Source organism: Ochotona curzoniae, unplaced genomic scaffold (assembly GCF_017591425.1).
Source record: "Ochotona curzoniae isolate NIBS_2020 unplaced genomic scaffold, NIBS_Ocur_1.0 contig_883, whole genome shotgun sequence".
Taxonomy (NCBI): Eukaryota; Metazoa; Chordata; class Mammalia; order Lagomorpha; family Ochotonidae; genus Ochotona; species Ochotona curzoniae.
The window spans coordinates 71699370-71843548 of NW_024466599.1; the positions used below are offsets into that span (position 1 = coordinate 71699370).

At 45.7% G+C, this 144179-nt stretch overlaps 2 protein-coding genes across 3 annotated transcripts; both read right to left on the minus strand.

Annotated features, from left to right (window-relative positions):
* Positions 1-8206: 8206 nt before the first annotated feature.
* On the minus strand, positions 8207-33219 carry CREG2 (cellular repressor of E1A stimulated genes 2). Its single transcript, XM_040993377.1, has 4 exons — positions 32779-33219; positions 29847-30016; positions 11834-11947; positions 8207-8354 (listed from the first exon to the last, which is right to left on the minus strand). The coding sequence occupies exons 1-4, from the start codon at positions 33217-33219 to the stop codon at positions 8207-8209; spliced, it is 873 nt and encodes a 290-aa protein (XP_040849311.1).
* Positions 33220-41096: 7877 nt separating this feature from the next.
* Positions 41097-98499, minus strand: RFX8 (regulatory factor X8). 2 transcript variants are annotated; one of them, XM_040994141.1, is made up of 16 exons: positions 98426-98499; positions 91042-91165; positions 88744-88805; positions 85887-85964; positions 75980-75993; positions 65085-65143; positions 62543-62653; positions 61951-62028; positions 59966-60079; positions 58357-58507; positions 56229-56287; positions 54473-54629; positions 53242-53336; positions 48377-48491; positions 45554-45864; positions 41097-41466 (listed from the first exon to the last, which is right to left on the minus strand). In XM_040994141.1, exons 1-16 carry the CDS (start codon positions 98497-98499, stop codon positions 41239-41241), a joined length of 1830 nt encoding a protein of 609 aa, XP_040850075.1. In that variant the 3' UTR covers positions 41097-41238. The 2 variants fall into 2 exon arrangements, with proteins under 2 accessions (XP_040850075.1, XP_040850076.1); XM_040994142.1 differs by lacking the exons at positions 65085-65143; positions 75980-75993; positions 85887-85964; positions 88744-88805; positions 98426-98499 and having other exon boundaries at positions 61975-62028; positions 91042-91113.
* Positions 98500-144179: the final 45680 nt, after the last annotated feature.

Genomic DNA, 144179 nt, shown 5'->3' on the forward strand with positions numbered 1-144179 from the left:
CCTCCTCCAGGTCTCCCATGCAGATGCAGGATCCCAAGGTTTGGGCTGTCCTTGACTGCTTTCCCAGGTCACAAATAGGGAGCTGGATGGGAAGTAGGGCTGTTGGGATTAAAGCCAGCATCCATATGGGATCCTGGCACGTTCAAGGCAAGGCCTTTAGCCACTAGTCCACCGCGCCCAAATAATTTAAACTATCATCATCAAAAGGCCATATGTTTTAGTCCATCTTGTCTATCGTGTGCAAAAGATTTGTCTGTGTGGTTTCCAAAGGGACAGTTGGGTGTGTCTGTATGTCCACTGAGGTGCTTTATCCAAGGCGACCCTTGTTTCTTTCCTGGTTTCCAGGTCCTGAGAAAACTAAAGTTTTCAAAAGAAGCCAGCAGGTGGCAAAGTGAGCATTTGCTGTGGCGCTGTCGTGTCCCCCAAATCTCCAGGCTTGGAAACTGAGGGGAGTGTGGGAAGCTTGGGGAGGGCCAACAGCTTATGTGAAAGTGGTCAGAAGGACCAGGCAAGGGTGCAAGAAGCTGATGGAGCAGAGTCACACCAGGAGGAGGGGATGGTTGTTGCTGTGATTTTTAAGGGTACGAGTCAAGTCTGTAGACTTGGGAATTGTGGAATAGCTATTGTTTTGAGTAAGGTTATTTATGGATACACTTAGCAAAAACAAGAAGTGTGTTAGTGACAGGCACCCACGGAGATCTGCGACAGCCCTGGGCCAAAGCCTGCAGGTACTTGATTCAAGCCTGCTTTCCACATCTGTTTGTTGAACACTCACCGTGAATCAGAACCCAGACCGGGTGTGACAATAGCCCCTCAAATGCTCCTCGCCCTGTGGACAAACAACGCTATATAATGTGAAAACAAGCAGTCACGTGATGCAGCTGTTTCTGCCTTAATGGTGTGCCAGGCATGGTGGTGAGCATCTCATCGACACAGGAGGCTGTGGGGTTCATAGTCAGCACGTTTACACGTGCTGAGCTGGGAGTCACCAGCCCTCACATGCCATTCCATCCTCCCGCTTGCCAGTGCAAATGCTCCCTTCCCAGGATGCAGCTGCTTCATCCAGAACCCAAGGCGGGAGGTGGGGCACTGAAAACAAGGATGTTGAACATCATACAGAACCGGTGCAGGTGCCACACCTGCAGTGACACCACTCCCTGCCTCATAAAACTAGGAGGGGCTCTCTTTCTGGCCACTGCAGATGTTGCCAGCTGCCATGTCCCCCTTTCCCCCCCGAGTCCCTTAGAGCCATCCATCCTCTGGTCCAGTGTATACTCAAGATGGGTGTTTCTCCATGTGAGGTGACCCATGTCCATGTGTGCCTGAGTGATCGCCTTTGGAAAAAACAAACTATGATTGTATCTGTGCCTTATGCATGTCCTCACTTGGATTGCCTGCCTGTGTGTGAGACAGTCTGGAGTGAACCGGATACACTGCTGTACACATCAGGAGATCCAGAGGGTTCACTGTTCCCACAATTTGCAAAGCTGAGAAACTGTGAGTGCCACACTTAGAGAGATGATTAGCCCCCAACCCCCTCAGGAACTGCAGAAGTAAAGGACTTGAGTTGGGGGGTCTCAGAAATTGCAGCTTGGGAGTCACGCTGTCAGAGAGCTCTGAATCAGCGTCTGGAAGGAGGTGGGGAGACTGGGCTCTTCCGGGGCTGCAGTCCTGATGGATGGCAAGGTGGAAAAATGCCTTTCTAGGGAACTTGTAAAACGCTAAGGCCAACCAATAGGAGAAAAGAATGTATCCACCGAACGGAAAATTCCATCAAGTAAGATTCCTGTGACCACATGTGTCACAATGTAATTCTCTGGCCGTTTCAGAGGCCTGCAGCCCATGGGCGAAGGAGCCCCAAATTCGCATTCCAATTGACAGCTTGGATGAGCAAATGTCCTGTTCTCTTAAGGGCGAGCATCTCACAAATCGCTGCCACCGCAGCGATCCTGCTTGTATCTTCCTTAGAATCTCCTCGCCCTCCCCCACACACCTGCCTCTAGCTCAGGAAACCCCAGGCTGGCACCCACCTGTATCTAAGCTCAATGGCTCTGCCCCAGAGGGGGAAGGGGCTGCTGGGGCTTTATAGAACTCCCCTGGGGGTGGATGGCAGGAAGTCTCCTCTCAGTTCTCAGGGAAAAATCCCCGAGGGAATGCGGGAGGGGATCCTGTCAAGGACACGGAGCATAGATGTTGGGTGGGAAAAGCTTGTGGACGAGGTTAAGGTGAAGAGATGAGCACCCAACTTGCGAGTCGAGGGCTGGGTGTGCCTTGCGGTTCTCATGGAAAACAATGATGGGTGGGAGGGAGCCCAGCACCCCAAGACGGTGTCTGAGGGCAGGGCCGCCTTCCCCACGGTCATCCCGCCCATGAGCCGTGATCTTGAGCAGGTCCGTCAGGAAAGAAGGTTGAAGGGACCCAGCACAGTAGGAGAGGTGACGCTGGAGGAGGTCCCTGCTTAGTTCTGAGGTGAGGGCGTGCAAGCCGGGTCTCCACCTGTCGTCAGCGAGCAGGACTGCCCTGACTTAGCCAGCCTGCAAAAACGCCAGCTCGGGTGAGACTGCGGAGTGGGTGCCCCTGAGTGGCCCAGGATTGCGCGTTCATGCCCCTGTGCCGCTGTAGCCACACTGTGTGTGTGAGAGACTCTTCGGCTGTGTTTTTCATCCATGAAACAGTGCTCCTTTTCAGCCCTGGTCTCTAGTAATGGCAGCTATTTCAGGAGTGAGGGCGCCGATGAGAGGTTATGCAGCATTTTAAAGTCTCGAGTGAAGCTTCTTTTACACAGAGCCATAAAAACCATGTCGACAAAAGTCTCTTTCTTTAATCATAATTAAAAAAAAAATATTTCAAGAGGAGGAGGAAGAAGAAAAGGGTGGGGGGAGAGGAGACTTAAATTGCTTTTGAGGTTGCCAGCTTAGTTCCCAAAAGTCCACTCTGGCTGGAACTGGCTTGGGCCAACACTGGAGGTCAGGAGCTTAATCCAAGTCTCCTGCAAGAATGACAGAGACCCCAGCCCGCACCTGCTGCCCTCCAGGGTATGCACTGCTGGGAAATTGGAGTCAGCAGCAGGGCTAGCATTTTGAACCTGTCATTCTAAAACGGGACGCATGTGCTGATCCAAAGTCAGGAGCCAGGAGCTTCTTCCAGGTCTCCCACATGGGTAGAGGACACCAGGCACTTGAACCACCCTCTGGTACTTTTCCAGGCCATAAGGAAGGAACTAGATTGGAAATGGAGCAGCCAGGGTAGGAACTGGTGTCCAAATGGATGCTGGCACTGCAGGTGGGGGCTTAGCCTACTATTCCACGGGGCCACCCCCCACGCCCCCCGCCCCAGGCTGCGTTTTAAGTGCTATAACAACTGCTCACCCCAATTTTTTCATTTTTGTTAAAAATTTAGTCATTTTAGCTGGCGGCATGGGGAAAGCAGTGGAAGATAGCCCAAGGCCTTGGTACACCTGAGAGAAGCTCCAGGCTCTTGGCTTCCAACCCATGCAGCTCCAGCCACTGCAGCCACTTGGGGAATGAACCATGAGATGGAAGATTTCTCTCTCTATAACTCCCAAAACTCTGCCTTTCAAATGAAAAATAAAAGATGAAAATGAAAACTGAATTGCAACCACTGTTTCACTGTAATAGAATCTATTTTCTTAGAAACTGAAAAACATTAATTTGTAATATGACATGAGAGGACTGGGGTGTAAATATTAGACTTTCATTTAATTGAGCATGAAAATTGCGCCAGGAATGTAATGGTCTTTGGCTGAATAGACATGATTCGTTTTGGCAACAGATTTTCCACTCCACATGCATTACATGGCATAGACAAAACATAACTTCCATACAATCCACATCCTTACAGTAATTGATTTGCTGTCATGACAATCCCATAAGCAAAGATTCATAAATTATTTTAGAGAGGCTTTATTTTCAGAATGATATTTGATAGATACATTGTTAAAAATGCATTGCATGGTTTTGCAAAAAAGAAAAATTTAGAAATACATTTAAACCTTGAAACAAGTCTCTTAAAAGGAGTCACTATATCCAAATCCCACTGGAACCAGAAACGTCAGAGTCACATGAGACCATGGACTTCTGCAGAGACTGCAAATAAAAGCAAGAGCTTCCTGAAAGAGTTTCATTTCTTTGAAGACACTGAACAAGGATTCTCTCTGAGAATATTAGGAGGGAAGATAATTGCAAATATATTTCTTCGCTAAAAATATCAGTGGAAAATTTATTTATGTCAGAAACTTGGGGGCCCTGGCGGCATGGTCTAGTGGCTAAAGTCCTCGCCTTGAATGCGCCAGGATCCCATATGGGTGCCGGTTCTAATCCTGGAAGCTCCACTTCCCATCCAGCTCCCTGCTTGTGGCCTGGGAAAGTAGTCAAGGACGGCCCAAGGCTTTGGGACCCTGCACCTGCATGGGAGACCCAGAAGAGGTTCTTCGTGTCGGCGCAGTACCGGCCATTGCGCTCACTTGGGGAGTGAATCATCGGACGGAAGATCTTCCTCTCTGTCTCTCCTCCTCTCTGTATATCTGACTTTGTAATAAAAATTAAAAAAAAAGAATCTTGAAGATATATTTTTACCCCTCTAAGTGTCCCACATAAAATCAACACTTAGTATTTGTCAAATTATTATTATTTCACATTAATATTAAATCAAACACAATTAGAAGATTTCTACGGAAGTCTTAATCTCGTCCACAAGTGCACATGTTAATAATTAACAAAAGAAATGTCTGTTTCTTCTAAGTTTTGGCATAGAGCTCAGTTCCTCATTTTTTTAGGAACCAATGAGAGAAAGATGGCATAAACGTTGTTTCCTCAAGCTAACCCTTGCATCTTGCTTGTGTTAAACCTTTTCCTATGAGATAATTGTAGATTCTTGGGCAGTTGTAAAGGACTCCTGTATGGCTTTTTGCCTGGATCCCCTCAGTGGCAGCATCTTGCTAAACTGTAGGACAATTTCACAGTTTAAATGCTGATTTAGTCAAGACACTGAATGCTTCCAGCACCTCAGGGCACAAGCAGGGAGCTGGATGGGAAGTGTTGCAGCTGGGATTAGAATTGGCGCCCATATGAGATCCTGGCGCGTTCAAGGCAAGGGCTATAGCCGCTAGGCCACGCCGCCGGGCCCAATAAATAAATCTTAAAAAACAAAACAAACAAACAAACAAACAAAACCAAACAAGAACAACCACGCAGTGGTTCTCTAGAGTGCCTGTTGCCTTTCACATTTCCGCCTTTCCACCAGTGCTACAGGAGGGATTCAGTTTCTCTGCGCCCTTGGCAGCATTTGGTGTGGTCGCTTTAATTTTAGTGACTCTGGTAGATGTGCAGTGGAATCTCATTGTGGTTCCAGTTTATAACTTCTTCATGACAAGGGATGCTGACTATCTCATCAGGTGCCCACTCGCCATCTGTATATTCTCTGCCACAAAACGCTCATGTTCTTTATTTTTCCTTTGGATTTTCCCCCTAAACGCTCACGTGCCTAGTTCTATGCATCCTGTGCACCTGTCTTTTAGATACGTGGCTTCAGATAGTTTCGTTCAGTACGTGTCCTATGTTTTCATCCTTTGAACATGATTTTTTGCACAGCCAAAGTGTTAAATCTTGCTGAAGCCTGATTTATCAAATTTCCTTTTTGTGGATTATGTTTTTGATGTCGAATCGAAGGAGTCTGCTCAGCCCACAGCCCTCCAGATGCTCTACTTTTCTGTTTTTTCTGCGCCCCCCCCCCCGTAGTTCTATCCTTCATGTTTAAGGTCATGATCTCCTTGAGTTGATTTTTGTGTAAGGCATGGAGTTTAGGTCAAGTCTCAGCATATAGATGCTGCACCTATGCTGATAACTTTGTAACTAAGTATTTCATTTTCTTGAGAGTGGTTGTAAATGGTATTAAGTTTGCAGTTTGATTTCCACATGTTTATTGTTAGTATACAGAAATGTGATTAAATTGCACATGCTGATATCGTACCCCGAGACCTTGCTGCATTTGATATTGTTGTTTTGGTTTGCTAAAACTAACGTATGTAGAATTCCCTATGTAGGCAATCGTGTCAACTCTTAATAGGGGCATCTTTCTTTCGTTTCAATTTGTTCTCATTTATTTTTTCTTGCCTTATTGCCATATCTAGAATTTCCAATTCAGCTGAAAATTTTGAGTCCATGTAAAGTTTTAAAGATTTGCTGAAATGCACCAGACTGAATGGGGCCCATGAGACACAGCTCTTGAGTACTCAACAGCACTTTATGGTCAAACGGCTCAGATTTCATTTCTTGTGATCTGAAGAAATAGCTGACAACAGTTGTCAGTTTTTCTTTATGCTGTATGCTCTGCAAAGCCCTCTTAAGCACCAGTGACTTCCAGTGACCTAAAAAGAACCTGGCTGGACAAGCAACCCTGGCACAGGGTCATGATTTGCAAGACAGATCTGAGAACGCAGTGTTGCTCCAAGAGTTAAGATCTGGGCTTGGCTTATGAAGCCCTTTTGAGCACACATTTCATTCTTACAGTTCTCCCCCTCCTTTTTTTTTTTTTCTAAATTGAGGGTAGTAACAATTTAAATACTGAATATAGGAAACATTCTCAAAGATCTCTCATTTACGTACAAAAATTGCTATTGCTAGGAATTTTTGAAAACTGGCTGTGATAACTAAAGAATTCTGTGTATCTTGCTACATGTCTAGAAACAGGCACTTAAAATGCATCTTGACAACTCAGACTCTCTTCACGTCTTATTTTTTAAAACAAAAATAAAAACATCAATAACACTTTTACTTAAGAGTCCATATTTCCTACCCATAATGGTATATTTTTATACTGTGCAGCAACCTAACCCACCTGAGGGTGTATAATCATCATAAAAAGATGGAAAACTTCGGTATCACTAGATTCTTTATATGTTTCAACTATGAGGTCATGGCCATACACACACAGGTCCAGACTGTGGTTACAAATGCACACAAATGAGGCTTAACATAAAAAACAAGGAAATGTTGCACATGGTTTGTAGAAAATTTTAATTTGATCGATGAATCAAATGTCAGAGATTTTCCCCATCCTCACCTGACCCGGGAAGCAGTGGCAAGTTAGGCATTGTCTCTCACCATCACTTTACTGATGTTCTTGGTTCAGTGTCTACCTATGTATATTCCAGTAATTCTTCTCCTTAAAATAGGAAGCCTTGTAGGTATCATTCCTTCCTTTGTTTGCAACGAGTTCTGCAGTCTGGTCATGGGAGGCTAACATAGCCTTGCTGGGCCTCAATTTCCCTGTCTGGAAGTGGCAATGAGTATGTGTCTCTTTCTGATTGTAGAGCTCAAACGAGATGCCCACTCGCAAGGGCTGTGCTCATGGCTGTGGAATGGGCCTGAGGCCGGTGGCGTCTTCCTTCTGTTTCCTTTTTGCTGCCATTGCTTCCTTCCCAGCTCCATCCTCTTTCCTCTCCTCTCCTGAGCAGGAGGAGCAGGGCCAGGAACTCCTTACTTGGGATGCCACCCCTCATACTTGCTAGGGGGAGTCTCTAACAGAAATGTGAGCTGCAGGGATTGCACCAAACTGGATGTCTTAGAACACTGTTTATCATGTCGCAGGGGGACAAAGACTCCATAACCAACCCATACTTTCTAGCAAATATGACCCAGTAATGCATTTGCAGTCCAACTGCATAATGGGTAAGCAATGGACAGTAGTCATCCATCCTCACCCTGAACACAGGGTTGTGGCAGTGTGACGCATGTGCTGCTCCTCTGTGCTGGCGAAGAGCTTAGAACCAAGAGGTTGCTTTTGGCACAGCAATGAACTAAACACTCTGACAATACGAAGCAATCATATTCTACATCAAGAGCATATACATATATATACATATACATATATATATGTGTGTTAAAGAGTGGAACAGCCACAGTCTCAAAGTATCATTTTCACAACCAACAATGGTTTCCAAACAGGAGAGTCAGGATTGAATCAATGTAAACAAAGTAAAATACTTGCATGGAGTGGTCTATAAATGGCCACTTGATTCTCAAGTCCAGTGTGAGATTCCTCAGTGCCTCTCTCTCATTCTGTGGAAGAGCTGGCAGAACTGCCAAGAAGCCTCCGACAAAGCGGCAGCAGCCAGGAACAGGTCTGTTGGCATCACTCAGAAGGCTTTTGTTGGAATGCAAACACTGAAGATTCTCTTTTTACTGTGTCAGTCCTCTTTGGGGACTGCTTTGAAATATTCTTCTCTTGAAATGTCAGCCACTCCTCCATACCATTTCTGCAGCCAGATGTGCTGTATCCTCATCTTCATGAAGAACCATTCATACTGACGAGGCCACTTCCTCATCCCTGGGTGCCTGCGGGGACAAAGGGAGGTCACAGTGAAACTGCATTCATCCAAAGGGGTGCACCATTGGCTGGGGAGTGTGGGATCTTCCGAGTCAGAGCTTGGAGCAGCCTAGGAAGGCAGTAAGCTGGCGTCCCACACAGTCACTGAAAACTCAACTTTTGAGCCAGGTTCTTCTGTCTGAAGCCTGGTTCATTTCATCAGGTGCTGTGATGTCTCATGGATGGGGCTGTCTCCTTACCTCTACCTGGATCATAGGGCTAAGCGGGGGCCAAATCTGGAAGCACATGCAACATGATGTATTCTTTAAAATGATGTGTTTTGAAATAATTATAAATATGCAGAGAAATTAAAAACACATTTTTCTTCCCTGACCAACTGAAAGTAATTGCTGATCTGATGCTCTCGCATCACAAATACTCCACTGAGACAGTCACATGATTGCTCCTATTTTTTTGTTCTAAATCTTCCCAGAAATATACTAGCAGCAAAAACAGTTTTTCAGAACTCCATGTTTTTTTTAAAGATTTATTTATTTGTTTGTTTTAAGGTTTATTTATTTTTATTGCAAAGTCAGATATATATAGAGAAAAAGATCTTCCATCCGATGATTCACTCCCCAAGTGACTACAGTGGCCAGTACTGCACTGATCTGAAGCTTGGAGCCAGGAGCTCTTGCGGGTCTCCCACGTGGGTGCAGGGTCCCAAGGCTTGGGCTGTCTTCGATTGCTTTCCCAGGCCACAGCAGGGAACTGGATAGGAAGCAGGGTCATTGTGATTAGAACAGGCGACCATATGGAATCCCGGTGTGTTCAATATGAGGACTTTAGCTGCTAGGCTTCCGCGCCGGGCCCAAGATTTATTTATTTTTATTGGAAAGTTAGATATACAGAGAGGAGGAGAGACAGAAAGGAAGATCTTCTGTCTACTGATTCACTCCCCTAGTGGCTGCAATGGCCAGAGCTGAGCTGATCTGAAGTCAGGAACCTGGAGCTTCTTTTGGGTCTCCCATGTGGATGCAGGGTCCCTAGGCTTTAGACTATCTTTGACTGCCTTCCCAGGCCACAAGTATGGAGTTGCATGGGATCCTGGTGTGTTCAAGGCAAGGACTTTAGGTGCTAGGTCATTGTGCCGGGCCCAATTGTTGCTATCTTAAGTCACCTAGTTTAGCATTAATAACTGGAACAGAGTTTAGTATCTGAGGGTGGGTCTGGAGTACAGGTATAATAACCTTTCATTTGTGGGACACTGGCTTTGTGACCAGGCCATGGGTGGGAGCAGCAGGAGCTGGCTGTGGAGGTTGAAAGAAAGATAAATAGGGGTAGGCCTTGGATACAGCCATCAAGATGCCCAATGTCACATTCAACTCCAGATTTCACCTTCTTGCAAGGAAGCAGTGATGGCTCAAGTGTTTGGGGTTTTGCCACTCAACTAGGAAAGCTGGGTTAAATTTCTAGCTCCTGGGCCCGGCGCTGTGGCGCAAGTGGTTAAAGGTCCTCACCTTGCACGCGCCGGGATCCCATATGGGCGCCGGTTCTAATCCCGGCAGCCCCGCTTCCCTTCCAGCTCCCTGCCTGTGGCCTGGGAAAGCAGTCGAGGACGGCCCAAAGCTTTGGGAACCTGCACCCGCGTGGGAGACCCAGAAGAGGCTCCTGGCTTCGGATCGGCATAGTATCGGCCCGTTGCGCTCACTTGGGGAGTGAATCATCGGACGGAAGATCTTCCTCTCTGTCTCTCCTCTCTGTATATCCGCCTTTCCAATAAAAAATAATAAAAATAAATCTTTAAAAAAAAAAAAAATTTCTAGCTCCTGGTTGCTCCGCAGCCCAGTCCTGGGTATGTAAGCATTTGGGGAGTAATTGTTCTCAAAAGAATGATTCCCTGTTTTGTGAAAGAGTATAGAGCCCTGCTTTGTGGTGCTGTAGGTTAAACTACCGCTTGTACAGCTGCCATCCCACATTGGAGTGCCAGTCCAAGTCCCAGCTTCTCTACTTCCAATCCAGCTTCTTACTAATGCACCTGGGAAGGCAGTGGAAGGTGACCCAAATACCTGGGCCCTGCCACCGGTGTGGGAGACCAGGATGGAGCTGCTGGCTTCAGGCTGGTCCAACCTTGACTGTTACAACTATTTGGGGGAGTAAATCAGAAATGGAAGAGTCTCTCTTTCTCTCTCTATGTCTTTCGTTCTCTCTCTGTTGCTCTGCCTGTCAAATAAATAATCTTAAAAAAAAAAAGATGATGAAAGATTATGGGAAGCTGAAGCTAAAGGGACCAAATTGTAAAAGGTGGAAGATTTATACGATCTGAAGAGAAACCAGAGTATAAAGGGACCAAATTGGTACAGGTGTCTGCAGCAATGAGGAAGGTTGAAAATGGACATACAGAACTCAACGAATCTGGGAGAGATTTTGGCCTGTTCTCATTCCTGTTATAAGGTGCAGGAAATGTGAGAGCATCAAGAATGACAGCTGAGTGTGGAAATGCACCTATGCAGCACATGAGCAGATAGATTCATACGCATACATCTATTCCTCCCCGTGTGCTGAAAATCATGTTTCTGTTGAGTGACACTGCTAGCCCCAACCATGGCAGTTTTCTTTCTTATGCTTTGGTGACCCTTTTCCATGGCACTGAGCAGTGTGGCTTCTGCTCTCATGTCTCGTTTCTTTATTTGATGATTCCCTTTATTCGATGATCCTTCTGTCTCCTTCAGCTTGCTGCCTACCTTGTGGTGCTGTTCCATTAGCATAGACACATGGTGTCTGCTGTTCTCATCATGACACCACTTCAACATGGACCTGCTGCTCCAGGCTGTGCACGCCCTCGGCGCCTGGAGACTCCAGACTGAAAGACCATCCTTGTGCACACTTCCTCCTCACAAGCTGTTGCCTAGGCTCTGGCCTCTGCACAGGGCCACCCTCTCACCACCCATTTTGTTCCTTATAGCAGTGGTCCTCAAACTTCAGATTGTACATTAATTTCCTGGAGGTATACTTTTTGCAATTTAGATGACTGAATTTTATTTCTGAAGTATTTGAGTCAGTTGTCAGGTGGGGGGTGGGTGGAGGCAGAGAGCTGTGTCTGTGCAGGATCCCACTGAGAAGATGGTCCTGATAAGCCCTGCTCCGGCACTTCTGGCGGGCACCATGCTTTGCTCAGTGTGGGTGTAGGAACATGTTTTTGTGTGGACTTGACCAGACAGCTCAGTCGGTGTCCTTGCAAGTTGAGGCACTGCCTGAGGTTGGAAGCAAGCAGGAACTTGGTAGGGGTGAACTCTGCTGGTGATGCTAGCCTGCTACCCACACCTGTCTGGCCTCTCTACCACAGCTGGTGGCCACAGTGACAATAGGAGAGAGCCTGTGTTGTTACTGAAGAACAGCTTGGGTCAAGCTCCATTATGGCAAAAGATGCATCAAATAGCATAGCCCTGATATCTCCTTGTTATCACTGTATATTTTGAGGCAAATTGATTTGGCAGTGCTTACAAACCTTGAGAACATGGCCTGCTTGGCAAATTCTACTTCCTCCGAAGATACCATCATCATCCGGCCAGTGAGCGTGAGCCGCAGGCATCGGGGATCCTCTGGGTCCACGATGTTCTTTCTGCAAGGGAAGAAAAATGTTCATTTGTTAGGACAATGGTAGGATACTAGCATGAAACATGAAGGATCTTATTAAAAATGAAAAATATGGGGATGGCATTTGGTGTATTTGGCAAGATGCTGGGTAAAGTGCCTGTGTTTTAGTTCAGGCTCTGGCTCCTAACTCCAGCTTCCTGCTAATGTGGAACCTGGAAGGTAACAGGTGATGGCCCCAGTAATTAGATCCCAGTCACTCATGCAGGATACATGAATTGAGTTCCCAACTCTTGGCTTCAGCTGGATGGTAGTGTGCCAGCCTGTCTCCTGCCATTTGCTTTCTTGAATGAACAAGATACTAATCACATTACTGACATAGCAGGTTTTACATATATCAGCATTACAACCTTAAAATATTCCAGCATAGACAGTGTGGTAAGTGTGTGTCCATAAGGTGTATGGTAGTTTATGTTGTCAGGGCAGTAGAGAGTGTATTATCCAGGGTGGAAGTAGGGAGCTGTTATTCAAAAGGGTTAACATTCAGGTCACTAGATGAGTAAGTTCTAGAGATATTATGGATAGCCAAACACCCTAGAATTCATATAATATTGTGCACTTAAACTTTGTTAAGGGCTGGTGGATATTATGCCTCAGTGGGTTAAGTTCTTGCTGGGATGCCTACATCTCATACGTAACATTGTCTCATTTAAGTCTGAGTTACTTGGCTTCTAATCCGGCTTCCTGCTAACGTGCTTAGGAGGTAGCAGACAATGGCCCAAGTATCCAGGTTCTTGAATGGAGTTCCAGGCTCCTGGCTTAGGTCTGCACCAGCCCTGGATGTCATGGGCACTTGGAGAGTGAATCAGTGGATGGAAGATCTCTCATTCTCTCTGTGTCTGTCCTTCCATTCTTTCTTTGCCTTTCAAATAAATTCTTAAAGATTTATGGAGAGGGTAGATTTTATGTTTTGTATTTATTACAAAAACAAAACAAGACAACACCAGAAAATATTGAGAGATGTTGGATATATCTATCACATTGTGGTGCTGGTATCACAGGTGCTTGCATAATCTAAAAGGATGAATTTGCATACACTACACAGGTGCAATTCTTTAATATTAATTACACTTCAAGAAAATTAATAAAGCCAACATGGAAGTTGGTGCTTAGTGTAGAAGTTAAGAGGCCCTCTTTTCACATTAGAGTGTCTTGGTTCAACTCCCAACCCTGGCTTTTAACTCCAACTAACGCATACCTTATGATGGCCCAAGTGACTGGGCTCTTGTCACCCATATGGGAGACCTAGTTTGAGTTCCTGATTCCTGGCTCCAGATCCAGCCCAGTCCTGGCCAATCTGGGCATTTAGGGAGAGAATCAGTGGTTGGGGACTCTCTGTATCTATCTGTGACTCAAACCCACTAATTTTAGAAGAGAGCATTTTCAAGATTCTAATTGGATGTCACCATCTACAGCACCATGACTCTGCACAGCTATGGGGCCATGGCACTTAGAGGACACCATGCCAATGTTATTTGCAGCTAGTCCATGCAGTGTACTGCTAACAATGCACTTATTTCTGTTTTACACTGATTTTGGCTTTCATTTGGCATTGAAGATAATGTCTCCTATTTTTAATTTTAGTTTTATCTTGACCATTTATTCATTGGCGAACTTTTTCTTTTAGCATGCTTTTAAATGAAATACATTCTGTCATAATATAAAAAGTTAAAAATATAAGTTCATACAGAATCTTGTATATAAATATTCATGGCAGAATAATTTATAATAGTCCCAAGGTGGAAACAACCCAAATGTCCAAGAATATGGACAAAGTATGGACATTCTATCCACTGGTGCCCACCACCACCATTAAACTTGGAGCACACATGCACACACACACACACACACACACACACACACACACACACACACACACAACCTCCCAGAATATGCAAATCTAATAGCTAAAGCAGATTAATGGTTAGCACTAAGAAGAGAGTGCGAGAGAGGCTACTAATATATGACATTCCTGTTGGAGAGAATTACAATATTCTGAAATCACATAATGATAATTGCTCATAACTGTGAAAGTACTAAAGCCAAGAACATATCACAATTTAAAAAGGTGAATCTTGGGCCTTTGTTGTGGTGTAGTAGGTAGAGCTGCCACCTGCGATGCTGAAATCCCATATGGGTGCCACTGAGAGTCTTGGCTCTTCCACTCTTGATCCAGGTGTGTTTATTTGAGAGGTGCACACACACAGACATCATCTGCCAGCTCATTCCCCAAATGTCTTCAACAGCCCAGGTTGAGCCTGGGGGATCTACACTGAAGCCAGGAGCCAGAGATGCAGTCCAGCCCTTCTCTGTGGGTGGCAAGAACCCAACGACTTGAGCCATCACACCTGCTTCTAAGGGTTTACATCAGCAGGAAGCTGGAATCAGGAGCTCGAGTTGGGAATCAAACCTAGGTGCTCCAAGCTGAGTATTTTACCCATTACGCTAAAAGCCCACTCCCATCTTTATGTCATTTCTGTCTGTTGAGTGCCTCTGAGCTGCTAGAGGTGTTCTGACGTTGAATAATTTTGGTTTGTATTTGTGACAGCTGTGCTAAATTTCTGAGGGTCTCGTCTAAGGGGACTGTTCACTACGTGACCTGTGGCAAGATGCCCGAGTCTATTTCTTTTTCTGTAAGATGTTAATTTCTTACATGCCTTCTTCACAGGTGCAAACATATATCAAAGCCCTTGGAGTCTCATAAAGGAACAAGGACTAGCATTTTCATGTAGAACTATTCTCTTCTTACATGGAATTAATTTAAGTAAACAGATTAAAGATGGAGAAGATACTTCTTTAAAACAGTATTTATTTGAAAGAGCATGTGAGAGACAGAGATTGATTCCATCTGCTGGTTTCCTCCCCAAATGAGCACAACAGTTGGCTGGGGCTGGGCCAAGCTGAAGCCTGAAACTTGGAACTCTACCCAGGCCACTTTCATGCACGGCTGGAGCCCAAACACTCCCACCATCTTCCACTGCTTTCCATGTTGCACTATCTGGGAGCCGAGTCAGAAGCATAGCAGCTGAGACTGGTACTCAAATACGATGCTGGTGTTTTTTTAAAGAGTTATTTATTTTTTTATTAGAATGTCAGATATACAGAAAGGAGGGAAAACAGAGAAGAAGATCTTCCATCTGTTGATTCACTCCCCAAGTGGTCAGAATGGCCGGAGCTGAGCTGACCCGAAGCCAGGAGCCCGGAGCTTCCTCCCAGGTCTCTCTCTATATATATACACTCTTAGGCTGCCTCTTTCCTTTTTTAGTCTATTGCCCTTGAGCAATTTTCTGGCACTGCATTTCATGAGCTAAGGCTGGATGAGAAGTCTTTGTGATAGATTGTTCTCCAACATCAAAAGAGAAAAGATATCTTATACTTTTCTTTTGTTTGAGGTCAGCTATAGCCAGGGGAACAAAGAGGTCCTTTCTTGTCGGTTTTGTACAACCTGCATGCCTGAGCATTCTCACATACAGGCGCTTACTGACACTTGGAGAAGGGCATGAAAGATGCATAACGGGGAGTTGAAGCGTATGGGCTGTGTCTCAACCTCCTAGCTTTGAAACTAGGCCATGACTCACCCTTTTTTGTGCCTCAGTCTCTTCACTTGTTAAAAAACAAAACAAAACAAAACAAAAAAGCACAACAGATAAAAGTAATGTCTTCCCCCTGATGATTGGGGGGGGGGGGAACTCTTACAGCATTACAATGTACTTCTCCCTCACTACTCAGACTTAAACTGATTGGTTCATTTGGAAGACACTGGATATGTGTCATGTCATCCCTTCACCCTGCAGGAAACACACATCATGCTACAAGAGGTATATAAACCATGCTACTTCTTTATGCCATGAATTGAGAAAAGGCTTGCCACAAAAGTTTCCTTTTTCTGTAAGATACTAATTTCTTGCATGCCTTCTTCTCAGGTACAAACATATAGAGCCTCTCAGAGAGGTTTATGGAGCAGCCAAACCTGCCCTGCAGCTTGACCTTGGACGTCCAGTCTGCTCTGGGATAGCTGGTTATGGCATGGATGATGCAGTGATGGTAGAGAATGAAGGACCCCATGATAACAAGTACCAAGTCCCCCTCCATTGTCTGTCTGGCTCAGGTGCTGGAGCTGTACTTGGGTAAGGTGTTAGGATGGCTTCAGTGGGCAGGGTCATGGATAATGTATAACATGGACAAGCACTAACCCATAACATTTTGGCCGTGTTTGAGCCAAGCTGAAAGCAGGAATCAGGTGTTCCATAGGCGTTTCCCACATGGGTGACTGGGCCCAAATAAATACTTTAGTCTTCTTCCTCTTGATCTTGCATGAGCAGGGAGCTGGATCGGAAGTGGAGTAGCTGGCTCTCTAACTGGCATTCCAATATGGGATGGCGGTGTCATAAATGGTAGTTTTACTCACTGTGCTATAATGCCAGCTGATGCCTTTGTGGATCTTGAACCTCACCTTCTCATTTGAGTACTCTTAGCTCTTTTAGCAAATAATTGAATCTGGAGTGGTCTGGCCATGCCTGGCCATGCTGGCTGTGACAGCCCCTTTTTTTGATAGATGGTGTCATAAAACAGCTGATGATGAAAGAAAGAGTCCCTAAAACCCATCCTCTTGCAGTCCCTGACATTAAAAATCTTGAGAAAGACACATCTGTCAAGCACAGCACATGTTCTGCTCCACTGAAAGACATGTTTTCACCTGTCTGGAAGTTCTCTCTCATACACCCTGTTGTGTTGTAATAAGCGAGAATAATAGTGGACAAGCCCACATATCCAGGTACACTGATGAATGTGGGAACATCGTGTAACATTCCAAAGCGTTACAGGCTATGTTGTTTTCAACCCTGCAAAAACATGGAGCTGCTGAGTCATGAATTTTTCTTGTGGGTGACAATGAAAGAATGATGGGATGTGATCTACAGAATAACCATCAAATCTGAATCCACAGTGAAGTTTTTCTACAGAAAACTTGAGATGCAACACGAAAAAATGAAGAAAAAATAATAAACAGGAACTACATTTCCACATATAGATACACATTAGATTTGTGTCTCGACTTTTTTGCCGTGAAGGTTGATTTTTTTTCACAAATTTCCTCTGTGATGAAACTAATGAAATTAGCATCCATAAGCAGATCATTATGGTAAAAACTAAGATCTTCATGCAGGAACATGCATGCTCTTTACTATGGGTGAGTAGAAAGGAGATGGTATATTTAAATAAGTGAAGAGAAACCTTTCTATTCATTCCATGGGAAATCCAGCTCAATTTTGTACCACCTCCTTCATACCTGCAATAGGTGGGATAATGGCCGCCATGCAAAGATGTTCACATCCCGATGTCTGGAACACACAAATCTGCTGCTTTAACTTAATTCAGCTGTCTTTGGATAGAAGATGAGCCTCAATTACATGGCTGGGCCCAGGGAAATCAAGAATGCTGGTCAAGGAAAGATGGAAGCAAGAGAATGTGAAAGTGACCTGACATGAGAAGATCCAACTGTCCATTCCTGGCTTTGCATTCAGAATGTGGCATGAGCCACAAAGGCAGGCTGCTTGTAGAGGCTGGAAGAAGCAAGAAAGAAGACATTGCCCCAAGGCCTCTAAGAAGAAACAATTCTGCCAACACTTTGGTTTTGGTCCAGTGAGACCTGCTTTGGTCTTCTGTCCTCTAGACTATAAGATGATGAATCTGGTATTGCTTTAAGCCATTATCACTTGTAATAATTTGCTACAACAGCAATGGGAAAGGAATATACCATCTAAGGAAAGTTGAATTGCAGCTTTGCTTTAATTCACATGAGTGTAGCTTGCCTGAAATTGCTGACAGTCACCACTTCTCACATGGTCAGCAAGTGCAAGACCAACGAGGGAAAAGGAAGCTGTGTACCCTGGGGACCATGATAACCAGCTATCAAGTTTAAGCATCTCTTTGGTAAGCAGGCTCTGTGTGAGGCATTGCACCTCCTCTTGGCAACATATCTCGGACGTTACTTAGACATGCTCTGTCCCACATATCATGTGGGAACCCTACTCCATCCCCAGGTCCTGAGCCTCTGGGTTGCCTAAGGCAACCAGTATCCTAACCCCCAGCTGGAGTAACAGATTCAGAGGGGAGTTTAGATAATGATTATTTTTTTCCATGGTGATTTAAAAAAAAATTACAAAGTTACAAAGAGGGAGGGAGAGACAGACAGGTGAGAGAGAGAGAGATTGAGTGATCTTTCACCTGCTGGTTCACTCCCCAAATGGCTGCAATAGCTAGAGCTGGACTGGTTTGAAACCAGGAGCATGACCTTTCTTCATGCCATTGGTAAGGAGCTGGATTAGAAGTGGCGTAACCAGGACTCACACTGGTGCCCATATGGAACGCTAGCACTAAAGATGGGGGCTCACCACACTGTGCTACAGCATTGGCCCCTACAGTCACATTTCAGTTTGTACATCTATGTGCGTTTGTGGTAGAGATGATGATGGCGGTAGTGGAGAGGCAATTTCATCTTCAAAGAGCTGCCTTTTAGTTTAACGTGCCTGATTATCAAGGCAAAGTCTCCTTACCCAGTGTATCCCAGACCACTGCTTGGAAGATGCTAGGGATTGAATACATGTGCTCCTAACCCCTTCCCCGCCCCCCCATCCTGCCAAATTCAAATGTGGAAATGCTCGCTCCTAGGGTGACGGAATCAGGATGAAGCCTGTGGGAAGCACCTGGGTCACGGGTATGGGGTTTTCATCAAGTGTTATGCCTTCTTAGAAAGAGCCCCAGAGAGCGTCCCTGGCCCCTTGTCCAACAAATGAAGATACAACAAGAGGTTAGCATGTGAATATGGAGGAGGCCCTTCCCGCCCTCACCCGTCATCCTGGCAGCCTGATCTTAGACCTCCAGCCATCTTAGAATTGTTGCTCTTCAAGCCACCCAGTCTGTGATCAAAATGGGAACTGTAAACTTGGCTATGTGGGTTGACCTGGTAATGCCAAGCTGTCTGGGGGAGAAATGAAAGAGGCAGAGCCAAAGTTTAATAATGGGGGGTTGCTCCATCCTTCTCTGAAACAGTTGTAGAACATGTTTATTTTATTTTCATTTTATTGTATGATATACCAAGATAGTACTTCATACTGTTCTACTTACATTTTCCCCAACTTTTGCCTCTCTTCATGGGACAATGCACCTGATTGTAGGTTCTCTTGATTGTGTGTGTGTTTCTTTTTTCTTGTATCTCCCAAACACAATCCATTGTATTAATCTCCCAATTAGTTTAACCCAGAGCCCTTCCCCTGGCTCAAAAATTCCTACTTTTTTGGTGGATCCGAAATGGCCAAGGCGCCAGAAACATCCACACCTCAGTTCAATCTTTTAAGAATTAATTATTAACTCATTGATTAATTGGAAAGGAGAGAGGGAGGGAAGGAAAGAACGTCCATCTTCAGGTTCACTCCTCAAAAACCACAGTGAAGCTGGAGCCAGGAATGCACTCCAGGCCTCCCACATGGGTAGCAGAAATGCCACTACTTAGTCTGTCCCCATTACCCTTCAGGACCTGCATTAGCAAGAAGCTAGAATCAGAGATGGGACCACGGAGCAGACCCAGGCATCAGGGAAGCATTTGTTAGTAACATGGCCACCATTTATTAGTACTGATCATGTGCTGGGAGATCTACACACTGAGCCATTTTGTCTGTCCAACAAAGTTGCAGGGAAATTGAGAATCAGACCAATCAAGTTGCTCAAAGATTGGAGGGCTCAGGATTCATATCAAACCTTCAGATCAGAAGCTCCTTCCTATAAGGTAAGCACCCTCAATAGATTTTTTTTTTTTTACTTGAGAGCCAGACACCAAAGAGCTCTCATCTACTGTTTCACTCCCCAAATGCCTACAATGGCCAGGGTTGCGCCAGGCCAAAGCATGTCCAGGAAGGCCATCCAGGTCTCCTGTGTGAGTGACAATAACCCGACTCCTGGAGCATCACTGCTGCCTCGGAATCGAGCTGTAGCTGGCTATCTAGCCCAGGCACTCGAGGTAGGATGAGTCTCCCTATCAGCATCTGAGCCACTAAGATGTGCTCGTCCCCACACTCAAGGTTAAATGTGTAGCAGGAACTTTATACTCCTATCTCTAGGGATGGTTGCTGTCTAGAAATTGGCGTTTACTGGACGGTCAGGAGACTCTTCTGGCTTCAGACTGTTTCTGAACTTGGCTTTACTTACACTGTGGCCTATCAGATGCCCCTAGAATCGAGTCTATTGGGGGCCAGCCTGACCTTACTTGTTTTTTCAGGCACAATGCTAGCATCCAGGTTGAGGCTGCAAGACTTTAGGATCATTTGGGCCAGGCTGGATCCTCATCCTCAATGAGCAGGTGATCTTCAGGACTGGGAGCTGACCTCTGCATGGACATTACCCTGAAACCATGTCTGATTCTTGCCAAGCTCCTTCTGCTGTTGTGCCCACCTCCCAGGACCTGTACAATCCAGGCAGTCAAGACTGTCCTACTTCTCAGCCTGGGTTACTGTTGCATCTTAGATCCACATCACCCCCCGTGGCTTCCTTGGTCTGCCTAAGAACAGGCATTAGGAAAAGAGCATCAGCTTCCTGAGGAGTCAGAACTAGACCAAAGGGACCTTCTGGGCATGCTTTGCTTTTTTCCTTATTCTGTGTTGCCATGGATGCAAGAGGCATCCTTCTGATCTAATATATAACACGTGGGCAATCTAATAACAGCCTCATGCATTGTATATTCAACTGTCTTTTCCCAAACCCTACTATTCATCTTGGTTAGAAATGTGCATCAAATAAGGGATTGAAAAGAGGAAAACTCTCTGGTACTTGAATGTTTGATTCACCTAAAAGAAAAGATAACTCCAGGGACAGCAGAGGTCAGGGGAGAAGTGGGTGCAAGTCCAGGTGAGAGCTGTGTGTTGAGATCCATGTAGTGGAGGGTGGTTGTAGTTGTGGAGACTGAAAACTGAATGTGCTGTCTATTTGGCTGTTCTCAGCCCTTCGGTCTCCTTATCTGCAAAGTGCAAGGAAGAGCAGGTGATCAGGGGCCCTCCTGATCATCAACCCTGCTGGAGTCTCAACCATGTTCCATGGAGAGTTGTGCTGCTTTGTGATCCTTATTTGGCTCAGTCTAGTAGCTTCAGCTCTACCTGTGATGCACAGATCTCATGGATCCAGGAGCAGAAGGGAACGGATTGTGCAGACCAAGACCAGCAGGAGATCACGCACACAAATACCCCAGTTGTTCTGGCAGAATGAAGGGTGTGGGAGCTTTCAGAGCGAGGAGCCTTGAGACCTACCCATCCTAGGAGGTTGGATGCTAGCATCCTAACCCATAAAAAGAGAGACAAAGTCAAAAAGAAAATGGAATCCTGGGGCACACATTGGGCACCATTAAGACAAGCAAATTTCAATATAGTCTGAAGACAAGAAAGGAAAAGGATAGGAAGGCACTCCACGGACATTAGTTTCTGATTTTTGAAGGAGAAAACAAGCTGAATTGGATGAGATTGGAATGATGGACACATGGCTGGACAGACAGATGGGAAGTGCAAAGGTTGAACCTTTTTAAATTTTCATCTCAATATTTTATACATTACTCTGCACACAGTATATTTGATGTTTAATTGAATTGATTATCAGTATCTTTCAGCCTTGTCTTTACATTATTGAAGTGACTGTTTTCCCTTACTAATCCAATTAATTAAAATCTTTTTTCTTGGCCAGACATTTTCTTACCATTTCTACACATAGATAATTTAGGTACATGCCTACATTACCTTAGAAAAATTACTTCAATTACTTGCTTGTCTGACGGGGGAGGCAAAGTCTACAGAAGTAGAAGGATACAGACTAAGCACAGATCTAAAAGTCATTAGGATCCTTGGAAATGTATCTGTTTCTTTCAATGACAAAAGAAGAGCTACTTTGGTTAAAACATGAAAATGATCAATACACATATAAAATGATGCTTGAATCATTAGGCAATGTGAGTACAACCATCATGAGCTATCACCACTAGCACAGCCATAATCAAAGACAGAAAACAAGTGAGGATGAGGATGTGTAGAACAGGAACCCTCATACATTGCTGGTGGGGAGGTAAAATGGTGCAGCCCCTCAGGAACATAATGGTAGCTTCTCAAAAAAATTGAATATTGAATTACTGTATAACTCAGAATGTATTAGGGACCTGAAAACATATGTCTGCACAAAAACTGGATACACATGCTCAAAACAGCATTGTCCATGGCAACCAAAATCTGGAACAAGCATCATTTGTTTGAAGAATGGATAAACAGAATGTGTAATAATCCTACAATAGCATATCATACAGCCACAGAAGGAATAGAGTATTAGTACAGGTTACAAAGTGATTAACCTTGAAAATATGCTGGCAGCCCATATGAGAACGCTGGTTCCAGTCCTGGCTGCCCCTCTTCTGACCCGGTGTCCTACTCCATGCTTGGAAAGGTGGTAGATAATGGCTTGAGTCTGTTCTATCCATCTGGGAGACCCGGATAGAGTTCTGACTCCTGGGTAGGCCTGGTTCAGCCCTGGCTATTGCAGCTGTTTAAGGAATGAATCAGTGATTGGAAGCTCTCTCTCTTGTCCTCCCTGTCTCTCCACCTCTCAGTTCTGTCATTCCAAAAATAAATAACACTCCTAAAAAAAAGGAAAATGTGCTAAATTAAACAAGCCAGTCCCCAAAAGTCACACATTGTATTATCCCATGCACGCGGAATGTCCAGAACAGGTAACTGTAGAGATGAAAAGTAGGTTCTGATTGCCAGGACCTAGGGCCCTAAAATAAAGTCCTTGCACCCATCTTACTAGGTCCAAAGGCTCTTTGAAGGTTGTGTATTTAGGGGAGGTGCTTCTTCATGTTTTTCCTGCCCATCAGCTGAGTACAACATTTGTGAACTGGGTAGAGAGTAATGAGCAGACAGAGAAAAGGCAGTACAGGGACTAAGGAACTGGAATCACTAATGGATTCATGAACTGGACAGAAACTATAGGGACAAAACTTTTGTTGGTCTGAAACAAAATTAAGCAGAGAGAGAGACGCGGCTGAGGATGGCTGAAACATGCCCCAGCAACGATCGGAAGATGTAAAAACAGCACTTGAACTTCTGCTTCATCATGCTTTGTCTTTGCAGATTTCTCCAACTCTTCTTAGTACTTTTAAGAGCTACTCAGGTTAATGCTAGCTTCAGGAATACAGGAATGTTTGAAGGGGGGAAAAAGGAGCAAAAACCTAAATCCAAACAGAAAGCAATTGATTTAGAGCTATATGCTGCATTCAAGGGGGCAGTGAGCAATATTCAGTGAAGAGAAATCTTGTTAGGGCTGAGCCCTGTGCTTTGAAATGGACCTTGTATTGATAGAGATGATCTCGGCTTAGCTGGCTGCTGCAGCAGTGCACCTCCCCACTGCCCTTCTGTGCGTGCAGCTGCTGGAGCTCTTGCAGACAGCAGCTGAATGAATAGAGTGTCTTACAAACACCCTTCCCAGGGAGCCTTCAGTGAGTTTGGGCTGAGGATTCATTGTTCAACATCGTCTTTCTACGTGTGCAGACATGGAGGCGGGAGGAAGAATGCTATGGGACATTGACATTTCCAGACCCTTTTTACTTTTCCACACAGAAGAAATGTTCAAGTTCAGTGCATTCCAATTCAGTTGTTTGTGCTCACTAAGGGTTGACCCTGAACCCATGGTCTAAGGCAAGTCAAGCTCCTCTCCTTAATGATCCTGGTTCCTGCTGTGTTCATGCATGCCATATACTGTCAGGAGCCATGGCCTAGAGCTACACTAAAGCCATTTTGAATATAGAACTATGGGCCAGTGGAAAACCCCCGGCTGGCTAGATGCTTGGGAAAGAAGTTATGAAACTAATCACACGCTTAGCTTCAATTGTTTCTAGCAGCTGTTTCAGAATGTGATTTATGCTGTACCTGCCGACATCTTGTTACTGATTACCTATGCTATTGTCGATATGCTGGTTACTATTGTTGATATGGTGGCTGCTCAAGAACAACCGGTCTGAGACCATGGCTTGCATCCCAGTTTCTCCTTTCCTCCCTGAGCCTTAGTTACTGAAGAATATAAAAACCCTCAATTAAAATCAATAAACTGACAGCTTGGTCAGACATCCTGTCTTGCTGTTGACTCTTCGTGTCTCTTGTCCCCTCATTCTGTCCTAGGTTGGTTGCGACCCCTGTTGATTGTCCTGCTGGATGGGACAATATACCAAGGCTGCCTGTAGAGAGGATGGGAATTAACATTATGTGTGAGCAAATGACCCCAACAGCCCCTCTGTGGGCAACATCTTAAAAAAAAACTAATTTGATTTATCTGGAAGGAAGGCAGGAAGTAAGAAGACAGAGATGAGAGAGGAAGACGGGAAGAGTGAGCAGGAGAGAGAGAAAGAGATCTTCCATCTGCTGGTTTATTCCCCAAATGCCTGCAACTGAAGCCTGGAGCCAGAAACTCCATCTGGTCTCACACTTGGGTGTCACTTGATGCCCTGCAGGGTATCTATTAGGAGGAAAGCTGGAATGATAAGTGGAGCTGGGTCTGGAACCAGGCAAATGCCTTTGCTGGTCTTTAGGGTAGGAATACACCCCACCTGGGGACACAAAGAAGATTTTGTTCCTTGATGTATTTTTGCTAGAAACCTGTGGCAGGGGAGGCCTCTGGTCAGCAGGTAAAACACCTGCATTTCTGCATTCTTCAGTGGGATACTGGGTTTTGATTTTCAGCTCTAACTCCTGACTTTGTCTTCCTGCTAAAGAAGATCATAGCAGTTAAGGCTCAAGGAATTGTTTTCCTGCTATGTATGTAGGAGATCTAGATTGAACTCATGGCTCCCAGCTTTGGCCTTTGGCTCAGCCCTGGCTGCTGTAAATAGGAACTCCTTCTCCCAAATAAATAAATCAGCAAATCGAACAAAAGACTTAGGGAGAAGATCCTCTTTTCTTGGCAACCACAGTCTAGTTAGATACCTTAACATTTGTCCAGATTATCACCTGATATTTTTCATCCTAGAAAAATTACCCGATTAATTTCTTGTGACTTCCTACTGCTTGTCACTTTAAGATAAAAACTAATTCAACATCATCATTCAGCAGAGTTCTTCCAGGTGGTCCCCAGAGCTTGCTGCCCTGCGGCCCAAAGAAGACACCAATGGAAAAGCTATGGTGTAACAAGTGCGCATGCTCTGTAAGGGAAGGGTGGTTATGGAAGATAGATGTATCATGTGGTCTTTATCCATCATCACCTATCGAATTTTCATACAGCTGGGCCCCTGGTCGGATCATATATATGTTAAGTTTATGTGTGTTGACAGGACAAAGAGATGAAGGGCTGGTCAGAAAAACTTCTCAGCTGAAACCTTCTTTGCAATTTCCCAACTGAACCTGAGCTAATAGATTCTAATCCTTAATTCATCTAATTAATTAAATGAAGAAATTAACATCATCCAAGCATAAACAGAATAACAATAAAACAGACTTTCACGAGCTAATGATTATTAGGCAAGACATGTTTGTAGATTCTGATTTGGAGGGAAGTAACGCTGGACAAGCGGGAAAAGCCATCCCCCATCCCGTTTTTCAGGCCGTTCTCTTTTTTTGGTATTACCTTTTAAGCTATTGAATTGTCAAATAAAGATTGAATATACTCAAGGTACATAATGTGATTTGATATATGCATACATTCTGTGATGATTACTGTAAGTTAACCTCTCAATCATCAACCATCCCCAGAGCTTGCTCATCTTACGACTGAGTCTCCTCCCCTTGACCAACCATCACCCGCCCATCCCCGTGTCCTCCACTTCCTTTTCCCGAGGACAGCCCTGCTACACCTGCTTCCTGCGGGTTCAGCTTCTTTGGATTGCACATATAACTGACATCATGCAGGGTGTGTCTGTGCGACTGCAACTCTGATTTTATTTTACAAATGACAAAAGCCTTGATGGGGGCCAAACTGCAGTTCCTGGCAGGTCTTTTCTGGAAGCCGAGGAAGTGCATACAAGACCCACTCAATGTCCTCACTTTCCTGAGACCTGTTGGAAGCCTCCTGGAACTCACGAAAGCTACAAAAGCTATAAATCTTTGTTTCCTAGGAGGCTCTGGTCCTTGGCAGGGAGAGAGACAGGCTGTCCAGGCCATTACTCTGCCCCTTTCATTCCTGACTGCCAAGCAGTTGGAATTCACTCTTCTAAATTGGAGGAAGTTCCCCCTTAACTGTATGTTTTAGAATAACTTACATATATAAAATGCATAACAGCCTACATAAGGCACATTGTACATACCCTGAGCTACAATATGGATATGTTCTGCTAAACACAACCTCAGTTGAAACCATTAGTAAGTTAAAAAAAAAATAGGCATTGACTCCACCTATCCACTGCACATTCTTGCTGAGAACCAGGGCAGCCTACAGAGTGTTGTTTGTTCCCCTCACAGCTGCAGGGCTGAGCGAGCTACAGCTGTTGCTGCATGGCACAGCCAGGGGGGGCTGGACTACAAAGGACCCAACCTAGAAAAAGACCGAATTCGAAAGCTGAACCCCAGGTTTTCCCCCAACTGCACATTGCAAACTGTAGACTGGATACCCATGAGTTGATAGCATGGCAATCGAAGTGGCTGTTCACATCTATTGCGCTGTAACTAATCTTGGAATATCCTACCTCCCATCACTCACAGAGCCACAGCACTCCTCAGACATCTTGCTCTCCCTCTCGTTTTCTCCTGTTTGCAGCCCTGATGGTGTCTGCTTGAGTGAGTACCTGCTGGTAGACAAATCCTCCCACCATTGGAGGAGTGCTGCAGCTTTGTAGAGGGATCTAGGTTCAGTGGCCTGTTTCCCAGGGCAGGTGTGCATGGATTCTGGGATCAACATGTCCCAGCATCGCTGATGTTAGGATATGTCAATCAGGGAAATCTGAGACATTAAGGAGAGGTATTGTGGGATTTCATATCTACCAACAGCAAAAATGACATCAAAAACAAAACATGGAGAATATTTCATGACAAAGGAAACATTGTTTTTCTGGGTTTTGTCACGACCCGATAGAGAAGTGGGTCAGCTGAAGTGTTCCCACTTGACCAGGGTAAACAGCTGGGGAGTGGGGAAGGATCTTAGGCAGGTTGTACTTCACAGCACACAGTAGCCTTGGTTATCTCCCTAAAGAACACGTTGTTTGATTCTTGTGCTTCTCACGCTGCTCATAAAGACAACAGAATGACAACAGAATGTCTGAGATGAGATGCAGCCCCTTGACTTTCTGAGGCATCACCTCTTTTCACGAGGTAGCTAGCAAGTTCCTTGTGGTGAAAGGACTCATCCAGGTGCCTGCTCTGGCAGGGGGGAAATCTCATACTGCAGCTGCCACACCAGTTCAGTGTAGCCGTGTGCTTGGTGGGAGAGCATTTTGAGTTTTGAATTCCTAATTTGGACTAAAGGTGTCTGAAGCAACGTGCCATTTTTGCCTACGAGGGACTAGAAGGTTTTTATTGTAGAGTTTTTGAGCAGATGTATTAGAGGTTGCTAGTTCTTTGTGGCATGCATTTGGGATGGAAGGATACAAATGAGTAGTAAAGGCAAGTTACTCTATATTGCACATGGAGGGAGACAGACTGCAGATTCTTCCTTCATCAACCCTCAGTCCTTTCCTGTAATACTAAGAACTATATTTTACTCACCCAGTGTTGTGTGAGGCTCCTACTTCCAACACTCCCAGTAAACTCCATCACAAGGAGGAAATGATTATAGATAGCCTGGACTTACGAAGGCTGTCTTGAAATATTTTCAATGTTATGATGACACAAATACTGTCAGCAATATCACACTTGAAATTGTACACATTGGGGCAGAGTCCAGGTGAGTCTGAGCAGTGGTGTGAGTGTCCGGATCCCCCAGCCTTGTGGCTGTGGCTGGGCGTACCTGTGCCAGCCCAGGCTTCCTGCTGGGAATCCTAACTCTCCATGCAATGTTGTTAGGCAGGGGGAGGGTCCTGGGCTTGTGCATGGCCAGAACATGAATTGGCACTGGGCTTCGCCTGCTGCTGGCCTGGCAGTGAGCTCTAGGATCTTGGGGGTATGGAATTACTGCCTAGGGACACCCATGAATAAGGCTACTATATGTGTAGGTGAGGGATGAATCCTGAGGGACACCCAACACTAGGGCTTCTGTACTTGCAGGTAAGCAAGGGGACTGAGACCTGGTGGTTTGGAGGGGAGAGAATGGAAGATTTTTATGGGTCAGACTGATGCACCACATGGGAGTGCTGGGTTGGGCTTGTTAGCTTGGAATATGGCTAACCAACACCCGCCAGCACACATGCAAGCTATGGTTGGGGGCCTGTCTGGCAGGATTAGATCCCAGTGCCTGGCAGTGAGTGTTGAATCAAGGTATAAGTCACATTAGACTTGGCCATGATACCAATCAGCATGCAAGAGAACAAGGTCTGGGGTTGGATTCTGTGGGGGATATGTGGGCCAAAACCTATGAAACTACAAGTCCCACTGGTTAGTTTAAGCGTTGGGATGGTGATGGGCTGAGCTTGGTGTGATCATGGAACTCACTGATACTCACTGGTACTGGGGCTGGGAACAAGTGGGGCAGGTCCAGGCTGTAGCACCTGCATGAGCACCCTAAAACAGGATTTGGGGTGGGCTGCACCAACTCATACAAGGTCAGGACAAATAGATGTGGCAAGCCATGCTGGGTAAGGGCCAAACACCTGCTAGCATATGTGAGATCTGAGTGTGGGAGTGACCTGAGTGAGGGAACCTGTGAAACTCCCCTAGTGGGTCATAGCTCCCATTGATGAGCACGTGGTCCAGGCCTGGGTGTTGGGCAGGCTGGGCAAGGTAGCTCCATCCATTGACAAATATGTGAGTTGATTTTAGAAGGGGGAAGACCAAGTAGGGCTGAGCAAACCATAGCCCACTGGCAAGTGTAGAAACCAGGATGGAGTGCAGGTCATGCCGGGCTAGGCTGCCACACCTACTAGTTTGCATGAGCCAGGGCCAGGTTGCAGCACCCACCAGTGAGAGTTGAGACTGGGGCTGGCTGGGCCAGGCCAGGCTGCAGCATCCGAAGGCAAAGGCCAAGACAGGGCAGGGGCTATGCCAAGCTAGGTCAGAGCAACCACTGGCAAGCATGAGATCTGTGGCTGGGATCAGGCCTGCTTGGGGAGTAAAGGGGATGCCCTGGCTGGGTTGTTGGTAAGTGCAGGAGCCAGAGTGGAAGATATGGTCTGGTCTGGACATGGATGCAGTCTCCCTCAGCATGATGTGAACTGGGGCTGGGGTATGCAAGACTGGGCACCCACTGAAGCTTGTGAGAACCAGGATGGGTGTAGGATGGGCTAGGCTAGGTCTCTGTCTAGCAATCAGCATGGCTGTTACTCACCTTCAGTATACTCTACATGAAGTTAGATGAGATAGTCAATACTTTTTCTAATCTATACATTATGTTAAGTGACCTACACAAATGTAGGCTAGTGTAAGCATTCTGAGAATGTTTAAGGCAAGGAACACTGAACTATGATTTTTGGCAAGGGTGTTGCATGCATTTTCGGCTCAAGATATTTTCAATGTGTAATGCATATAAATGGCTTGATCAGGACATAACCTCATTTGTAGTTTACAGGTGAGAAAATGGAGGCTGACAATGGTTAAGTAGCTTGCTTTAAACTACACCGCTTGGTGAGCAGAATTCTAATTTACTCGATTCAAAGGGTGAAGACAGCAGTGTGCATATCAAAGTCCTGCTGAGGCCATGTGACCCATGGGGGCGCCCAGCCCTGGCTTTCTACCTCAAACACCTCTAGGATCTGTGCAGATGAAATCCTTGCCTACCTGCAAAACTCCGCTTCGGATTCTGGCAGTGTCAGCGAGGCCATAGGGTTCTTCACCAAGTTGGCCACCACAGGGTCCTTGGCTGTCATGTAGAAGAAAGGAATTCCAGTACTGTTGTTGAAGGGGCCGTCACTGATGAGCAGGCAGTTTCCAAAGGGCAGTCCTTGGATCTAACAAACACCAAGAAGGGTCATCTGGTTAAGGAGTCATGCAGTGACTAGAGCTGGGGGCTCAGGTTGTGTGTCTAGACAGGGAACACAGCATGGGGGACTTGGGGAGGGCACCTGGGCATCACAATCATGGCAAGGTTGTTTCCTACCTGCCCTCAATGGGCACTGACAGTTCTCTATGGGGGACGCTTTGCAGCGGCATCCTGCCTGGAAGGGATCGGGCAAATCTTATTGTTGAAGTCCCTTCTGTGCATCCAGTCTACTCACTTGAACGGATTTCAAAGTAATTGAGGGAGAGTGTCAAACCTTTCACAGAAGCTGCCCGAGAGCCCCACTGCCTTCAACGTTTTATCTTATTTTATTTAAAGATTTACTTATTTATTTGAAAGGCAGAGTTATACACCCACAGAGGAGGTACACACAGAAAGAGAGAGAGGAGACTAATAGTGAGATCTTCCATTCCCTGGCTTACTCCCCGAATGATCATAATAGCCCCTGGGATTTGGGCTGGGTCAAACCGAAGCCGGGAATCAGTTGCTTTGTCTGCGTCTCCCACATGGGTGCACATCCTTCTTGGTCTCCCTGGGCACATTAGCAGGGAGCTGGATAGAAAGCAGCATAGTTGGGATAGAAACCAATGCCCATGAGGGAAGCTGGCATCCCAGACAGCTGCTTAATCTGTTGTGTTACAATGCTGGCCCCTCCCCCATGGTTTTGATAGAATTTAAGTCTTAAATTCAGTGTCACGCTTGTGTTAGTGTGGTGGAGTGCAGTCAGCTAATGGCACCCCGAGGCAGTGAGCAGATGTGATATTTTGAACGAGGATGGGAGGGGGTCGGTGCCTTAGCATTGTGCTGGGTTTCAAGTGTGGCTAGCCACAGCAATTTCCCTTTGTATTGATTGACCTAAAATGTGAGTTGATTGGCTTGTAATATGCACCACCTGAGTTGATTGAAGTTCCTGGCTGCTGCATGTCAATGAGAACTTAAAAGCCTCGGACTTTGGCCACGCGGGATGGTGGTTCCTGCAGTGTAGCAGGAGCTGCCATCACCCGCTAGGATACAAAACCTCCTTACACCCCACACCTACACTTAGTGTCCCTGCAACGCTGGGGGGTTGGACATCGAGCAAGTGGGACTTGAATCAGTGCGATTATGGGATGTCAGCTTTGCAGGCAATGGCTTTGCCCACTATGCCCCATTTACAGTGTGCATAATGGCGTGTAGAATTGTAAAGCGACATCCGCAATCTTCTAAGAACATGAGATGTTAAGGATTCCTCCAAAATGAATGTCACTTCATCCACAAATTGTTTTGCATACATGCAAATGCTGTCTGAGTTTGGTGAGCTTGAACTAGACCACAGTACTGGAAAAGGAAAATCATATATATATATATCTCATATATATATGGTTGCTTTCAAATTTCTTATTTTCACAATATAGTTCTTTAGGCTCAGGGATTTCCTCCCCTTCTGCATCTATTCCTCCTCACCCGGGTTTCTCCCCATATTATTACAATTGTATAGTCCTTCAGCAACAGTCAGCTGTTCAAGTGTATACTGATATTGTGGTTACAGATTGCACAGTCCAGCATGCTATTGTCAAAACATATTTAAGTTTCATTGGAGATCCACCTTTTATTCAGAAATAGAGATACCTACTGCACTGATTCTCATCAGAACTAGGTAAATAGTGCTGACAGTTAAAATATACTTAAAATATTGGCACTAGACTTTCGATTGTTGGAAAAGTTTTGTTTTACAGATCAAATTCACTTTAAAACTCTCTTAAGGTATGCCTTTGAACTCTAAGTTCTAACCATGGGAAGCCCCTCGATGCTGTGAATACTCAACCCAGATCCAGCTGGCTCTGAATTATCCACTAAAGGGGTTAACATTATCGCCACAATAATATTGCCATGCAGGTAACCTCACAAGCCAAAAGGACCATCAGTGCAAAGTGTAAGAGCCAGTGATTGGTCACCGTCTGGGTCTGGTAAGACACAGAGCTGGGGCAAGAACCTGGCCCGAGGCCTGAAGCCCCTGCATGCTAAACATATTAAATCTTCTCTGCACAAAGGAGGTAGCAGTCCAAATGACCGCTCTGCAATCATACCCTTGGAACCAGCTCATCAGCTCCTAGAAGCCTTGTGGAGGCTTACACTCCAGAAGGTGCCCCCTTGCTTCCGGATAGAATCGCGTCTAACAGGTAGGTGAACCAAACACCTGTGAACTGAACATTGAAAATCGCTGTGGATCCCAGCTCCTTCCACAGCTGTTATCTTGCCTTCCGGAAAAATTCTCGAGTTTCTTTCTTTTTTTTTAAGCCGTAATTTTCCATCCAAGCCCAGGTTGGTGTTTTGCTGCCTCGGTGGTGTGTCTGAGGCAGCAGGGCACGCTTGGGGCTGTGGGTTGTGCTGTGAGCACGTGCCTGCTCTGCGACTCCCTGACCAGACACTGGCTATTGGCGTGTCACTCTGGCGTCTTTAGACCGATTCGGTCCCCAGCTGCTTGGCAGGAAGCCTGGGTTTCAATGTTCCCGCTTCCGCCCCGACACACACGCTTTGCCAGGCCAACGGCAGGACAACCAGTTCCATTGTTCATGCGATGTCCGTGGCCCGGTGCAGCCCACGGGGTGCGTCTGCTTGTCTGGTTCTCAGTACGTGAGCTGTCACCAGCTCCTCCCTGCGCCCTGGGCGCGCCGCCTGACTGTCGCCGCGAGAGACTGCACCTGCAGTTCGCGCCCGGCCCGCGCGGCTTACCTGTTCATGGGCAGACACAGTGGCCAGACATCCCCAGGCGCTGGCGTGGGCCAGGGAGCGGGCGGTGCTGGCGCGCAGCCTCGGGTCAGGGGCTGCGCCGGTCGCTGGGCCCCTCTCCCGGCGGTAGGAAAACATTCCCGGCGGCGCAGGGGGCGGCCTGGTCCGGGAGGCTCCCGCCCGGGGCCGCAGGTGCGCGTCTTCCTTGTGCGCCGAGGCCGGGAAGCTCTGTTGCCAAATGCTGCCTGAATCTTCCAGCAGCGCGGGCAGCGCTTCCTCGGTGGAGGCGCTGTCCAGCTCCTCGTCCACCTCGTTGGTGACGGCCCAGGAAACCGAACTCACAATCACGTAGCCAGCAGCCGGGGTCAGTAGGGCGCTGCAGCACAGCAGCCAAGTGAGCCGGGTCCCGGGCCGAGCCGGGCGTTGGCGGTGGCACACCGACATCTTTGCCGGAGCGGCGCGCCCTGCCGCGGGGACCGCCAGCAGCGAGCCAGCGGCCGGCAAGGGCGGCAGCGCCCCCCTACGGCGGAGGCGCGGAGCCTGAGCACCCCCAACCCTCTTTCCCACCACTTCCCTGGGAGCCCCCGCAGGATTCCTGGATGAAGTCCCGGGATGCCCACGCAGGTGCACTTCCCGCTGGAGAGTCGCGGCCCCTGGAAAACCCGGAGCTCACAGAGGCGCGGCACAGACTGTCGCCGCGGTGCGCAGAGCCCGCGTGGCGTGCCAGCTGCGGGGCTGGCTTTGCGTTTTGCAGGAGCGCACGGATTCCGCAGCCGGGGGTTCCGCATGTGAACCTGCCAGGGCACGTAGCATCTCTCCGTGCCCCATTTCCTCAGCGGCATCTGCCTTTTCTTAGGCGCAAAGGATGGTACGGGATTTCAGGTTTGAAGGGCTCAGGAACCCAAATCTTTGTTCGGGTCATCAGAACCGAAGGGCTTGTGAATATCTTATATGGGGAGACAATTGGGTGAAGAAGGGTGGTGGTGCTGGTGGGGTTCGTGATACCAATTCCTGTTTTTCTCCTGAACTTTGCTGGGTCTGGATGACATTGGCACTTGTGTCTCGGAAAGCGCAATCAAATCTCTTCCATTTGAACTTAAATAATAAAAACCCATGGCAGACGTGGCAGAACGTGTGCACGGTGTTAAAGCCTTCTGTTACTGGTGGAGCTAGCGGAGTGTAACAGACGTCAAGGTATTTTGCAATGAATCATGCTTTCTTGTCTCCTCATATGGCGTCCACGGCTTAATCCGCTTGCAGACATTTTTCTGCCCCGGTTTTTCTACCCGAAACCTGATAGTCCTGCTGTCATTTGTTCAGGGTGTAAACAGCCTGAAGTTACACTATGTGTCTGAAGCAAGTTTTTTGGCATTTTTCCCCCAAAGGAACCAGAAGACCCAATACATGTATTAGATTTATTTTTATTTCAAAGGGATAGTTACACAGAGAGAGGAAAAGATACAGAGCCCACCCAAAGCAAGAGCCAGGAGCTTCTTCCAGATTTCCCATGTGGGCGAAGAGCCCCGAGCAATTGGGCCCTGCTCCACTGCTTTTCCAGGTCATAAGTGGGGAGCTGATTCAGGAGCGGAGCAGTGAGGACTCAAACTGGTACTCATAGGGAATGCTGGCACCATGGACAGAAGGTTAGCCTACTACACAACAGTGCCAGCCCCTAGAAGTGTATGTTTTAATGTAACCCCTTATACCTTGTCTATCCTTGATCCTAATCTTGAATAAGTGTAATACTCCCATAAAACACAATGTCTGCTTCATGGAGGAAGAGCAGTGTGTTAGGAGAAGCATATCTATATCTATATCTATAAATTTAAGAATTATTTATTTTTATGGGAAAGTCGGATAAACAGAGAGGAGGAGAGATGGATTTTCCATCTGTCTCTGGTTCACCCCGCAAGTGGCCACAATGGCCAGAGCTGCGCTGATCCAAAGCCATGAGCTTCCTCTGTGTTTCCCATGTGGGTGCAGGGTCCCAAGGCTTTGGGCCATCCTTGACTGCTTTCCTAGGCCACAAGTAGGAAGTTGGGTGGGAAATGGGGCCACGGGAACACTGATCGGTGCCCATATGGGATCCTGGCATATTCAAGGAGAGGGCTTTAGCTGCTAGGCTACTGTGCCAGATCCAAGATGAAGATTTAGCCACTAAGCTATTGTGCCTGACCCAGGAGAAGATATTCTTAGGGAAGATCTGAAAGTGTCTCCTCCACAAGGTGTATTTTACTTGGTAAGTCTTTTGGTTGCATCACTCGATACTATTTCCACTTGCTTGTCACAGAGGCAGGTATCAGAAAAGTGGTTCCAGATGCCATTGCCCCTTCTGAGATGTCACAGTTGTAGTTTTTTTTTTGGCCACCACCGTGAAAGTGTGTAGCTTGGGCAGCAGATTGCAATCAGCTGATGTTGTATCATTGCCATCAAGAGACTGACATATAGAAAGCTCAGTGTTCTCCAGGCACTTCTCATCAGCTGTGTCAGAGAGAGGTGAACTGAGGCAGTCATGCGGTTTTTGCAGCATCTTCAAGCCTTCCCTCCCTAGGAAGTACTTCATTAACCTCTGGCTTTGAGTTCTTGATACATGCCAGGAATTCCATTGGTGTTCAACTCGGAGAAAGCATCAGGTACTTTTGGCAGGACACAACACTGCTTCAAGAAACTTCTGCATATTATTTACACCTGTTGCACACCATCACTAAAAGTTAGAAATGTTGGGTTGGTCCCAGAAAACAAGATCTGTTGGCTTCCTTTCCAGGTCAACACTGTGGCACTAAATGCAACTCCTTTGAGCCAAAAAGGAGTAAACTCTGGGTAAATGGGCAGTGGGTACAGCTGAGTGAATGGGTGTTGTCCTTGGCTTTCACAGTCACTGCCGGCTGGGACCAAGAGAGCTCTATGCCACTGTAGACTCCGCTGCGGCTCTGCAGCCGGCCCGGGGTTGCTGCTGCTTCGGCTCCGGGGTGCTCTGGCTGTGGATTCCGCTCCTTAGCACTGCCCCACATCCCCCAAATGACCATGCTTTCTTTTTCACAGAGCAGAGGGGTGCCCAATGCAAAACCCAGAAAGGGAAAGCTACCTGGAATCTTCCAGGCTTTGGGCTGTGTGCTCATCCTGGGTCCCCCGGGGGAGGTGGGATGACTCCTCTGATGGGTGAGGTTGCAGGAGACGGGCTCAGCATGCTCATCTCAGCTGTGCAGGGCAATTCTTTCCTTTCCCTTCTTGCCCTCTTTTCTTTTTTTGTCAAATACTTTTCCTATACTGAGATCATGTGATTGTTAATCCTTCATTTTACTAATGTGGAAAATTATATGGATTGATTCTCATATGTTGAACCAGAGTTTGCATTCCATGGATAAAATCCCCACTTGGCAATCATGTACGGTATTTTTGGATGTGTTGTTAAATTTGATTTCTTAGTATTTTGTTGAAGATTTTGTTAATCAGGGATATTGGTCTGTGGTTTTCTTCTATTATTTTTGTCTTGGTTTGGTATCTGAGATACCAAATACAAATATGATGAGATCTGAAGTATAATTTTTTTTTGAAGTGATTTGAGAAGGGTTGTTATTAGTTGTTTAAATGTTTGGGAGAACTCACCAGTGAAGTCAACTAGTCCTGGGCTCTTCTTTGTTGAGAGGTCTTCAATTATTACTTCCATTCCTATTAAAAATTGGCCTATTAGGCTTTCTTTACTTATTTATTGGGCTTTTCTTGACACAGTCTTGGTAGATTATGCTTCTGGAACTTTATCCTTATCCGCTAGCTTCTCTGTTTTGTTGGCAATGGGCTCCTATGATCCTTTTGTTTCTAAGGCATCCATTAAAATATTTTCTTTCTCATTGCTGATTTTTTTCATTTGAGTCTTCTCTTTCTTAATCTAGCTACAGATATGTCAATTTAAAAAATCAACTTAGTTTTGTACATTTTTAAATTAGCTGCATTGTTGGATTTTGTTTAATTTCTATTATTTCCTTAATTCATGTCTTTTGTTTTGTTTTAAAAGATCCATTTAGGGTCTGTCTTAATGGGAAGGGAGACATAAGAAAATGGTCTTTAATGCACCATTTCAGAGAGGGGACCTCACTCCCAGTGGGCAGCCTGGTGCCTGGTCAACGGGTATGATGGTGGCATCCTCCTCCCATTCTCATGATAAGTTGAAATCTCAGGGCCCATCTCTTTGCTTCCTCATGATAAAAGATGCAAGGCGACACTTTGATCTACTCAAAGATCAGTGGGGCTTCATGACCCTTTTAAAATTTCATGGTGTACACTAGCAGAAAGGTCTGTGGACCCTCCCTTACTCATATGCAGGCTCTGGGCAAACGGGCAGGGTCCCAGGCCAGCATGCCACACCACCAGAAGACCAGGCTCAGGGAACTGCACACTGCTGAGCAATGGGGACTGTGGATTGCTCAGAGAAAGAAGGGTATGGGGATGTGAGGGAGAAAGAAGTAGTTTGAAGGAGAGAAGCTGGAGGACCTTTCTGGGTCAGACAAATGCACCCACCCACTTGAGAGACTGGACTAGAGTAGTTAGCAGCTTCCATCACCTGCTGGTACACACAAAAGTTGGGGCTGGGGGTCTACCTAGCAAGGCTAGACTACAGTACCTACCAGTGAGTGTTGTGGGGTGGGCATTGTTTGGCTGGGCCATGACACTAACTGGCACATGAGAGAACCAGTTCTGAGAGTCAGATTCTGTGGGGAATTTACAGGTTCAGCTGGTTTGCTTAAGAGCTGGGAGTGGTGATAGGCCAAGCTAGGCATGACCATGGAACTCACTGATACTTATGAAAATTGTGGTTAGGGACAGGCCGGACTGGTCCAGGCTGCAGTACCTGCAGATGCACCTAAGAGTTGGACCTAAGGATTTTTTTTTTCAACTTTGGAGCAATGAAACCAACAGCATCTCAGAACTATCAAAACCACTCAAACAATGCCCTCGGAACATTCTTCTCCACATTGGGGTTTCTAAGAATACATCAAGCGGTCATCTCCCTTCTCCAAGTACTGATTTGGTTTGGCAGCTGGAACAACCTCCTCCTCCTCCTTTGTCCCACTCACCTCCCCCCATATTTTGACACTTCTCAACCTAATCAGTGGTCCTCATCGGTGTGTATTCTTGTCAACTCTATAAACAAGCTGAGCTAGCACATTTTCACTTATATTCTCTCCTTCCCCACCCCAGTGGGAGAAGGGAGAAAACCCTAATTCCTTGTTTGCTACTTTGAAAGAACTTGTGTGGTTCCACAGTCCCTAGGGATCCCGGATTCTGCAGTACCACAGACAGACATCAGGGGGAGCAAGAGGTGTTATGCTCCAAAGTCCATAGTACCGACTGGGCTGCTAGGTGGAGCCCCTATTTTAGACGTTCCAACTGGACTACTGGATTCAAAACTCCAGCCACAGGGAATGTTGCTGCCTGGCCCACTCCACACCCAACTCTTAGGTCCCAAGGCTTTGGGCCATCCTCGACTGCTTTCCCAGGCCACAAGCAGGGAGCTGGATGGGAAGTGGGGCCGCTGGTACAAGAACCAGATACCATATAGGATCCCGGCATGTGTAAGGTGAGGACTTCAGCCATTAGGCACCGTGCCAGGCCCTAAGATACATTTTCATGCATGGCATATTGCTACAGTTTGGATATGATTTGGCACCCTCCTGCAGACATCTAAGCCCTGAAGACCTAAGCTGATGGCACTATGAGGTTGGAAACATCCATTCGGTTACGGAGGCTAGAAGGTCACCCTGGTGAGATCCTTGGGGCATGGAGGGTATGCCCTTGAAGATTGTTCACAGATGGGAGTTGGTTGTAAACACCAACTCAGGCCCAGCCTTTCTGCCTCCCGGGACCCCACACGATCCTTCCTCTACAGGTGCTGTGTTGCTGCCGTCTGCTGCCCTCCCAGAGCCCAGACAGATGAGGCTCCTCGACCTGAGACTTGAACCTCCCAAACTGACAGAACTAAAAAACCATTTTTCTTTTTAAGGAGTCGGTTGCCTTAGGTGTTTCATGACATCAACACTAAGCTAAGCAGTACATACGTGCAGAAAAGTGACCAAATCAAGTCACAAGGATGGTGGCAGTTATCTCACATGACAGAGACACCTATCCCAGACCAAGAACCAGAATCCTAGCATAAATCTGATGCATTGGCTGTCTCAGTAAGTTGTCTGAAACCCAGTTTTACCCTGTCACCTTTGGGCCAGGTTAAAATGTCCTCTCCTTATGTGGATGCTTGTGCCAGCGCCTGCTGGTACGTCATGCCACTCTGATTTAAACCTGTAGTTGCTGACCATGACAGAAGCTAAAGGTCTACACGACAGTTACAAACACACACACTCCTCCTTCTCACATATCTCCTCTCTAAATCAGCCAGTCCACAACCATGCGGAGAAGCCTGTGGAGCAATGCCCAGTGGTCTCTGGAGTTCTCCTTTTGATTGTGTCACTCCTGAAACATCCCAATCTGACTCTCATCTCCAATCACGCCGTCAGAGCTCTACTCAGAGAGTGACACGGGCTACTCTGGGCCTATTCTGCCAGAACAAACCATGACAATGGGAATGCTTATCAGTAGCCTCTCTCTCTCCTTTCTGTTCCTACCCACTCTTGCCCCCTGAAACTCCCATCCTACCCCTACAGATAAAACAATAAAACTGCTTCTATGTTACACCGGGACATTCAAGGACGAACTGCTAGAATAACCTCTGGCAGCTCTCAGCTCATCAGTTTACTCCAAAAATCTAAACAAAAATCCCTGTTCTGAGACTGACAAATCTTATTGTTCCTGTGCCCTGTGACCCAGTTCTGCAGCCATTTATGTACAAGTGAGCAAGAAATGGCAGGCAAAGTTACTGAGCGGTGAGCCCGAGGAGAAATGTGTGAGTTGCTTTTTGATAAGGAATACCTGTGGGTCTGGCATGATGGCTCAACAGCTAAATCCTCACTTTGCAAGCGCTGGGATCACATGTGGGTGCTGATTCGTGTCCTGGCTGTCCCATTTCCCATCTAGCTCCCTGCTTGTGGTCTGGGAAAGCAGTCAAGGACGGCCCAAAGTCTTGGGACCTTGTACCCATGAGAGAAACTGAGAGGAAGCTTCTGGATTTGGATTGGCTCAGCTTCAGCTGTTGCAGTCGTTTGGGGAGTGAACCAGCAGATGGAAAATCTGTCTGCCCTTCTCTCTGTAAATCTGATCTACCTTTCCAACGAAAATAAACAAATCTTTAAAAGAAGAATATGTGCTCCCTGGGAGCTTAAGAAATGAGATAACATGTGGGCTCTTGAAAGACTTAGTGGAAAATGCCTATAATGAACATACTGTACATGGATCTCAAACTTCTTTTGAGCTTTTCTTAGAGGCAGCGCTTGACCTACTGGATAAGAGGCACGTGTCCCGTATCATCATGCCTGGCTTTGATACTTGCTCCTGACTCCAGCTTCCTGCTGGTGCAGATTCTGGGAGCCAGCAGGCGATGGCTCAAGTGTTTGCGTGCCTGCCACCTGTATGGGAAACCTGCATTGAGTTTGCAGCTTCCAGCTTTGGCCTGTGTCTGCACTGGCAGGTGTAGCATGCAGAGAGTAAACGAGTGAGTGTGAACTCTGTGTCTTTGCTCTCTCTGCTTCTCAAATAAATAAATATTCTTTGGCGGAGAAGGGGGATTTTTTAAAAAAATATATGCTTCTTTTAAAATTTCTAAGCATTTAGGGAAACTGAATTTGTTTCATTGAGAAATGTGGCTCACTTTATACGTGAAGGCAAATGAAATTTAGTTCCTTTCACATAAATTTAAGACCCATAAAATATTCTCAGTTCTTCCCAGGCATAGCAGAAATCATGTTGAGTCTGAGTTTCAAACTTGCTTTGAAACATTATGCTCACGTACATAAAACTGGACCTGGTGGAACCTGATCTAGTTTCAGGGTCGACATTTTTCAAGCATTCTGCTACCAAAGGAGAAATGAAGGTGACTCAAAGCAGGACATGCACTGCTGGGACAGATGTTGCGGCATCCAAAATTCTGCCTGATGCTTAGAAAACAGGCAGGCCAAAGGGAGCAAGTGTTACAGCGGAACCAGATGGAGTTTTTCCTCCTTCTTGGATTCTATGTGGACTGAGGCAATACCCAAAGGAAGACTCATCTTGCCAGCTGGTCCTGTTTGTACCACTGTGAATCCTTCAAATGCTGTGATTTTTCTCTGCAGGCTTCACCCCTTCTTTTCGCCCAAAGTGATTTCTCATATTTTCTCTTTAGTCCCCAAATAGGACTGGGAAAGCCCTTCACGAAAAACAACAGAGGCAAAAGCTGTTCTTGAAATCAGTTCATACATTTAATCAAAGCCAACTCCTTGAAATGCAAACGTAAATTTATGTACTTATTATATACATATGTACTATTATGTGCATAAACTTCTTTCACATCCATACATAAGCTTTAGCATTTAGTATGTCTTTTTAGGAGTTCAAGTGCAATCCTTCTTTCATGCCCTGTTCAAACTGACCATCTGAAACGCTAGCTTCGCTTTCTTGAAAATAAGTGTGTTCGGAGCTTTCCGGTACACCTGAAATGTGAATGACAAATCTTTGTCCATCTTTCAGGGTTACCAGGGTTTCCTGGCCCATAGGAAGGCTGAGTTTCACTGCGCTCTCCGTGGCCTTGTCTTCCAACAGTACCTGGATGAGCTGCAAATAGGAAGAGATTTAAAGAGAAATGTATATTATTTTATGGTTCAGAAATGGTCATTTGCATTCTTTGCATTTGCATTCTTTGACCATAACCAACACTCACTGGTACCTGTCCAGAGAGTCTGTGCATGTATTTTCATCACAGGGGATCCTGATTTCTCAGAGGCAACATTCAAGGTCTTATGAGAACATCCCGGGAGCTCCGAAATCCAGGGCTAATGCAAGATAACGGGCCTGAAGGGAATCAGGGGGCTCCCTCTAGGAATAGGAGAGGGTGCACTTCACTTTTTGATGGCTGATGTGAGAAAGCCCCAGTCTGCATCAGGAGGGGGCCTGGGACAGGCACTGTGGGTTTCTGTGTGCTACAGCTTCCAGCTCCTGGGCTGCTTTTCAGCTGGATTCCATTGGCCGTCTTCTCATCCTCTCTGCATCTGTCTGACACGGTGACTCAATTCCTGTGTCAGACCCTCCACCATCCAGCACATATACCATGAGACAGGTGCAAAAATGCCATGAAAATAGGCACCTGCCTTTGGCTAATGGGCCTTCGGTGGCGGTAGCAGATTAGAGAGGTTCACAGCCCCTGATTCTGATGAAGTGCCAGCTCTTGCCAGGCACCGGACTGTCCAAGCAAGGTGTCATATGGGGGAAGCGGGGATAAGCTGCCCTCCTTCACCTAGGAACTTGCAAACATAAAATGTACTCTCCTGGTCTGTCCCACCAACATATCTCCCCTAAAGTCATATATTTTGATTAAGGGTGTGAATGCCAGTCTCACGAAGTACACTGCCCACTGTCATCTGCAGTCCACAATAACCATCACCGTCAAAGGAAGAAATGCTTTCTTTCTCAAAAATGTCCTTCAGCTTCACCCTAGAGTTGAAGAATCACTGATTTCCGAAGGCACTCTGCTGGACCCCTTGGGTGGCTGACCTGAAGTGCAATTCACGCCATTTGTGCTCAAAAAGCTATATTCCTCACTTAATTCTGTGACAGATTAAGAAAAAAAAATCACTTTATTCTTAAACCTGGCTTAGCGTCTTCCTAATTTGAATGTTTCTGGAATGTACGAGAGCGACAGATGGATCTGGCCACAGGGGTGCTGACTTCAGTTACTACTGTAGGTGCAGGGCAGCGCTAGAGCATTCAAACAATGAGGCAGCCACAGATGCGCAGCGGAATGGGGCGCTGAATCGTGGCAGATGAATGCAAATGGGATGCAGAGGATGATGAGTGAATGCTGAATAATGAATGCAATGAAAATGAGAAGAGTACAGCTTTGGAGGTGTTAGATTGTGTCAGTCATTTTAGCTAATTCAGCAGGCGTGAAACAAGAGAAGGAAGTTTAATTAATCTCTAATGTATATTACCTTGCATTATCTGGCATTCTTCTGCTTGGATAGCTTTATTATGTGGTTCAATTAAGTGTTTAATATCTTCCCTATTGTTTCTGCCAACTAAATATAGGCCAAATCTCACCACAGTGAGCTTTAAAGTGATTGGGGACGGGCAGAGAAAATCAAGGGAGGGTGCTCAGATGAGGAGGTTTGGCTGGAGAAACATCACTGGGTCGGCAACCCCGTCGGTTGGCTTCTTATTGGGGTGTACTTGCTATGTGCTAAAGAATCGTTTCAGTGTTTGTGATTGATTTCCTGAAACTACACAACGGCTCTATGGAATTAGGTATTATTGTGATTACAGACTAAGCAACTTGCCCAAGGTTCCCAGCTAATAAATCTAACTGACCAACTTTGAATTCAGGAGCCTATGGGCTAGAACTGCCTACTGAATATTTTTAATCTGCTCCAAAGTCACGAGTTAAAATACACAGAACTAAAATGCCCAGGAAACCCTCTGGGAGTGAGAGAGAGGATCCTGGGAAGGCAGGCCTTGGGAGATTTGTGGGCACGTGAATCCATGCCCTCCCAACAAGCAGCGTGCACCCTTGGGAACACACTCAGCCCTTGTTGGAGCCTTAGTAGGACAGCTGTGAAGTGGGGATGTTGACCTTGCTGAGCTGAGGTGTTGCAATGAAATGCCCTGCATAGCAGTGGCTGCACAGGTAAGACTTTATTCCTATTCATTGACTAACCAAGCAGCATGTTCAATTTGACCAGGATTCCCTGCTTGGGCAGGCTGTACTCAGGCCCCTGAATCTTATTCTGGGCTCCTGTGTGCATCCTTCATAACACCCAGTTTCAGAATAGAACCCTACGGAATGGCTAGAACCTCTCATCTTTGCTGAATATGTAGTTGGGGGTCTCAGCCCTCCATTTCCCAGGTAATGCCAGGTCAACTTGGCCCATCTGTAGCTCAAGTTGCGTGCGGTCAGATTAGCCTGAATCTCTCTGACCCCAGAGATCTGCTCTCAGTAATTTGCTCCATGTGTTACCCCATCCACACTCGTCCAGGCTGGTATTCCAAGTTGAACTAAATCTCTGTGCTGCACAAAGCCCTGCCCAAGAAGATGATTCCCTTAACATGCATTAACTTGTGTCACTGAATGATTCTTCCCTTTCTGTCTAGCACAATGTCACCTCTGAACAGTGCTTAGCCATAGCTTACAGAGGGTCTCCACACCCTGTAGCACCCAGAGTGATTCTTCAGGAAAGAGATTTTCCTAAAGGTTCAAAATGTCTTGGGAACTTTTAAGACATGAGTGGTTTTAGGCTGTGACCGCTGTGACCCTCCACTGAAGGCATAGATAACCTCCTACAAAGCCTACCTGATTACTTCAGGAAGGGAGCCGGAGGCAGAGGGAAGACTGTGTACAGTAGCTAACCATAGCAGCTGTGTAGAAGTTGTAGGAAGCCAGGCTAAAACAATTGCTGTCACTAGTTCTTAAAAACCACCCTTCCACTCTTCCGAGTGGAACGAAGCCCCTACATCAGTCCAGCTTCTCTCAGTCACTTCAGCAGGCCCCATCTCTGACCAAGGCCCTGCTTATTCTGGAGCCTGGGCCACCTGCCTTTGAACTAGAATTGTAGGATAAGAATGGACTTCAGGAAGTGGACTTGGAGTCTTGGGGTTAAGACTCCAGAGTCCCATGTAGGAGTGCCCGAGTTTAATTTCTGGGTTTGGTGATTGCTTTTAACTCTAGATTCCTGCAGATCCTTGGTGGAAGTGGTGAAGCCCAAGTAGTTGGATTCCTGCTACCCATCTGGGAGACCTGGATTGCCTTCCTGGCTCCTGGTTCTAGACCTGGCCCAGTCCTGGCCATTTTGGGTGTTTGAGGACTGAACTGGTGAATGGGACCTTTGCTTTCTCTCTCTCTCCCTCTCTCATCCTTGTCTCTTTCTCTCTTTCTTGCTTCCCCTGGTTCTTTCTTTCAAATGAATAAAAACAATAATTAGAACATTTTGAAAATTAAACAGATGAGATCAATCAGGCCAGGGCTCTTTCCTCTGTCTCATCATTTTCTTGTGTTTGTTTCCTTTGTGACTTTGGGCAAGTCACTTGGCTTCTCAGTATTTATTTGTTGCCATCCAATGACAATAAGAAGAATAAACACTCTACAGTGCTGTATGACTTTGGGATAATGTATGGAATCACTTCAAAAGTTTGTGGAAAACTAAGCACTTTTTAAAAAAAATGTTTGAGTTTCTAAAAAGGGTATAGAGTGTTAGATAACTAAAAATTCCTTTTTTTTTATGTTTCGAGATGTACTTCGATTCAACCTTTTCAAAATCTTTTCTGTTCAGGCTGTTCAGCCTTTCCTTATTGGAACCCTAGAGGTGCTTCCAGTGTGTTTCTCTTTGCTTCGTGGTTGGCAGGGTGAGCTCTGGACAGGCAAGACTCATCATCTCCGCGTTTCACTCATACCTGTCAGTGCACCACACACCTGACAGCAACAGACAGCTAAGTCATGGCAAAAGTCACCCAAAGCAAAGAGGATTCTAGAATGCCTATCCTTGTTTGGACAATGTGATCTTTATGGGTTTCCTAACCATCTTGTAGTTCTTACTGTACTCAAAACAACTCTGTGTATGTGCATGTAGTGCATGTAGTGCATGTAGTGCATGTAGTGTGTGTGTATGCGTGTGTGTGTGTGTGTTGGGGGGCACACAGGTCACAGCATCTCTACCTTATCACCCGTAGTGGTGTCCACCAGAAAGCCCAGGACTCGGAGAACCAAATTGCTCAGACCCGTGGGACCCTGGCTTTGGCTCATGTGTTTTGGCGTCTCTGGTGGTGGCTCTGCAAGCAGGTTGGCACAATCTGGAGCTGAAGGTTCTGGAGGGTGGAAGAGCGTCTGGTCTGGTTGGAGAAGAGATTGGCTGTCTGGTAGCATTTCCCTGAGATGCCCCAGATCCTGCTCTTCCTCTTCTTCCATGCATGACTGAAGTATATGGATCACATATTCCAAAAGCAGCAAATGAAACAGGTGCCAGGAGCCTGTGTGTAAATAATAGCAGAATTAATATATTTGGCAGACAGCTATGTGGGTAATAAATAAACCCACGTGAAACTAACAGCTTTTCCGGGGGTTTCAACTCCTGAGAAACACAGACTTGTTCCCAGTGGAGGAGGAAGGGGGTCTGGGTGGGCAGGATTCATCCTTCCTGCTCTAATTCCAGCTCAGAAAACCCCTACATGATAGCTTCTGCAAAGAAAAGCACAGATCCAGATGGCTTAAGCTGCGAGAGCTAAGTTAAAATGCAGCAAGGAGCCAGCAGGGTGAGCCACTGCTTGCAACACTGTCATCACATATCAGAATAACAGTTCAAGTCTTGGGAGCTTCTTTTGGAACCGGCTTCTTGGAAAGCAGCAGATGCAGGTGACAGCAGAAGATGGCTTCTGTCACCCAGCATCTCCTTGGATGATCTGACCTGGTTGTAGTAAGTTTGACCAACAGCTCCCAGTCTATTTAATTTTGTGAAAACCATAGCCCCCTCTTAAGAGGAAAAGCTACTGTTGTGAAGTCTTTGACTACACCTGGCAGTCCAGGGAAAGTGAACGGGTTAGAGCAATGATAACAACAGTGCTAGATTTCTTTCTTTGATTGCATGTGAAGTCTACTCTCTTGTTTGCTCTAAACAACATTAGCATAAAGCAGAGTCAGTGTGGACTCTGTGAAAGTGGAGAACTTGATTATAAATGGCTGTCACTCTCAGGACAGCTTGCAGCAGTAAACCTCCAAAGAGCTCCAAGATCACAAAACTGATCCAGAATAGGGCTTACTTCTTCTTTCTTATCCTGTCCATGTGTCCAGAAGGACAGCTGGAAGATCACTGGGGCCAGGAACGGGACAGGGAGGTGAGGGAAGCAGTTGATTCACCTGGAGACATCAGTTCCTTTTATTCCAAGACCTAAAGAATGAGTTTGGGTCGCTTTGCTCTGCAGATAAGCAGACCGTCTGCCTGGACCAGGTTCAAGATTGTTTAGAAGGATAAGGCTGACCAGGGTTGACTTACAGTTCATCGTACACTCATTGTAATAGCTTAGCTTGTTAAATGACACACCTACAAACCATCACAACAGGAAACATCAGATCATATGAGGAGCAAAAAGGAGCTCTAGCCACATTCTGGAAAATTTCTGCCTACTTCACAGTAATTCCATGAACATTCCTCCTCTTTACTTCTTCTTTGTACTAGAGTGTACTTCCTCTTTCATGAAATGATCCATATCATGTGAAACACTATTCAGAAATGGGCCACTCTTCTGAGCAGGCTCTCAGTGTCTGTGGATAGCGGTCTGTTCTCTGGATGCAATGCTTGTAGATCAGTACCTTCCATTCTGCACTCACTCTTGGATTTCATCTTGAAGTCAAGTTCATGTGCCAGGAAGCCTTTGCTGCCCAGTGTATATATGACTCCTCCTAACCAGTGCCTAAACTTCTAGTGGTAAAAACTTCCTTTGTCTTTCTCTCAATAGATGCTTAGTGCCCAGCAAGGTGCTTGGGACTGTGAAATAAAAGGGAAAGCATCATTATGATGAGAGCAACAGTGGGAGAGCTTTTCAGGACAGAATCAGGAGGCTGTTAAAGGCAGCAGGCTCTGTGGACAGCTGCTGTCCGGAATGTGAATCTCCTAAGCAAGCACCTGGAAGGACTAGTCATCACATCATACTTGGGTACAGAATGTCTATCCAGAGGTTTCTGGACTCTTTGCGGATATATTTTTTTTAATCAAGTGTATACATTCTTTGCTATCCTTCATTAGTTATGTAGTCCTTTAAGTTATTTTCAATTTCAATAGGAATTTTAACTATCTTGCAGTGACTTAACAGAAATCTTTTGGGGGGCTCTACGTGATCCCACTTTCCCTGCCTGCCTTGGAGCACTGATTTGGAGCTATCTGAACCTGTGTCTCCTGAACTGCGATGCCTAAGATCCTAGCTAGTTTCATTGTTTCTGAAATTGAATTGATCAACAATTAAATGGCTAGGGACATAAATAAAAATCTGTTGAGTGAGCAATAGATCCCAGGAAGCTGGAGAACTTGCAGCTCTTACATCACACCAGTGACAAAGGTGTGACCTCCTACAGTGACTTGGTTGGCAAGTGTTCAAGGTTCACATTGGTTCATTCCTCTCACCCTCCACACACAGTGATGCCTCTGTTGGCCATTGTTCCTGAAAATTAAATATCGGTGCTCCAAAGAAGCCATTGTTTTTTCCATCTCAATTATCACCTTTGACGCTTTTCCCATAATTTCACAAAGCTCAAAAACTAAGACAGTGATGGGCTCAAGAAGTGAAGGCACAATGGGTTTGTTTGGTGGACTCTCACAACACCATTAAAGAGAGAGCGAGCTATGGCTTTTTTTTTTCCTCTATGATGCATTTACATTAGAAGAAGTTTTTTTAAAAAGTGACTGGATTTTCTATAGCAATATGCAAAGTTCTTACGCTGTTACACGATTTCTGGAGGATACAATATAAAACCTTTTGTATTCTGACTTACCAAAGCTATCTCTGTGGCAGAGGGTCATGGCTTTGCTCACAGCAGTAAGAAGGAAATTCCATCGAAGCTGGAAGTTGGCAGCTAATTTCATAAATTCCTCTTTGTTTCTGCTTGGCTAGTGCATTTTTTCGTGAGACCAAAAGAAAAAAAAAAAGAAAGAAAACACCCACTGAGGTTTATGATAAAATCAAGAAGACTAGAGTGTTCTCAAATGCACATACATGTGTCATGCACCAGGGTTTTACAAGGGCTAAACTAGCAAGGCGAAGGAGAGGACACTGTGAGGCTGAGAAGGAGGCAGGAGCTGACTCGGGGCTGTTTCTGGTTTTGAGCCATCCCCTGTGGAGATGGTTCCAGGACAGAGCAATTGAAGTTGATGGAGAAAAGAAGGGAGGTGGGAAATTGGCCTCATCTTTTTTTTAAATCCCACATAATTTTTTTTTAAAGAGGTCACTTGCAAAATGCGTTAAATAAAATTTATGAGAGGTCTTTGATTTGAGCTTAATTCCCATATGAGGATCAATATCCTAAATCAAAACGGAATCACTCATGCTAAAATCCCACTAGGCAGAAGCTAAGTCACTGATCTGACTGCCTGGTAATTCAGCAGAGAGAGACAACAGCCAAAGTCCCAAACAGCCCAGTGTTAGCCAGCATGTAAGGGGAAGTCCCCTCTGCGTTAGTCTATGTAAGGGAAGTGACTTCGGAGCTGGCGCAGTGGCTCAACGAGGCTAATTCTCCATCTGCAAGTGCTGGCAGCCTGATGGGTGCCAGTTCATATCCCAGCTACTCTATTTCCCATCCAGCTCCTTGCTAGTGGACTGGGAAAGCAAAAGAGGATGGCTCAAGTCTTTGGGACGGTGCACCCACATAGGAGACCTGGAAGAGGCTTTTGGCTTCGGATTGGGTCAGCTCTGTCCATTGAGACCGCTTGGGGACTGAACCAGTGGAGGGAAAAATCTTTCATCCATCTCTCTTCTTTGTAAATCTAGCTCACTTTCAAGTAAAAATAAGTAGATCTTATTTTAAAAAAAAATAAAGTGACTTTGTAAAGGTCACTTTATTTTTAATTCCTTATTTTTGCTTTCTCTAACCTTTTCCTGCCTACAAACACTTCCTGCTCTCTGACCTCTGTGGTTCCCAGGCTTCCCAATTCAGGAGTTGTTCTTTGCTCAAATCCACTCTGCGGGACTGTTTTGCCTATTTTTTTTTTTTTTAAATCAAGGGCACCCACAGCACCCTCTCCAACACATCTATTTAAATGGCTGGTACTTGCACTTGAGCATGCTCGGTCTGATGTGAAAAGCTGAGACTGATTTTCCCATAATGAAAAGTCAGGAGCTTATTTGGGAAAATGTGAAGTTGACTGCTGTACCATGTAAACAACCCTATGACTAGAGAATCTCTGACGTTGGGTCCCAAACAGCCAAGGTCATCTGACGGCCTGAGTGGTGCTCAACAGGGTGCCAGCAAGATGCTGCTGGAAGCAGACTAAGAAATTCTCCCCCTCTGGACTGAAAGATGCTTTGAGCCACTCCTGAAGTGATCCACAAACTATGAAGTCATAGATTTTTTTGAAATGCATGCGTCACCATGAATACCCCAAGGCATCCTCTGGGTTTGTCACAGGACTTTCCACTGGCTTGCAACCACATGTATTTTCCTTTTACATTTTCATTTACTTATTTATTTAAAAAGCAGAAAGACACGCAGAGACAGAGGAAGATCTTCCATCTGCTGATTGGCTCCTCAATTGCTGGCTAGGAGCCGTGGTGGGCCAGAAGCTGGGAACTACCCGAGACCTAATTACCTGAACATCACCTGCTACCTTCGAGTATATGTGCATCAGCAGGAAGCTGGAATTAGGAGTGGATCCTGGACCTGCGTCCAGGCATTGCAGAATGGGATGTGGGCATCCCAGCTGGCTCCTTGACTGTTATACCCAATGTCCACTCTGTAACCCCACATCACTGAGGCAAAGAAGGGGATATGGGCTGGAAGTGACAAAAAACCCCATTCTCATCCTTGCTTATCTACCATTTTGCCCCATGCCAAGCTGTCAACTCCCCGCAGGGTCATTCTAAGCTTTGGAATACTTTGTGACTCATCTATTGGCTCTTGCCACTTGCAAGCGAGCTCTTGGGAAGTTGTTCCTCCCATGTAGTGGCGGTGGCATCAGGCTGAAGGGATGATGTGACTACAGAAATCATTGGAAGCTTTCTGGTAGTATTGGGGGAGATCGTGCCTGGTGACCAGAACTCCCTCTGCACATGCGTTTGTTTGACCATCAGTCATGACGATCACTGAGCATTTGTCCTACCCCCAGACCATGGGGTGTATCTTGTCCCTTTGCTTACAAATCTGCACCCAAGCAGTGAGAAACATGTGCCCAAGTTGGCCATTTCTCTCTCCCAGCTGCAGACAATCGAGGATATTAGTCATCTCTGACAAGTCCCAGGGTTTGCATTTTAATGGTCTGAGTGTTTCATTGACAATAGTCTGGCTTTTTTTTTTTCTTTAAATCAGGGAGGCTATTTTACAAAAACAAGCCTTTCAAAGTCACGTAATTGCAGAAACATCATTTTTCTAACACGCCTCATTTGTGAAGGCTGCAGATGGGCGCCTCAGGGACACACGTGGGGTTCCATGGCTTGCAACCATCGGGCTGCCTGCCTCAAGGCAGGGCTGGCATTAATGATCTCAGTGGGCTCTTCCTGGCGGAAGCTGAGACTCTGAAACAAGGAGCAGGGCGCACTGGCAGTTCCTCCCATCCAAGCTGCTGCTGGGTGGTAGGCCTGCAGCTCCCCAGGGAGTGATTCTGGGAGGCTCTGTAAAAGCCGTGGGTGGATAAATGTCTCAGTCACCAGCAACTCTGGTGTTCTGAATAAACCCTGCCAGAGACCACCAAGGAAGCATAAAGACTTCAGACACTCTGGAATGATTATTTTCAGGAGGCAAAGAATGGGAGCGGACACCTGTTGTGGGTTGGAACTGGCTTTTTGGCTCCTTCCTGAGGTATTCAGGTTCCTGCTCGGGAGGTTCAAAATCCCAAAGTTCTGGCAGCCGTGAAGATGGACTCACTCATTATGTCTGCCTATTCTTCTCCACCGACTCACCAGGGATAAAGACAAAGGAAGCGAGATGGGATTGGGGCTTCCAGGAAAACATCCCAAACCCAAGTTCCTATTCCAGGTCCTTGGCATCTTTGTTCCTTACCGGGAGTTCTCTGCTGCTTCCTACCTGCATCCCCACGTGCTTACTACCACTCTTGTCATTCTTCATCCTCAACACCTTCTCTCCTTCTCTCAGCATAGTTGATTTCTCCTCACCTCCCGTATCTCGGGTGGAGTCCCGCTAACCTCTTGAAGGCCTTTCCCAACTTTCTCAGCATCGGCGAGCCTGATGTCACAAGAAGGGGCCTGGAGCTACCTTGCTTCCATCCGGGCTTTAATCCCTGACTCCTTCTAGAGCCCACTGGAGCCAGTCACTTTGGTTTCCCTGGAGACATTCTCAATTCTTTCAGGGCAATGGCCCATGATGATGACAAAGGAAATCAAGCCCAAGAACCAACTACAGTGATTGCCTGCAGGCAAGCTGATCACATAGACAAAATCCACCTGTGTCCACCACCAACTCATCCTTGAGATACGGAAGTCAAGCTAGGTGTTTCGCTGGAACACAGCTGCTGAACATTCAGGTGGGTGATCATTGTCCTCAGGCAGGCAAGCCTCCTCCCTCACACCCCACACACCTCCTCCACACTCCTGCTTCGTGCACACAGCATATACCCATAGAACCAGCATATACCCACGCATATACACTCAGCACCCCCCCACACATGCACATGTGCTCATTGACTGTCCTGCTGTCACCATGTACTGCTGTGGTTTGACCACATACTTTCAGAAATAAATTTCCAAGGTCATATGCTACTAGTTCTTGCAGGCAGGGCCTCAAAGAGGTGATTGGGACACTTCATTCATGGGTTATGGAGAGAGTGACTTTGTTTGACATTGAGCTCTCTCTGGCACACATGGTCTGTCTTGTCACGTACTATCTTCAGATGCTGCAGGATGGCAAGATGCTCACTTGATGCAGATCAAGATCAAGACCTTGGCCAGAAGTGTATTTTTCTTTCTCCTTGCCTGCCTGCCTCCTCTCCTCACCCCATCCTTTTTTTTTTTTAATTATTTTTTCCCTTTTAAACTTTTTAAAAATTTCACATTTTACTTATTTGTTGAGATAACATTTTAAATTTACATTATGGTCCAAAGCTTATGGGATTTACTAAGTAAAGAAGTCAACAAATAAAAAGCTCCTAATCCAGCAGGAAAATAGGCAAGGGTCGAAAACAACAATCACATGGAAAGATATTTAATGTATCTAAGTTTTAATGTAGTAAAAAATTATTTAAACTATGGTAGTGTATACTTCATATCGATCTGACAAAAATGTAAAAGTCAAAAAACACTGTATTTGCAGCAAAATTGATATACATGGGCATTTCTTTTGTTTTTGAATTTTAGCTAGATATGAATTTCTTTTCTTTACCAGTGACCTCATGCATGATATTCAGGTACAGAGAGGAAGTGGACAAACACTGACCGCCCCCCACACACCCGCACATGTGCACATACACACATTTGTGATTGTTTTGCTATCCCATCTTCTGCTCTGCAACGAAAGTGAAGAGCCACTTCCCTCTCTCCTCTCACTCTTGCCAGCCCTGCCTGGCACATTCCTGATCAGAGCTTGGGAAAGTTCTTTCTCCTACCCTCAAGTAATGAGAATATAGGACTATAATTGAACTAGCATGATCGACACCCACTTCTTTCCTTATAAAAACAGAAATCATGGGTTTGTACCTGGAAGACAAATGCTTGGAGATTAGAAGACAGGCAGTTCAGAAACACGCTGAGATCCGTTGATGTTCCCAGCAAAGAAATCAAACTGCTTAAACCTACAAGGAGGAAAAGGAGGCACAGGAGATCACATGTACCACGCAGAGTTCCTTGGCAGGTGTTTGTGTCCTAGGCAACCTGGGCGACAACATCTGAACAATAGTTCAAAGGAATTCCTCCAGGCCTCACATTCATTCAGATTATAAAGGATGTCTCAGGCTAGACTTGTCACTCTGGCGCTGTCTAGTTTGGAGTCATTGGCCATACCTCTGCCCCCTGCAGCAATGCAAGGAAATGTTTTCACACAGCAACCCCACCTTGTAATTACACAGACACTATTTGCAGGTGAGCTCATTCTCAGTACAGACATGACCTCACCTACCCTTGACATGTGCACAAAAGGCCTGGTGTATTCATGCCATGCAAGCGACAGTGGACATCAAAGGTGGTCAGCACCTTGCCTGCGGTTATACACTCAATTAGGTGGAGCCCAGCTGGGAACATATGTGTGGCATTAGATCTTGGTTCCTCCACCTGTGTAGGGGGCACTGAGAAACAGAACCGAGTTTTGGCCTTCCCACCTTTTTAAGTACCCACTTTTTAAGCATCTGGGATTGAGTGTAACAAGCCAAGTAGGTTTCTTGGTTCAGGTGAGGCTTGTTCACAGAATGCTGCTCCCTGGAAGCTTGTGCCACTTTTAGTGTTCTGTCTCCTTGTCAAGTCCTGGGGACCCACAGGGATGACGACAGGAGCAGAGGAGCCCTGGGGCAGCCCTCGTGATCCTGGGGGCTCTTTGGGCTTCAGCAAGGAGCAAGAGCAAGGTTTTGGGGAGCCACTTGGGATGCCTGGGGCTTCCTGTGGCCTGTGGGAACAGGGTCTTTTTGGATCCCACTAGTCAGAGGTGCTGTGTAGATCTCTGAAGCCTGTTGTGTCTCATGTTAACACGTCAGCTGGCGGATTGATGGAAAAAGGGTGGTTTATCAGGGGATCTGGGATTCAGGTTAGCCAGGACAACATGGGCCAGGCCCTGAAGTGGGGAATGGGGGTGGTCAAAGGCTATTTAGCATCAAGTATGTATATATTTCAACATTCTAATAACTGTTACAGCCCACCAAGTTCAGTCCTACTTCAATGTCAAAGAAAGAGATATATCTGCCCACCACCCCAGTAAGAAAAGCTGTGGGAGGAGGATTACATTGCATCTCTGTGTGGCTCTCCAGCTCCTCCGTGGGGTCCAGGCCACCTGTCAGGGCCTTTGCAGAGATATCTAAAGCACCTTGACTGAGGATAGCATGCAGATCCGACTTCAAACCGTTGGCTCTCCCACTGTTTTTCAACACCAATCTCATGGTCTGAAGACAAGAAAGAAGCATAGCACTTCATGACATCTTGCTGTCTTGCTTCTTGCTTTTGCCTGCTCTTTCCATCTAACCAAGACTTTTTGTTACAGAGAAGAAAAGTGAGATCAGCTGCTAACATTGCCTCTTCAATGACAAAGCATTGAAAGCATTCTAAAATTGCCAAGCTAAAGACTAGTATTTTGAAGTCTTCTGCCCTAGGCAGCGGTATGTAGGGCTGCTATCTGTCCTCAGCCTCCCGTTCAATTAGCCCAAAGTGTCCAAGACAGTCCAACAGTGGTGACCAATCATCCCAAAGGAAAGGGTGGGGAGAACCTTGACTTTGATTCTGAGGGGTGATTTTGGGGACTGAGAAACTGACTCAGCCGTGTTTTGTTGGGGCAAAGAACTGAGCTTTCCTGAATGACTTGACTCAGCTGTCAAGTAGGATGCTCTCATCCCTCACCTGCTCAGACTGTGTGGTGTGAGCACCTGTGTGGTGTGAGCATCCTTTCCCTGGGCAGAGGAGGAACCTGAGTGTGTGTGGGGGTGCTGAGTGAATGATCCCAAGTAGTGGTAAGTTTACAGCTAAGGCTGAAGACACAGCTGGTTCTGGTTGGAATGATGTGAAGGGCTTGTCCTTGAGAGTGAGATAGGTCAAGAGCACATAAACAGGTGACACCCAGGTGAGCAGGGAGGGCTTTGTGTTGGAAGGATGGGGACAGCTCCGGGGGCTGACTCCGTTGACTCCTGGAGAGCAGAGACCAGACAAGAGCAGAATGACAGGTCCCATTCTCAGTTCCCATCTGCAGCCTAGGGACCACCACAACAGACTGCTGGGTGGGCCACAGGCTGAGTGCCCACACAAGTCAGTTGGTCCCTGGTAACCTTGGGTGGTAGGTTCCAGGACCCCCTCCCAAGATAACAAAATACTTAAGTCCCTACATAAAACAACACAAAATTGGCATCTAGCCTATGTACACCCTCCTTGGTTGCTCTGAATTATTTGGGTTACTTAGTACAGTGTAAATGCTGTGTTGGTAACTGTTCTATTGTGTTTTAACAATGAGGAAAATGTCTGTACATGGTGATGCAGAAGCAATCACTACAGGCCTTCTAAGATTTCCCATGTGTTGTTGGTGGAAACACAGAGGAGGCACCCGAAAATGCAGTGGGTCACTGCTTGGGAATGAGAAGGTCCAGTGTGGGTGAGCAGTCTGGTGGCCTGGACCCACTGAGCCACAGGGACGAAGGGTCTGTCTGTCTGTCAGTTAGTCGGTTGGTCCTAGACTCTGCTCTGATGCCCTTTCAACTTCATACACCAGCCTGTCCAGGTTGGCACTGCACGGGACCTTGGGGCAGCTTGTCTAGGGATGACCTCTCCCTCTTGCTCAGAGACAAACCAGGCGACCACAGCCTGCCTGTCTGTGTGTGGGCTCTGACTGTCACAGCCCCACCAGACCTTCCCTACCAGTGGCAGGCACTGTTCCCCAGCACTGTTGTCCCACCCTCTGCTTGCCTAGTGGATGGAAATAGCTCCCCCTGCAGCTCTCCTTTTCCTCTGCAGGAAACTGCTTTGTTCCCGGTGTGTCCAGTGGGCCACCACCTACCTACCTTAGCCATGTTGGAAAGGTATGTCTTTCTTCTGATTCTCTTGACAAACACGGTGACTTCTGTTAAGAGCAATGCGCGTCATTGTTACTGATCCTGTCAGCTCAGGTTCTTCCATGACTGATGGGGAGCAGGTCCACGTGGGTGAATGGGGACAGAGAAGGCAGTGTTGCCTGAGTGCACCCCCATCTTCCCCTGGCTCTCTGCCCTTCTTGTGGGCTGGGAGGTTCCGGCAGGGCCAGCCGGATGAAAGGTACCCATGTGTAAGGAAAAGCGTGTAGTCCCAGTGCTACTATGACATGCATGCCTGTGACTCCCACTCCAAAGTCCTGTGCTAAATGCTCACCCACATGGTGATGGTGTCTGGAGCTGGGGTTTTGTGGGATCCTGCTTATGAGATTAGTGCTGACCTCATGAGACCCCTGACATCTTCCTCTTTGTAAGGACAAAGTGGAGACAGCCGTAACTCAGTGAGGACAGGGGTCCTCAACAGCCACTGCCTGGCTTGGATTTGCCAGCTTGCAGTGGGAAATTTCTGTTTACTTACCCCCCACCCAGCTTTTTAAGAAGCTACTCAGCTCATGCAATGGTGGCACAGCACTTCTGACACCAAGGACATATTTGGATGAACCCGTTGTTGAGTGATCTCATCATGGTGTGAACATCAAAGTATGTCCTGAGACCAACTCAGAGGCTGTGATGTTGCTAGGAGACAGAACGTCATCCACGGGGCCATTGGGTAACGGTGTGCTGTGCTGTGTGTGGCACATGATTGCGTTTTGCTGTAACAGTCTAAGATACATGTCCAACAGAAGTTAGGATTTCTGCCAGGGAATCCTCTGTACTTCCAACTTTCTCATCTCCTCAGGATATTATCCCAGGAGGAGGAAGGAAGAAAAGCAAAAACATGAAGAAGATGCTGTTGAGCTCACAACCCACCAGTGAGCTCTAGGTTCCCCTGCAGTGTGACAACATGGGGGAGACAAAGTAGATACTTCCGGGAAGGCAGAAGACTGTCTGGGGGATGGCATCAGGGAAGGCTTCTCTGAGGAGGTGACATTTCACTTGGGCTTTCACAGGCAGATAGGAGTTAGGTAGGAGAGTGGGGGACACATGGATATGGTCCAAGCACAAAGAACACAGAGACAAAGGCCTTCTGGGGACCACCGTTCTTGGGCCCCTGAGAAACAATGGGTGATCATGGCATGGGGGAATCTCTGGGAAGATGGAGACATAGACGGGGCCCGAGATCAAACGGTAGATGACTTGACATCAAATGAAGGGCTGTGGATGGTCTGTGAGCTGTAGAAAGTGCTCATTGACCAAATTATTCTTTGGGGATGGTCACTGGGGGTGGAAGTGAGTGTGACTGGGGGCTGGGAAAGGCTAGAGGCAGGGCAGGCAGCCAGGAAGTCATGGAAATAACTGGCACACTGACAGAGCCTGAGGTCCAGTGTATGGGCAAGTGCTAAAGTGGTCACAGCACCTGCTACACAGGAAACTCTAGTCTTATTTTCTTTTTGCAGAGCTTTCTCCCGGGTTCTTTGTGGCTGCCCATCATATAAGCCTATGTCCTTGCCTGGCTGGGCCCCAGAATTTCCAAGTGGAGAAAAGTGGGAGCAGGGAGTCCAGCATGAGTCCTGAGCACAGCTGGGAGTGTGATGATGGTAAGTGACGGGAGAGGTTCAGATGCCAAGACCAGAGTGCAGACGGCCCAACCCAGGAAAGCATTGCAAAGGGAAACAAGTCTCATACACAGAAGAGAGTGATGGGTATTGGCTTGGTGGGGGTGGTCCTGATCTGGCCCAGGAAGCATGGGCCTTGGGGGGGAGACAGGTCATGGGAAAGAATCTTATCCCACCTGCTCAAGGGACTGTGCAATGGGATGTTGGGCACTGGCTGGAGGCGTGGCCAGGTGCTTTTCCCAGCAGCACCTTTGCCACATCTCCAACTTTTTGGACCTGGCAAGCATTCATGTGATTATTCTTCAGGGGGAATAGATCATCCCAAGAATCCTTCACTGGCATTCAAGGAAAGGTCAGGCCAGACCTTCTCAGATGGGGTTAAAAACTGAAAGGCTTACCCCCAGTGTGAATGCTGGAGAGATCCACTCTAATAGAATAGAACCTACCTTTGAGTTTGGAAATCTTTAATGGAGCCGGAAAACCTTCCACTGCTGTGAGAAGCCAAAGCTTATATCTCTTACTAAATTGTCTCACCAATTTCAAGTACTGGATAGAAACATCTTCCAAAAAGTCGTGAAGGAGAATGTCCTCAATTCCCTACAATAAGAGTGTCAAATTGGGGTGGGCCTTTAGCCTAGCTGTGGAGTAGCCCACCCGCACCCGAGTGCCCGTGCCTGGATTCAGCTGCTTCAGTTACCCGCTCCAGCCCACGACCCCAGCTTTGTGCCAGTGCAAACCCTGGGAAGCATTATTCATGGCTCCCACATGGGAGACTTGGATTGGGTTGTCACCTCCTGGCTTCAGCCCTCGTGCAACTTCAGCCATTGCAGGCAGTGGAAGAGTGAACCAGAGGATGGGAACTCTGATTGCCTCTGAAATAAGTAACATTTTTCATAAAGTGGCAAGACGCTGACTTTTCTGGCTGGTGTAGGTGTCTGTCATAGAAATAACCAAAGCTGGACCCAGTGCGGTGGCCTAGCAGCTAGAGTCCTTGGCTTGAACATGCTGGGATCCCATATGAGCACTGATTGTAATCCCAGCAGCCCTGCTTCCCATCTAGCTCCCTGTTTGTGGCCTGGGAAAGCGATTGAGGATGGCTCAAAACCTTGTGACCCTGCGTGGGAGATGCAGAAGAAGCTCTGGTCTCCTGGCTTCAGATCAGCTTAGCTCCAGCCATTGCAGTCATTTGGGGGAGTGAATCATTGGATGGAAGATCTTCCTCTCTGTCTCTCCTCCTCTCTGTATATCTGACTTTGCAAAAAAAAAAAAAGAATAAATCTTAAAAAAAATAAATAAAAAGAAGTGACCAAAGTTTATAAGTGCCACAGGTATGAACTGGAAGGAGCAGCTGCCACACAGCCCAACGCACTGCTTACTCCGTAGGACTATAGGCTGCTGTGGCTACAATTAGATTTTTTTTCTCCAAGGACCTTAAAATACTAATAGTTGATTCATTTACAAAACAGTGTATTGGGCATATGAGGTTGATCACACCAAGTATCTTTAAGGGTTGATCTAAGTCTCTAGTTTTCAATCTTCATTGTTAAAAATTTTGAAATAATATAATTTGATTCCTAAAAATGGATAAAGGTAAGATTCGTGACTATAAGAAGCAGAACACAGTCTTGCACAGACATGACACCTCCCTGATTCTCAAAATACAAACATCACGTTAGAGGCAGAGCTTCACACGAAATAGACACCCCACCCTTTTCCCCTGCAGTTATGTCTATTCCCAAGCAATTATACCAATTATTCATTGTACAACATCTTCTTTGACAGAAAGCACCAGAGAAAGAACTCTGACTCAATTCCAGGCTCAGCAGTTTTGGAACCATGGGTCACTCTGTGTGTTGGCTATGGATCGTTGCGGGAAGCAACTCAGAAAAGTCAACAGCAACAGGCTCAAGACCCATCAACACTGCCAGTCACCCCTCAGAAAATCCCGGGCCCATGGAGAGAGCAAAGGAGGAGGGGCGGGGCTGTGGTTCCAATTCAGCCTTTAGTATCAGTGTATGGAACCGGTACAAACCCAGGGCTCAGCTGTCTTCCTACCTTGTATAACTGGGCATCGTAGCACTTAAAGAGCTGGCACACGTCAGGCAGCGACATAAACATGACTGTGTCTTGCTGTAGAGACTTCCAGAAGGATGTAAGAAGGTCCTGTACCTGACATAAGAAATGATCAAACAGTGGAAACTCCTTTTGTGCCTTGTAAAACCTCGTCCCACCCAGACAGACTGGAGGGAATTTTGTTCCAGGCATCTAAAGCTTTGCCTGTCTGCTTTCCAAGCTGTGTATTGGAAGGATTCTGACCCTGCAAACTCTGAGAGAGTCATTTCCACTTAGGTAGACCATGAAGGAAAGCTGTTTCTGACCACAAGGGGGCTCTGGTTGATAATATCAGGATGAGGATTGGGACAGAGGGGTCCCGTGGAGTTCAGAACCTGTTGATCACTTGGACCAATTTTCTGCTCAGAAAGAGGTGCAACAGTGTTTTTACACTTCATCTTAGCCGAAGGTTGAGAAGTGATGCAATAGTGCTTTTAGTCTAAGGAACCTCCTGTTTGTCTTTGGTGAGACTTCACCCAAGAGTGTATGCAAGGCAGAGCTGGTGAAAAGCCATGTGGGCAAGTTGGTGGTGGGACAAAATGGCTGCCTCCTTTCCTTTCTTTTGCCTCATGAGGACTTTTCAGATTCCATCCTTGAGTCCTTCTGAGGTGCCAGAAAATAAAGGCTCACGTCCTTTTGTGCCTTCGGGCTCTTGTTGTCTTTGCTTGCACCATGGCTTCTATGTGGAATCTCTCCTGCCCTGGCTTTTTGTCCACTGAACCTCTGCTTTCCTACCAGAGTCAGCAGTGACATGGCTTGCCTTGAGGAAACTCTCCAGCCTTCTGAGTCACTCTTCTCTGGACACCCAGAATATTCTCATCATATAGTTATTCTAAAACATGCCATGTCACACCACATCTGTTGGCTAATACTGTCTCTTTCATGATCAATCTACAAGATTATTCCAAAAAGTTCATGGGAAATGGCATGAAAAAATAAGTTTACTTTCTGCAATTTCCCCCCTTAATTTCGTACATATAAGGGATCTACAAAAAGGTCATGTAAATAGCATATGATGAAAAAAAAAGGCATAAATTTCAAAAATTTGGGGTACCAAAAGGAACTTGCCTATCAACTCCATTTTTCACAGACTTTTCTAAATCCCCTTGTGAAAGCTTCTCCAGCCCTGAACAGGACACCTCTTAGCCCCAGAACAGGTGCTGGCCACAGGCTATGGAGCAAACACACATTTGATGACTGAGTACAGGAAGGATGGACTATGTTGTGTACTCAGTGTGGGTGGAGATGTCTAGTATCTCCGTCAAAGCGCACGGACTCCTCTGAAGACATCCGGATCTCTGTCTCGTTACGACTTGTTTCTAGCATGTGCAGCAAATGTGCTCATGCTGAATGAACATTGTCAGCAGCAGTTGAGGTGCTTAGAACTTCTGGAATGCAAGCTCAAATGCTATTTTCCCCAGGCTGCGTGTTCTACCTGGAATCTTTTCTCCCATCCCATACATCCCTGTTTTTTTTTTCTTTTTCATCTGCAAAAGATGAAATTCAGAATATTGAAAGGTTTCATGTTTTCACAGTCAATTCTAGAATAAAATTTAAGCATTAGAATTCCCAAACTTTAGTTTAACTTATTTTCCAGTTAGCAGTATGAATGAAATGGCTCTTGAGTGAGCTTGAAAATTCCAGGTGAATTATATTACTAACATTTTATTTGAAACCAACTAGCATGAAGATATATATATTTTAAAAAAGATGGATTTGCATTTACAGCATAAAGTTATCCATATTAGAATCTTGGAGAATTTCTCTATTGAATGGACTGAATTTCAAGGTCACCTTTGGGAACTCAGAAAGCTGTTGTAAGTACTTTGGTACGATGGATGACCAGCAGACATCCCTTGAGAGGTCTGTTGAGGTGAGATGGTTAATGATGGGTTGTAAATGCTTGGAATTGAAAGAAAAAGCCCTACCCTCTCAAATTCTTGATTCTTCACACTCTGTAAAATGTCTTGACAATAGTTGCAGTATTCGTTGGCAAGAAAGGCCATCTAAGGAAATATATAGAAAATTATTTCAGCTTTAACTTCCAAAAAGAGCTGATCCTTGAGGACCTATGCGACCTGTCAGATTTGCCCTTGCTGTGATTCAGCTGGACCACGGTGGGTTTAACGTCTAGGAAGCACTGCATACCCTAAAACCTATAATCCGACTAGTCTTAATTCAATATTGACTCATCTATTTCCACGGCTTCTTGAACTACATAGGCAGCCCTGCTTCTGACCAAGCTCCTTGCGAATACGCCAAGGGAGGAAGCAATAGTACCACAAGTACTTGGGGTCCAGTTAGTGACATGGGAGACTGCTTGGTTTCAGCATGGCTTAGTTCCGGCAGTTGTAATCATCTGGGGGGAGTGAACCAGCAAATAGAAGATTCTCTTTCTTATTCTCTGTCTCTGTAACTGCCTTTCAGGTGGAAATAAGTATACCTTAAGAAAAGGATACCCACTGCCTTAAGCATCGCATAACATGAAAAGCTAGTCAACTTCCAAAAGTGCAAACCTACCATTTTATACGAGTATTTCTTTGCCAGTTCTTGTTCCCAAAATTGACATCTTCTGAATTCAGGCAAAGGAGATTCCTCTTGGTCTGTCTTTTTGAGTGCATGCATTTCATACTAAAAATTATTTATATATGGATTATTATTTTTAAATAAAATGCATTTTCTAGCATAAAAATAATGTCACAATCACACTGTTACTGTAAGTTAATGATCTATGTCAGCTTTTATCTGCATCTCTGGATACAGTCTTGACTGTAGCAATTTTTGTCCCATATTTTGTCCTGAAATTATGCTAACCTGTGGCTTTAAGACTATGGACTAGGCCCAGTGCAATAGCCTGGTGGCTAAGTTCTTGCCTTGCACGAACCCGGATTCTATATGGCACTGATTCGTATCCCAACGGCCCTACTTCCTATCCAGCTCCCTGATTGTAGCCTGGGAAAGCAGTAGAGGACAGCTCACAGCCTTGGGACCCTGTGTCCATGTGGGAGACCAGGAAGAAGCTCCTGACTCCTGGATTTGGATTGGCTCATCTTGGGCCTTTGAGGCCACTTGGGGAGTGAGCCAGCGGAAGAAATATCTTTCTGTTTGTGTCTCCTTCTCACTGTATATCTGCCTTTCCAATAAAATAAATAAATTAAAAAAATTAAGACTATGGACTACAGCCATAAGGGTGAAGGTAGGATTTAATATGGAGGACTTCAAAAAGAACTTTGTTTATGGAATATGGAATTAGTAAATTAGCATGTTTTTGGTGCAAAACATTTTGAAATCCATGTGTGTAAGGAGTCTTTAAAAAGATCATGGCAAAATGCATATTATGAAAAAAACATGCATGAATTAAAAAAATTGTTTGCACCAAAAGAGCTGTAGCTTTTAATTCCTTTTTACAAACTTTTTGAAGCACCCCAGTATGGTACTCAGACATACCAGTGCTGGCCTTTCCTAGCCCTCTCGCCCCTGAGTCTTTATCCCTCTACTTTGGAGGCCTCACACCATCCCTCCATTACAGAACCCATTCAACATTGTCCTGGTTATTTCAGATCTAGTTTAGCTCCCCAACCTCAAAGCTCTATTCTACCCAAGTATAAGGGGTTACAGCTTTTCGTTTGCTTGATTTTTAACCTTCATACCCTTAACATCCCTTAGAGTACAGTCACAAAGTGGGTTTTTACAGAGTTGTCCAGTCACTGCTGGGCAGTGAGACAGTGTCTGTGACTGACGGAAAGTGCTAGCGTTAAGGAGGGGGCCTTCAGGAGGTGAGCAGGTCATGAGGATGGAGCTCTGGCAGGTGACTTTGCAGAGGGGAGACTGGCTTCCTTCCACCGTGGGAGGACACAGGAGTGGTGAGCACTCTGTAGCCCTCACCAGAAGCCAGCCATGCAGGTACCTGATCTAGGATTTTCAGCCCCCAGAACCGTGAGTAATAAATATTTGTTGCTTAAGTCCCTAGTTTAAGGGAATGTGTTGTGGCAAGCCAATATAAATAAGCCCATCATGTTGTCTTGGCCAACTAAAGTAAAACCCAAAAGATATAAATTCATTGAATCATGCTCCACCATGTTTATACGAACATTATTCACAATAGCCAAGATATGGAACCTACCATTGTATTCACCATCAGATGAAGGAAGAAAATGTGGCACATGCATGCACACACACACACACACACACACACACACACAGTGGAATAGTATTCAACTATAAAATAGAATGAAATCCTGTGTTTTGCAGCAAAATGAATGGTTCTGGAGGATATCATGTTGAATGAAACAAAACAGATACAGAAAGACAGAATTGCATGCTTTCCTTTACATGAAGGGGCTAAAGTTAAACACACACATACACATTCCTGAATCTGAACACAGAATGTTGATTCCTACAGGCTTGGAGGAGCAGAAGGAATAAGAGTTTGAATTAAAAAACTGGGGGAGATGGATGTAGTTTGTTATCTGTGAGATAACAATATAATATGGGATAATATGGGATGTCAATAGGGAAAATGGGGTGAGGGGTATATAAGAATTGATATTATCACTCAGTTTTTGCTTTGTAGGTTTAGAATTCAAAATAAAGGGAACATAATAAAGTGAAACTCATAATATCATAGATCAGCTAGTACTAATCCTGGTGTCCTAATTCTAAGAGCTATAACTACAATGTAGATACCTTCACATCAAATTTTATAATAACCTATAATATAACATAGGTTATACATGATATATAATGTTTACATATAATATAGATTGTGCAGCTTATATAATATGGTCAAATATATTATAATATGCTATATAACATAATAACCTTTTTTTTTTTAAATAACTAAAGAACCACAGTTAAGCAGGGAAGGCACAGCTCAACAGTAGATGCTACAAGACGAGGACCACGTCTTGCCCCAGCATGGTGAGTGCTAGGCGATGATAGTCAAATAAGTGAGCGATTAAGGGGATACCAGAAGAAGAACAATACACACAGAGAAAGAGTTCCCTCTAATGAAGCAATTACTGAATATCATTATCATCAGTCTATTTTATTCCACACTCACTGTTTCTTCTGGTTGAATAACGCTGCTACAATTAGCAGATTTTTCAAAGGTGACAACATCTTTACTGTGAAAACAACAGATAGCAGAGAAATAATTTTAGTAAGGCACCTGTGTCTGAGCACAAAACTGAAATTTCTTGTGTAGCGAGGTGTTTTGTTTGGGGTATAATAACCTTTATTGCAAAGCCCTCCTCCAAGATTCTATCCACAAATGGTGATGATCATGTGTTTGGGGTTTGACAAAATCCATTTCTGTAACTGGGACACCCAAGTATTTATTTATTTATTTTAAATATAGATTCCCTTCAGAAGCCAGGATATGATATAATCCCAGGTAGAACCCATTCTGAAGGAGAAGACTCATGGCAAAAAATAAACTCTTATTACTTTCTGATTGAGGTGGCGGTGCTTTAAAAATGATCAGTGCGGAGATGATGGTCACCCCTGCATGGTGGAGGTGGCAGAGCACCTGCGCACAGTCAGGACAGGGCCACATGCTGCAGTTGACCACGTCTCCTGGACTTGTGTCTTAGAGTGGAAACACTGTCACAGGGACAGATTCAGCCCTAGCCATGTGGCATGTTTTTCTCCTCACATCATATTTTTAATTTCATTTTCCAAAAACTTTTAAAAAACCCTTCATATTTTCATTTTATAAAAAGGGGATTTATTTATCTTTATTGGAAAGGCAAATCAGATGTCCAGAATGAAGGAGTGATAGAAAGAGCTTCCAGCTGCTGGTTTGTTCCCCAGATGACTTCAATGGCCAGAGCGAAGCTGATCTGAAGCCAGGAGCCAGGAGTTTCTTCCAGGTCTCCCATAAGGATGCAGGAAGGATGTGTTGAGCCATCCTCAACTGCTTTCTCAGGCCACAAGCAGGGAGCTGGATGGGAAGTGGAGCAGCCAGGGCACAAATCAGCACCCATATCGGATCCTGGTACTTGCAAAGTAAAAGTTTAACCATTGAGTCATTGTGCTGGGCTCCATATTTTCACTTTTTAAATATATTTAGTTATTCATTTGGAAACTGGAGAGAGAAACATAGAAATCTCTGATCCTTAAGATTACTCACCAAATAGCTGGGTCAGGCTGGACCCAAGAGCAGGTAGAATTCCCTCACATGGTATGGGATGCAGTTGTCCTGGGTGGCAACCTACCCTGTGGGTCACAGTGCCCACCTCAAAGACAAAGAATGTGCTATGGGCAGGGCTGTGTCCTCACAGGTTGAAACCAGCTCCTGTGTCTGGATTGAGGATCTTCCAGGAAATAGTAAGATGAAATGAAGTTCTTAGAGTGAGGCTTTGATCTGATAGGCCTGGTGTCCTTCGACGAAAAGGAAGAGACACCAGAAAATCTGCTCTCGCTTTCTCTGTGTGTGTCTTTCTGCACGTCACAGAGGATGATTGCATGAGGACAGAGGTGGCGGCCCTGTGAAAAGCCAGCAAGGGAGCCCTCACCGGAAACCCAACTTTCCAGCACTCCCATCCTTCAGAAGGGCTCCCATCCTTCAGAGTGTTTGTGGCTGGAGCTGCTCAGTCTGTAGCATTTGGTGATGGCAGCCTCAGCTAACGTGTTCTGGTGCCTCACTTGACAGCTTTGGTGACTGTGATAAGGTGAAACTTACAAGCAGCTCATTGCCACGGGTTCTGGGATGTGATGGCAATCAAAAACGTACAGACAAAAACCTAATAAGCGAAACCTGAAGTAAGGCTCAGAGGGATGTATCAGGACAGAAACTTCATTAAAGAAAGAATTCATGGTAAAGGAATCTAGTCAGAAAATGCAATTGTCATCCTGAATAAATGTCTTAAAAAGGAGGGCGAGCAATTTCTCCATCACCCTAACTTATGTCAACATGCTCATCAGAGTATGTTCTCTTGGAAAAATGAATGCAGGACCACAATATGAATATGTGCAGCTACGCTTGTATATCCACCCATCTCGCCACTCACCCACCCATTTCTCATCCAATCATCAAGCACTTCTTATCCAGCACCAACTATATGGCAGGCATTGCGCTGGTCCCTGGAGGATACGGCAGTGACCAAGGGTGACATGTCTGTCTGCACAGGAGTGGGGCCTATACAGGAGAGAAAATGTTAAACCAGTAACTGTGAAGGCTGTGACAGCTGAAGTATAGAGTACTATGGGAATGTATATTGGGGGGCTGTCTGTTCAACAGTTCACGTGTCTGTCAACCGGCAGTTTGGTAAGTTCGGGGGAGTTAGTCTTGTGAGTAGAGAGACTGATTTGGGGCTTATCAGAACATCACACACACAGAGCAATTATTAAATTCTTTCAGTGATGATAGAAGTCCACACCGGGCATTCCTTTGGTGGCTACAAGGCCTGGCTTCAGACTTAAAAGCAAGACAAGAAAAACATTCAACCTTATCACTCGCTTCTGTCTCACAACCCTGCCCCTGCAGCTGTGGAGAAGCGTGTGCTGCTTGTCACGACCGAAAGAAATGCTCATATACCCGAGGAATGTGCTAGCAATGACCATGAGGGTTGAAATGTCACTCTCAATAGAGAAAGGTCATCAAAGACTCACTCATATACTATTAGATGGAACATAAAGACTCATTAGCAAGGTATGAGAGATTTCTCTGCAACACCCCCCAAAATCGTTACACACCTCAATTGAGGAGGTGACATTGAAATAGTTGTAGAAGGTAATCAAGAACTTACATGTAGTGTTAACATATTGTCTACTCAATACTATGTCAGATATCTAATGTTTGCCTGGATTTAACCTGTAATTTACGCTTGGTTGATTGTTACTCTTTGAACCTGTCACAGATACTGTCTAAACCCAGAGATGTGGATATTGTTCACTCAACACTATACCAACTAATCCCATAACATTGTATAGCGACGCTGATGTTTTGTTGGGGGTCTTAACTGACCGGAACTTTACTCTGTTAGCTCTACCTTCAGACCAGAGAAGGTCTCCCCAAGAGGCCACTGAACTTATCTGGACAATAAGATGCTGGACTTTATGCTAGGAACATGCTTACAATGGAAGAATTTCAACTGAAGTTGAACTGTGGTTATGCAGCAAGATGGAGCAATCCACTATGGGAGAAGGGGTATGGGAGGGGTGGGGGGACTCCCCAGTGCTTATAAAACTGTATCACATAATACAACGTTAATAATAAAAAAAAAAAGAAATGTCACTCTCAGGTTCCTGTCATGGATTCAGAGTCAAATATGGGTTTATCTTCCCCCCTCAAAGGAGGTCGGCCTGGTCCTCCTCAACTTTAAAGACTGAAGGGAGCTGCCCACCACATGGTGGTTCACGAGTGCCACAAATCCTCCCTGGGAGAGCTTAACCACTTTTCAATATTTAATTAGGGAGATTTCCTGAATAGCAACAACAGTGGTGGGAAAGAGGAAATATTTCAACCTCGTAGAGAGATGGAATCACCTAATTAAAAAGTTCCAGTCTCCTTCTGGCCAGACAGACAGCCAAAGAGAATGGCTCCGACCCTGGGTCAACATGTGGATTTAGTGAGATCACTTTTATTTGTTTTCAAAAATATCCTGCTTGCAGAGGTCTCTTCTGTAAGCCAAGAGCCACTATATTTTACCTGAGACAGGAAAATGAAGAGGAGGTGACCATGAAGTTGGACTGCAAGGCAGGTGCACAGAGTTGCAGCAAGGAGGGAATTCGGGGAGGTCCCACTCAAGGGCGTTGGCATCCCCAGGAGCTGGCAGATGTGGCCAAGTGAACATTGTAAGCAACGGCTGCACTTAACTTGGCATTCAAGGCTGGGCTAGAAGGTGAGACTGTGGCAGACGAGTGCGTCACCCTCCCAACACTGGAGTTTACCACCCAAGTGGAGGAACAATGAGGCTGACACCAGAACGGGCCTGGAGGTGGCAGGTCCAGGCTGCCAGCCAAGATGGCCTTGTGCCTTTGGGCTCACCGCTCCCAGCATCATTTCCCTAGTTTGGTTCTGAGTCAGGTTTTGGGGCTGCTTACTAGGGCTGTGATCAAAAGCATAGTCATTGCTAAGCTATGGCTCCTGTGAAACCACCCGCGGCGTCCGGAGCTGGCCTCCTCACCGTGAAGGAAGTCTTAAAGGGGGTGGGTCCTCTGCCCTCTCTCTGAGGACTGAGCTGTTGGAGCCCTGCCCAATCAGGAAGGCACAGGAAGACGAACCAAAGCCTGTGGCGCCCCAGTGACCTTGAGTCAAGTTCATCCTATGAGATCATTGGCATGCTTTAGATGCTGACCCTCAGTGGCTACCCCAAGGGATACAAGCCAGGCCAGGCCTAGCACATGAGCATTTCAAAACCACTTGGGGAAAGGCAAGTGGAGGGAGGGGAGCAGACAGAAAAGAGATGGAAGGGAAGCAACAACCACGCTGTGGATTCTTGTAGATTTATAGACGCAGTATCTTTGACTAGCTGTGTAGCTCTGTGGCCACATTTCAGGCTTGAGCAAGTGGCTTGATTCTTGGACGATGGAGGGGAGGGAACAATTTCTCCCCCTAACAAGGGGTGGTGATGAGCCCTCCCTTGAGAACTTTCCCAACCCCTGATGCCCACAGGTTTCACCAGCGTGTGGACTCAGAGTTCCTCCAGGGCTGGCACTGTTTGTGGGCCACCCACAGGGAGGTAGGAGGAAGGTCTGTTTTTTTCTGGGCACCAGCAAAATGGCCACTCCACTCAGATACAACATGAGAACTATATGATGTTTTTCAGTTTTTCAAATCCATGTGGCTACAGAAGAATTGGGATTCAAGAGGACTGAGATACAACCACATTTCATACTATGAATCTTTAAAAATAATGTTCTTTAACCATTAAGTCTTTGGGATGTGGTGATAGTCCAAAATGCTTTTTGGCATGTGACTTCCTTTTAATTGAATAATAATTTGCATTTGCATTCTCAGGTTTTGACATCATTTGTTATTAATCCAGACTTTTGTTTACATCAGTTTGGTCTCGTAATTTGCCCTGGAAAAACCACTCTAACCACAAGGAAACATTTAGAAGGTAAGAGGATAAAAATGTAATAAAACCTAATTCATGCTCCATACTTGTTCTGAATCCAATCTCAGCAATGAAGGCGCAACAACTCCCAGTCACTGGAGCCTAACACAGTTCTTTCTCAAAGCGCATGAAGCAGATACCTTAGCGTTGATTAGATGATGGGGCCTGCTAAGGCCTGTGCTCAGTCTAATGAGTTAAGCCTCTGCCTACAGCGCTGGCATCCCACGAGGGCGCTGCTTTGAGATCCAGCTGCTCTACTTCTAATCCAGCTCCCTGCTTGTGGCCTGGGAAAGCAGCAGAGGACGGTCCAAGTCCTTGTAACCCTGTTCCCACACCGGAGACCCAAAAGAAGCTCTTAGCTTGTGGCTGCTGGATTTGGACAGGCCCAACTCCAGCTGTTGTGAACATTAGAGAAGTGAGCCAGTGAATCTAAGATTTCTCTCTGTCTTTCCATCTCACTGTAACTTTGCATTTCGAATAAGAACATATAAAAAGAAGCCAGTATTAACTTGATGAATATTTGTATCTAAAATTAAAATAGCAAATGTATGGATTCACAGACGGATGTATTGTAATATGATTAGGAAAAACTTTAACATGAAGCTCCTTGACAACTTCATTCAAAATGGAATGAACACTTACTTCAGAGTAAACACTTGAAATCCAAATATTCAAGGGGATCTTGAAAAGTTCCTGAAAATGTGTACTATGAAAAAGTTGGGCAAGGATTTTGAACTTTTTTTCTGCCAAGATAAACTTATCTTTTAATTGCATTTGGACAAACATTTTGGAGTACACTTAAAATTGTGATTACATTAATAATCGTTGAAATATACTCACCACAAAGTGCTGAGTACCGTATTTTTAAAATTTCTTTTTTCTTTTTTTTTTTCAGATGCATTTAGCTATGTGCAAAGCAGAGTGACAGAAAGGGGGGTGGGAGAGAGAAAGAGAGAGAGAGAGAGACTGATTTTCTATCTGTTGTTTCACTTTCCAAATGGCCCCAACATCCAGGGCTGGTCCAGGCTGAAGCCAGGAGCCTGGAGCTCCATCAGGGTCTCACACATGGTGACAGGTGCATTAGTACAGAAAGGAAGAGAAAATGGAGCAGCTAGGCCTCTAACCCCAGCTCCAATATAGGACAGCTATGGGACACAAGTGATGGCTTAATCCCCTATGGCATAATGCCAGTCCTGTACTTATTTTAGCCTAATTCTTACAATATCCTGTTGGGAAAGCAGGCATGTCCATTTTACAGAAGGGATGAGCACAGGTGGAGATCTTGTTCTGTCTTCACAGTAGATGTCACTTACTCTACCATTCTGCCTTTGAAAATACACAAGTGTATGACTCAGAAAAATTCAGGTATGCAAGAAGCATGAAGACACAACTCATGTATTTTGAAACTTACAATAGACAAGAACAACCATATATATATTAAAATTTATTTTACTTTTTTTTTGGAAATTCAGATATATAGTGAGGAGAGACAGGGGGGAAGATCTTCCATCCGTTGATTCATTCCCCAAGTGACTGCAATGGCTGGAGCTGCTCCTATCTGAAGCCAAGAACCAAGCCAAGAAGCTTCTTCTGCGTCTCTCATGCAGGTGCAGGGGCCCAAGTCTTTGGGTTGTCCTTGACTGCTTTTCTAGGCCACAAGCAGAGAGCTGGATGGGATTAGAACCGAAGTCCATATGGGGTCCTGATGCGTGCAAGGTGAGGACTTCAGCCACTAGGCTACTGCACAGGCCCCAAGAACAACCATATTTAAAAATGTGCTTCTGGGTGATGGTCCAGGTACTTGAGTCCCTGTCACCCACATGGGAGACCTGAATGGATAAGGTTCCTGGCTTCTGGCTTCAGCCTGGCACAGCCCCAACTGATGCAGGCAACTGGGGAGTGAACCAGCAATTGGAAGCTCTTTCTCTAAGTGTCTGTTCATTGAACTAAAAAAAAAAAAAGGCAGCACGTGAGCATTGGAGAGTTCCGTTAACAAAAGAAAATACACTGTGCGTCGCTGAGGGCTGTGGCTTAGTCACCTGTGCGTTGGGGTTGTTGCTGATAGACCCTTAGCTCTATGGGAATGCATGAATAACTTAATGGCAAACTGGTCACTGCGGGGGAAGCTCTGCGAGTGCCCTCTGTGAAAGCTGCCCCTGTTCTTCTTCTGCAGTGGGAACTCACACTCCTCGGGGTTGGGTTTCATCTCATTGCAGATGGCAAATAACACGCTTGCTTAATAGTGGGCATCTGCCAGTGGAAGATGCTCCAAAAACATGCTTTTAACAGATGCTAGACAAGATTTAGACAAGAGGTGGCTTAGGAGTAGTACCTGCCTTGTTGGTTTTTCCCAAGCAATGCGGTATCTAGGGCATCATTCTCCCTGGGCATGTTTTTTTAAGCTGCTAGACAATAACGAGCTAATGTGTATTTTTTCACTTGAACAAGTTCTAACCAGCCTTGAAAACCATAGGGTAGACGGGGCTAAAACAACACGTTGCAACTTGGATATTTTATTAGTACCTGGGAGTCATGTGTCCTGGGGCTACTTAGAGACCTCTGGAGGGTCCGTCTCAGCCCCACCTGGTGTGAGGATGTACGCACAAACAGGAGGAGAGGCCCCTCCCAAAGAGGCACTGGTGTCTAACACCAGTAGGCTGTGGGTGCCCTCATTGGCCAAGCTGACCCTGGCTCCCTGTGAACTCGCTGCCCCCAGGGGCGGTGCAGACCGGTAGATGAACTGCGCTCCGCCTGCATCCCCAGCTGGCAGCTGTGGACCCGCAGCCTGCATTTCGCAGGCCGCGGCCGCCGTCGCCACCGCCACCACCAAGGCAGCCCCTTGAGCTCTTGGGCTGGCAGAAGAACAAAGAAAGCAGCGCAAGAACAAAGGCCTGCAATGTAGAAGGCGCAGTTTTAGAAGCTTTTGTAAAGGCCTTTAATGTGCTAAGTGGGAAAAGCTGAGTGCGGGAGAGATCCTGTGTGCTCAGAGGAGAGGAAGGGCAGGCGGGGCGGTGGGTGGGTTGCATGCAAACCTGTGCGCAATTCCCTTCTGCACGTACCACCAGGGCACACAGTTTCTGCACAGGTGGGATGGAAATGTAAACTTATTTTGGAATCCATGCATCATTTCTCACCACATGCATTTTCATACACTTTTCTAAAGACCCCCAGTATGTACAGCTTTCAAATTTTAAGAACGATTTTGTTATTATTCTTTTGAAATTTTTATTTTGGTGGGAGAAACCCGGAGAGACACAGAGAACTCTCATTTGCTTGCTCATCTCCCACAGGCCTCCAACAGTCAGGGTAGGCCCAGGCTGAATCCAGGAGCTGGGAATGCAATTCAGGTCTCCTGCTACACGAATGCACGAACCATCTCTTACTGACTTCACAGGTGCACCTTAACAGGAAGCTGGAACCTGGAGAGGAACCAATCCTTGAATCCAGGCACTCCCATGTAGAGTAGCTCTCATGTTTCCTAATCAACAGGCCAAATACCCATCCTTGGATTTTGAGCATTTTCATTTTTGCAAGCATTTTAAAATTAGTTATTTGAGGACTGGTAATGTGGCATAGTGTGTTAAGTTACTACGTGGGATTCCTTAATCCCATTTGGGCATCGATTCTTCTCCTAGCTGTTCCACTTCTCATTCTGCTCCCTACTCATAGCCCGGGGAAAGTAGCAGATGGCTCAAGAGCTTGGGCCCTAGTATGTACTTCTTGAGACGTTCAGAAGAAGCTTCTGGCTTCAGCCTTGCCCTTGTTACTGCCATTTGAGAAGTGAGCCAGTGCATAGAAGAAGATCTGTCTCTTTTTCTGTGTCCCTAACTCTTACTTCCAAATAAATAAGCAAATCTTTTAAGATGTTAGTTATATGAGTCCCACTCTGATTGGTGATTCATGAGAGCATGCATCCTTCTCAACTATGTAAACAATATTAAAAATTTTTTTTTAAATTTAAAAATTTATTGTTGAGAGGCAAGGGAGAGATGAGGCACTCCCATTGGCTGGCAGACTCAGCAGACATCCAAAATAACTCCTTGAGAAGCAGCAGGCTGGGAACTTGATGCAGGTCTCCCCCATGAGTGTCAGGAGTCCATTCTCTGACGTCATCAAGTACTACCTCCCAGACTCTGCAGCAGCAGGAAGTAAGAACCAGGAGGGATGCAAGGCATCTTCAAAGCCAGGTGCCAATGTGGAGCACAGTCATTTTAAAATGTTTTACTGGAAAGGCAGATTTACAGAGAGAAAGAGAGACAAAGATCTTCCATCTGCTGGTTCACTCCCCAAAGTGGCTGCAATGGTTGGACCTGAGTGGATCTGAAGCCAGGAGCCATGAGCTTCTTCCAGGTTTCCCATATGGATGCAGGGAGGTTCTTTGGGCCATCCTTGACTGCTTTCCCAGGTCACATGCAGGGTGCTAGACGGGAAGTAGAGCAGGTGGGACAATTGGGACATGAACCAATGCCTATATCTGACACCAGTGCTTGAAGGTAGAAGATTAGCCAATTGAGCCACCAGTCAAGGCCTGAAGTGTAGGCAACTTCATTGGCATCCCAAACACCGTCCTACATGCCTGTCCTTTCACACACCATTTTAAGTCCCCTTGTACATTAGGTAGAAGGAAGATGTGTCTGTTTCAACAATGACCAAAAGTTTTCCTTGAAACATATTTGCTGGGGATCGTGCCCAAGAGGTAGAGAGTAAACATGAGTTGACCAGAGATAAGAGCACACGCACCAAGTTCATTTCCCCCTTTCCTCCCGGACAAAGAGCAAAGTGTTTTACAGCTTGGCCTCAATTGTTCAGCACTTTTCTAGGTCAGAAATCATCCCCAAGTCCAAACCTCAACCCGTTTCTCAACTAAACAAGACAGGAATCTGGGAGGCCCATTCCTGGCAAAAATTATGTTACCCTTGGGAGGGGAGTGGAACTGGGGTGGAAAATATGCTGGAGTGGGGGAAGGGATCTTTTTCACACATGTCACATTTATGAGCCTTTTTCCCCCTTTCTGTTTCCAAATAACAGCCTCAAACCTCTCTTTCGTTTCCACAATCTAGCCCTGGTCACTCCTTAGCTTGGGGCGGGCGATGTACTGCTGCAAATTTGTCAAGAGACTCATTACAACCACAAACCTCCCCCCGCCACCCCAATCAAAAATGGGCACTATTGGTCATACAGGGGCCACTTCTACAAGTGTGCAATTAAGTGGCTCACGAACACCCTGTTTTCTGGCTTGAGGTGGTCGCCTCCGGCTCCTCCTCTGGCTGTCTATCCTGCCCCATGCTCAGATGTGATAGGGTGGGGGCTCCAAAGGGTGGGAGTCTCAAAATTTCTGAACCAGTGGGACTTAGGAAAGCTGGCCTGGAAACAATAGAATGGAGAGGGGTCTTCCCTTAGGAGTGAACTTGTTTGAGTATATACTTTGTTGGAGTGCTTGGTGGTGGTGAGCGAAGTGCCCCAAGCCCATCTATTCTCTGCGAACCCCAGTTTTAGCCAAATTTCTCTATGCTGATGCTCTTCTTGGTGTTCTTGGTGTTTCCATTTCTTTCCTTAACACACAGTTTAGATGAAAAAAAAAACACAAAGACAAGATGCCCTTGAACAACCTGTGCACAGTTCAGGGATTCAAGGTTGGTTTTAGCAAGGCACCCTGTTTTTATCCTCCCCCCAAATCAAATTCTGGTTCATCCTGTAGACAAACATTGCTGGAGTGTTTCTGCATGTCAGTCTAATTCACAGAGATGTGCAGCTTGCGGGAATGACTGAAGCACTTGTCTGCTGGTTGGCTGGAGCTGCACTTTGGAGTTTAAACACAAGAGAGATGTGTTAAAAGCCACTTGTGTGATTGGGCCCCATGCAGACACAGCTGCACACCAGTGGGGCTGATGACTTCCAGGTGTACAGCTCCTCTAGTGGTGATCGCAACCAACCCTTCTCCGCTTCCCGTACGGAGCAATGGCACATGCGCCAGAGAAGGAAACACCCCTGTGCGGCCACATCAACTTGGACCGGAATGGAGAGTTCTGCGCGGAGCACCTGCACGGAAAGGGAGGGGCTACACACAACTTTGGAGTGGGGAATGGACATGCGCAGAGCAAGTGTGAAGGCCTCCTGGACCCCCCTCCCCCCAGGGAAATGGGCAGGTAGGACTGCAGAGATACTTTAGGGGAGGTGCCATCACGTTTTGCTGTCTGGGTTATACGAGTTATGCTTGAGTTATCACTTTAGATTGATATTTTTACGGAAGTAATTGTAGATTTGGGCTGGCTGGCACAGCCATTAAGCTCATGCTTGAGATCTGGGCATCCCTTATTGGAACTCTGAGTTCAACTCCTCACTCTTCCCTTCGTTTCAGCTTCTAGTAATAGAGGTGGTGACTCAAGTTCTTGGGTCTCTGCCTCCCACATTGGAGACCTGAATTTAGTTTCCAGCTCCTGGCCTTGACCTGCCCAAATGTTGCTGACATTTGGGATGTGAACCAGCAGATGGGAGATCTTTTGTCCCTCGGAATCTCTTTCTTTCAAGAAAATTAAGGTTGAAAAAGAGATGCACCTGCAGTTGTAAGAAATAATTCAGAAATATCCCTTTACTCACTGCCCAGTCTCCTGCAAACTGCCCTCAGCCAGTCCTTGGCATCCACCAGGGCTTGTTCCACAATGCCCACAGGTACTCAAATCCACAGGTGCCCAAGTTCCTTGTATGAAATGGAGCAGGGTTTGCATAGAAACTACACACTTCTTCCTTTACACTTTAAATAATTTCTGAACACTGGTAATACCTCATGTAATCTGTGTTTTTGTAAGAAGTGTCTACATGACGTTGGGGGGCATAATGACAAGAGCGGGGTCTTGTACTCATACACTTCTTCCCCACATGCTTTCCATCTGCAGTTGGTTCAACATGTACATGCAGAACCAGGGAATGCAGAGGGCCAGCTGTGTGTTACCACAACTGGATATCGACCTGGATGCGATCCATTGATCCAGCTCAAATTCCCCAGAGTTTATTTAAATGCATTGTGTGCGCATTCACTTGTGTAGACTGGCATATAATTTCATCATCTGTGTAGACTCATGTGTCCACTGCTTCCACAGACAAGCTATTGAACAGTCCCATTGTAATAAAAGACCCTTGGACTGCTGTTTTACAACTATATCCATCTCTTGCTCTGCCTACCCCAGATCCCTAATCCAAGTCAATCACCCTATCTGTCCTCTAAAAATCTGTCAGCCACTTAATCTGTTTTCTAGTTTTATTTCAGGAGCTGTCATGCGGTATTATGCCACTTGCAATGCTGGCATCCCATATGAGTCTGCTCCACTTCCAGTCTTCCAGCTTCCTGCTAATGTGCCTGGGAAGGCAGAAGGTGGTCAAGTTTAATATTCTTACATCTAAAAGCTAAGTTTCTGATCCACTTTTGAATTAATTTTCATATAAGTTGTACACTTTCAGGTTGAAGTCATTTATTTTGACTCAGATGTTGAACTGTTCCAACACTATTTTCTTTTGAAAAGTTACACTCCCACTAAATTACTTTCTACCTTTGTCAATAATGAATTGAGTGAAGCAGGCATTGACATAGCTGTTAAGATATCACTTGGGGTCCCAGCATCTTATAGAGAGTAACTTGGTTATAGTCTTGGCTTCATGTGTGATTCCAGCTTTCTACTAACGTGTACTCTGGGGGGAGGCAGATGATGGCTCAAGTCCTTGGGTCCCTACACCCATGTTGGGCATCTAGATTGAGTCCTGGCTTTCACCTGACTCAGTCTTAAATGTTGCAGGTGTTTTTGTTGGGGAAGTAATAGATTTAATCTTTCTTTCTTTCTCTCTTCCAAACAAACAAAGAATTTTAAAGTCAGCCGAACATATTTGAATGCGGCCATTTCTGGATTCCCTGTTTCTTTGATTTATCTATGTATGTCCCATTCATATCACACAGGCTTAATTGCTGTAACCACCCTTAGTATCTATCTTAGTATCTGAAAGAGTGCTTCTTCCCACTTTGTTTTCAGTGCTGCTTGACCCATTTGACTTTCCAAATAATTTTTACCTTAAGTTTGCCTCTATCTATAAATAAACTGCACAAGATTTTGTTTTTTACAACCTGAAGGAGATATAGTGCATATAGCCATATAATTCAACTATTTCAAGAGTGCAATTGAGTGTGTCTTTAATCTAGTCCCAGGGTTATGCAACTGTGAAGAAAGGAGGTGGCCCAGCATATCTGCCAAAGTCCTGCTCTGAGAAAGTTCCCATTCAAAAGTTCACTGATAAAAACAATGTATTCTATCCTGAGCGCTTGCTTTGCTTTTGGAAGTCTGTAATTATTTTATATGCTAGGTGGAGGGTGCTTATGTGACCAACAGTTTCGATGTCTCAAAACTGTGGACGGGCTTCCTGGACAGAAGCATCACACGCGTGCGGCTGTGTTATTCTTATCAAGTTGGAATATGCTCTGTGGGACTCGTATGGGAGGGAGAGAACATGAGGAAGGCCCTTTTCCTTCCCCTTTGTGATCTAGTTGGGGTCATGACTATATTACTGCATATATCTTGGCTGTGGATAGTTACTGAATCCCAGGAGTCCTTCCACTGGCTCTGAAAGTCCTGAAGGACCCCTCTGCCTGCCTAGAGTAGTGAGATGTCTGAGCATTTCCAATTCTCTGAAACAGAGTGACAGCATCATTTGGCCTAGTGCCTAAGCTGCTTGAATCTCACATCAGAGTACTTGGATCTGATCCCTGCCTCTGAGTCCTGATCCCAGTTTCCTCTCAGTAAGGCCCTGGGAGGCAGTAGATGACAGCTCTGCTAGCTGGATTCCTACAACCCACATGGGATATCTAGTTTGGGTTCTTGGCCTTGGCCCAGGCCTAGGCCTGGTCCTGCCTGCTGCAGGTATTTGGGAAGTGAAGCAACAGAAAAGAGATCTGTATCTCTCTATTTTTCTCTTTGCTTTTGAAAACAAATGCACTTTTTTATTTTTCTAAGAAAGACTTAGTCAGCTAGATTTCTTGGGGGCACTTCTTTTTTTTAAGATAATTATTTTCATTTTTGATGATTTTTATATAGTTGATTATGATGCAAAGGGTTAAGGGCTACAGGAAGGTGGGTGAAACCATTATTTCCACATTCTTTTTCCCCCCTTCCTGTGTCTAAGGGAAGCAAGGAGATAAGGGGAGAAGCCACACCAGCCTCCCAACCGTCTCCCTACCCTGGGACGGAGGACAGCCACCTGACGCCATCCCAGGGTCCTGGGGGGCACTTATGCTGATGTTCCCAGCTGCCTCTGGGAGTGAGGGCCGAACTCGTGGGCTGTGGGACAAAGAGGACAAGAAGTCTGCTGGAGCTGGGTTTCGCTTGCCAGACTTACACTCCTTACTATCGTTCATGGAGCGGACTGTCACCGACCCAGGGATGTTCATCTCCAGATATTCATTGTTTTGCAAGTCTTCTTGGTGCCATCCGCCACTCTCATGCCCTAACATGGTTAGAGGAGCACAGGAAGGATTCATCCACCTGGGTTGCCTTCTCCTGCTGGGCTGTGGCTGGATGGCTTTGAGTCTGGGCCTAGGAGTGTAGGGCAGTGCAGTCTGCCTTGCTGCTGTGCTAGGTTGCAGTTTTGCAGTCCCAGCCTGGGTCTCTTTCTTCTTACCATCCTTCAGTTTTCCTTTGGTTGCCCCATATATGAGCTGCAAGATTTAGTTATACTGAGTGAAGGGGGAGGGAGATATGGATCTATAGCTGCCATCCTGTCTTAACCAGAAGTCACCACCAACATGTTTTAGCCTGTTAGGTATAATCACATACATTAGCATTCCCCACACAACTAACATTGACCTAACATCATGTGCAGGAAGTGTGATAGGCTGGCTTTACTCTTCCTTGCTCTGATCTGCTAATAAGCCAAACATTTGGATGTTGGTCAACAGAAAATGATAAAAAGAACTTTGAAAGTTGGAAAGAAGAAGGCAGACCAGTTGGAGACCACAAGAATAGCTAATGTGCTTAATTCTTGGTGTTTTTATTTCCCATTTACCCCGTGGACCAATCATCAGAAAATCCTTAAACCCAGAATGTCCAACATGCATGAAGGCCTATATTCTCTGGCTGAAAGTCTAGCAAAGGAAGCGAGGTCAACAGAAACCCAGTAGGGGATGGTGCTACCCCCTCAAACTATAGCCAAGGCATGGGCTGGCAACCCAATCTGTCCGCATCAGTAGATTCAAAGCCCAGGTGGGCTGAACACATAGTTCCTCACACACTCCCACAGGTTACCAATGGGCAGGCTGATGACCATCCTGGGCAGTAGTCAACTCCAGGCCTGCCCACACTTGAGCACTGAAGGGGCAGAGCAGAACCTGGTGTCTCTCTGTCTACACCTAAATTCATCTGGACACTTAGGTCCAGCCACTTTGGTGGACTCAGGTGCATGTGTTCAGCCTCCACAGGGCACTGCCAGGAATGAATCAGAGGTCCCAGCAGAGCCAGAACAAGGAAGCAGCAGAAGAGCAGGCCAGGGCTCTGAAAAGTAAGCTGTTCTGAAAACTAAGAGCCCATGAAGGTAGACCAGAATCTACACGCTAAGCCTAAACAGGGCAACTGCCTTTTCACTAAAATAGAAGGTTTAAAAAGGATCAAGAGTCTCCTCACACAGCCAAAATATGCAGGACACAGTTGAAGCTAACCCCTAATCCATAAATCCAGACAAACCACGATTTGAATGAGAAAGGAAAAATCAACTGATACCCACACTAAGATGAATCAGATGTTGGATTTATGTGACAAGGATTTATTTACACAAATTACTTTTTAAAAATGTTCCAACAAGTAATTATAAACTTTTTGGAAACAAAAGAAAAATAGAAAACCTCAGCCAAAAAGGAAAAGTCATAGAGAAGGACCAGATGGAAATTATAGGACTGAAAAAATGCAATAACTGCATTAAAAGTCATCGCCAAACATCAAGAAAAGCAGGCAGGTATGATAAAAGGAAGGCATCAAAGTTGAGGACAAAAGGTTTAAGAGTTGCACGGAGTATTTACTGTGCCAGATGCTGTTCAAAGCAGTGTGTGTGTGTGTGTGTGTGTGTGTGTTGATGCATTCAGCCTTCACAGCCAGAAGGAGACAGCATTCTTTCTTTATTTGATAGGCAAGGAAACTGAGACATGACAGGTTGAGAGACTTGCCCCTAATCAAACAGCTCAGTAGTGGGAGAGCCAAGCAGACAGGTGGCTTACACATCCCTCTCCTCTCTTACCCACATGGAGTGTTTCATGATGCTGAGTCTCCAAGAGCTCAAATGACCCATCTCTCCCAGGGCTTCTGCAAAAATCTGCTGCTGCCCCTGCATCCCTCTTGTCTCCTGTTCAGGTCCCTCACCTCCTACTCGCTTGCTCATCAATCAGGACCCTCTCAGACTTCGTTGGAATTCTTAGAATTCATCCCTGCCCCAGGTCCTCTATACTTGCTCTTTTTTTTCTGCCTGGTCCAGCATCTTTGCTTGCTTGGGCCTTTTATTTACATTTTTGTCCAGATTAGATTTCAGAGAGTCTTTCTCACAACTCCACTTCATAATTTCCAGGTCATAGTTTGCTACTGTTCCTTTTTTCAAACTGTCTTTCTTATAATTAAAACTTGGTAAGCTGAGAGGGCTTGTTTATCCTGCTTACTGCCTCAATACGACTAGTAGCCAGAACAAGGCTTGACTTCCTGTGGGAACTCAAATATTTGGTGAATGCATGAATAAGTCAATGAAGAGTGATTTGGAGAGTTTTTGTTAACTCAAAGGCAGAAAGATGAACTTTAAACAGAAATTTTGAGCCTTAATTCTTTAGTGAAAGGTGTTACAACAAGTCCTTAGTCCTTATGCTAATATAAAATATATTGTATAGTGAACTTTTTTTTTTAAAAAAGATTCATTTGTTATTTGAAAGTGAGAATTACAGAGATGGAGAGGTAGAGAAAGAGATTATCTTTCATCTACTAGCTCATTCTCCAGATGACACAATGGTCAGCAGTGTACCAGGCCAAAGCCAGGAGCTTCATGTGAGTTTCTTGTGTGGTGGAAGGGGCCCAAATGCTTGAACCATCTGCTGCTTTTCCCAGGCAGTTAGCAGGGAGCTGGATTGAAAGTGGAGCAGCCAGGATCCGAACTGGCGTCCATATGGAAGGCCGGCATTGCAGGCTGTAGCTATATCTACTATGCCATAACGCTGGCTCATTGTTTTTGTCAGTATAATTTGCTAATTACTAATATATCACTTTTATATTTCTGCCTTTTAAAATATATCTTCCATATTTCAGGAAATGTGTCATTGATAAAGGAGTTACAGTCAAGTCTTCATGCTTTAAAATGTTCTTTAATTGATAATGACTTGAAAGTTGTCAAGCATTAAGTATTTGCAGAGCACAGAGCCAAATGACAGGTGCCTGCTGTGGGGTTTTATCCCAAAAATAAGCCAAGGGAATCCAGCTCCTTAGCCCTCTTCTCCACTGCTGATAAAGGCTATTCTGTTTGCCCACAAAGACCAGTTCTAACCATCCTCTCTGTGATATTCAAAATGGACACAGAGAACTCGGGGACCCTTATGGCCTCCTGCTCCTGCAGAGTGCCTGCCTGGTTCGCCTGGGATGTGCAGAGCTTTCAAGATTGTCTGTGAACTGACTCATGGCTTTGGGCTCTGGGGCAAACAAAGAAATGTAGGCTCTAGGTCCAGCCTTTCAAGAGTGCACAGGTCAGCATGGGAGAGGAGACACACTGGCACACATGAAGTGTCTAATAGCAACTGAAGTTCATCTGTCATCATGGCTGCTCCCTCTGCTCTTGTCTCCGTTGTTGTTGTTGCTGGAAGCTTTCTGTCTTGGTGACTAAGGGATGAGTAAGAGCTGTAAGAGGAAGAGCTGGCTCCAAGCACAGTATAATGACTTCATTTGAGGTTGAGTCTGAGGTTTCAGTGGGACAGGTTTGGCTGAGTCATCACTGTTCCTTCCCAAGGACAATGACTCAACTAACCGCTGGGGTGCTGAGGACTTCGTGTGTATGAGTTCTGGCCATATCTGCCTCCTTTTAGTCCAGGTACACATCTGAATGAGAGCAGCAGCCCTGAACCCTCCTCCAGACCCATCAACCTTCCTAATCCATTCTTGTTCTGCATTTCTGGTTTTCAGTTCTTCAACAGCTAAGTGACTACTCTGGGAATATATTTTGATATGTTTCTGCAGCAGTAACACAATATCTTAGGCTGGGTCTTGCCATTCTAGAGACTGCAAATCCAAGGTTATGGCACTAGAAGGTTCTGGGTCTAGTGAAAGCTTGCTCTTTGCTTCTGTTCTACCACTTGTTGCTGTGTTCTGACATGGTGGAAGACAGAACGCAAATGGATAAATGCCGTGGCTGCATATGTAAGAAGAGGTGGGATGGAAGGCAGTACTTTTCTAAAAGTCACTTTGACAAAGTTGCTGATTCCATTCATGTGCACAAAGCCCTGCTGAACTAGTCATCTCATATAGGATTCATCTCTCAGTACTGTTGCATTCAGGATTAAATTTCAGCATGAATTCAGGAGAGACACACGTTCAAGCCATAGGAGAGAAACAAGCAAACAACAACTACAACAAAACTGCCATGGTTTCCGCCCTTGGAGGCTTCAATGACCATTCCATACTGTTCCCTAATGGAAACCCAAAGGATGGATAGACAACCAACCCTGAGTCCCTGCCTGGTAGTCAAGGCTGCACTTGACTTACAGCTTCACTTCCTACTAGTGCCACATACACTCTACTCTGACAGCAGGAAGCTCATGCTTGCACATGGATATCACACTGCTCTTCTTGCAGGTTGCATTTGATGAGTTTTCCCTGTTGTCCCAAACTCAACATCATTCTGTTATATTTCCTCATTCTTTTCCTGAAAGTTTCCTATTGTATGCTTTAACAATGGGTCTGGGAGCTGGCACTGTGCAGGTTAAGCTATCATTTGCAACTCAGGCATCACCTATGGGTACTGGTTCAAATGTTGCCCTTCTGATCCAACTCCTTGCAGATTACGAATTAAGCATCAATGCTGGCTGTGTAGAGAGCATGCGGACATGGAGAGGGGAGCCATTACAGGGGCTAGCATTGTTGGAGATGATTCCAGAAAGCAGGAGGTGCCTGGGGTGTCAGAGGGAATGGGTAGGGCTCAATTAGAAAGAAGAAGGAATGACAATATAGAGGCTTCAATTAGAAGTGGCAGCAACATTATGGAGTGAACAATGATGGTACCACTGGCAAAGGTGCCTTCATCATATTCAGAGAACGGTACATGAAGCTGAAATAAAGGTTTGTTTTGGGGAGAAATGGGCAATGTGCGTGGAAAGGGAGCAGGGAGGAGCTGGGCTGGTAACAATCATCCAGCTGGTGTTCTCTGGCTAAATGGGAAGAGCAAAGACTTGAGTATTTTTGAGCAAAAAGTGGCATTGAAAAGGCAAGATTAAAAGCTTTTGGATCTGATTGCTTTGTTTATAGTGGAGGGAGGTTGAGAAGAGGGAAGCCATAAGGATTTATGGAGGGAATCTCAATATAAGATGACAGGGCATTAAGGAAATACCAAGAGTGAGTCAGGAGGAATGAAAAGAAAGAATTCATAGCTAGAATCCACACAAGGTACCACCCCCAAAGGAGTCAGAGGCAGCTTGGGGTGGCCTTGTGTGGATTCTAGTAGCTGGCATCACAGACTGACAGGAAGGAGAGAGAACTGAGAAGATGATTGGAAAGGATTCCCAAATCCTAAGTGGGAGGTGCCAGTGGGTCATCAGAATGGAAATGTCTCTCGAGATGGTCAGAAAGCATCCGCTAGGAGCCAAGGGGACCAAGTCCAGGATAATGATGAAAGTTGTTTACCCTCACCAAGGGAGGCCATGGAGAAAGATAAAAAAGGCTGGGGCATCTTGGCATCAGACAGTAGGAAGTGTAATGGGATGATCAAGATTAGATCTTGGAACTTTATCATAAAATAATAATAATAATAAAAAGACAAAAAGAGATTAGATCTTGGAAAATGCTTGCACTTGGAGAATGGGAAGGGGACAGAGGAAGAATCACTGCCACTGCGGAGGAAAACTGGATGACACAGAGTCATGAGGGCTAGAGGAAGTTTCTTGAAAGAAGTGATCCGTTGTGGCACACTTGGCAAAGAGATTGAGAAAAATAAAGACGCAGTCAGTGAAGAATGGCTTTGGCCATGTGGATGCAAAGTATCCAAGGAAACCAATAGGTTTCTTTGGTTTATGAAATTGCCAGGGACTAACAAAGGCATGCTGGTCAGAAACGGATTAATGGGCTATGTATCTCCATCTTCCAGGAAGACCTAGAGCCAGGCACCACGACCCAGCAGGTTAAACAGCCACTTGGGTCTCTGTCTCCCATATCAGTGTACCCCCTTTGCTTCCAGTGCAGCTCTTTGCTAATTCACAACCTGGAAAGCCAAACACCCAAGTTCCTGCTAACCACATGGGGAGACCTGAATGGAATTCTGGGTTCTAAGCTTCAGCTTGTGCACCCCTAACTTTTGTGGGTATTTGGGGAATGAACCGTAGTAGAGTTCTCTTTCTTCCACTCTCTGTCTCTCTCTCTTATTCACTCTGCCTTTCAAATAAAAATTTTTAAATCTGATATTTTGTACATTATGAAAAAGAAGATTTAAAGGGAGAACAGCAACAAAGTCATTTTGCAATAAAACTAAAATATAAATAGTTCTAACCCGGGCTTGCAGCCTGTGACCAAAGGATCTGAACGATAGATACTAACTTGTGATACCTTTTTTCACCCAAAAGATAACAATATTGGGCATAGAAGAAAGAAGTTTTCTTGATACAGATTCCATCATAATGATACCTGAAAGGAAAAAAAAATGTTGTCTTAAAAATTATATAAACCGAGGGGCCAGCACTGTGCAGGCGGCTAAGCCACCCGCCTGTGAAGCTGGCATCCCATGTGAGCAGCAACTCACGAGCTGGCTTCCAGTTCAACTCCTTGCTAATGCCCCTAGGAAAGCAGCAGCAGCCAGCTTAGATGCTTGGACCCCCGCCACCCATGTGGGAGATCTGGATGGAGCTCCAGGCTCCTGGCTTTATCCTGGCTCAGCCTTTTGTGCCATTTAGGAAGTCAGCCATCAGAGGTGGAAGATCTCTCTATCCATTTCTCACTCCTTTTTTATAAGTCTGCCTTTCAAGTAAATCAGTAAACCAATAAAAAAAATGTTAACCTACTGACATGCTTCATGGAAGACACAGAAGAGGTTAGGTAGCAAAGACTTGGCGATTTTGGAGTTTTACATCATTAACTCCATTTATGACAAAAACCAAATCAGCCATTCAGCCCCTCCAAGCTATTGGGTAGAGATATAACTTCATCCTACAGGTGACCCCTTCTCAGATGATGTGCCTGACAGTTTTTCAGTATTGCCACAGTGTGAAAGTGATGCACACCCACTAAGAATCCTGACCAGTTCAGAAGGTGGATCTCTTCCAGGGTTAGTGTAGTATTTCTCAATCTTGCACTGCTGGGTGGCAGAGTGAGTGCAGCTCCCAGTCGGCTCCGAGAGGGGGCAGCCAGCATCATGCCACAGTGCAGTGCAAGCAATGATGCAGCCCATCATTACTTGAAGGGCATCTGTATAAACACATATTAACTACTCTGCTTTCCCAGCTTTGCATGCCCTAATCCTAAATGCCACCCAGAGCTAAGTGGAGCAACATTAAGGTTCTCGCCATTGGAACCGAATTCAGGTTCCTGGGAACCCAGGAGGGAACCCAAAGATCTGTCTTGGCAGCACAAGCCTGGTTCTCTTCTGTTGAGCCAGTGGGCAGGCCCCAACCCTAGGACAGCCCTTCCAGTGTAGATGTCATTGACTGCCAGGGTTTCTTCCTTAACCCTATCACTGTTCTCTAAAGGTGACCTCATTAAGTTAGGGAGTGACATAACTGCCCCTGTGGTTAACCTACTTAACATCTCAGTACTGGCCTCTATTCTGAGAGCTTTGCAAGATTTCATCAGTAGAGAATCGCAGGCCTTAGCACTAAGTTCTCACCCCTGACATGCTGGTGTACAGACTTCAGTTAAGATGTTTTCCAGAAACATCAAGCCCCAATGACACAAATCAGCACTCAAGCTACTGTTCTCCCTGGACTCACTGGAGTTCGCCTTCGTCATTCTAAAAGAAACATGCTGGCCTCAATCACTGACCAATCCCAGGAAAGTCACATGCCTGGTGAACCAACCGGAAGTCCGCACATGAGTTGATCTCAGCTGTAAGATCCAGATTCACTGCCTTTGCTCCCTAGTGAGACCAGGAATGAAGCCTTAGCTGCCTGGCTCTTTGTTTCCCACTTCCACCCTTTTCCCACAACTCCACTGTCAGTGACTGGCTCCTTGCTTGCAGGGCAAGCTAATGATTTTTTTTTTCAAGTTAATTGTTGCCCATTGTTAGGGTTGGCAAACTCTTCCTCTGCCTTTAATTCCTTCATGGGTGGCTGGCCCCTCTTGTAATTAGCTTCAGTCCTTTCTTGTTGACTTTCCATTTTGATTTAAAACAAACAATAGCAATAGTAAATGAGTGACAAGCATGACACAAAGAAATGTTCGCACTGGAATTTCCTTTTGAGTTAAAAATATAACCTTGGGACTTAGCCTTCTGAATATAATGGCAATATTCTAATACAATGATATTAGAACCTTTAGGAGAATGAAAACAGCTTCATTATTCTATGTGTACACTTGTCTAAATACTTAAACAGTTAGACACTTGCATGTCTAGACTTTTAAGGTGTTGAAATGGAAAAAAGTAGGTTGTAGTTGCCACTGACAGTGAGCAACCTGACTAGTTTCCTTCTCATGGTTGGAGCAGTGAATTATAGCTCAGCATGATGAAAGTAGGGCTGGTAAAATGAAGTTCATTAAAGGACATTCTAAGAGAGTAAAGAGCCAGTAGAGAGGACACTTGGCTATTGCTTTCCTGAGTGGGGATTTTATTCCTGAAGTGTGAGTGGTACTGACTGGCAATGTGCCTGTGAATCTCATGACTGGATTTGTGGTGGACATCTGGACGTTGCATCCCTCGAGCTCTTTGCACTCGGGGCTTCCAGTACATATTAGGAATGCCCACTGGGACTGGAGCACGGAGCGGGCAGTTGGGAGAGCAAAACCTCAATATTAATTATGATGATCATATAATGAAGATGACTCACCCCAGTGTCATACGGGGCCTTATTGCGCATGTGCCATGGCTAGATTCTTCTGGCTCGGCAGTTTTCATTTTATCAGAACACTTTAACCATAACTCGTCTTGGGTGGGCCCCAGGTGGAGAGCAGGTCGGTGGCTTCACTTCTGGAGTACAGACTTGTAGCTCCTCCCCCAGGCTGTCATGTCTAATTCTCTGCCTGCCCTAAGGTTTTTACTTTTACACAATTCCTAAGAAAACAGAGAGCAATACTTGTTTTCAGCACCATCTGAAGGATTTCAGGCACAAGAATTCAACTTGAATCATGAGCACCCTTCAGTAACAGCTGTTCTTTCTAGTTTGTTTCGCATTTTTTTTGTGTGATTCATTTTGTTTTTCCCTTTCTTTTGACCATTAAAATAAATTTTAACACTTAAAATCAATTAGAAGCCTACCTGGCACTTCCTCTTGTGCCCAGTCTTCGGGTGCCAAGATCAGGAAACACGAAGCGCACAAGCTGAAAGAATAAATCAGAATTAAGGCTGTTATTGGAGAAGTTAGACGTAAGGGTCCAGTCTTGCTGCCCTAGCGATGTTCAAATTCTAATTCCTCTTTTATGACTATAAATAAAATAAATGTAGATGACATTTCAGGAAAAATCATACCAATCTGAAGAAAAAAATATACTACCACAGGAAACTGCCACTAAAACATTGTCATTCCAATTGGTTTTTGGTTCAAAATCTCTGGATGGAAGTACTTCAGATAGTTGGTGAAAAGTGGCATTAAAATATAATTTTGAGGCAAAAAAGTTGAAATTCATACATAGTTTTTGCCTGACTGCACATGCGTGCACACTCGTGTGGCAGTATCAAGTGGACAATGAGGCAACCCTATTTGTTCCCTTCTTTTTACACACTTTTCTCTAGTTTCCACATTTCCAACAGTGAGGATGCATTTCTTTTACAATCATAAAAAAAATCAGTAAATGTTATTTGAAAAGAGGAAGTTAGCCTTCTGGAAATTCTCTGTACCAGGTAAGATATTATTTGTACCAGAAATGAACCTTACCCATCAAATGCCCGGTGCTGACAAAAAGAGCAAGAAATATTCCAACATCTGCACAGGAACTCGGTGAAATCAGCCTCACTCCCAGGGGAGGATGGAGGAAGTGAGAATTGGGTATTTGGTTGTTTTCTCCTGTAAACACGTTTTGCGGTCATATCCTTCCTCTCTCCCCCTTCTCTTTCCATGTGGTCACAAATTTGGCAAGTGAGGGTCCCTTCCCAATAAATACCACTGCAACTGAACTGGCCCTTTCATCAGACAAATTCCCAATGAGAGTTGAAAGTCTCCATCTTGGCCTCTTGGGGAACAAATTCTAAGCTGTGAAGTCCTTTTAAAATGTCCTTTGTCACACTCTGCGGTCCCTGGTTAGTTTTTTCCTTTGGAATATCTAAAGTGAGACTATCCTGGTCATGAAACAATCCTTATTGTAAAAGGTACTTAAAAGGCATAGAAACTGAGGGGTTTTTTGTTTGTTTGTTTTGTTGGATTTTTGCTACCTTAGAAAAAGAAGTGGGACTCCTAGGGGACCCAGACACATCTAGCTGAAGTCAGTTGCTTCCCAAAGAGAAGCTGAAAGGTAGATAGATGAAAAATAAGAATAGGTTGGAATACCAAACTCAGTAAAGCTTTTGATGATGCTTCCATCATTCTAAGTGATGAAAATGACAAGGGGCAGGTATTAACAGTCTGGTAGGGCGTTTTCACACCTGTTTGGAAAGCCTTGCTCTGTTTCTATGTACCGAGAGAATGGTTTCCTAGAAGCACCACCCCCACCTACCATTGGATAATGCAATATTCTGACCCATCATTCGCGTCCGATGCACCTCTGCATTAAATCGTTTGGTTTCACAATCAGTTACTGTCTTGGCTTTAACATGACACTGTTTGAGTCAGGTCAGGCTGACAACAGGGAAATTGGTTTGTAAATGTAGGATTTCTAATTTTGTTCACTTTTGAATCTTCAATGACTAAAACAATGTAGGGCATACAACAGCTGATGAATGCAAAAGTGAATGCAAAATGCAAAAATGAATCTTGCAATGGTGTTTGTGAATGTAGATCTGTACCTTCAGAGAAAACCCTTGGGAGCTGATGAGTTCTCGGCACAATCCTGGTATTCCTATGCCAGAATAATGGCCCAGCATACCTGGTTCCTAGAAGATTGTGAGAATGTCCACAAGCCAACACAGTTCATGTTCCCTTGGGTGCCATGCCAGTCCTCATCCTTCTTGATCACTACTTTAAAGCAGAGGCAAAGGAAAGTGGCCACCAGAATGGAGTTTCAGTGCATAGAAGGGTGTTGGCCATTTGGTTGGTTTCCCAAACTGAAGGCAGTGAGAACTCATCAGACCCAGATCTAGTTCAGGATTTCCTCAATTACGGTCCTGCACCAGGTGATAGCATAGATTTCCCGTATCTTTCCTGAAATCTTTGAAGATTCTTTGTATGGATTTAATTTTTTTTGCAGTAAAATAAACTCATCTTTTAATTCAGAAACTTTTAGGGATACAACCCTAGGGTGACAGTTCCATTAGAGGATGTCACTTAGTGATGTCACAGCTGCCTTAGTCTAAATATTCTGATATTTGCACAGCAACACATTTCTCAGAACACATTGGTTGTTAAGTGACGCAGAAGTGCACCTTGTTTTTTTTCACTCAGTACTGTTTGTCCTTACAACCTACCTTCCCAAACGTTGCTGGGTTGATTTGGTTCTGAGTGTTCTGCCCACAGGTCTCCATGTAAATTTCATACATGAGACAGCGAGGCACGCTGCACCCCTCGCAGATGCAGAAGTTGTCCACCAACCTGGGGAAGAGGACAAGCAAGAGGAAATTGACGTGTTTTTCTAAAACAAGGCATTCCAGCAAAATCAATAGTCAGCTTTATGTGTGGAATCCAACTCAATGAAAGATGTCTAACTTATTCAATGGTGTTTCACAAAGGCTCAGAGCTAGCATCAGTATTGTACCTTTGGGACAGATGCTGTGGTATGCAGATGAAACCATCACTTAGGATGCTGGCATGCCATACCGGAGTCCCTGGGATCAAGTCCCTCTTCTGCTCCTGACCCAGCTTCCTGTTTATGAAGTCCCTGAGAGACAAAGGATGATGGTTCAAGCTCCTGGGCTCTTCCTACTCATGTGGGAGACCCAGATGGAGTTCCTGGCTCCTGATTTCTGTATGGTTTAGCATTGGCTGTTGAGGGCATTTAGGAAGTGAACACATGAATGAAGGATCCCATGCTGGGTCACTTTACCTTTCAAATCAATAAACTTTAAAAAGAGATATGATTTATTACTTGAAAATGGTCACATACTTGTTTGGACTCAGGTCAGTGTTAAATACATTGATTCTGAGTGTTTGGAGGTATCAACATAAGAAGTTACTGGTTTTGTTTGTTTGGGGGCAGGTTATAATTCTTATGCTGCTTCACACATTTTGGTTGTAGCCAAGACTGACCGAACTATGAATTGGATAACTATTCATTTGGCAAGATGAAGACCAATACTCTAGGGCAATCCAACACCTCTGCAGGTGGCTGCAGCATCCCCATTTCATTTGCCTGTGACCTCAGAGCAGGTTTTACAGCACTTTCTCCCTCTTTTCCCATATCTCTGAAGCAAGAGCTTATGTGGTTCTTAGATCCATACAGTGTAAGCCAAGTCACTGCATTTTGACTCTTTGGATTGTAACAAGATCTAAAGCGCTAGACACTAGAGATACAGTGGTTGGACAAGGTTGTTCTCCTTTATTTCCTGCTAGAAACAGAGTGAAAACAGCCTTTGGGAGTGTGACCTGCAGTGCTTTCGGGCTCTGCTCAAGGTGGGATCTTCTGCTGCCTAGATGATCCCAGCCCTGAGACAGGTGGAGATTCCTTGGTAATGTAGTTGGGAGGGAGTTGGGCTTGCAGCTCATACATCACAGCCCAGCCTGTGAGGACAGCCAGGTCTGAATCCCAGTAGCACTGTGTGAGCATGAGGGAAAGCAGCGAAGGTGACAGGGTCACAAACTGTCCAGTGATTGCTGATCACAACCTTCCTTGTGCTCCCTGCTTGGAGACAAAATGTGAGTTTTTTTTTTTTTCTCGTGCTATTTAAATGTTTAAAAATTTTGAGAGGCAGCGGGATAGACTAAGAGCTCCCATTCACTGGTTTACTCCTCAAATGTCTGCAACGGCCAGAGCTTAGCTAGGGTCAAAGTCAGAAAGACAGAAACTCCATCCAGGAACCCAAGCAGTTGTGTGTAGCACTTGAGCACCTAAGATTTTGCTCAGGCAGGGAGGTGGGCCCAGAACCAATCCCCTATAGACACTGACAACTGTGCACAGAAAAACCCAGCACAATTTTTATACTAAGTACACGTTTTGAACTGGAAATCTGTAGATGATAGACATCTCCTTATTGGTTATGCACAGTTTATATTCTAGGATCAGGCCTATGGAGGCCTAAAGTTAACTTTCCTTGAAAACTAAAGACCACAGTCACAACTGTAACCATTGGTGGCTTTCCAGAAACAAATGAAAATCAACATAAAAGGCAGGGGGATCTCTGGCCCCGTGTCTCTTAAGCTAAGAAGTTACCATAGGTCAGGTGGTTTAGGAAACAGCAGAAATCTATTTTCTCTGAACACTAACAGGCCAAAGTCAAGGTTAAGGCAGAGGCTCTGAGGAATCTGTTCCATGCCTTTTCCCTCACTTCCGGGGGTTGTCTGGAATCCCTGGCATTATTTGGCTTGCGGATGCAACTCTCCAGTCCCTGCCTGTATGTGTACCTGGCCTTCTCCCTGTGTGCTGCACCTGTGCATATTCTTAAAAGGACACCAGTGGGTTGGCTTAGCGTCCATCCCAATCCACTTTATTCAATGTGCAAAGACTGTATTTCAGAAGAAGCTTACAGTCCAAGGTTTTGGGCAGACTTAAATTTGGGGCAGAATGTTATTTGTACTACCAGATTTTTGTTGGCATAACAAAATGCCTGAGATAAGATAATTACAAAGAAAATAGAGGCTCATCTAGCTCACAGTTTTGGAGGCTTAATGCCCAAATAGCTTGATGTAGGTTCTGAAGATCTCTTAGTCTATGACGTAATGTGCACCTAGGAGGGATTCCATGGTAAGTAAGGAAATGAAGTGCATGGGGACAGACCCAAGTTTAGGCTCTTAGAGTAACCCTCTTGTGAGAACTCAGGAGATCAACCAAGAACTGCCTTCGAAGGGCACAACTCCAGTGGCTTAGAACCCTCCATCCGAGCCCTCTCCTGAAGGGTCCATCTCTTTTTAGGAGCATCACTATGGGCCCCCAACTGGGTAGTTCAGATGCTTCTCATGATTTAAAACCAGCTGCTACTGCACCAATTATTTGGTTCACGGTTGAGTATAGGGTGATTTTTATTGGTGGGGTGGAGGAGTGGAGGAGAGGTGATATTTTTATTTCTTTTGTTAAGATAACACTTGTTAATCAGGAAAAGCTCTCGAAGCAGCTAAGCTTCATGGAGTTGTGGCAAAATGTGGTATGCCTCCTACTCAAACGCACTTCTGTTCGTTCACAGTTCCTACAGAGTCAATTGCAAAAATGTCACCTTAGGAATGATTATGTAAATCACTAATTCTCTAAAATGAGTTTTCAATTTCCTTCTAATAATTCTTTCTTGTGATTGTCTGGTGGACAAGTAAGGCCAACTAGTACCATGAAGCGGGTGGGGCGAGGAGGAGGAGAGTGCAGGAGTGATTGTTGTCTGGTGGACAGATTGTTGTCTACCACCAAATAAGCAAGGCCAATTAGTACTGTGGGGGTGGGGGGGAGGAGAAGGACCAGAGGAGGAGAGGGGGAAAAGCAGGGAAGGAGGAGGACGAGAGGAAGAGCAGTGGAGTGATTGCTGTCTGGTGGACAGACTGTGGTCTACCACCAAACAAGTAATACTGTGGAGGAGGAGGGGAGGAAGAGAGGAGAAGGAAGGGAGAGACAGGAGGAGCGGGAGGAGGAAAGGGATGAGGAGGAGGGACAGGACAATATGGGGCAGGAGGAAGGGGGAGGAGAAGGGAGGGGCAGGAGAAGGAAGGGAGGAGGAGCGGGGAGGAGGGTGAGACCTGTGGCATGCCCAGGAAGAAAGGGCTGCCTTCTGGATGGAGCTTGTGTTTCCGCTTTGATCCTCACGCTCCAAGAGAGTCACTGCATTCTGACCATCTGCCTTAGATCATTTTCCTGAAATTCCCAGTCACATCCCCCAAACTGACCGTGGTCAGCAGTCCTTAACAAATGGAGGGTGTCTCTGTGCAGGGTAACATTTCCCTGCCCCTGAAGCAGTGGCTACAGGCTGCTCGTTCAGCCTAGCAGTTGGGATGCTGTCATCCCACGTTCAGAGTGCTGGGCAAACGTCCTGGCTGCCCTTCCAATTTTACCTTCCAGCTAATGCGGCGCTGATGGCTCAGGTAGAGGGGTCCCTATCATCCATGTGGGAGATGTGGATTGAGTGTCCAGCTGCTGGTTTCAGCTTCACCCTGTACCAGCTGTTGGGAATATTTAGGAACTGAGCCAATGGATGGAACTTCTCAGTTTTCCTCTCTTTCTCTCTCTCTGTTTATCAAACCAAAGAAACAAGGGACAGTAGCTGCTTCAGCTTTTAGTCTCCACACCCCAGAAGTGATGGCCATGACTATTATCCATGGTTCTGAAGCTCTTAGCTCCAAGTTTAAGTTCTGGCTCTGAGATACCAAGGAGTTTTTATGATGAGGAAACAAGTATATGATGTTCCTTTTACACTGCAAGCACACATGATCATCTTTACATCTATGACCAAAAGATTGTATTTAAACAAAGTTGTAGCTGTTGGCAGACGGGCAGCCAAGAGCATCTGCTGTAGGTGAACCTGACCTTCAAATTCACCTGCTACAATGACAGGTGGAATGTGGGAATGTGCAGGCACAACTACTGCCGAGTGAGATGCCACCTAAAAGTCCTTTGGTTACATAAGATTGTAACTCCTGCCCAAATTTGAAGTGGATCAGATCTCCAAGAGTCCTGCTGTGTGACAAGATGCGTGGCAGAGATCCTGAGGAGCTTCAACAACCTCTCCTTATTTTGACTGATGGACAATTCAATGAGTGGCAACTTCAGATACTTAGACACAGTAGGCCTCTGAGCCCTCTCATGCTGGGAATGAGATTCAGCTTGACCTGAAACTACCCTGAACTGTGTACCTTCGAAATTTAAATTTGCATTTGATTAATTTCAACAGAAGCTATGCAAATTGAAGAAAGTCATATCTACACACAGGAAATAGGTATTCACTCTATGGCTAAGGGATCAGACAATGCTTAGGGTTTGCCGGAAACCAGCCAGGCCTGCTGGGTCTGCAGCTTAACAAGTGAAGTTAGAGCTCTGTCCTTCCTTTCTTCACGCCTCCCAGGGGCCTGACAGCTTCTCTCTCTGTTAGGTGGTCCTTCTGGCCCTCCAACAGAAACCTGCTGATACTTCTATTCTCCCACTGGCCAGTTCCCAGTTTATGCTGTTGTCTCTAAGACATGTAGGGACCTAACCAGAAAACAGCAAAGCAGTGCTTTTGTTGCACAGGGCAATGGGCTTTCACTCAGAAACCTCAGCACACTCCTGTGTCTCCAAGCATCCTGACACCTGCCATTGCCCCATGTTGTTCCTCTGGGTGCCTTGCTCTTCCTGGGCCTCTGGTAATCTCAGGACACTAGGCTTTGGATGACAAGTTTTGGGGCAATGTTATTCTCTCTTAAGGATTATTTGATCTTGATTTGGGAGGCAGTTACACAGAGAAGAGAGACAAAGAGAGATCTTTCATACAGTGGTTCACTACCCAAATGGCTGCAATGATCAGAATTGGACGGGTCATTGAAAGGCAAGAGCCAGGAGCTTCTTCTGGGTCTCCCACTTAGGTAAAAGGGCCCAAGGACCTGAGCCATCCTTGGCTGCTTTCCCAGGCCATTAGCAAGGAGCTGGATCGGAAGTAGAACAGCTGGGACATGAACCAGTGCCCATATGTTACACTGGCTCCACAGGCAGAGGCTTGGCCTTACTGTGCATGGCACTGCTCCCGAGCAGCTGTGCTTTTAATGACAATGGTACAACTGGTGCCAATAATCTGTCCAGCACCCCACCACACAGACTGGTCCTAAATGAAAGTGATTTCCACAGTGAAACACTGCTGTGTTCACCTCTCTTACCTACCCTTCAACTTGAACAGCACTGTGCTGTGGGTCAGGGACTTGCAGAAGTCAATTTCAGGGCGTAGGGCATGAGTTAGGAGGGTTTCCTTCTAAAACGGTCCACACCATCCCAATAGCTTCTGGTTCCCACCTGAAGCCACATAGGGCCACTTGAGTCACATGCAACTCCATTCTGACAGTTCACGTGTGACCCTAGGAGGGTGCTCAGGTATTTTAGCATCTTTCATCATGCTGCTGAGGGCTCTGTCCCTGTCCCTGGTGCCAAATCAAATAATAAGGACAAAGTCCGAGGGAACAGAAAGAGACAAGTTTAATCTAGTTAGTGATGGGGGGCGGTAACTGACTTTCATCTCAAGAACTGCCATCCTTTTGAAGCAGAGAGCTTTGGGCTTTTTAAGCCAGCTGCAAGGAAGAAACAGGACTGGGGGAAATCAACCATCACAGACTGCCACAGCTTGGTCTGTGGCCACGTTACTTGGAGCTGGCTGGATTCAGTGTCCAGTTGGAAATTCAGTTCGTGTCTGAGTGCCTGGCTGGTCAGCAATGCTGTGTCCTTCAGAGAATGGTTATGCTGGCCAAGTGGGCTTGGGGCTTCTGGCCCTGGGTTTGGAATTCCCCTGCCTTGATCCAGAATTCCCCTAAATTCCCCTAAATGAAACCCCTGGAGATAATGCCAGATGGCAAAGCCTTATCGGACTACAATCTCAAGGCTGGCTGTCCCACTCCTGGAATTCAGCTAGATGAGGTAAGGGAAGGAAGTTGCGGACTAGGGACCTGCTGGAGTACAACATGTGAGGCACTGTTTAGGGGCCTCGTTTGCCCTGCTTCCGAATCAAGCTCCAGAAACTTCAGGTTACCGAGTGGTGACCTGAAAGAAGCCGAACAAGGTTCTTGGTTTCTGCGGAGGGGTCTGGGGGCGTAACAGAAAGCAGAATGCAGCTCTCTTCAACACCAAGTTTTGGGATTTTATTGTTCTCCCATGTGAGAGAAGACACATCAAGTCCCTTCTTCTGGAGGCAGTGGAAGCTTTGGGGGGTGGGTAGAATCACAAATGCATCTTTCATTTTTCTATTTCACTTAGATGCGCTTTTCAGAAAATTCTGAGAAATAGTCCTTGAAACTTACAAAAAAGAAAAAAAACACCCAAAATCCCAAATTTTCTGATATATAAGTTATATTCGCCTTATAGCACCAAGGTCCTGTGTGTGTGTGTGGGGGGGGGTAGTTTCAATTACTTTCCTATTTCTGAAAGGCAGCAAGCCGTGCATTCCAGTATCCCAAGGCTAGGAGTATTTTTCTTTCAACCCCCTCAAGCCTCACCCCGCTTCTATTTAAATGGCCCAAAGTGAATTTCTCAAACGCTGTGGAATGTATTGTTAAAGGTAAAAATTGCTTTAAGTTACAAAACACCCTCTCTGGATCTCCTCCTCGGCGGGTCCCACACCCAGGTGTTTCTCTCTCTCTCTCTCTCTCTCTCTCTCTCTCCTCTCTCTCTCTCCTCTCTCTCTCTGTCCTCTCTCTCTCTCTCTCTCTCTCTCTCTCTCTCTCTCTCTCTCTGACAGGTAGCCAGTGTGGTCCACAAGGAGGGTAAAGCCAGAGCTGTCATCCTTGTGTCCCAATCGGGAGGCCTGGTGAGCGGGTGTGAGTGCGTGTTGTGTGTGAACAGCACCAAAAGGCGCTAGTGCTAGCAGCAAAGGACCGTCCAGGGCCTCGCACTTGGCTTTGGCCGGTCCTGGACGCAGCAGCGGTGGGACGGAGCATTCCTCGCGTCCTCGCCCCGCCTCTGTCTCCTCTTCTAGGGCTGCAGCGTCCGCTTCCCCCTTGGGTCCCTCCCTGGAAACTCGGCTCCCTTGGGCACGCGTCCCTGCCGCTCACCACTGGATGATGGCGCTGTGCAGGCCCCTGCTGCTGCCCACCGCGGATGGGGAGGCCGACGCGCCCTCTGCCATGGCTCCGGCCGGGCGGGGAGCCGGCGGGGCTGCACCCGTCGGGCGGCCGCCGCTGCTCGCTGTTTACTTTAGAGCTGAGCGCGCGGTCCCCCACCCCGAGGCTGGCGGCGCGCGGCAGCCTGGTAGACGGAAGGACTGCTGCACCTGCAAGACGGGCGAGGGTCCGATCTACTGGATCAGAGGATTGCAAGAAATAGGAGCTGGCGTCCTCACACTTGGCACCGACACACAAGGAAGTCACTAACCAAAACCAACGTCTTTCACTACAGGTACGAGGTTCCTTGAAAGACCTCAATCCTGATGGTATACTGTACCTACTTGGAACGTTTTGAAAACTACTGCTTCCTGCCGACACAATGGCTCAATGGACTAATCCTGCGCCTGTAAGTGCCAGGACCTCATATGGGCTCCGGTTTGTGTCCTAGCTGCTCTGCTTCCCATCCAGTTCCCTGTGTGTGACCTGGGAAAGCAGTAGAGGATGACCCAAGGCCTTAGGACCGACCCTACACCCGTGTAGGAGACCCAGAAGAAGCTCCTGACTCCTGGGTTCTGGCTTCAGATCTGCGGCCATTTGGGGAGTGAACCAACAGTTGCAAGATCTTTCTCCCTGTCTTTTCTCTTTGTAAATCTGATTTGCCTTTTTAATAAAAATAAATAATATGTGTTAAAGCTGTTAAAAAAGGAACCACTGAACATGGAACCCAGAATTCTGGCATGGGGCTGGCCCCAGGTGACCCCTCCATGCAGCTCCCATTGAGAACTGCCATTCCAGAGTAACGGACAAAATGTACTGCCAGGTTCCAGCCATCAGTGGCTCAAGAGCAGGAGCTGCCAATTGTTGAACTCTCCTCTCTTCCCCACCTTCATTTCCTCTGTGAGGGATTATGTGGGGTAGTGGGGTGTGTGTGTGGGGGGGGGGGACAAGGGATACTAACTTGAAAGGCAGACAGCATACTGAATGCTTAGTCATGTGGCTGCTGCCTGCTTACAAGTCTCCTCCTCTAGATTTCCCAATCTTGATTAAAAACATATTTGGCAACTCAACAGCAAGAAAACAGCCCTATTTAAAAAAAAAAGGGCAAGGAGCGTGAACAGACATTGCTCCAAGAGAGGTACGCAAATGAAAAAGATAAATATTCCAGGTCATTGTCAGTAAAGAAACATAAAACACGTAAAAAAAATACCCACTGGAGTGGCCGTTAGTGGAAAGAGAAGATATTGAGTATTGATGAGGATGGGGAGAAATTGGAACTTCGGTTCACTGCTGGTGGGAAAAGAAAACAGTGTCGCTGCTGGAGAAAAGAGCATGGACAGCCCATCAAAAACAAGCAAAATCACCGTAATCCCACTTCAGGGTGAATGTCCAAATGAGCTGAAAGCAAGGATTTGAACAAATGTGAACTCCCGTTTTCATAGCCGTGTTATTCCTAACAGCCAAACGGTGGAAACAAGCCAAGTGTTCATGGAAGACTGAATGGATAAGCCACATGGGACAAGTACACACCAGGGGATGTTATTCAGCCTGTAAAAGATGGGAGACTGTGACACACGCTACCTCGCCTTGCACCTCAAGGGAATCCTCCATGACTCTGTAAGGGTGGGAGGTTGGGGGCACTTGTTTCAAGGGTGCTGTCAACAGAATGCCACATGGGTACAGCTGAGTGCCAACTGCAGTGCAGAACCAGCAGGGAGAGAGGGAGATGAAGTGCAATGCTGGGGCTGCAGGCAGCTCACCTCCAGGGAGCTGCCCTCTCTGCCTGCCTCTAGAAGTGCCCAGTCCCTGCTGCCTGGGAGCGGGACTCTGCCTTGAGCGCTTGCTTTCTGGGTCTGCTGCAGGGAGCAGGTGGGTCTTTCCCAGTGACTGTGGCGGCTGAGACTAAGGTTCTTTTCCATTCCTTGTGTCCTTCCATCTGGGAAGCTTCCCAGGATGCCCACTTAGGTGCTCAGAGATGGCAAACAATCCTGAAAGAGCCTGCATGACGTTATTTCAAGTCTCAGCATATTGCTGTTAGCTATGGAATATTTGCACTCTATGGAGCAACAATCAGCATCAGACCATTTTGAAATACAAGACTTTGGGGATACAACAGTGACACCATGACCTCTGCCAGTTACTACATCAAATGTTAGATGCCATGAAATGCAAGCATTACCTCATCTTAGCCCAAAGCTATTGAGGCCTATTGGTTGGAAGACTCTAGAAGTGAGTCCAGGAGATCAATTTCACACCCTACACTCAAAGGGACTGTTAATTGTGTCTATTGGTGGTGACAGGTGGTATCCCTAATTTGAGCAGCCATCATAAGGATGCAGCTCTGAGTCTTATAGCTCGGAGATATGGTCTTTCAATAATACTCTTAGAAGATGTATTCCCAGCTTATGCCTTTGTAATTTGCTGCATGTGCAAAGAACATTTACTTCTGCACATGACTCTTTTACCAGCTGTATAATTCGGCTTTAATTTGAGCTGAGTGCATAACCACAAAGTTTGTTAAGTGGAATTAGGTATAAAATCCATTTTCTTCAAAAGAATGTTTAATCGCAACTGACCTAACAGAACTGACCCAGCAGAGGTACTCTCTGATGAGGAAAGCCAAAACCATGCACACCTGCTCTCGCTTGCCTGAGAGCAGTCCCCCTGTAATGCCAGGCTCATCATCTTTAATATCTAATACCAGTACGAGGAAAATGCATCTCAATGTTTTTATCAACAAGAACTTCAATTTCCTGTCACAGTTTATACCCACAAAGCTTTTCCCCTCCTACGGAAGAATAGAGCTCTTTTAGTTAAACAGTGTCTTCGTTTGCCTACTTCAGTCTAATTGGTTTCTGGATGATCCAATTAAGTCTCATTTCGCCTTCTAAAGGGGCACCAGCTGTACCTTATCCTTACACAAAACCATCTCTGATCCCGGGTGCTTAATTTCATTTCGTTCTTGCAATTATCCCCTTTCTATGGAGGTACTCAGGTGTCTTCAGGCAATGGATGTTTTTGAAATAAAGCTAATGAGCATATGCAAGGCCTTGGATCAAGAATGTGCAGGGGAGCTGGTGGCTGCTCAGAGCGTTACAGAGGGCAGACAGCTGTGTGTGTGTGTGTGTGTGTGTGTGTGCGCGCGCGCTTGTGTGTCACATTTTAGCCTGGAGGAAATTTTTCCTAGGATCATTGGGCTTTAAATGATCTGGAAGCTACGGGGAGAATTTCAAACTACGCTGGAGCAAAATGATGCCCTTGGCGAGATTCCAAACCATGGTCATGTGTCACAGTTGTCCTTGGTGTGCGTTTGCCTTTGCATCGTTGAAATCAGTGGTAACACAAACTTTGTGAGAATGCGTTGTAACAGGAAAGCCTGGCTCTCCACAAAGCACAGCTCTGCCATGTCTTGGTCTGAAAGCCACCACTTGGGGTACCTTGGGGGAGACGGGTTTCCCATTGCTGTGGAGGTTGTTTTGCCCCAGCCAGTTTTCCTGTTGGCCTTGTTGCCGAGGTCACATGGAAAGTTGGATCCGTGCAGCATAACAAACAGAATTATCTGTAAAGGAACTCAGAGAATGCGTGGAATGGAAAGGAACAGCCCTCTTCACAGAATGCTTGCAAATTGTTATATTAAAAGTGGGATTTTTCTGGAAGTCAGAAAACCAAACAAAAACAAAATGAAAAGTGCTTTGTTTTCAGCGGATCTATAGGAATTTCGTAAGTCATCTCATTAAAGCATCCTGTAAACTAGGCAGGCAGCCAGATGGGGACTTTTCCAAAATCACGACTATATGCCAAAATCATAACTCTTGCCCTACTTTGTTAGATAATGTTGCAGAAGAATGAGAGAAAGGCTCACTAAAGCAACTATTTTTGGATCCGTGTAAGTGCTATTCTAGGAGTGTTTAAGGACATGAGGGACTTATTATTGTTACTTTATGAACCAGTGGTTTTAGATGGTAGCATTAGCTGAGTTTTTGGTGTGAGGATCCTTCATCTTTTCTCAGAGTCTTATTCTTTGGCAAACAAACCAACAAGCATGAACAGCTGCCTGCACCCTGCCATTCTGCATGGAACACTTTCCTGGTATGGTAGTACTCTCAGCCTGCGATGGATTTCATGAAAGCAGCTCCAAGCAAAATACGCACTGGATGTGTCTTGTTAACAGAGGGCAGACCCCCTTTCCAGTTGGTCATGTGATGCACTTTCTGCTAATTACCAAACAGAATCCTCCCAGCAGAGAAGCCAGGAGGGTGTGTTACAAAGAACGTTGTCCTGTGAACTTTGCTGGAGACAAAAGAAAACATCCCCATTAGATGTTGGAAGATGAAAATAAAGCCAGCTTTGTGAAGATACACTTGATGACGAGTTGTTAATTCTCTACAGCCACTCCAAGATGCAAACGCAAGCTGGGAATGCCTTATCTGAAATCCTGGCACTTCTAATTTTGGAATTTAAAAAGATTTTGGAATATTTGCACAGGCACAAGGAGATATCTTAGGTTTGGGACTCAAGTCTAAACAGAAAATTCATGCGTGTTTCACATGTAGCTTACACATAAACAGCCTGTAGGTAGCTCCCCCAACTCCTAGCTCTTGCAGAATAGATAGTGCCTCTGCAAGGTCTTACACATGTGTTTGGGAATCCGGTAGAGTAGACTCATTTTACAGGGTAGAAAAGAAGTCCTGAAGTGATTTTCTTTTCTCTCTTTTTTCTATCCCCCACAAATGTCCTCCTTAACATACACCTGCAGCATGAATATACCTCCGCTTCTTCATGGGAGCAGTGCCTCTGCCTATGGCTGTGACCTGTGAGACTTGGGGGAAGGAGTCAGCTATAACCTTCCTGCTGTGTCACTGTGTATGTGATTGAAGGCAGGTGTTCCTAAATTTGGATTTGACTCTGCTTGGATATGACTGTTCTCTTCAAAGTTGATACTGAAATTCCATTCCCATTGTGATCTATTAAGAGGTGGGACCATTAGGTTGTGATTGGGGCTCTAATAAATGGCTCAATGTGCCACATGCAGCCCCTTGGCCTTGAACCAGAACTGACAGGCAAAATCAACTTTTCATAAAAACCTACTCAGGCTGTGGTATTGTGTTATTAGTAATAGAAAAATAGTCCCGGGAGGGTTCTACCCAAGGAGGGGTGACACACACAGTTAAAAATGCATTTAGCCATGTCTCACACATTCAGTATTTGGGTATGACGCAAATACATTTTTGTTGGTTTGTCTCTTGGTCAGCACTGGAACTCATGTTTTAGTTCATTGAAAAACTCTATGAAACCCGAATACCCTTAGCAATGTAGGATTTCCTTGCTCCGGAAATTTTTTTTTTATCAAGAGTGTGCTTATAACTTTATAATGACTGATCATAACTCATCAAAAATATGCTGAATCATAAAACAGCTTCAGAGACTTGCTTCAAAAAAAAAAAAACCAGTTCGTTTGCCTAATATATATGTGGCCACTTCCTTTTTGTGACCAAACACTCCTGCAACTTCCTCTTCACTCTTCAGGCAGGATTTGCTTTGTGAAGGGTCTCTGGAGTGGGGGTTCGGGGTGCTCTGGGGTTCTGGGGTCAGCCACCTACTCCTGTCCACTTCCTTTCACTTTGTCTTTCTTTCCCATCTCTCATTGTGCAGTCAATTAGGAAGAGTGACCGGCCTTATGATGATGAAGGGGATTAGGATGGTGATAACAATGGTGTATCGTAGGATATTCTTTGTTACTATAATGAAATACCTGAGGCAGGTCACTGTATAAAGGAAAGAAATTGATTTTGACCTATGGTTCTGGGTAAGGGTTGTGCACTGCATCGTCTCCTTGTTGGCAGAGATTTGAGGTGCTCTGAGCATCACGTACAAGACACAGAGAGCACTTGTGTTTGTGGGTCTCCCTCCCTCTGCTTACAAAACCACAAGGATTAAGTTGTGGGACCTCCATCCCAATGACCTTCTCTAACTCTAATCATTCCTCAAAGACCCTACCTCTCCATATCATAGTCTACATTTCCACTGATGCTACTACCTCAACTATAGGGATTAAACTTCCACACACAAAACCCTGGGGAACAGTCAAACTATATCCAAAATATACTACAATTATTATCATTTTATTGGTTCATAAAACATCATTTTCCTGTCCATTAACATGCAGTTAGTATTCCTGTTTTTTAAAAGACTTTTACAATTTTTTATTGGAAAATCAGATTTATAGAGAGAAGGAGAAACAAAGAGAAAGATCTTCCATCCACTCTTTCACTACCCAAGTGGCTGCTACGGTCAGAGCTGAACCAATCCGAAGCTAAGTGTCAGAGCTGAACCAATCCGAAGCTAAGTGTCAGCAGCTTCTTCCTGGTCTCCCACATGGGTGCAGGTTTCCAAGGCTTTGGACTGTCCTCAACTGCTTTGCCAAGCCACAAGCAGAGAGCTGGATGGGAAGTGGGACAGCTGGTGTATGAACTGGTGCCCATATGGTATCCTGGGGCATGCAAGGCGAGGACTTCAGCCACTAGGCTACCACACTGGGTCCAGTATTCCTGTTGTTTTATAAAGTTGCAGAGTCCTCAAAAAGTTTAGCAGTTTACTGAAAACCATAAAGCTGTCATTTGCTATTGCAGTGAAATACATGAGCTAGCTACATTTTTACTGTCATCCGCATTTCAACACACTCTGGATCCTAGTGTTAGTACAAACTAATACAGTGCTACGGGCACACACTGGAGGGATCGTTTTCCTGCTTCTACATAGGGAGTAGGCTTATGGTTTCAGATATTCACACGGAAATCAATCAGACTTGAGCAACTCCTTCTCCAGCCTTCCCAAAGCACAGAATTTACAGTTCCTTAGGAAATGAACATTCATGCCACAGTGTCTTTGCACAAAGTGCTATTTTTGTTTGAAATCTCCAGATCACCTCTCATCTTCTCTTAGGACTAAGTGCTGACCAGCTGACTTCAACTTGATGTCCGTTGGCCCAAGTTTGCCCAGGGACCCTCTGTTCTTCAGCCAGTTAAGGTGGAGGCTCCGCAGTGCCCTCATGCACCCCGGGGGCTCACCTGTCAAAGCACCGTGCAGACTGGGCTGTAATAGTCTGTGTGTTTTGTTCTCCTTTGTCTCTGAAGTGAGCTCCCTAAGGGTGATGCACACTAGGACACACTGGGGCCGATGCTGGTAGATTCCGAATAAGCATCTGTTGAATGGTTGAAAAAGGAGGAATATCATCTTAGAAGAGGCGATAGAAAATGGAGTTTCATGCTTCACAGAGGGACCACTTCTTGCACTTTTTGCTTTAATGCAGTAGTTTCTGCTTCCAGAAGTGGGGGGTTGGTGTTTTTGTTTGGATCCATCCCAGAGCCATCACTTGAATTTCCTGACTTTGTTGGCTTGGCTGTGTCGGATTCAGTCCACCGTCTAGAGGCCTGCTGCCTTTCATTTCCTCTACAAGGAAGAAAAACAAAACAAAACAAAAGTCTTGATTTATCACAAAACCCAGCACAGGAAAACTTAAACAATGGCTCCCAAACTCAGCTCTCACATTGGGAAAAAAGCTATTTGTCTTATGCAAGGAAGAGAGTTCCTCAAACCCAACCAAGGCCACTCCGTTTCCCAGAGGGAACAGTGAGAGGGACACACACAACAGAGCTCTGTGCCCAGAACACCCTCTGAGCCCACGGCCTGTCAAGCCAAGAAGGGGCTGTCTGAGTCCCCCTGGGAACTGGACCCATTTAGTTTCCAGCATGTGTGGACACCAGCTATGAATTACAGCACCTTTGGACAACGCACATGTTTGAAAACACTCCGTGAAATCATTAGCTGCTTTGGAGGAAGCTGGGAGATGTTGAGTCCCATGTGGCTGTCCAGATGGTAAAGAAAAGAACTACCCTTGTTTTCATCTCATGCCTTCTGCCTATCACTGCCAAGGAGTCCCTGCTTCATCAGTACCTCCTCCTGACGTCATCACTGGGCTCCTGGTTTCATGATTTGTTCTACTGCCCCTCCCCGACCCCATTATCATGATTAAAAAAAATATTTTCTTTAGGGTATTAGTGCTGTGGTTTAGTGAGTAAAGCTGCCATCTGCAACACTGGCATTTCATATGGGTGCCAGGTTGTGTCCTGGCTGCTCAGCTTCCTATCTAGCTCCCTGCCAATGGGAGCAGCAGCAGCAGCAGAGGATGGCCCACGTATTTGGATGAGGCTCATATCTTCAGACTGACCCATTGCTTGACACTTAAAGCTGTTGTAGCTACTTGGGAGTGAACCAGTAGATGGAAGATCTTTCTCTCCCTGTTTCCTTTTCTCTGTAAATCTGGTCTGCCTTTCCAATTAAAAAAATACAATAAAAAAATGAATATGAATGTGTCCCAATAACTTCATTTGCAAAAATTGGTGATAGTAGGATTTGGTTGGCCATAGTTTGCTGACCCTAAATTAATCTAAATGTAAAAGTAAAGTTCAGCAACCATCAATGAAATTCAGAAAGAGAATATTGTGTTTCTTACCCCTGCTAATCACGGTTCCTTCTCACAAAGGCAGTTACCACTGGCCTTCATGGCAATCCCTTCTTTGCCTTCCTGTATGATCTTACCACTGAAGCATAGGTTCTTAAAAATTAGTTTCATTGACTTTGTGTAGTATACGTGAAATCATGTAACCTTAGGACTTATTTTGGCTTTTTAAAAAAAATCTTGATTTTATTTATTTGAAAGTCAGAGTCAAAGAGAGAGGGGGGAAGAAAAAGAGAGAGAGACCAATGTTCCATACACTGGTTTGCTTTGAGTGGAGTATCCAGGAGCAGAACCAGCACTACAGTTTTAAAGTTACAGCAAACCTTGCAATAAGTTCATGTTTAACTGGGCATCTAGTCACCACTGAGGATGCCATCAGCACAGGTGGCAGCCCAACTCACCAAGCTACAGCCACAGCCCCTCGTTAGATTCTTAAGATGCATCGGTGTTGTAGCGTCTAGTTGCAATGAACTTGTTTCCTGTGTTGTGAGCATTCCGCATGTCTGTGGGACACAGCACAACTGACATTCATTTTACTGCTCACAGATATTTGGGTTGTTTCACCTTTGAAGCTGTTTGGACTCACGTTCCTGTGAAAAGCTTTGCAGTATACCTACGCGGGGATTCTGTTCCTGACTTATAAGGTCCATGGTTCTTTTACCCAACATGCCAGCTGGTAACAAAGTGCTCGTGGCTCTGCGTCATACTGTAGCTCGGTGCCATTCCAGATGAGAGAGGGTAGGCTGAGCAGGCATCGTCACTCTTTCCCGGTCACAAAAATTGAATCCAGCCGAGAGTTTATTGCATACAATTCAATAGCCTTTAGTACAATGGTACTTCAAAAGGCTCAGGGAAAATGAAATTAAAAGATGAGGGTTTCTTTTTCAAAACATTCTTGAAATCCATGCACAGTTCTTTCATATTACACTTTTCATGATCTCTTTGAAGCCCCCTCATATGCATGTAGGATTTGATTTGATTTACTGTCTGTTGTTAGCAGAATGTTTGTGGGGAAGGAAAAAATGGGATTTCTTGTTTGTTAAATAACAAAATATGTCTCTGTTCATAATATATTTATCTTTATAGTACCAGTAATAAAGTTATCATTGTGGAGGGGGAAATTAAAGACTGAAATTTTTCCCAAAATCGGTGGTAAAATATTTTGCCTTTGTAAACCATCATTCATTTGGTAGAATTTGGGGAAACAGGGGGTGGCTGAGCATTGGAACATATGTGGCAGATCTTAAAGTCAGAAAGAGGCCAAGTTAAGTTAGCTCAGCACTGATAAACTAGGAGAGAGTTACGCAGTCAAAGTTCAATCGCATCTATTATTACCAAACACAGAATTATTAAATAGTCAAAATTATTTTCTGCTAGTTTTGAGGCAGAGAGAGAATTGCCATCTGTTGGCTCACTCCTCAGATAGGGCGAGGCTTGAGTTAGAGCTGGGAGTTGGGGGTCCTGTGCAGGTCTTCCCCAGTGAGCGGCAGGAGCCCAGACACTTGAGTCATCTCTGTTGCCTGCAAGGATCAGTAGAGGCAGGAAGCTGGAGCCAGGAGAGGGAGCCAGGATCTGACTCCAGGCATTCCTTCCTGAAAGGAGTCCGGGGACCGGGGACTGGCAGAATACAGCAACAGCTGGCTCAGCCACTCTGGAGCTGAAAGTCAAGCATGATCATAGAAGGGACACAGGAGGAAACAGACTCTGCCATTGAAGTCACACAGAAGGCTGGGTGGCTGTACTCACCTGCGACCAGGGTCAGGGTGTGGTAAAGACAAACAGCTTCCCTGGGCCCTAGAAAGACCCCAACACCTTCTCTGTCCTATAAAAGTCACAGGCAGGAGCAGCACATTACACAAGAAGCACGTTTTGGAAAGGGCCTTGTTCTAACTTTCCAGTGGAGACAAAACCTGTATCGCTTCGCCACAAAGAAGCCCTTCCTGGATAAAAGGCCCACTCTCAGAACCATTTTTTCATAGATACTTTAATGTTTATGCCCCCAAAAAAACTCTCGCGGGGTTGGCACAATCACATAGCAAGCTACTTTCTGCCTGCAGCACCAACATCCCATATGCTTGCCAATTTGTGTCTCAATACAACTGCTCCACTTTCTTTTGTTTTTTTTGGAGGGGGTGGTAAAAATTTTTTCCTTAATTTTTGACAATCTTTACATTGTTAGGGCACAAAGGTTCAAGAGCTACAGGAAAGTGGGTAAGACTGTTATTTCCACATTCTTTCTGTCTCTTGTTTTCTGTATTTGGGGTAAATGGGGAGATAAAGGGAGAAGTCCCAGCCAGCCTCCCACCCATCCCAGGTCCCCAATGCTCTGAGGGTCTTGCTCAAGTGGTTTTGATAGTTCAACAGTTATGAATTGCTGCCAATCTCGCCATTCCAAGCACAATGAGGTCACTGCAGAATGATTGGCATAGTCCACCTTAGAATCTCCATTTGCTCAGGTTTTCACTGCCACCATATAGCTGGGGTAGTTGATTGATTAGTTCTGCCCTCTGTTGTGGTAACCTCTGCAGGTTGCAATAGACTGCCATATCCTCCATGACCACCTGATTGTGCTGTCCACTGCTCCGTCTGAGCCTCTGAGGAGGCTCGGCTGGCATTTGCACTCCATGGCAGACCTTGGAACCTGCACTTCTCTTCATGGTTGGGGTCCTGAGTCCGGCAGTTCGATTGGGGAGATCCCCAAAGAAACTTCGTCTGAGGTGATCCAAGACCAGATTCTCGTGTGTACTTGCAGGTATAGGGCCCGGCACAGTCTATCGCCCTGATCAGCTGATGGTTGCAATTGCTGGGTCGGTTGTTTCCAGCCTAGTCTTCCACTGGAACCAATGGGTGTTATATTCCAGTCTGATTCTGCCCAGCACATACTCGGCCCTCACATAAACCAGTGGGAGCTGCAGCCTAGTCGGAGCGACCCACATTAACCCCCCACCATGCTCACCCCCTGCCCTGGTTCCCATGATTGCTAGTATGTGCAGCATACTAGTCCAGTCTGTGCCTCATCCCATTCATCTCTCATACAAGTCAATGGACATTGAATCTCAGTTCAACCCAACCAGCTCCACTATCGAGCCTACACACATGCTGGTGAGTGCCATTCTGTCCAGCCACCCCTGCCCCAGTCCTGGTTTTCATGTGGAGAGTGGTAACCCAAAAGGGAGGTGTCCACTATTTTCCTTTCTAGGCCACTCCCACTCCCGGATCATGTACTTTCTGGATGGTTCTATAGCTTAAATTGACAGATTTGCCACGAGCGCCAGCATCTGCTTTCTGATGCTGTGGCAAAGCTCAATCAACCCTCACCCATTCTGCTTTATGTTTGCCCCAGTAGGGACAGTCAACTAAGCCTGTCTCTTCCCTGATCTGTCTTGCATGAGGCCCACAGGTGTTGCAGCCTTGCCCGGTCTGGTCTGCCCCCATTCCAACTCATGCTCACCAGTGGGCTAGGTATTCCAGCAGGGGGAATCCCTACCAGCTTTAACCTCTCCTCCCTGGTTCCTACCAGTGCTGCGTCCCAGTCTGGCATGGCCCACCTCACTTGGGCATTTGCCAGTAGTTGCTGTAGCCTGGCCCAGCCCACCCCCAATTCCAGCTAGTGAGGGTTACAGTCTAGCCCAGTTCAACGTGCACCCTATCCCAGCTGTAATGTGCATTGGTAAATGTTGTGACCATACCTGGCCTGACCCTCACTCTTCTGGTGCTTGGATTCACCAGTGGTTGATGTGAACTGGTTCAGCCTGGTCTGCCCCCGACCTGCACCAAATGTATAGCAGTGGGTCCTTTCCCTGGCCTGGTCTGGGCTGCTCCTTATTGTGCTTCTTGCGCTTACCTGCACGGACTGTGTCCTGCCAGAGGAGTTGCCCAGGCTCCTCCATCAGAACCTCTCCCATTGCCAGATTTTGTACATATCGGTGGGTCCATGAGCCACCTTCTGTCCTAGCAGGAACAGTGGCCTTTCCTGACTGGCCTTCAACCCATTCTGGTTCTTATTGTTGGATGTTTCAGCCCAGCCAAGGCTCGTCCATACCCAAACACAGCTCACACATGGCTCAGTAGGGGCAGAGACCAGTCTCCACTTTCAATCCAACCCCTTGCTAACGGCCTTAAAAAGCAGCAGAGGTTGGTCTGTATCCTTGGGTCTCTAAGCCCATGTGGAAGATCCAAAGGAGTCTCCTGGTCCCTAGGTTCAGACAGGCCCAGCTGGTGCCACCGTTTGGGCAGTGAATCAGTGAACCAGTAAATGGAAGACCATTCTCTCTCTCTCTCTCTGTCTGTAATGCCAACTTTCAAATAAAAAACATGTGAACCTTTTCAAAATATTAAAAAAAATTTTTGTAGAGTTTTTGCTACAGTAAACTTAAGAATATAAAAATCAGGGTCTGGCATAGTGGCCTAGTGGCCAAAGTCCTCGCCTTGCATGTGCCAGGATCCCATATGGGCACTGGTTTTATCTGTCAGTCTTGCTTCCCATCCTGCTCCCTGCTTGTGGCCTGGGAAAGCAATAGAGGACAGCCTAAAGCCTTGGGACCCTGTACCCACATGGGAGACCCAGAAGAGGTTCCTGGCTCCTGGCTTTGGATTGGTGCAGCTCTGGCTGTTGCGGCCACTTGGGGAGTGAATAAATGAATAGAAGATCTTCCTCTCTGTCTCTCCTCCTTTATATATATATGTGACTTTCCAATAAAATTAAATAAATCTTTAAAAAATATAAAAATCATACTTTTTCACACATGTATTTTAAAAATTTTATTTTTATTGGAAAAGCAGATTTACCAAGAGCAGCAAAGACAAAGAGGAAGATTTTCCTTCTGTTGGTTCACTCCCCAAATGGCCACAATAGCTGGATATGAGCCAATCCAAAACAGGGAGCCAGGAGCTTCTTCTAGGGCTCCCATGTGAGTTCAGAGGCCCAAGGACTTGAGTTATCCTCAACTGCTTTCCCAGGCCTTAAGCAGGGAGTCAGATTGGAAATGGAGCAGTTGGGGCACAAACTGGTACCCATATGGGATGCTAGCATTTGTTGGCTGGGGATTAGCTATTGAGCTATAATGCCAGTTATTTTTTTTTATCCAGTAGAATGTTTAAGCCAGTGACTAGATTATCAGCTAAACATAAACTTACTATGAATTTTACTGTGACTTTTAATCTCTATACCAAGTGAAAGAAGCGATAAAATAGTGTTAATACTGATCAATGCCATTTGCAAATATCCTACTTTTGGAGAAATTTCACCAAGTGAAATTGAAGACTGACAATTTCTCCAATGAAGACTGCATGTTACTTAGCTTGGTAACCTCTTGCATTACTACTCATCTTGTTTTACTTGTTTGCCATATTCCTTGGAAGTTTTTTTTTTTTTAAAGATTTATTTTTATTATTTTTTCATTGGAAAGGTGGATATACAGAGAGGAGAGACAGAGAGGAAGATCTTCCGTCCGATGATTCACTCCCCAAGTGAGCGCAACGGGCCGATACTATGCCGGTCCAAAGCCAGGAGCCTCTTCCGGGTCTCCCACGCGGGTGCAGGTTCCCAAAGCTTTGGGCCGTCCTCGACTGCTTTCCCAGGCCACAGGCAGGGAGCTGGAAGGGAAGTGGGGCTGCTGGGATTAGAACCGGCGCCCATATGGGATCCCGGGCGTGCAAGGCGAGGACCTTTAACCACTTGCGCCACCGCGCCGGGCCCTCCTTGGAAGTTTTTAAGAAAAAAAGATATGAAGAGGTTAGGGATAGGATAAGACAGACTGCATTTCTCTTCAGTCTCACGGGACACTCTTGAGCATACCATGCAGGGATGTTGGGATCTCCAGGGGATGCACTTGTGTCTCAGTTACTACAGATGACTGACTGGACCACATCCTTACTTTCAGATGTTGGTGTAGTCACTTTCAGCCTGATAAACAAAATTATCCCAAAGGCTTCAGCTTTCTTGTCCTAATCAGATTTGCCTATGACTTGGTAAAATGAGCTGAATTGCATCCCCCGTAAGCCATCCCAAAACCCTGTGCTGTGTTCTTCCCCTGGGTTCCTCAGAAGGCATCTGGAGACAGAGCTTCCACAGGTAGCTAAGGTAACACAAGGTCTATTAGCATCCTAAGCTGATATAACTGGTGTCCTCATAAGAAAACAGGTGTTTAGGGAACAGGCTTACATGGGAAGGGTACGTGAAGATGCAGGGAGAAGACAGTATAGACAGCCGAAAGAGAGAGATCTTAGGAGGAACTGGCCCTGCTGATCCTTTGATTTTGGATGTATAAGCCCCAGAACTATGAGACAAAATTGCTGAAGTCACCTAGTCAGGGATACTTTATTCAGAAGAGTGACACAACTAAAAGTTTTTGTTTTAGGCTCGCTTATTATTTGTAAGGCAGAGCAAAAGAGGAAGGTGAAGAGAGAGCGATCAAGTCTTCCACCTGCTGTTTCACTCTCCAAATGGCTGTAGCAATTGGGACTGAGCCAGGAACCGGCAACTCCATCGTGGACAGCATCATTACCTTCTCAGGTGCATTAGCAGGGAGCTGCATGGGAAGTGGAACAGCCAGGAGTAGAAGCCGGCATTGTGCCACGGGATACCAGGGTCACGAGCAGCGGCTTAACCTGCTGAGGCACAATGCCAGCCTCTCCCCTGAGGCTTTAGCCAGTCCATTCAGCATGTCTTTCCTGACCAGCTCAATTCATCCTTGAATTTTTCTCTGAGATAGTTTTAATGTCCTGTTGAATCTCTTAGTCTTGCATTAGCTAACCCTCTTCTATGTCCATGAAAGTCATGGCTTTACATCTTTGAACATTCAACTTTGTTTTTTTTTGAAAACAATCAAGTCGTTGCTGTTTCCCTCTGATCTGATGCTGATTGTATCTGAGAACTCATTTTCAGATGATCCGATGTTCTTTCTTAGACATCTGGGATATCAATCAGTTGCAAGCCAATATTCTTACCATCTCTTTTTTGTTGGCTTGTTTCCTTTTTTTTAAAAAGATTTTATTATTATTATTATTATTATTATTTATTGGAAAGGCGGATATACAGAGAGGAGAGACAGAGAGGAAGATCTTCCGTCCGATGATTCACTCCCCAAGTGAGCGCAACGGCCGATGCTATGCTGATCCGAAGCCAGGAACTTCCTCCAGGTTTCCCACGCAGGTGCAGGGTCCCAAGGCTTTGGGCCATCTGTGACTTCTCTCCCAGGTCACAAGCAGGAAGCTGGATGGGAAGCGGGGCTGCCGGGATTAGAACCGGCGCCCATATGGGATCCCGGGCGTGCAAGGCGAGGACCTTAACCACTTGTGCCACCGCGCTGGGCCCTTTTCCTTTTGTTTTGAGTATTCTGTAGGGATTCTGGTTAGAGTGTGCCATGGCTAACCATCACTCAGAGGGGTCCCCTTCCTCCTTAGTGCTATCTTAGAAAGGTTTGCTGCTGAGGGGCCCAGATTAAAGGGAGCAGGCAGACAGGCAGAAGGGTCTCCAGGCCTAAGAAGTCTCTTGGCAAGAAGTTAGTTTGGCATATCATTGGCTTCCTTGGCAGAGAGAGATCAGTAACGTCAGGAGACACCAAACTCTTTCGTAATTCATCTGGGATCATCTTGTTAATCTCACCAGTCACGAGCTGACAGTCTTACACAACAAGATCCTTCTCCCTCATTTATTTTACCAAAGCAGCCACTCTACATCCAGGGGGTGGATTAAATGTCCCAAAGTTGGAGAATAGGCCCTGCCCACATAATAAAATGGGAGGCGATTGCTCTTGTGTAGAAAAGGATTAAGTCATTTTTCATTGGAAAGGTGAACATTAGCTTATGGAAAGAACCAAGATGGCTGTCCTTATTCTGATGCAAAAAAGGAAATCAGGATGTTTGCAGTAACCGTGTTCTTACTAGTTATGGAACAAAACAATCTATGTAGACAAAATTGGAAGGTAATTAACGGGTTACTAATTCATCAGTGGCCAATGGACAGGCTGGATGGAAGAGAGGCACAAGAAAAGAGGGAGTCCCTTTAAGGACCAGCAGCCTGGCCTTGTATGAGTAGGCCCTGAGAACAGGGCTTATTCCCAAGAGGAAATAAACAATAAATCCCGAAAGTGCTTGTGTCTGCAAGGTGCAGTCGCTGTCCGGGTGTGGCAGCAGCCTGACTGACTCATTGCTGAGCTCACTGCTTAAAATCCTAAGATAAACAAAGTCAATGCTGGTTGGGAGCACCTGCTCCTGGCAGCCGCTGGCCAGCCACCACTGCCGCTCAACTAACCTTTACACAGGCTGCTCTCTTTCTCCTTCACAGGTCGAGGAAATGAAGCTCACAGTCACGTGGCAGCCAAGATGAGAACGACATTCTGACCTTGGTTCTAACTGATCCCCAAATTCCTGCTCCATTAGGCCAAAGGATCACCCATGTGTAGGCCAAACGCGCATCCAGAAATAAACGGTGTACAGTCTTGAATCAGTGAACATTGTTCTCAGCTGTTGCACTCACCCCATAAGCAATATTGTAATGATAATAAGCAATACTGTAACATAGCATTTTTTTTCATAATAAATCAGAATCAAGAAAAATCTGCTCACTGAAGTTTGAAGGATATACCAATGTTATCCCTACTTTATTATCTTACAGTTTACACCTTCTTCCTGCCCCTTTGTCGATGGTGTGGATTTTTTTCCACTCACTCCTACTAAATTGGGATAGTTATTTTACTATGTGACTCTGGCTATATCCCTAAAAATAAACTTTTTACTGAAAGGTAGATTTTATTTTAAAATTATAAGTGTTTATCCAACAGCTTTCCCCAGATCACAAAGAATTAACTCTAAGGACTTGTTCATGAGCTGCTAAAAACAGAGCGTAAGTCATGCGTTCTGAGGCTATACACAGGCCTTGACATTGATAAGCTTCCGTGTTTTTATGTATTGTTTGCAGAAATATCTCATTTGTCTGGTCTGCTTTGTTCTGCTTTCAGAAATTATCACAGACTGAGTACTTAATAACAAACAGATATGGGTATTCAGTGCTATGGTTCAATTAGTCAATCCTTCACTTCCAAGTGCCAGGATCCCATATGAATGTTGGTTTGTGTGCTGGCTTTTCCACTTCCCATCCAGCTTCCTGCTTGTGACCTGAGAAAGCAGTGGAAGATGAGCCAAAGACTTGAGACCCTGCACCCATGTGGGAGACCCAGAAGAAACTCCTAAATTCTGGCTTTGGATCAGCTCAGCTCTGACTGATGTGGCCAGTTGGGGAGTGCACTAGTGGACGGAAGATGTTCTTCTCTGTCTCTCCTTCTCTCTGTAAATTGGTTTTTTCAATAAAAATGAATAAATCTTTAAAAAGAAAAGAAACAGAAATATATTTATCTAGAAGTAGGGCTTGGGAAGTCCAAGACCAAGGCATTGGCAGGTCCATTTTTCTGCCAAGGGCAGCTCTCAGCTTCTATGAGGATTCCTCATTAGTGCCCCCTCCTGGAGTGGAGGACAACTGAATCATCACACAGGAGTAAGCAAAAGGTAGACAAGTGAATGCTGGGTGAAGCTGCTGCTTCTTTTTTTAAGATCTATTTATTTTGTATTTGAAAGGCAGGTAATACAGAGAGAGAAGGATAGAGAGAGACAAAGCTTCCATCTGCTGGTTCATCCCCCAGATGGCAGCAATGACGAGAGCTGAGTCAATCCGAAGCCAGGAGCCAGGAACTTATTTCCAGGTCTCCCACACAGATGCAGGAACCCACGGCTCTGGGCCATCCTCTTCCGCCCTCCCAGGCCACAAGCAGAGAGCTAGACCAAAAGTGGAGCATTTGGAACACCAAGCATTGTCCATATGGGATGATGGCATTTCAGGCGAAGCATTAGCCTGTCTTGTCGCCGCACTGACCCCTGAGCCCTCTTTTATTCAAGCACTGATCCCATTCATGAGGAAGGAGCTCCCAGGGCTTACTCACTTTTTCAAGGAAGACCTACCTCTTTATACCATCACATTGTCAGCACCTGAGTTTTGTAGGAATAGGTTTTGCAGGCTCCAAGCACAAGGAGAGATTTTTGCTGTGATCAATGATTTGGAGGTCAGATTTCCCTTCTGGGAACCACATGGAGATAGGGTTAGAACTAGAGTATAGAACTGGCAGAGTTTGTGTGTCAGCTGCTTCTTTGTCTCAGATGGGGCCCTCAAACTGTGCTCTTGAGACAGAAGGGTAAGTCAACAAGTAGTCAGCCTGGGACCATCACCATGATATAGCAGGTTAGGCCTCTGCCTGTGGCACCAGCATCCCATATGGGCACTGGTTTATGTACCAACTGCTCTACTTCCAGTTGAACTCCCTGCTTATAGCCTGGCAAAGCAGTGAAATATGGCCCAAATCCTGGTGCCACTGCACACATATGGAGGACTTGGAAGAATTCCTGGCTCCTGGCTTTGGATCAGCTCAGCTTCCAGCCACTGCAACCATTTGAGGGATGAACCAGTGGATGGAAAAAAATCTCTACTTCTGTTTCTCTCCATAACTCTGCCTTTCAAATAAAAAATAAATTAACCTTTAAGAAAAGTCATCAGTCAACATGGACTATAATTAGGTTATGAGCCTTTTCAGTGACTTAGAAATCTCCAGCTTTGGGGTCATGTTGCAGCACATCAAGTCCAGTTTTGAAACACTAGCATCTCCCATGAGGGTTAGTTCAAATTCTGGCTACTTCACTTTCAATTCAATTCTGCTTCCCACCACTGCGCCTGGGAAAGCAGTGGGAGGCGGTCCAGGGGCTTAGGTTCCTGCCTCCTATGTGAGACACCTGGATGGAGTTCCAGTATCCAGCCCCGCATGTTGCAGCCACTTAGGAGACAGAGTTCCTCTCTCTCTCTCTGTTTTAAATAAAGAAACAAATAAACCTTAAAGCAATCCGTAGCTCTGAAGTCAGAGCCAGATAATACAAGATTGCTAGAGTACCCAAGTATCTGACGAAAATAAATGAAAATCTTACAGCAGAAGATAACATCACCTTAAATGTGATCGTTTCTATAAATAATTTCTCAAACACAATGTGATATGCACACACATGCTTTATATCCATCATAGTGGCTACTGTTCCACACCAGAAAGTTATAAATGTTAATGAACACACAGAGCAATTGGAAGCCTTATGCAGTGTCGGAGGGAATGTCAAATGTCATGGCTATTGTGAAAGTCATGTGATGGTTCTTTTGAAATTAAAACAGAATTACTAAATGAATTTTTCTTCTTTGTAAAGCACCAAGACTTAGGTATTTTGTGATAGTCATTGAAAACACGGGGCCTGGTGCTGAGGCTCAATGGCTAAATGCTTGCCTTGCACACTCTGGGATTCCATATGGACACCCCTTCATGTCCCAGCTGCTCTGCTTCCCACGTATCACCCTGCTTATGGCCTGGAAAAACAGCATGGAATGACCCAAAGCCTTGGGACCCTGCACCCATGTGGAAGACCTCGAAGGCGCTCCTGGCTTCTGGCTTTGGTTGGGCTCAGCTCTGGCTGTTACAGCTGTCTGTAGAGTAAACTAGTGGATGGAACATTTGTCTCTCTGTCTTTTTTTCTTTTGTTAAATCTGATCTGCCTTTCCAATAAAAATGAATAATTTTTTAAAGAAGAAAATGGGTGAATATATGCCTTCAGAAATCAAAGATGACAAACTGCTGAAGATGACTGCTCAACAGGTGGAGAGGATGTCGGGAATCGAGGGTAAGGAGTCATGAATGTGCTGAGGGAGACCGCCTGCTGGATCACCTGCAAGCGTGAGTTCAAGAAACAAGAACGATTTCAGATGTAAACTCAGTCCACTTCCAACAGAACTGCACATTGCAATTCTGACAAGTCCTCGCTAGACCAAAAGAAGACAATGCCAAATGAATAGTGATGTACAAAGGAATGAATCACAGTGAAAATGGTAAGAATGTTGGGTGAGCCAAATGAATATCAATTGCACAGGCAATGTAAATTAAAAAAAATAGAAAGTTAGACATGATATCCAGAACTTATACTGGCATATTTTGAAAAATCATGGGACAATAGAATCAGAAGTGTGAGTTTTATTTGAGTGTAAATTTTCTTCAGTTAATACTCACTGTGCGCAATTTTGCATAAATGTGCAAAACGAGGCAATGTTCCCCAAGTCACTCAGTGTATTGGTGAGAAGCAAGCATAACTTGAAAGCCCAACAAAAAGAACATCGAAAAGGAAACACAGAAAGTCAATGTTCTCCATAAAGAACATAGAGAAAAGAAGTTTTAAACAGAAGAATTAGCAATTCGGTTTCAGCAATCGCCTCTCTGCTGCATCAGGGGATGGGGGCCACGGGAACTCTCTGGGTGGCTTTGGCGAAGAGCACTGACCCCCTCAGGAGGCTCCACCCAAAGATGTCACCGTCAGTCACCGTCACCTTGAAGATTAGATTTCAGTGCAGACAAGTGGGGATGGATGTGTTCAGTCTGCGCAGTCACATGACAAAAGGCTGACTGAAAGGATAGAGTGACATGGCAAAGTTGGCTTTATTCCAAGCTCAGAATAAAAAAAACTTGTCACATTAAGCAATTTAGCTTACTTTTAAAACATTACGTATTTATTCATGTGAAAGGCGGTTGCAGAGAAAGAGCTGCTCCATCCGTTGGTTCACTCCCTAGATGACTGCAAGGGCTGGGCTGGGCCATGTGGAAACCGGAAACCAGCAACTCCATCCAGGACTCTCATGGAGGTGCAGAGACTGAAACACTTGGGTTCTCTTTCGCTGCCTTCCTCGGTACATTAGCAGGGAACTAGAGATAACTCCCAAAGCAGATTTTTTGGAAGGCTAATAATGATGTCCAAGAGTTGATTGCAGCAGTGACTGAATAACTAATTAGGGTACTTGAAAAAGTTGTAAGTAATAGTAGAATTAGTTCATTTTGATTTCAGAAACATTGAAATATATGCATACAGAGATTTTTCAAAAGTTCATGAAAGATACAAAAAACAGGGGCTGGTGTTGTGGCAGACTGGATTAATCTGCTGCCTGTGCTGCCAGCATCCAGGATGGCACCAGTTGGAGCTCTGGCTGCTCCATTTTTAACTCAGCTCACTGCTAATGCACCTGGGAAAACTGAAAGATGGGTCTTTGTACCCACGTGGGAGACCTGAATGGAGTTCTAGGATTTGGAGCTAACTGGGCAGTGAGCCAGTGGGTGGAAGATTTCTTTCTTTCAATCTTTCCATTTAAAATAAAAACATTTTTTTAAAAATTTTGAATGATAGTTTTCTTACTATATTTTCCTAGAACTGGAATTTTTATGTTAAAGAGCATTATATTTACATTTTTCATTGGTACTGTCAAATTGCACTACAGAAAAACTACTCGTATTTTTCCTCATCACACACAATGTTTTCAAACACCTGTTTGTTTTCACACAAACCAGGCAAAACCAGTTGCTTGTGGTTTGTTTTTAAATCAATTATTCCTCTTTAAAAATGATGCTGACCTGGTCAGTAAATTTTCTTATCTCTACCATATTTTGATTTATTTTCAACTTTAATTATTTATTTGTTTGTACATGCATCTGTATGTGTGTTGTGTGTGTGTGTGTGTGAGAGAGAGAGAGAGAAAGAGAGAGAAATGGAGAAACAGAGAGACATGTCTAATTGCATATTCCCCAGAGGCCTGCAGGGCTAGAGCTGGGTCGGAGGACTGGACCTGCCATTCAGGTCTTTCACCTGACCGGAACCCTTCCACTTAAGACATCACCTCCTAGTTCCTGCAGCAGCAGGAAGCCAAAGTCAGGACCCAGAGCCGGATATTGCATATAGGAACTGTGATAGGAGATGGGTCATCTTAATCAGCCTTTTAACTGCTGTGCTAAATCTGTCTACTGTCCTTTGGTTTAATTTTGTTATTTCCAGTAAAGTTGTCTTTACTGATAATTTTTCCACCTGTTTTATGGCTTTTAAAATTTCTTTTGTGAATTGGTTATATGCATTCTTAACTTGGTTTTCTGTTGAGGTACTTGGTTTTTCCTTTTTCTTTCTAAAATTTGTATCTCTGTATTTCCATTTTATATAGAAGACAGAGAGACAGACAATGAGAGGCAGAGAAAACAAAGAGAGATCTTCCATCTGCTGATTCACTTCCCAAAAGTCTGCCAACAGCCAGAGTTGGGCCAAGTCAAAGCCAGGAGCCTGGAACTCATTCTGGGTCTCTCACGTGAGTGACAGAAGCTCAATTACTCAAACTATCACCAGTTTTTCCTAGGATGTGCGTCAACAGGAAGCTGGACCACAAGCAGAGTCAAGATTTTAAGTAGACACTCCCAAATGGATATGACTGTCCCCAGTGGCATATCTTAAATGTTTTACCAAATACCCGACCCAATTTTTTTCCCTCTTTGACTTAGAATGTTTCTTATAGTAAGGATTTTAATTTGGATAGTAGCCACTTCAGTTAGACATTTTGCAAATATTTCCCTTGCTTATTTTCATTCATTTATTTGTTTGGATGAATTTTTGCCAGATATGAGCCCTCTATCCTTTATAAACACTAATTTTAAAAATAGAGTTTGTGATTCCATTGTCAGGCTAAAATAATTCTACACTGAAAAATGTTTTTAAGGTAAGCGTGAGGTATAGCAGTTCAATCACTGCTTGCAATGCTCACATTCCAAGATGGAGTACCTGGTTTGAGTCCCAACTATTTCACTACTTCGGATCCAGCTTCCTGCTAATATGCACTACTGTGCACCCTGGGTGGCAGGAGGTGATAGATTATTCACTTTCAGGTGCCTAGCTTGGCCTCGCCTACTCCTGGCTCTTGCATGCCTTTGGGGAGTGAAACAGTTTCCCTGTCTCTTTCTCTCTGCACCACTTTCTACCTTTTAAGTGAAATGAAAATGAATATATTAGCTTTTAAAGAATTATGGAGGGGCCTGTTGTGGTGACTTCTGAAATCCTTGCCTTGCTCTCGCCAGGATCCCATATGGGCCCCAGTTCGTGTCCTGGTGGTCTTGCTTCCCATCCAGCTCCATGCTAGTCGCCTGGGAAAGCAGTTGAGGACAGTTCAAAGCTTTGGGATCCTGTACCTGCGTGGGAGATCCCAAAGAAGCTCCTGGCTCCTGGCTTTGGATCATCTCAGCTTTGGCTGTTGTGGCCACTTGGGGAGTGAATCATTGAATGGAAGATCTTCTTCTCTGTCTCTTCTCCTCTCTGTATATCTGACAATCTTCCAACAACAACAAAAAAATCATTTATTATGTATTTATAAATTAAAAATTTATTATAAATTAAAAAAAATCATTACTGAGTAATGAGCATTTGCAGAATGTAAAATACAGTGCATATAAATTGTATTATGGTTAAGGATAAAACCTGAGAAAAGCTGAGGCTGAGGAAGTCATCATTGGCTTTTAATTTTAACATATCACTTAATGGTGTCTGTCCCTATGCCAATTTAGCTTTCGGATTACAACAGAAAGTCCATAGTTTTTGTGAGCACAAATGAAACTTTAAAAAGACATTTGTTTATTTTTGATTGGAAAAGTAGACTTACCTAGAGAAGGAGAGACAAAGATCTTCCATCCATTGATTTATTTCCCAAATGGCTGCAAGGACTCAAGCTGAGCTGATCCCACGCCAGGAGATGGCAGCTTCTTCCAGGTCTCCCATGAGGCTGTATGGTCCCAAGTCTTTGAGCCATTTTCCAAAGTGAAATTTTTGAACCATATAAAATTATAATTTTTTAGACAATAAGGACCATGCCACACTCATATTTATAGCCTAGATGTTGGGTAGGTATTAAATAGCAGCTAATTTTATATGCAAATAAAAATCTCTTACATAGGAAGAAACAATTGCATGCTAAGGGAAAAAATGACCTTACCAGAGAAATGAGACAGTATATTTATAGGAGGATTAAAAACACCTCTTATATAGTTGGTAGGTAGTGGAAACAAGAGCCAGTTCATTCTGGATTTTTCTACTGATGTAACTAATGTTTAAAAGGTTGAAATTTCTGGAAAAAGAACAGCTCTGGAAAGTAGGCTAAGTTTATTTAAAAATGCATGAAGCTCTTTGATAATTCATTATGGTTGGGGAAATGCCAGGAACAAAGATCTAGCCACAAGAACAAAGCTTGAAGTATTTCATGTCATAAAATGGAATAAAAATTTCAAAAGGATAATTTCAGCAGCTTTACGGCTATTTTCTAGAAGATGGCTCACAACCACAGACCTGCAGCTGTGACCAGAGAGTGTCTGTGTTGCCCCGGGCATGGGATGAGAAGACAAAAGTGATCTCTGAGTTCACAGGAATCTAAGTATGAGCCAAGAATTCTGTGAAGAAACATCAGCTATAAAAGATTAGCAATGTACCTTTAAGAAGAGTATAAAACGGAGTGTGAGTTTGCAGTCTTAAAAGAACACCAGAATCGGGAAGATAAAACATATTGTCACTCCTGTTGCTGTTATCCTCAAGAACCACATGCAAATTCTGTGAACGCCTCAACTACCAGATGTTGAAAACAACCTCCAACTTGCTTCTATGCCTCCCTTTGGCTAGATCTTGGTTAGTTCCCCTAGTCGCCCCGTTTCCAAGCTAGAAGTCTTGAGTGTTCTTGGTTTCCCCTCTTCTTTTCCTGCCATGTGTCCAGATGGCCAATGGCAGACATTTCTTCACAGGGGTTTTCCCAGCCCCTAGTGAAAGTTAGCTGCTCCTTCAGAGGCACTTCTCAAAGGAGGGAACTTTTTCTGTGGTTGAAGTTATTATTGTGGTTGCTTTGCAAGCAGCCTGCTATGCGACAGCTGTTCACAACCATCTCTTGAGTTCAAGTTAAACCCAGGATGGCTCGTTACTCACACAATGTTTTCTCTGTAGCTGCTTGGTCACCCGTATATCCTTGGTCACCCGTATATCCTTGCAGAAAGCACTGATATATATATCAGTGATTTATATGATATATATATATATATATATTATTTGTTTTTATTAGAAAGAAAGATTTACAGAGAGAAAAAGAGAAAGACCTTCCATCCTCTGGCTCACTCTCCAAATGGCTTTAATGGCTGGAACTGAGCCAATCTGAAGCCAGGAACCAGGGGTCTCTTCTGGGTCTTCCAGGTGGATGCAGGGTCTCAGGACTTGGGCCATTTTCTGTTGCTTTCCCAGTCACAATCCGGGGGCTAGATGGGCAATGGAGTAGCCGAGATATGAATCAGTGCTTATAAGGGATGCCAGTGCTTGCAAGTAGAAGACTAGCCAATTGAGACATCATGTCAGCCCCACTGCTATCATTAAGATGACTTGTTCAGGCCCATGAGTCATGTGTTTTGTTTGTTTTTAGCAACTGTTAGTAACTGCCTATGAAATTCGAGGCTGTATCTTGAGAATTGAATTAAGCTCTATAAATTCATAGGCCAATGGGATCACTTTTTATTACCAAATCAAAGAGCCGTCTCTGATGCTAGGCATAGTGTATCCTCCAAGACAAAGAGCCCTGCAAGCAATTCTTGTGGAGAGAGGAGATGGAACATTGCCTTTTGAAAAGAATTCTTTGTAGTCTCTTGGCAGAAATAGCTTTGACATGATTTCACAAAGGGCATTTCAGACTCTTCTGTGTTGTATGGCCTTAAGTCCTGAAGTTTTGTAAAAGTTTGGAAATAATCTGCTGAAGCTGGAAAACCACGACTGAATTCTACCTCCCAAGATGAGTCTAATTCAGTGATCAGAACCTAACAGATGCATGGTCAGATGAACAGGAAGACTGATGGTCTGCCATGAATGTGGACTGCTGGTCAACAGAAATACACAGTTCCATTCGAATAGCTCCTGAGGAGAGGGACTTGATTCTAGTCATTGTATTATTCCTGCTTATTATCCACCGAAGGTCTGCAATGTACTGCAATGTTTCTGAGATAAGCACAGATTCTCCCTTCAATAGCAGCTGTTTGGTGTTTGTTTTTCTGGGGTTGGAGATAATGAATCAAACATAACAGAGGAGCATCCTGGCTCTGGGTAGGGAAAAAATATCTGAGAAAAGAGCAGAAGGGAAGACATTGCCCTAAAGCTAGAAAAGAAGCTCCTAGTCTGAGATGACATGAAAGAAACTGGCAGGATGGAGAGATGGTGTCAGGAAGCTCTGCCGAAGGACAAAGACCAGCAAGGACCCTACTCCCAGCACCACTGTCCCCTCCAGTCCAGCCTGGTAGCCATGTGGCTCCTGTCTGCCCAGTACTTTAGGCTTAGCTGAGTCTCAGTACATTTTGGCCCATGTGAGATTTCTTCTTTCCAGCCCGGCAGTTGGGCTCCCAACCCTGTGTCAGCAACAGGGTAGGAGCTGGAACTTTGAAAATCAAAGCATCTTCACCTTCTGCTCACTGTCCTATTACCTCAAGGAGAAAAGAACTCCATCTGAGACTAGAAGGTGGATTGTTACTGTTGGATAAAAAAAAGTGCTGCATGACACCCACTAGCAAAAGCTGAGGCTGCTGGCAGGTCATGCAGACAAAGTTGAAGCACTCACCAGCATGCACAAGAATCACAGCTGAGAACAGGCCTGGTAGTGGGAATCTGGGCATTCCTTTGCTGGGATACAGCTCCTCTGGTGAATGGGAGAGCTGGGACTGTGACAGACCAGGCTAGGCAAGGCTGTAGTGCTCATCTGCATGCATGTGAACTAGGTTTGGGGGGAGCCAAACTGGGCTAGGTTGCAGCACCTGATGGTGTTCCCAAGAGCCAGAATAGGTTTGGAACAGGCCAGGCTAAGCCATGTCACCCACTGGATCACATGAGATCCAGGACTGGGGATGGGCCAGGTTGGGTTAGGCTATAGCACCCACAAATGGGAGCCAGAATGGGTGCAGGCCAGTTGAACTAACCTGCAGTACTTGCCAGTGAGTGCCAAGACTGGGAACTGGCCATGTCAGTCTGGCCTTAGCACCACTGGGACAAGTGAGATCCATTGCTGGGAGCAAGCCTAGCAAGGGAATTTAGGGAGCTCCCCTGCTAGACCACAGCTCCAGAAGGGCTAGGGCACAAGGGCTAGGGCTGGGGAAAGGCCAGATCAGGCTGGGTTGGGTGGGGTCAGTTCACAGCACACACTGACACCAGCAAGAGCTAGGACAGGGTGCAGGCTGGGTCCAGTTGGATCACAATATCCACCAGTTCACATGAGGGCTGGTGCTGGGAGTGGGCCAGGCTGGCATGAGTTGGACTAGAGGTGGGCAAGGTTGACCAGGTTGTAGCACCTACTTGCTGCTGAATGTCAAAACTGGAGTTGGGCCATCTCAGACTGGGCTGCCGTACCTGCTGGCAAGTACAAGACCCAGGGCTGGGAGCAGTCTGGTAGAGGGACCTCTGGGACTCCCCTGCTGGGCTGCAACATCTGCAGGTGAATATGAGAGCTGAGACTGGAGACTGGCTAAGCTGGGCTAGGCTGCCACACCTACTGCTGCACATGAGAGACAGAATGGGTGCAGGTCAGCCAAGCTAGACTGTAGCACCCACACACAAGTGCCAAGACTGTGTGTGAGTCATGTAAAACTTGACTGCAGTACTCCCTGGCAGGTGCAAGATCTAAAGCTGGGAGCATGTCTGGCAGGGCAACTGTGGGCACTCCGCTGTCAGGCTGCACCTATCACTGGGGAGCACAAGGACCAGGGCTGGGAGTGGGCCAAGCTAGATAAGGTGGCTGTACCTGTTGTTATATGTGAGAACTGGTCTGGGGGTAGAATGGATGGAGTTAGGCTGTAGCACACATGGGTGTGCACGAAAGCCAGATGGGATGTGGGCTTGGCCAGGTTAGGCCACAGCAAAGGCTGGCATGTACAAAATCTGGATCTGTGAGCAGGCTTGGTGGGGTTATTTGGTGTCGCCCCGACTGGGCCTTAGCAACCATTGTTATATATGAGGACTGGATCTGTGGTGCAATGATTGGGCTGGGCTACAGCATCTGTCAGTTCATGTGAGAGATGGGGCTGGGGCAGAAATGCCCAGGCAGCTGCATCCATGGGCATGAGCATTGGCTGGTGCCACTGAAGGGCTGAACCTGACCCTGAACTGGCTGGTTAAGCCTGAGGCCATCCAGGTAGGGTTTCTTGGAGAACTCCCTAAATGGACCACAGGGGAAAAAAAAAATCACAGAATGTGTTGCCCAACCTTGGAGTACATATATCAGGACCGCCACCTACCTATGGAATGGAATACTATTTGGCCATTAATCTTGGAAATATCGTAGTATGGAAAGCAACGTCCTGCATGGTTCCTTTTATGTGATGGTAAGTCTGTGCATCAGTAGAGACAGAAAGCCGACTGGTGGGTGCCGGGAACTGAGAAAAGGGAAAATGGGAAACAAATGCCTCCTGGAGGAGTTTCACTCTGGGTAACTGAGAATGTTTTGGAACTAGACAGAACTGGTAGTTGCCTCACAATGTGAACATGCTAAAGACAAGCTAATCATTCCTCCAAAATCCGAAACACCCCCAAATTTGGAACATTTTGAGTGCCAACATGATGTCAGAAGGGAAAGATCCCATGTAACAAAGCTTTGTTTTATGCGCAGGGGTGTTTAAAACTGTATATAACATTGCCTTTAGGGATGTGCTGTAGGTGTGTATGAAACACAAATGAATTTCATATTGAGATTTCAGTCCCAGCCTCAAGATTCCTCACCATGTACATGCAAACAATCCAGACCTACTGTGCTGCCTGCTGCCCACTCTGTAGGCCCTCAAATAGCATATTTTATGCATATTTTGCTACAGGTGTTTGTATCCTCAGTACTTCATCCAAACCACCTGAAAGTTGTGATGGGTAGTGGCTTGCTGCCGAGGAGAACAGGTGCTTCCACCTACTCAGAACAGGTGTAGAAGGCTGGCTCTCAGCTCATGGCCACTCCAGATGCCCAGGAGAAACCAGGACCCCCGACAAAGATGCAGCCTCCAGCAATGGTGAGATCAGGGGAAATGGGGGGACACAGATTTCAAAGTGTGGTCCTCAGACCAGCGGCATGGATGGCTTGGAGGACATGGTTTGCACAAGCTCGAGCCTTGCTGAGGTATTCTGAAGTCAAAACTCCAGGCATGGAACCTGGCAAACTGTCTTATCAAATCCACCCAGCAACTATGAGTTGCTCTCAAGTTGGAGAGCCACCAAGTGGGTGAGGACTCCTCGTGTGAGCTGCAGACAAGCTCTGCTGCCTGGTCCAGGTGGAAGCTGTGTTCACCTGGGGGAGAGAATGAGGATGGGGACCAGAGCCATGCTTGACCCACTAGACTCCAGGCATGGAGCAAGCACTGCAGGGGACCCATTTCTAGCCCCAGGAATTTGGCAGCTCTAGGCAACAGGTTCTCCCTGGACTCTCTGAGCCCCCAGTGTCTCCTCCTGCCTGTCCACCCCCCAACACAGTAAAAGGCTTCTACTTAGCACTTCTGCTTCATCTTCAAACAGTCCACAAAACTAAGTCTGTCTTTCTGCACGGCTGAATCTTCATGCCCCTCCAGAAGGAAGCAGAAGCAGCTGCACCCTTCCTTCCCGAGGTAACACCATTGCATCCGAAGAAGCTAGAGCATTGCTATGACCCCTGGGTGGAGGGGACAGCCACCTGTGCCCTTTGACCAAAGGAGTGATCCTTTGACCAAACACCTGTCAAATGACCCCATCTGAGCACCTCACCAGTCCCTCCGGGAATGCTCACACAAAGCCATAGGAATAGTTGGATAGACAAAGACAGAGGTATGTAAGTTAGTAGCTTATAACTATCTATATTACCAATAAGTTAAAACAAATAGAAGTACAAAAATTTGCAAATAATCTTACCCTGGAACTCACTTGATAAATCTAAATAGCAGCCAAGTGAATGCCACCTCCTTCCCCCCACCAAACCCCAGGTTGTGTGTGGTTTTAGATCTGCAAGGAGGGGGACTCCAGAGGAGCTGTATCATGGCAGAAGGCTCCACCTGACCGTCATCTGATGCTTTCTGTTTACCTGGGCAAGGGCAGGATCCTGCAGCTTTAGCAGAGGAGACAGCTCAGGCCCTCGGGGTAGGTAACAGGGACCACCCAAGCAGCAGTCAGCTGCCTGGCTTTACCTGGGGAGGGTAAAGGCAGAGGAAGTTACTGATGAAGGGTGGAGATGGGAGGCAGGAACAGGAGCTCAGCTGGGCTGCTTGGGTGGTACCCATTCAGCTTCAGCCTGTGGCCTCGTGGGGGAGACACAGAGGTAGGAGACAGGCCCACCAGATGGGTGCATACAGACCAGCCCCATGGGCACCTGGCACACGCCAGCCCCTCTCAGGCACACCCTGAGCCATCATTTCCCTGTCCCTAATGTTGTCCTGTTCAGCTATCTGGCTTTTATTAAAAACAAAACACCCAGAGGGTAGAAAGAGGCAGGTCAGAGGGAGCCACTGAGGGCTCCTTGAGAACAGCCACTGTACATGTATGTCAGCAAGAGAGCAGAGACAGGTGATAGAACGGGTAGAGGGGTCAAAGGTTCTACCAGGTCTGAGCCACTATACTTGCTGGTGCACTCTGTATCTACCACTGCACATGACTGCCAGCTCTGGCTATTGACTTTATAGGGGTCCACAGGGCTGGGGGTGGGAAGGATCTGGCGGTAACACTCACCAGTGCATGTGAGAACCGGGACTGGGGTGGAGCGAGCCAGGTAGCAATGCCCACTGGGAGGCATAGCAGCCAGGTCTGGGGTATGGCCTAATAAGGGTTCAAGGGGACTCCACGACTGTGCAGCTGTACCCTCCCCAGGTGGTGAGCTGACCCCACTCACAGGATTCCAGGGATAACCCAGCCGCTGCCCAGAGCACCACCTCTTGTAGAGTCTCGTTTCTCTCCCTGCTGCAGCATTGACTGTCTTTAAATGTTTTGTGAGCGCAGGGAAATTGCTGGGGCAGGGGGTGGGGGTGGGGTTGGCTGACAGGCTCTAAACCTGGGTTAAGTGGAACCTGGTGTGGGCCAGGAATCCTCTCTCTCTGCTCTTAAGGCTTTGTGTCATTTGAATCTAAGGGTAGTCATTTATTCTGATACTTGTTGGTAGAAGATAAGATTCAAAGACTATTTTATTTTAAAAAAAGGTTTATGTATTATCTTTATTGGGAAATCAGCTCTACAGAGAGAATGAGACAGAGAGAAAGATCTTCCGTCTGCTGGCTCATTCCCCAAGTGGCTGCAATGGCCAGAGCTGAGCCAATCCAAAACTGGGAGCCAGGAGCTTCTTCTGGGTCTCTCACACAAGTGCAGGGTCCCAAGGCTTTGGGCTCTTCTCAACTGCTTTCAGGGAGCAAGCAGGGAGCTAGATTTGAAGTGGAGCAGCCAGGATAGGAATCAGCACATATATGGGATCTCAGTGCATGTGAGGTAAGAATTTAGCCACTAGGCTACTGCACCAGCCCTGGAAGAATATTTTTTGTTTGTTTTAAAGATTTCCCTATTTTTATTAAAAAGATAGAATTTAAGAGAGAGGAAAGTGGGGTCCTACATCTGCTGGTTCACTTCCCAAGTGGCCACAATGACCACAGCTGAGCTGATTCAAAGACAGGAGCCAGAAGCTTCTTCCAGGTTTCCCATGTGGGTGCAGGGTCCCCTGGACTTGGGCCATCTCTCGCTGCTCTCCCAGGCCACATGCAAGGAGCTAGATTGAAGTGGAGCAGCTGGGACACAAACTGGTGCCTATCTGGGATGTTGGTGCATCAGGAGGATGATGAACCTATTGTATCAAAGCACCAGCCCCAGATTTGAAGACTACTACCTGCATCCTTTCAAGAGAAGGACTTGGCTTGGAATACGGTTCTGTGTGAGAATATCTTACTCTGGTAGAGTATGGGCAGTTTAATTTTAGTCCCATGCAAAATTCCATTGGGTTATATCTTGGCTGAATGGCCAGCCTAAGGTCCTATGACCAAGAAAAGCGATGCTTAAATAGATCCCCAAACTATTACACTATCCTGCAGCTACAGAAGCTTTGCCAGAGATCTGGTAAATGGGATAAAATAATTAGGGCTCTTTCTGATGAGGATGGATCTGCTGGCTCAAAGGAAAAGACACTGGAATATGTTCTATTTCAAACAGTAAAACCCAGGAAGAAATGGAGAAGTGATCATTTAATTAGCCTCAATTAATTAAAGCCGTTCAGTGGCTGTGTCCACAGCAAATGATGCCCAAGGAGATATGCTGTAACTGCACCTCACTCCAGCTGTTGCAGCCACTTGGGGAGTGAATCAGCAGATGGAAGCTCTTCCTCTCTGTATATCTGACTTTTCAATATTAAAAGCAATGGACTCCATTAAACATATGCTAAGGATCCCCTTTTACTATATCTTTGTTGCTTAAGAAATAGTTGAAAGGGTTTCTGACATTGGCTTATAATCAATCATTCACCCTCAAGGTGAGACCAGATCACACCAAACCAACCAGGACCAAGTACATCTTAGATCTTCCATCTGCTGGTTCACTCCCTAAATGGCCACAATGGCTGGAGCTGAGCCAGTCCAAAGCCAGGAGCAAGGAAACTGTTCTAGCTCTCCCACATAGATGCAAGGCCTCACAACTTTAGGCCATCCTCCACTACTTTCCCAGGCTGTAAGCAAGAGAATTGGATGGGAAGTGTGGCAGCCAGAACATGAATTGGCACCCATATGGGATCCAGCTCCTGTAAGGTGACTGTTTAGTTATTGAGCTATTGCACAGGGCCCAAGGTGATTTGATTTTGATGCAAGCAAACGAACAAATAGGAAAAAAAGAAAAGAAAAGAAAAGGCAGCCAGGAAAATTTTCCATAATAGGAATTTTCCATAAACATTTTGAAGAGCATTGTGTATCATGTCCATTGAATAACAACAGGGGAAAATTGATTTGTGCAATAGTTAAGATACCATTGGAGATGTCTATGGGCTCCTGTCTTGTCTCCACTGTGGATTCCAACTTCCTGCCAACTCACGTCCTGTGAAGCAGGAGGTGATGGCTCAAGTACTTGTGTTGCCACCACCCACGTGGGAGACCCAGGCTGAGTTCCTAGAGCCAGACTTCATCCCAGCCAAGACCCCACTGTTGGGGACATCTGGGGAGTGAACCAGAATGGAAGATCTCTTTATCTCTACTCTCGCTCCCCTTCCCCCATTTCAAATAAGATAAAAACAAATAAAAGATCTTTAAACATGAAAAATGCTCACTTACTTGTTGAGAAACACAAAAGAGCTTTATGAATCTGTGGAAGGAATATGCCTGTACATGTGTGAACAAAGCAAAACAAGAATTTAATCATGTGCTATAGTAATTGAATTGCTGAATTAATTTATTTTATAATCTTTCTTCAATTTTGAAAAATGCATAGAAGTTGGCAGAAATCTCATCCGTCACTTGGTCAGTTACCTTTAATTCCCAACATTCTTGGAAAGTAGACTTTTCCCGTTGAGTTTTAATAGCAGTCTTTTCTTCAGGATGGTGGCATTCTGGTCCTGAGAAAGCCAACAGTGCTGCCTGTCCCTGGCCTCCTTGATGGAATATGTGTCAGTAACCTGAAAGTCTGCATTTTGAATGTAGAGTGACAGAATCTGCCATATTCCCTAAGGAACTGCCCTGAAAGAAATGGCTGTATACATACAGAAAGAGAAGAAACGGGTTGCATACTTTTATGACAGATGCCAACAAGTCAACTGGTTCTATTTCACTCAAAAAGAGAAGATTTCCTTCTTTTTGATGATTGAGTAGTATTCCCCAGGGTGTGTGTACCACAATTTCTTTATCTGTTCATCACCTGATGGACACCTGGGATGGTTCTACTATTGGCTATTGTGAATTGTGCTAAGGAAGTAGGATCTTCTCTTTAGAATCCAGAGTGGTTTCCAGCCACGAAAGAAGCAGGGAGGAAAGGAAAGGGCACTTGAAGAGATGCTTTACTGTGTGGATCAGGAGTTCTCTCCAGGAAACCCTTCAGGGAACAGCAGGAAGCTCTTGCCTTTCACTCTCATGTCCTCAAAAGTGTCCTAGATGTTACACAAGGTGTGATAACCCTACTGGCTATTACAGAAGCAGCTGCAAGAATCCAGACATCTTCTGGGGAGTCAAACTTTGAAGAGATTTGTGAAACTATGTCAATGCTACTCTTCCTGTTAGAGGTTTTTGAGATGATATTCACATGTCACACAAGAACATTTCAGGGGTGGATGTTTAGCCTAGTGGTGAAGACCTCAGCATCCCGTAGCACAGTGCCCCAGTTAGACATCTGGTTCTGCTTCTGACTTCAGCTTCCTCTCATTGAAGATGCAGGGAGGCGATGGTGATGGCTCAAGCACTGACCTTCAGTCACCCATATGGGAGACCTAGGGTGAAGCCCTGCTCCTGGCTCTTATTCTGGTGGCCCAGGTCTGGCTGGGGAGTGAGTCAGAGAATGAGAGCTCTCTCTGGCTCTCAAATAAGGAATCTTGAAAATAGGACATTTCAATCAACATTTCAATCACATTTATGTATGCTGGTTTCTCTTATGATTTTTATGACCCAGTGATGTTGTTGTTGTCTTAGTTTGTGAAAACACACTCTATGGTGTTCACGTAATGATGAAAAAAACCTAATGTGTTTCTCAGAATGCATCCCTGTGATTAAGCAATGAATAGCTTTTCCATAAAAATATACCATTCACTAATGGATTTGTTTTAGAGTGAGTTAATAAATAAGGGTAATTTTAAAAAAGATTTATTTATTTTTATTGGAAAGTCAGATACATAAAGAGAGAATAAGAGACAGAGAGGAAGAGCTTCCATCCGCTGATTCACTCCCCAAGTGGCCACAATGGCTGGAGCTGAACCAATCCAAAACCAGGAGCTTCTTCTGGGTCTCCCATGCTGTGCAGGGTCCCAAGGCTTTGGCCCTTCCTCTGCTGCTTTCCCAAGGCACAAGCAGGGAACTGGACAAGAAGTGGGGCTTCCAGGACATGAACCGGCACCCTTATGGAATTCTGGCATGGGCAAGGTGAGGATTTTAGCCGCTAGCCTAGTGCACTGGGCCCATAAGGACAATTTTTAAAACTCTGAGTTGAAGCCAGAGCAAGTATTGTAGAATGCATATACAAACAAGTCAGTGAATTCCTAAATGGTTTTAAAGAGTGAGATCAAAAAAATGTGGGAGCTGCCTGGTGTAAGCTTCAAAATCCTTTGTCATGCTTTCAAAGGATCTGTGTGAACAACAGGTCATGACACATCTTAATTGTTGAATATCAGCCACAGGAACTCAAAAGGAGATACAAATGCTGTTGATGGTTGTTGTTGCAGGCTACCCTTGGTATCTTTGGGGGACTGGCTTCAGGCCCCCCTGTGGATATCAAAATCCAGGGATGCTCAAGGCCCTTGTGTAAGGATGTGCAGAATGTGCAGTGCCTGCCTGTAACCCACACATGTCATCTCATATGCTTTCAATCATCCAGGGATTACTCGTAATGCCTAATTAACATAAATGCTATGTAAATAGCCATCATACATACTGTACTGATTAGGAGTAGGACAGGAAAGGGTCTGCACCTGTTCAGGTGTAATTCTCCTCTCTGTTTCTCATACACAGTTAGCTAAGCTTGCAAGTACAGCACCTGCAGACACAGAAAGGCTCTGGTTCAATTCTCACCATTGGGACAGGCTCCCACAGACACTTGCTGTGCGTATTCAGGATCATCCGGGAAACCACAGATTGCCCCAAGTGCTCAGGAACTGTCTGTATGTATGTGTTACTGGACTACTCCAGTACAATTGTTATTGAGTGATTTCGACACTTAACCTTTTAACAAAAGTTTCTCAGAGCAGGGATTTATTCCCAGGGGATCACTGTGATGTGCATGTGTGCAATACCTACTTCCAGTTCACTGGAGTCTGGAGAGATTTCATCGTGCTTGGAGTAGCAAGATTAGCAACAATACAGAACTGTTGAACTATCAACACTACTTGAGCAAGACCCTCAGAGCATGCCCCACATCGGGGATCCTGGATGATTGGGAAGCTGGGTGTGCCTCCTCCTCTTATCTTTCCCCTACCCCCAGATACAGGAAGGAAAAAAGAATGTCAAAACAATGATCACACCCGCTTTCCTCTAGCTCTTGACCCTTCACACCCTAATCAAACACGCAAAAATTATAAAAAATGAAATTGATTTTAAAAAATGTCCTTCTAAAGACTGAGATCAAATCATAGCATGGAGGCATATTGGTGGTGTTCTGGTTGGCACGTTGTGGATCTGAAAATTCATATGGGCAAGCCTTAGTGCCCAGTGAAATCTAGTTGGAAGTAGGGTTTTTAGAGGTTGCGATGATGTCTTGGGGATGGGAATGAGAGGTCAGTGTCCTTGTCAAGAGCGGAAGAGAGGTCAGGGTTCTGAAGCTCTACACACATATGGCACACGGAGAAAGCAGTGCGTGCAAGGCCTGAAACCTTACCAGGAGCCATGTCAACAAAACGGTACTTGGACCTTGAACTTCCAGCCTCCAGAGCTGTGAGACATAAATTTCTGTTGTGGGAGTCCCCAGCCTGCAATGTCTTCTTACAACAGCCCCATTGGGTAGAAGTGATGATCAATCAAAGCTGACAAGACTTCATAGCCTTTGGCTAGCGAGCACTAGCCAAGTTCACCTGCTTGCCTGGTAAAGAAAATTTTGCCAGGAATCTTAGACTTGGCATAACAATACCCAGTCCACTTGCATCATAATGTATTTTTTCTTTTTTAAGACTTATTGTTATTTGAAAGGCACTTTTACAGAGAGAAAAGAGACAGAAAGATCTTCCATTGGCTGGTTCACTCTCCAAGTGGTGACAACAGCCAGAACTGAGCCAATCTGAAGCCAGGAGCTTTTTCTGGGTCTCTACATGGGTGCAGGGTCCCAAGACTTTGAACTATTCTCTACTGCTTTCCCAGGCCACAGGCAGCGGCCTGGATGGGAAATGGATCAGCCAGAACATAAAGCAGCACCCATATGGAATCCCAAAGCATGCAAAGCAAGGATTTAGCCACTGAGCCATTGTGCCAGCCCCCTTGCATCGTAAGCTAATGAAGGATCAGGGCTGGGGGAAAAAAAATGGCCTGGTGGCAGGGTTAGCTCTGCTGTTACATACTTGTTTGATTTAGATTTTCCTTTCTTTTGAGTTCGAAGTATTCATGGTTTACCAGGAGCAGAACAAAGTGGAGGTGGTGGGGGCAGCAGCCCTTAGCTGTGGGTTTTAAGGTGGCTTTGTTTGTACAGAATATTAATAATGGAAAGCAGCAGTGTGACTTGTGAATAAAGCTGTTGCCTGCCATCCCGGCATCCCCTCTGAGTGCTACCGCTGCTCCACTTCTGATGCAACTCCTTGCCAATGACTTGGGAGAAGATGGTTCAAAAGTCCCTGGGCCTCTGTCACCCCCATGGAGACCCAGGTGGAGTTCCTGACTCCTGGCTGAAACCTGGCCAGGTGTGGCTACTTAGGGAGTGAACCAGGAGATGGAGGACTTCTCTGTTTCTGTCTTTCTCTCTCTGTAAGACTTTCAAATAAGTGAATATTAGAAAAATAATTTTGATATTAATCACAATAATAAAATAATTAAAATTGACCAGCTTTTAAAAAATTGTATTTTGGTAATTGTAAACCAAGTCAATGATAAAATATAAAAAAATAATTTTTTAGATTAAGTTCTCAACAATGACTGCAATTTATAACGTATTTATGGAGCCCTTAGCCTGTGTGTATGATTTACCCCCTGAGTTAGCTTTTCACGGCTTTATGTCAGCTGCTGGAAACTGAGTGCCTTCAGTCACCCACGAGGGATCCGTGCCCAGGTCTGTAGCTCAGACTGAGTCCTCACCTAGAGGCTGGGCAGGGAATCCACTTCCCAGCTCCTTCTTCTTGGCAGAAGTCAGTTTCCCTCCTGGGGCTGGCACTGTGCTGCAATGGGGAAAGCAGCCACTTGCTATGCTTCCATCCCACACTGGAGTGCCAGCTAGAGCTTCTAATCCAGCTTCCTGCTCAGTGCTGACCAGCAGCAGCAGCAGCCGACTCAATTGCTCATGACCCAGCTGCTCGGGTTCCTGCTACTCACGGGGACCCGGATGGAGTTTATGGCTCTTGGCTTTGGTTAAGCGAACCACCAGATGGAAGTTTCTTTCTACCTCTCCTTTTCAAGTACATCTTTTAAAATATTTATTTCCTTTGTTGTTCTGGGTGTTCATTTTGCCCTTTTTATTTTACTGGAATGTCTGTACAAAAGATATTTCTACTGCATTTTTAGGTGGTAATTATTATTTCTTCCATTTTGTGATTACTACTGAGAAACATTTTGCTGAAATCGGGCAGAAGTGGTAACAGATTCATTTTGAAGCACCCACCGTATGTGGTGGGATGGACTTTAGTGTAAGTCCAGCGCAGCCATTCCTGACGGCCTTGGGCCTTGCTGCTGGACTCGGGGGTCTCTGACAAGTGCTGCTCTCACACCACACTCCTAGTGATGCTTTCATGTCAGTATCCCTGACGCTCTGGGACAGGAAAGAGAACAAGGCTTGGCAGTGTCGCAACATGCCTGCCTGCCTCTTCCTACCAGTTTTTTCTTAGCAGGGTCTACATGTGGTTTATATATGTCACCCCCGCACCTCCCAGGGTCTCTGGCACATGGTAAGAGTTTAAGAAATGTTTGTTGGCACTTACTTGGCTGGCTGAATAAAAACGGCTCCTGTGGTTGTTTGGAAATTTGCTGGGTATTTGTTTAATAAAATGACTTTGATCTCCCAAGAGTGATGGTGAGTTGCTTCCTCTGGCAGGAAGTAGTGCTTGGTTTCGCCTCCTGCAGCCCAAGGCTGGATTAACAGGGAAACGGCCAGCGAAGCCGAGTCAGGAAGGACAGCCAAGGTCAGCGTGGCTGGAAAACAAGTCCAAACGTGCTGTCCATCAAATGAGAGTCTGGTGGTCATGGAAGCCACCCACGGATGTCCCAGTTTCCAGGTCCTTCCAGGACATGGTGGCACTGTGCTTTTAAGCACCAGCTTGTTTTAGTGGATGAAAGGAGAGACTAAGATTTGTTTTGAAAGACTGATTGGCTAATTTGAAAGACAGAGTGATGAAACGAGACAGAGCAAGAGATCTTCTATCTGCTGAATCGATTCTCCAAATGGTCATAACAGCTGGGGCTGGTCAAAGCTAGGATCCAGGACTTCCAGCTTTGTCTTGCATGTAGGTGGCAGGGACTCAAGTCCTTGGCCACACTGGTAGTGCACCCAGAACTCAAACTGGCACTCCGACATCAGTTGCCAACATTGAAAACAGCAGCCTTGTGCACTCTACCACAACACAGACCCCAGGAGCAGAAGCTTCAAAAATTTGTGCAATCTGCAGTGTGGCCTCCCTCTTCCTGCTGCAGGAAGAGTGTGTGTGTGTGTGTAGAAGGAAACTCCATCAGCCCAGGTTCCTGAATGACCGCAGAAATTCCCCACCAGCCCATGTTGGACTGGAAGCACCAGCAGGAAGGAAGCACCTATTGTACCAAGTCACTGAAGGTCGGGAGCCTCCCGTGTCCCTGAAACAGCCCCACCGCCACCTCCGCCACCTGTCATGACTGTCACAGAGGTCCTCCAGCCCACAGCAGTAGCATGCAGAGGGGCTGGAGAGAAGGAAGAGGGAAACAGCAAGCAAGGGCCTATGGGAGGTCTATGGGCCAGTTTCTGCTCTCTGAGCAGGGGGCTGGGCCCCTTGTAGGATCTGTGCAAGCTCCAGCTACAGAGTGACAGCCTGGAGGAGGTGTGCTGTTGATGTTGTGGTACATGCCAGTTGTCAGCCCCCAGCCCTGAGCAGGAAAGAGGTGGCAGGATAAGGGCCTGGGGGCACTGCCTCCTTCACTGGGCTGTTTGGTCCCCTGAAATTCCAACTCTCCTCCCAGGTGAATAAGTGGTGATAGGAGCAAAGGAGGCTGAACACAGACGTCCCGTGCAGCTCATGGGTGCAGCTGTCTGGACTATTGCTCAGCAACCCGCATCCAGAGTCATCTGCCACCCCACAGCCACTGCTTCAACAAGAAGATTCTCCTGGAAATATGGCTCTTGTGCTTAACAGTGGGGGACAAAGCAGGCACCGAGCCGCCACAGTGAGTGGTCTCCTGGGCTTGCTGGGCTGTAGACGGGCAAGCTATAGATCATGAGGACTGTTCAGGATGCCGCTGGAGGCACACACAGGTTGCCTGCACAAAGGGCACTTAAACAGTGAAGCTGTTGCTGATGGAACCGGGAGTTAAGTATCTGCCTCTGAATGGCCATTGCTCCCCGATTACAGACAAAGGAACCCCCCTTCCAAGGGCCGGCAAGTGCAGGAATATGGCGACTTGCCTGGGCTCTCAATGCAGTATTCAAACCTCTGGCGGCCAAAGTCTTGTAATAGGATGTTCATGAGGTGAAGCCAATGATTCACAGCCTGGGGTTCACTCAGTGGTCAAACCAAAGAAGGAAAAATTGGAATGAAGCCAGGCATCTGGAATGAATTAACTGATTCTGTTAGGGTCCTTTTTTTTTTTTTTTTAAGTTATGAGGCCTTACCAGAAATGCAAGAGACCTGAGAAAATTAGAATGTTAGTTTATCACAATCATGTAGCGTTGACACCCCCCTTCCCAAAAACACATCTTAATACTCCCTTTTCATTGCTCCCACTGACCACATCTTCTAATCCTGCAAAGCCCGGTTTAAAATCTGGAATTGTATCAATAAAACCCCAAGCAGTCACTGTCAGCAGAGAAAGTACACGTGGAGGGAGGGGCCTGTACTGTTGGCTTTCTTTTATTTTTGTTTTTTTAAAAAATATTTATTGATCTATTTGATAGGGGAAGAGAGAGAAAGAGAGAGAAATCTTCCACCCATTGGTTCATTCCCAAATGGCTGCAATGGCCAAGGCTGGGGCAAGCTTTAGCTAACAGCCAGGTCTCCTATGTGGATCCAGGCACTACAACCGTCCTCTGCTACTTTCTCAGGCACCCTAGCAGGGAGCTGGTTCAGAAGTGGAGTCGCCAAGACTCAAATTGGCGCTCCAAAATGGGATGCTGGTGTTGCTGGTGGTGCTCACAGGCTGACTGTTTTTTTTTTTTTTCCCAGTTTTTATGCATATATATTATTCTCTTTGAATGAAACCAAAAGTAAATCCATAGAGAAAAAAAAAATCATAAATTCCACCTCCCTCTTAAAACTTCCTGATTCTCTTTTGTACAATGACTTCATGATCCTCAGCTCTTACTGCCGTCAACCATTAACCAGCTTTTAACAGCTAAGTCATGTCCCTCCATTAGATTGCCCCGCTACGGCCTAGCTCAGTTGGAGGGGATGTAGGCCATAAAGTGGTGCCTCTGAGTCCCCCGGTTTGTACAGCTATTTGCTAATGCCTGCTGGCTCCCACATCCTGCATTAGGAGGAGGTTGGCTGCTCAGCTCCCAGATGACACACTTCAGAGTTGGGAAATATACAGCTTTTCCTTCTGAGCCATGTCCGTCCTAGTGCCTGAGAAAGCCGGCTTCCCTCCTTCAGCCCTGGGCTCTTTTCCCACGTGGATCCACTAGATGGCCTGCAGTGAACACTGTGACTTGGAGGAGGATTGCATTAGAATGGAGCGTATTTTCTTGCTTAGCTGTTTGTTAAAGTTCTTTTCTACTGTGGGTCCCCGGACATTCCTGACAGGATAACTGCTACTAGAAACACGTCACTTGTGCATTCAAGAATGGGAAAGGAGTTGCGTTAGAGCTGAAACTCTAGGGCTTCAGGCAGCGACTGCTGACTGGTGTCGGGACTAGTGTTTACATTTTGTGCATCATCACATAAACGAATCTTCCTGAGTAGTCAGGTAAGACTTAAAGGTCTGGGCAGCTGGGAGGTAGTGCAGGTTCATGTGCAGAGTGGGTGTCAGCATGTGGTCGGGGATGCCTGCAAAGCAGTCTGACCTCAGTGGCAGGAGTCATAAGACAATTCACACTCCTCACCTAGGAAAGTTTGGGGAAATGTGTGCAAAGTATGAAAAGGCGATCTCCACCCAGATGTTCAGATCTCTGCTATTCGTAATGATGAGGACTTGGAAAAGCTTGAGGGACCAAAATGTGGGACTGACCTCACCATCTTCGTTGTATCAATCTTACCCAGACTTTGAAAATGATGGAAAGTGAGAATTCTGCCTGAACACACAAGAAGCTGTGAAACAGGACTCTTCTTTAGCTGGACTGATTTTCTAGTTGGGAAAGTGAGATTAAGACCAGGTCATTTTTTCTGAGTAAACCCTCCTACAGACAACAGAGTCTTGTGAACTGGAGACAAAGAAACACTGACTCAACCCCTGTCTTCCCCAGAGACCCAGGCAGGAAAAGGACATCCCTGGCCCAAGGATAATATGGTACAGACTGTTGTGGGGCTGGCTAGGGATGTCTTACTCCGCTGGAGCTGTTACAACAAGATCCTATATGTTGGGGAGGGATTGAAACTATAGGGATTCACTTCTTAGAGTTTTGGAGACAGTTCAAGGATCAAGGTTTCAGCTATTCTGGCTTCTGGTGAAGGTCTAGTCGCTGTTTTGCCGATGGCTCCTCCCCCTCTATATCCGCATATGTCAGAGAAGTGGGTGGAGCACTGCTCTCTCTTCTTCTTAGAACAGCACCGGTTCCGCCCTTGTGGCCTCATCTAAAAATAATCTCTTCTCACAGGGCACCTCCTAAGAGCACTGACTGTCATTTGAATCTGTGAAAGTTCACACTCTGGCAACTGAATCCCTAGGGCAACAGTGTGGAGGGGTGGGGCTTTTAGGAGCTGATCAGGTGCGCCTCTATGTGAATTCACACCACAGCTGCTGCGGGAGTAGGCTAGTTTTCACTGACAAAAGGCCGGATTTGGCCCCCCTTGCCTTCCTCTCTCTTGTGGGTTTTCTGTCCTTTCGTGTTCTGCATAAAGCAGCAAGAAGATCCCTGCCAGATAGTCTTCTTGACCTTGGCCTTCCTGGGCTCCAAAAGTGTAATAAATGAATTATGTAGCCTCGAGTAGTCTGTTATAGTAGCACAAAACAATACACAAATACAGTAACCCATTGAAGATCAGGATCTCGATATATAGATTCAGGAAGCATGCCAACATTTCATTCACAGCATGGGACTAAAGTGTCAGGCAGTGCCCACAAATAACCTAGAGCTCTGTGGAGGCTGGTCATCCACTCAAAGCCTGTCTCATTTTGGGGCTCCTTCTCTTTTGCCACCAGACTAACCCTTGAAATGGTACAAGTTAACCACAGAGCTCATCTAATACAATACACAACGTGTGGTGCGACAGTACAGTAGTTTGACTTTAGGTTGTGATGCTAGAAAGGGCTGCTTCCTCTGGAGGACTAACTTGATGAAGTCATGGATCTGATGGAGACACACTGGGTGCTCAGAGGCCAACCCCTCCCCTCCCACAGTCACCTTGGCAAAGGTGTGATCCTGGGAAGTGGAGAAGGGGCAATTAAAGACAACTCTTGGTACTCAACTTGAGCAACTCCATGCATATTTTTTGGTCATTTACCAGCAGGTGTTGGAGGAGGGGTAAGTTTTCATAGGAAAGTGAGTTCCATTTTAGATACGCTCAGCTGGAGGTGCCCACAAGTCCTCCAGGGATGATGGTGAACAGAGTTGGAGATGAGCTTCTGGGAATCAAGTGAATAGGATCAACTAAGGACAGAGAGCCTAGAGTGAGAAAAACCGGCCCTACACCCTGGTTTTCCAAAGCACCTGGGGCAGCCAGCTAGCTGCTGGAGAGAGCTGCCATGAGAATCGCCTTGAAGCTCTGCTTTGCAGGCTGCTAGATCTGGCTTTCATCTGCTTTGTAGCTTTCAAACCCTCATTGTTCTCTCTCCTGCCATCTCCCAGTCCCTCTCATTACTATAGTGAAGAGGGGTTTCAGGACAGGTCACCAGCAGTGGCAGGTGTTCACTCACCCCCTTTATCAGAAGTCAGTCCCAGTGCCCTCCAACTGTGAAAACACATCTTGGCCTTTATAAGAAAGGAAAAAGTCCTATGGTTATTTTTCTTCCATTGGTACTGTGAGGAAACCAAAACCCCAGACGAATCTTGTGCAATCCAGCCACATCAACCAATCAACCAACCGCCAACCACATGGAGATAGCCAGCTACTGAGTCTGGGCTCTGGCCATGCATATTTGGAATTCCTCTGTTAGGGACATGAAGCCTAAAGAAAGATCAGCAAGAGCACAATGAGACAGACTGGGGCAGGTGTTTGAGAGTGAAGATGCTGCTTCAGATGCCCACATCCACAGCAGAGTACCTGGGTCTGAGTACCCATTGCTCCAGATTTCAGCTGCCCTCGTATGTGCATCCTGAAAGCTGGAAGGCAATGGCTCAAGTAATTGGGTCCTTGCCATTCATACGGGAGACCCTGATGGAATTCTGAGCTTTTGGCTTTGACCTGGCACAGCCTGGCTACTGTAGGCATTTGGGAAATGGAGAAGAGGATGTGAGACTTCTCTCTTTCTGCCTTTTATATAAATAAATAAGTGAATAAATACACTTTTTAAAGGTGATACAATATTTAGAAACATTTAGTAGGCATCCTCTTAGTACGGTAATTACTAAACTTAAATCTAGAGAAATGATTTTTTTTTTGATATCTACAAAGAAACTTTGTAAAGGTAATAGAAATTAGGAATAAAAGAGCAAAAGGTAATTTACCACAATCTTTTCTGCTTATTGTAGCAGGATGCAGCTGGCTAGTGGCACCCCAACACAGTTATCTGCTTCTCTATCTGATTGGTTTGAGACACACATTGATAGATTTGTAATACCTGGGATGATTTGCAATGCCTGGCTGCTGCACATTAATGAGAGCTTAAAATTTCTGGCTTCAGTCATGTGGTGCCGTGATTCCTGGAGTGTAGCAGGCGCTGCCGTCTCCAAGCTTGGCAAATAAATCCTCCTAACATCCTTCACTTGTGTGTGGTGTGAGCGCTCGTGCTCTCGTCACATGGTTTTGCTTTGTTTTGCCATTGTCTAGCCTGGTCCGTAGACATTCATAATTTTGCAAAAAGGAACTGTATTTCTACTGATGCGTAAAGCAGGCATTGTTCTGAATCTTTTCAATACTGAGAAGAGCATTAACTCTTTCACGGCAGTAGCCTACAAAACAGCATTGTAGTTATGTAATAAATGAGATTGGAGTATTCTCCCCTCCTTCTGAGGAATCCTTTTGCATTAGTACAATTTGTGTTG

Coding starts and splice junctions, on each gene's coding strand:
- CREG2 (XM_040993377.1), bottom strand. CDS start 33,219: ATGTCGGTGTGCCACCGCCAACGCCCGGCTCGGCCCGGGACCCGGCTC. Junction 30,017..32,778: donor CTGTGTCTGCCCATGAACAG/GTAAGCCGCGCG, acceptor GGTGTTTGTTAG/ATCCAAGGACTGCCCTTTGG. Junction 11,948..29,846: donor TCCGAAGCGGAGTTTTGCAG/GTAGGCAAGGAT, acceptor CTTCCCTTGCAG/AAAGAACATCGTGGACCCAG.
- RFX8 (XM_040994141.1), bottom strand. CDS start 98,499: ATGGCAGAGGGCGCGTCGGCCTCCCCATCCGCGGTGGGCAGCAGCAGG. Junction 60,080..61,950: donor AGAATCAAGAATTTGAGAGG/GTAGGGCTTTTT, acceptor TTCTTATGTCAG/GTACAGGACCTTCTTACATC. Junction 45,865..48,376: donor CTGCCACAGAGATAGCTTTG/GTAAGTCAGAAT, acceptor ATTTACACACAG/GCTCCTGGCACCTGTTTCAT.